Source organism: Chaetodon trifascialis, chromosome 2, assembly GCF_039877785.1.
Source record: "Chaetodon trifascialis isolate fChaTrf1 chromosome 2, fChaTrf1.hap1, whole genome shotgun sequence".
NCBI lineage: Eukaryota > Metazoa > Chordata > Actinopteri > Chaetodontiformes > Chaetodontidae > Chaetodon > Chaetodon trifascialis.
Genome location: NC_092057.1, coordinates 9,923,651 through 10,060,026, shown reverse-complemented (window position 1 = coordinate 10,060,026; position 136,376 = coordinate 9,923,651). Strand labels below are relative to the sequence as shown.

Below are 136,376 nucleotides of genomic sequence, written 5' to 3'. Positions count from 1 at the left end.
AGCAGTGAAGCAGCAGATTACAACCAGCCGAGCGCTTGTGATCACTCTCTTTCCAAGTAGGAGAATCTACAGTGGCTGTGAAGAACATGAAATTCACTCTCTGGAGCCGGTGTTTGATTTGTCCATTCTGGGCTACTGTAGAAACATGGCGGTGCAACATGGCAGACTCTGTGGAAGAGGACTGCCCCCTCTGTAGATATAAGAGAGCTCATCTAAGGTAGCTATAAGGTGATTATACACCAATTAAAACAAACACAAACACATTTCTCCAATATTCTGCAGTGACAGCAGTGTGGATCAGGGTTACATCAGCTCTGAAGGGCAGACGTCCTGATTGGTCTCATGCACTGTGCAGGACAAGAAACATCAGCTTTTATATTTTTGGTTGTTCTTATCCTGCAGACTGATGACTGGCAAACTATCGCAGCAGCTCTGCAGAGTGTAAGAACGAAATGTGACTCCGGGCGCTACATACCCTCACATCACAGCGTCAGAACATGGCCGACGCTTCCCGACATTCCTGTCGCCACTCACATGCAGCGAGAGAGAACTTTGTCATGTCTCCAGCTCTCTGATCTCTTAGCCAGCGCGCGCGCACACACACACACACACACACGCACAGGTATATGCACAGGACAGGCCTGTACACGATGTGAGCACTACTGCATTGCTGAGGTGAGTGTATATGTGTGTGTGTGTGTGTGTGTGTGTGTGTGTGTGTGTGTGTGTGTGTGTGTGTGTGTGCGTGTGTGTGCATTAAGCCCCGCCCACTGCACACTGACAAACATGTCAGTCAAACCAAGACTACTGGTTCCTGTCAAGGCTCAAGGCTTCAAACTACACAGCTCGTTTGAATGTGTGTGTGTGTGTGTGTGTGTGTGTGTGTGTGTGTGTGTGTGTGTGTGTGTGTGTGTGTGTGTGTGTGTGAGACAGACACCCTGCCTCTGCTATGATTAGACCTGCAGAATCATTCCACAGATACATTAGCTGCTTAATCCAGCGCAGGTCGATGAGGTCACACACAACCTGCTGCTTGATGAAGACACACACACACGCAACACAGCACAGCACATATGACACACACAACGGACGCCCAACGTATGTAGAGCCTGACTGATACTGACGCATTCCTTCCCTCACAAGAAAGAACATGAATTTATACATGGAAAGCACATATTCATCATGTGAACAGCATCATTTCTCATGAGTCGCACTGACGTTCACAGGACGGGATTTTCAAGAGTTCTACATATAAACTAACTTCACGTGGAAAACCTGTATGTGAAGTAATTCATTTCACACGACACAAAGTTACATCGAAACTCAAAAATGTTGACTAAGGCAAGATGAATCAACTTCACCACTGAAGGTGTCACTAACTGTAAATCCAAATGTAAATTATAAATATATTCAAACATTAGATCTATTTAAATAAGACAAATACACAGATACATTTGAATTACAGAAATAAGCTTTCAAATTAAAAAAAACAAAAACAAATGAGCTCATTAATATTGTGGAATTTGGAAATACTCATATGATCAATACATGAGTTGATATATGCTGTGTGTGTGTGTGTGTGTGTGTGTGTGTGTGTGTGTGTGTGTGTGTGTGTGTGTGTGTGTGTGTGTGTGTGTGTGTGTGTATTTAAATGCAGGTTATGTAGAAAACTTTCTTGAATATGAAGAATAAAATGAATCATGTGCACTTTTTTCTCCTTTATCAAACTGTATTCAAGTTAAAAGTTGTTTAAAATCATAAGAATTCCCTTGTTGTTAGATTTAGATTTTATTTTTTAATCACTTGAATTTTAACGTTTTTATTTTACAAAGTTCCATTAAATCATAAAAATCTTTCCAAACAAATATTTTTCAAAGTGCAAACATTACTTGTAAAACATAAAAAGATGTATTTCAGATACTTTTACTTGTGATCATTTGTGCACAACAGAAGCTGAAATGAACATTTTGACCTCTGCAGCAGCTTCTCTTTTATCTGAAAGGCCTGTTTTCACTCACTTAATTTCAGATGCATGAATATCAGACAGCTTGTTCACAGGAGAACTAAGAAGACGTGAGTTGCTGCATAAATCTTCTTCACGAAAATGGATTTTTAAGAGGAAATGTGGGAGCTGAACTCCATTATGAAAAACTGGGTGAGGAAGCAAAACATAGGACGAACAGGAGTGTGAAAGGTGTCTTACATGTGTGTCCCTGTAGTGTTAAACACTCACAATGGCCCTTACACACACACACACGCAGAGACACACATATCAATGAAGTGTCAGATGGAGGGCTGCCAGCATCATTACACGTCTCTCAGGCTAATTACATGTCCGACAGGCTCATTAGCTGATTCACTGGACTGAGTTCCAGCATCAAGTTCAGTTCAGAGGAAACTCGACCCCCCAACACCTGACACACACACACACACACACACACACACACACACACACACACACACACACACACACACACACACACACACACACACACACACACACACACACACACGCACACTGGTTCATATTGTACTGTACACCACAAAGCCCAAGGTGTCATGCATACAGGTAAGCATCCACACACACAGCACAGACACACATTTTGCAGGTATGTACAAACACACACCTCTCAAACAGCTTCAGGAACTAAAAGACAGCGAGGTGATGCAGAGTGGAGACGTTCAGATCCACCTGCTGATCCACTTCCTGTCCACACCTGAGATGATTTCTAATCAGCTGGAAACTTCCCCCTTCCTGTCTAAATAATTTGAATGCATTGGGCCATTTTGACAAATGTAAACAAATATAGAAAACCTTTTCTCACTTATGGAGTGGCCTTCTGTTTGGGGCTGCTGATTTAAAACTGTCCCAGTAAACCGTTTCCACTGGATGGATTTTCTACTCAGGAAACAGTCTCATATTGTTAAAGGCTCTACTACATTTTAGGTTATTTCAGTTCTTATTCAGACCCTTATATGAGCAGATGGATGGATAGCTGGAGCAGGACAGAACAGGAGGCCAAAGCCAAAACTTCTGGTGTTATTAGTATAAATTATTCAAAGACCTCGGTCAACAGAAGAGACGTCACAGGCCTGTTTGTTTTCTGCACCTGATCGCTAATGAGCACCTGCCTGTATCTGATATTTACTTTTATAACTGTGTTTATTTTGTTCCTAAACACGCCTTAAAACGAGTCCGTGATTTAACTACGTTTGACAGCACAATGGTTCCGCGTGAAGACAATACACAGAACGTGAATCACACGTTGGTTTTATATCCTGTAAAGTAGCATTTTGTATGATATCCGTGAATGAGTGTGTATAGCCTGTTAATGCCGCCATTTGTCTGTGTTTTGAGATAAATCATGTTACAGTAAAACATCAACGTGCGTAGGAATCAGTGCTCTGTCAGTGAGCTTCCACCTCTTTTTGACGCCCTTCACGCCTCAGTTTTATCCACAGAGGGACTTTAACTCAGGTTTTGGAGTAATTAAGACTTTGCTAAATGTCTTTGCTCTGGAAGTGAAAGTGAAAGTTAATGGCAGGAAGCTTCCCTGAGAAGCAGCAATAAACATCCTTACGCCCCCCGCCACCCCGCTGTCATCCCGGGGGCGTAAGGATGACAAACTCCCGAGCAGCGGCGGTGCAGGGGGCCCTTGACCCCCCTTCTAATCCGGAGCCTTCCCAGCTGCGAGCCTCTGTCCGCCCGGCCCCGGGGACTCCGATGGACGGAGTGATGTATTGCCGTTGTCCGTCCGGCCAGAAGCGGGCCGGTCCCGCCTGAGCGCGGCGCTCCGGAGGCCCATGTTTAGCCTGATCCAGGAAACAGGCCCTTCCTCCGCCTAAACACGGAGAGCCGCTCGGGGACCTGCAGCGGCACGCCGCATGCAACGCGGCTCCCCGTCCTCCAGCATAGGCGGGGTAACTGGCAGGTCAACGAGGACGCGCATGATATGACGTGTACGTGCATCAGTCGACTTCCAAACCTGTGCGTAAAAGCAAACAAAGCGCGCAGACCGTTAGTAATTGAACTCATCACGGAGAGACACACTGATACTTTTACTGTCAGTATTCACAAAACATTTTGGAGTTGTGTCCGACGTTGATGATAAAAAATTCAGACCTTAAAGAAACTTTATAACTTCACAAGAACAGTTGAGAAAATGAATTAACTGCGCTTTTAGCGCTTTTGTGCGCAGTGGTTTCAGTGGTAACCTGCTTCTGCGCAGCCTGTGATGGTTAAAAGGTTTCAGGGAAACTTTCTGCTCTCATTCGGAGTTCATTCATCAGGGCTGACAGAGGTCGTGTGAGTGGGAACTTTCTCTGCATTTTCTGAACAAGTGAGCTCCTGCAGGACAGCAGAGCAGGGGGCTGGAGCGCCTGCGGGCTTCTTCCTCTCGGAGGATGGTTTTGGACGGAAAATATATAAAACACAAAAATATGAATAGCCTGTGCAGGGAGGAGGAATTCTGTTCCTCTTTAAAGGTCTTGAAAGTTGCTCTTTGGGGATGGACCACCGGAGTCCAGAGAAGAAACACAAAAGCTGAAGCCACTGAGAAAAGTTTTAAAGCATTTATTCTGATGGACAATGCATCAAAGATAAAGAAAGCACAAATGCGCCTCAAGAGCCTGTTTAGCTTTTAAGAGACGCAGCGAGAGAGAGTGGCTTTCAATGTCTTCATTTATTTCTTTTGGCCTTAAAAAATGCACTCCGTCTTCTTGGGATGAGCTCATATTTCATCTCTTGAATAATACGATGGCGGATGCAAACGTGCATCTGTAGCCAAAGCATATGTGAAAACCATTGACATTCAATTCAAGAGTTTCAGTTGAAATTAAATCATTTTTTTGTGGATCAAAAATGTTATGAGTCCCTTAATGAGGTCAGTTTGGGGATTCAGCAAAGCTAAGCGTTTCCCATTTCCACTTTCGTTTTCTAAAGACAGGAAACACCTTTTCGCCGTATTTTCCTTATTTATAGTTTCGAAAATTGGCTGAAATTTGAGACTTTTCTGCATGTGCTACTTCTATTTCATACCACGGAAATGTATGCAAATACAGATTTTTTTTTTTTTTTATATGAACAAAATCCGCAGTTGGCTGCAGTCTGTCGGGTCTTGGTGTCCGTTGTGAGACGCTCCAGAGAAGCATCCCGACACCCGGACAGAGAGAGGCAGACTCGGTCCGGCACTGGCAGAGCTTAGCCCGCAGTGATTGATGGTTGAATCCCGCGGCAGGTTGTAAAGCAGCCAGGCTGGACGCTGTTTAGGAGATAGAGAGCTGATAAAGGAGACTCTCGGTGAGAGGAAAAAGGGGCGAAGGGGCTCTAATGGTGCAGGAGGGGAGTCCGGACTGTCTGCGCCGTGATGGAGTGGTCTGTCTCCACCCTGGAGGCACTAATGCCCCGCAGTTTATACACAGACACACAGACTTCTTCTCCGAGGAGCCGGGAGTCACATCATCACATGGCCCGAGTTTATCTGGGGAAATTATTCATCATAAAAACGCTCTATTCCTCGAAAGCTTTGAGAAAATTAATCCCAGCGGTGTGATAAGACTAAAGAGCCTTAAAAGCTCATTTATTCTTTCATTTCTGGAGACGCGTCTCCGCCTCTGCATGGTTTTCTCATCAAATTAGACCAACAAGCCTCTCTGGAAATTTCTACTTAAGTTGAGAAACAACACGGTCATAAATCAGAGCGCCGTGGCTGTAACGACTTGTTTCCTCTGCACTAATAACAATGGAAGTGGAGGCTTTAGGAGTCGATATACTGGGCGGCGGGTCTCCCTCCCTGCATCCAGCTCAAGTTTATTCCTCCTTCATCGCGCTACAATATGAGAAACAAAATAACAAAACACACATCCATCACTCTGGAAGACATCGCCTCCTCTGCTCTGCTGCGTTTATATACAGATCTCCCGGTCTTAATGGTTGCGGGGTGGAGATCATTTACTTTATTTGCATGGTGAAGAAGGAAAAAAACGTTTCGCTCTCGTTTCATTTCCCACATAAATCAGGAATTCCTCTGCCGGTAAAAGTCGGTCGTTTGTCAGCGGAGTCTGGCGTGCCGGGTGACAGAAAACGAGAAACAGAAGTCCCATTAGGTAAACCATTCAACGCCACAATTTATACAGCAGGCCGGGCGGGTTCATAAACAGAGCCGGTTGCGTCATGTGGTGTATTTGGGCTTGTGTGTGAGAGATATAGAGGCCTGTCCCTCAACCTTTAACGACTCCGAGCTCTGAATGAGGCCAAATACAGCAGCCGAGAGGAGGCCTGACATTCAGAGTCACAATCTGATGCGGAACTTGTCTTTATTGCGCGTCTGCTGAAAATCGTGCGCTTTTTCCTAAAAAAAAAAAAAAAAAAAAAAAAAAAAAGTGATTTTTACACATTAATGTGGACAGAAAGGTGAAAGATAATTTACTAATTAGTTCTGTTTCCATAGTAACCGGATAAATCCACGCGGCGTTCTGAAACTGAGCCGTGTTTTCTGGAGAGGTGTGTGGCCGCCGGTTGTGTCCTGCTGGGCGGACATAGATGTTACGGATCACTGAGATAGCGTCTTCCCACTCTGCTTAATGGAGCTATTACTGGCTGCAGGCCTCTGCTGTCTAAACACACGCACGCACGCGTGATGGCGCCTGTGCACGATTAGCCTTTAAGGCGCAGGCACCGAGACGCGCGAACCTTTGCGCGCGGCTATCGGAGCGAAGACGAACAGCGGAGAATCGACTCAAATCTGACAGATTTAATGTCTTCTTCTTTCGTTTTGCGTGTTAACGTTTATTTCACTTCGTACAAAAATATTAATAATTCTAATGAGTTTGTTTTGGCGCGTCTCTAAACAAATAAAGACCCTCTAAAAGAGTGCGTTTTGTTTCTCACGGTGTTTCCGTCAGAGCGCAGCTTGAATAAATGAAATATTACACGTTGAGGGGGACGTTCATAATAACAGTCCGTGTTATGTGAAATATTGTGGAGTTTTCATGTCGAGACAAAACCATGAACATATGTTTGAAGACACAATTCGATCATAACACTTTAACAACCGCGCGATGGAGAAAAAAATCGATTAAAGATGTATTTGTGTGATTTTTCAGGTAAAAACTCATCATGTCTGACTAAAAAGTATGAAAAATGTGAATATTTTCTAAGAACTAAACTCAGGTTTATTTACGTCAAAAAATCTCAAATTATAAAACAGAATTAGGTTTTTTGCACATTGCAGTTTAAGAAAATCGGTGTAATTCGCCTGGAAGATAAATTGTACGTATACAAATGTATTTATTATCAAAACGCGTTTCCTCGTCACAGAAAAAAGGAGAACAGACTCTGAATATTCGCTTTAAAATGTCTTGTTTTACTTAAATCTTTTCATTTGAATTGCTTCACGTTTACGAAAGTTTTCAGGCGACAAAGTAAATGTTTTTCAATGTTATTCATCTCATCTGTTCTATTCATATAACTGTATTCAGTAATACAGATTCTGCACCGGATCCTCTTTGGTTTAATTTATGTCTTTCACTCTAAATGTTGTGATGTCCGTTTGAGTTACATATATTTAAATCGACCCGCAGAAGATTTCTAATAAAATGTGTTGTTATGTTCTTCTTATTATTTGGAGCCGAGGCACAAACACACCAACACAGTTTCAACATGAAGGCCTGAGTATATGCTTAACATATATATATATTATAAGTGTGTGTGTTCTTTCTCTTTAACGTTTAACATCCCACTGAAGTTTGAGTGTGTCTGTTGCTCGCGGACACTCATTCAGACATCACATCTTCTGAAAACACGCGCGGGCACACACGCACACACACACACACACACACACACACACACACACACACACACACACACACACACACACACACACACACACACACACACACACGTTTTGAGGCGGTTGGCTAAGATTATCTCTCCTCTCTGTCCATCCAACCATCCAGAGCCGCCTGGCGCCTCCGCTGGGCCGCAAATGACAGCAGACAAGAGGTGTAGCATTTCCTATTGTTACCTCCGTTCATAACACACACACACACACACACACACACACACACACACACACACACACACACACACACACACAGAAAGAGAGAGGCAGAAATACCATCAGTCCACCCACTCTAACCCGCGCCCTGTTCGCCAAAATCCAATAATAATCGAAAGTACAGGAAAGTTATAGCCTCCAGACAAAATTGCATCAGAATACACACACGCGCGCGCGCGGGCTCTCATTCACTCATTGTGTTGAAGAAGTATTGAATTATTATTAGTCCAGCATATGAAAAACAAAAGCAAACTGATGTTTGTGATCAGTTTCAAACTGAATACAGTTTATTTTATTTGTTTATTTATTTTATTTTACAAATTTCTGCTGGGGCTGCACGGTGGCGCAGCAGGTAGTGCGGGTGCCTCACAGCAAGAAGGTTGCCGGTTCGATCCCCGGGTCAGGCGGGGCCTTTCTGTGTGAAGTTTGCATGTTCTTCCCGTGCATGCGTGGGTTCTCTCCGGGTACTCCGGCTTCCTCCCACAGACCAAAAACATGCTCATTAGGTTAATTGATGACTCTAAATTGTCCGTAGGTGTGAGTGTGAGTGTGAATGTTTGTTTGTCCTTACATGTGGCCCTGCAATCGGCTGGCGACCGGTTCAGGGTGTACCCCGCCTCTCGCCCATTGAAGCTGGGATAGGCTCCAGCCCCCCGCAACCCCGAAAGGGATAGGCGGTATAGATAATGGATGGATGGAAATTTCTGCTGATCATATGAGTGATTTTTATTAAACTCGTCCCCCCATGAGCATCCTATGAATAATATAAATACTTTTATTGGCATTAACAAATGAAAGCCTCTCATGCAACATGAGGATTTTCTGAATTAAAAAAAAGACCAAAAAGTCAATTTAGTTATTTTCAGTTTTTCTTTTAAGGAAATGGTTTTAAAAGGCTGAGCTATAATAAAGTATTAAAGTTATTTAACCACTCAAATTTTCACTCACATTATCTAAAAGGTAAAGGTCCAAACAGAAGCTCTTCCTTGCAGCTCTGTCAGCAGCGATCAGGTTGTACAAACTGAGCAGCCACAATCACAGCCGCCTGCCTGCTTTCTTGCATGGCTTCATACATGATGCCACACATGATGTAGGATCACCACCGCTCCAGCTGGCTAAATCTTTGCTAAGGTGCCAGAAGTACACTTGGATTGATGCAGCATTTTACTTTATCTTGAGGTTTTGGTCAATTCAACTTTCATCAAGGCATCAAAGACATATCATAAATACAGATGTATGCTCTGATGAAGGTCTGGTGGACCAAAAACTGAAAATACAGAGGTCCTAGTCATGATCCCTGAGGTTCACACACACAATATACACTCTCCTTTTAGCTCTGGTATTCCATGCTAAAGACAGATGCCTCCTGCTAATGGAAACTATGCTGATGGGAGGTGAGATAGTATCCAATGTGCTGTAAAACCAAAACAATGATCTAAAAGAGGCCAAAGAGGTCTGTAAAGCTGCAGGGTTCGAGCATACGATTACAAAATCAGTGAGCGAAAAAATCAAAACACAAAAATCTTAATATCCTGTGCAAGGAGGAGGAATTCTGCTGGTGTGTCTGGAAAGTTCCTCTTTGAAGGTTGGAAGTTGGAGATCAGGAAAAAAGAAAAAAGCTGAAGCCACTCAGAAAAGTTTAAAAGCCGTTATGTTAATGTTTGATGCATCAAAATAAAGAGATGCAGGGAGAGGAAGCGGCTTTTAATGGTTTCAATTTTCCTTTTTTCCTTCTTTGGCCTTATAAAATACAGCTTGTCTTCTTTGTATAAGCTCATATTTTATCTCTTGAATAACATGATGGTGGATGCAAATGTATCATTACACTGTTTCTGCTGGAAAAGCATAAATGGGTGATAAAAGTATCTTCCTTTAATTAAAAAAATGCAAATATATGATGGATTACTGGAAACATTTTATGAAACAAAATGTGTCAAGTTCCATTTCTTTCTTTATGTCTTTGTAGCTAAAAATGTTTATATGTCAGTGATGAAGATTTCGGTGTGACCACAGTAATACTGACTCTAGTCCATTCGGAGCAAAGCAGGAAACAGTGTGACGTTTTATTCCTGTTTCAAACAAACAGCCAGTGTTGACGTCAGTCGCTCCGTAGCTGTACCTAAATGGTTACGTCTGTGATTTGTTCATTTTTAAAATGCAGGGATGACCAAAACCCTGACTCAACCTAATATCCGTCCCTGTATCTGTCTGTCTCGTGTGCCACCTTAAATATTTTGTTACAGATGTTGTTTGGTCTGGAGGCATATTTTTAGCAGCACAGACGCTGCTGAGCAATCATAGAAATATTAGAGGAATATTACAGGCAGCAGTGCGTCTCTCCTCCCGCCCTTCTGTGACCGCTCTCTGCTACTTGTCACTTTGATCACGATGGTGACGCTACTCTATGGAGTATAAAGGCCATGATATAGTATAGAATGGAGTGTTTATAGGATAAAGTTTAGAGAATATTATAGATCCAAGACCGACAGAAGGAGACGAACGAGAGACATAAGATCTGTTACAAATCCGTCTCCTTCAGCACCACGGACAACTCCATGGGTTTATCAATACACAGCACAGATAGACGAGAGGCCATAGATTCAAACCTGCACAAACCTCAGTCAGATAAAGGATCAATGAGTCCTAACATCTTCAACTAAACAGCCCCACTGCCCCTGTACTGTCTGCCACTAGGGGATCATTTTGCTAACAAGGGAGATCCCCCAGGGACCTAACCTTAAAGAAACCATCAGTTCAGTCGGTTTTAACTCTGAACCTAACCAAACCTTAACCATATTGTCACGCCAGTAATCATAAAACAGATCTTATTTTTCAAAAGGGATTTGTAAAAGTTTCAGAAATCACCCACAAATGACATCGTCCTGCTGACAGAACCTTTTTAACTGCCGGGACAAATGATGTGTTTTGTTGTGTAATTTGGAGCACTTGTTAAAACTGGCTCCAGGTGACACATTAACGGGTTTCAGTTTATTTGGGGGCTCTTAAAAGTTGTCATATCAAAGCAAATATGAAGGGCACCTTTGTGAAGTGTTTATCATGAGCTCCTTTACAGAGTGGACTGTGTGATATGGCGACATGTGACATTATCACAAAACTGCATTTTCATCCAGCTCAGTCAAGGTTACATGTGTCAGTTTTTGAGTCCACACAGTTTCCTCTTGAGGTATGAATTTCAAACAAGATCAGGTGTTCATCCTCCTGGAAACCTTTGGAAATAGATCCTGGAAGCCTTTCAAGGACTCCTGGAGATCCCTGAACCCCAGTTTGGAAGCTTCATCCTACAATAACTATCCAACCAAAAGCAAACGTCCCGTCACTTAACTTTAACAAAAACAGTTTTAATTTCTTTCCAATAGCTGCTGTAGAGCGTTGGCCCATCTGACACACAGAAAACACAACGCTCAACCTGGCGTCATTGGATTTAAAGCTTATTTAAAGTAAATGGAGGCGGCCATGTGCCAGTCTAAACACTATCCTGCCTTGTTTAGCACTTTTTTACGAGGACGCGCTGATGATGATATAGCGTGAATTGGAGAGAGTCGCCGGGGAGTCTACAGGGACACCCACACATATATCTGTCTGTTTCCAGCTTCCAGAGCTGCACATCAGGATATTTACTACCTGCTGGGTTAAGCACAGGAAGACGGCAGAGGGGAGACCCAACCCAGGTCTCTGAGAGGCCCCGAGCAGGATCCAGGTTTAGTTTTTAGTCTGGAGATACATTTAACTTTACAGTAAGAAGACAAACACACCAGCAGTGGATTCAACCAGAGCTCTGATATTATGATACCACAGAGAAAACCGTTAATGCCTAAACAAGGCCTGTTCATCATAGCGGCACTTTTCAGAAAGCTCCCACATAAAAGTATCATTAAAAAATGGACATGGTGGTGATTCTTTGTGTGTCATCCAAAAGTCTTCTTTTTTCTCACCATGTCAAAATTTGTTACAATACCATCGAATCCTTGATTTGCTATTTGTTCAAATATGTTCTGACAGCAAGATCAAAACTTTTTTCAACATAATTCCCTAAAATCCCACCCCAACTCGCAAAGTTGGAGGATTCAGTGGCTAGAATGAGCACTATTACAGTATTGTAAACATTAAAGTCATTAAAATAGACAAAGGACAACAGAGGAACTCAAATAGAGTTTATATTTTCCCTTTATTTTGCCTAAAGCATCGCTGAGCCAAGTCTAGGCTGGTTGTGGTTGACAAGCCTGCAGAAAGCTTTCACATCAGTAGCGTCACTGTATCCGGCAGCTGTAATGTTGTAAAAAGCGTGAAGCTAATGGGAGCAGGGTTGAATGATTGAATCTTATGATGCACTTTTATGATGCGGAAGAATTACATCAGTGCTGTTTTAATTGAAAGTTTTAATTTTCATTCATGCTGAATTCTGTTTTAGAAGCTTTGTGAAGCTGAAAAAAGCAAAACTCTCTGGCAGAAATTCTTTGAAGAAAAATGTCAAATATAAAGATACTGAAGATGACAGCACTTGATAAAATCATTAGTGTCCATAATGGCCTTTAAACCCAATGCAGTCCCATGCACTGCACCTGGTACGTTCTTATACTTTAGTCATATGTGTCTCCCTGAAAATGTTGCTAAACTTCCCTGGAGTTTAGTTTAAAGTCCACATAATGACCATCAACTGATGATTGCCAATTCCTTCTGCCAAACAAAAACACTTTACGCTTTCAGAAAAGCTTCAGTTCAGGCCCATGATACTGTTCCCTCAAACACACTGGCTGCACACACACCAGATGAAAGAATCTTTTAGTGCTAAACTCTGCAGCTTTTTAAGCAGGATCAGCTGTTCATACATCATAGCCTCAGAATTCAATAAGACTGCCATTTTGATGTGAAGAGGGGAGTTTCTGAGGAACCTCAATCAGCATCAAACAACACTGTGGCTGCAACCAAAGCTAAATGCTGGAAATCCTTAAACACAGTGAGAGGCTTCATGGCTGTAGCTGAGGACACAAAGGTCACGTCCCCTCATATTTCTTGGAATTTGCAGGGTTTAATGACATGAAGAGGATTTTATAGTCTGTTGTTACAGTAAATAAACCAAAACATAAAAGTTGTTTTAATAATCTCCACCAGAGTTGCACATCTGTACGGAAGCATGAGGAAGACTTTAAGACAAGAGAGGCAAGAAGTGTGATTCAGCATTTCATTTTAGAAATTTCTAAAGATGTTGTGAAAATTATAAATATTACAATTTTTTTTTTTTTACTGAGTTTGGTTTATGTGAAATGGAATAATAATAATAATAATAATAATAATAATAATACGTTATTGTTAAAAATATTTGTACTATTAGTACTAGTACTAGAGTACTAGAATTAGAATTAGGATTAGAATTAGAATTAGAATTAGAATTAGAATTAGAATTAGAATTACTATTATTATTAGATTTATCATAGCTGTAATGCTGAATACATTAAAAGGACGTACCTCTAAAATTAAAGTGGCCCATTAAAACGGAGCTTTTAACCAGAAGTAGTTTTTCAGGACATAAAATAAACACGTTGGATTCAAATTATTTTCATTATGTTTTAAACATATTTTCTGAGATTTTACTTGTTTGACAATATGACAGGCTGTTGGTTTCCAGAGAAACACGCAGGAGGAGCGGAAGGAGCGGGGTGTCAGAGGCGAGGGGTCCCACTGGAAAACGGAAAGGGGAGCTGATAGGAGCAGATTAGGCAGGACTAAAAACGTCAGTTAGTTTTCCTGGAGGAATCTTAATTGCCCCGGGGGGCCCTGCTTATCGGCCCAGGGCGGTTATTAATACAACACCCGCGATAAAGAGGACGGAGACACGGAGAGCAGCAGACTGACCTGCAGGGACGGTACTGGAGGGTAAATGTGCAGCATTAACAGTTTAAATAAAGTTACAGATCTGCAGCGGGTTCCTTATTTGACTGTTTGCTGGTGCTTCTCTGGAGCTTTATCACATGCCGAGTGAAGAATGAAACATTCAAGCTCAAGCAGAAATGTTAATGGCTCCGCTGTTATGGAAATACGCGATTTCATACGTTTCCCCGTTTTACAGTGTGAAAGTTTTGGTGTGTTTGGAAACTTTGGCATCTCCTCTAAAATGAAGAGTTTCAACAAACCACAGTTTTGTATCATGTCCGATGGGAGCGGCCTCCAACAAGAGTTAACTCAACAAACTGATGTTTTGCTGAAAGTGGATCTTTTAGATGTGTTTGGTTATGGGGCCCCGTATGGGAACAAAACCTGGAAAAATATTCTTTTTAGATCATTTCGAGCAAATAAGGCCAAAAATGTTACTTAAACCTTTCAAGTGGAAGCCAAGGCAGAGTGAGTCAGCTTTCACTGCAGGTTTTGGTGGCAAAGTCACCTCACCTCTTCTGTGTAAACTGCAAACCCAAGCCAAAATCAAACGCAGCTTTCTGCATATACTGATACTCAGCATGAGGTGGAGGAAACCTCCGCTTTTGGTATATCACTCAATCACTGGGTGAAGTTAAAATACAAGGCAAAGAGCTTCCCCCTGACTCTTTCACCCCATGATCTGACAGTTGACCTTGACGTGCCACCGTTCTTTCAGTGGCATTGCGCTTCTCCAAAGAGCGCACAGATTTACGCACGAACCAACGGAATCGCTCAAATGTACTTACCGAGTGTGGAATGATGAAAAATGCAAATAACATGCCTATGATTTTAACAAAGCAAAGCAGAGGTAGGGGCCACATATTTTCTGTCACAGAACAGTGCTTTTAACCTGCTTCCTGTTACAAAACATGCGCGTAAAACGAATGTTGGGGACGAATTTGGCGGGTACAGAAGGATAAAGACAGAAGTCAGTGGAGGAGCAGGGTGCCAGTGAAATTCTCAGTCCACCATATTCACACAAGTCCAAAAACAAAACCAGTACGTGACCATACGTCACTTAAGCCCCACCTTCCCTCTCCTGACTCTCTCTCTCCCTCTCTCTCTGTCTCCCAAATGCTTCCCTTCAAGCCCACACGGACTTTCCATTTCACACACCCCTCCCCCTGACATCAGAGGAGGCAGTGGCGCTCCTTCGCCCCGGTCCAAACTCCACTTACAAAGCCCGACATTATATCTGTCAGAGAGGAGACCTGCATGGACAAAACCGGGACTAATACCCGTGTTTTCGTGCGATTTATGGCGATGAGGGAGTCCAGAGGCTTAACGCACCTCCAATTACCAAAGAAGGGGCTATTAGGCTCAATTATTTGTTAGAAAAGGGTGGAAAGGAAGAAGGGGTGTGCATGTTACTCGGCGGGCTTCATTTCCTCGGTGCTGCAGAGCAGGAGCTGGATGACATGATGCTGCAGAGCCCACTCACCTCCACGCCGTTTTCTGTCAAGGATATCCTCAAGCTGGAGCAGCAGCAGCAGCAGCAGCAGTCCGGGTCCCTGGAGCTCCAGCACCGGTCCCACACTCAGCAGCAGTTGACGGGGTCTCCTCCCCAGCAGCAGCAGCATTTCCAGACCCCGCCGTCCTGCATGCTGGCCGGGGCCCGGGACAGCCCTTCCTTCTCAGACGGAGAAGACAACCTGGCCTACCTCAGCGCGCTGGCGGTGCGGGAGGAAGACCGTGGGGAGACCAGCCTATCCCCGGACATGTATGTCCATCCCGGCCTGCAGGGAGCCAAGCTGGAAGCCGCCGAGCTGGACGAGCAGGAGAGCAGTGAGTTGAAGCACAGGCCAGACAAAAGGCAACAATGGACACGTCAAACAATAGTTTTAACAGTAATATCAATTATAACGTTTTACAGAGAAACTGCCGAAGTGCTACATCGTAAATGATAAAAAGAAGCAGCTGTTTTAAATGTTCAATTTTCCATTTTACAATTTGCATGTTTAGCCAGAACGACAACTTGACCTGTAACCTTAACCAAACTGCTGTCACATTCCAGAAATGCTGCCTCCGTTACGCATGATGTAGTTTATTTTTGTAAATTAGACACACAAATCTAACCATTTGTAATAACGTAATAGCGATATAATCGGCCATTTCTCTATTTAAGGGTCAAACGCAACGCGAGACAATTGGACAGTGTGTTTTATGTCATTTGCTAAATAATCCTGAATCTTTTTGTGGCTAATTATTCCAGGATTTTTCACGACTTGATCACTCGGGTGATCTTAAAGATGAAACTCCTTTATAGCTCAAAAGTTGTGCAAAAGTGAAAAAACAAATCCTTTTGAATAAAGTGTAAATAGGTTGGATAGGACAGTATCTGTCCTCAGAGGCCTATTCTGGGCTGTTCCACCTCAGACACCAGACATTATCCCAATAAAGAGCTATCAAATGGTGGGAGTCAGCGTCACCGCGGCCAGGGGCCTGAGACGAATCCAGTAAAGTCTGGAAATGTCAAACACTTTCTAGTGGTTCAGCTGCGCGCCTGTTATGCGGAGTCTGTTATGATGTGTGGACCATAAACCGACAATTAGTTTAAAGAGGCTTGTAAAAGAAATGACACCGCGAAGTAGCGCTAATAAACAGTCACAGTCAGACCAGTCCTCCTCACATGGGCCACATAATTATTCATTAAAACGTTAAAAGAATGAGGTTTTCAGCTGCTTATGACTTCGTAATTTCAGAAAGTTACAAATATTTTAGCCATTCGCCTATTTGGCCAAGTTTGTATTGTAGACAATAGAGAACATGTGCTATTTTTCACGGTTTATGCTTTGTACGTTAGGCTCCTCTGTGGTTTGTATTTTATTTTCACATGTTCTAATAATTTCATCGCCTTTCTGTTGTTCATTCAACCTTTGCAAATTCATGGGAAATTTAAAGGGAAGCAAAGGAAATGTCCCATGGTTGAGTGTTGTGCCTGCAGAGACTGGTTTTTGGAGTTGCCAGATATTTACTGGTTTTTCAAAGTGCTCTGACTTCTGCTCAAAACCTACCAAAAACCTGCCTGTATTGGTTGTAAAGAGTACGCATTGTATTTTTACGCATGGAAATATCTCTTTATGATTCGAGTGCAGACATATTAACGCTTCATATGTCGCTTTCTAACCTTCCCAGAGAGCTGTGGTTTGGTGTCCCGGGAGGAGGCGGCGGAAGGCGGACAGGGCGACTCGGAGCGGCCGGTGCAGAAGCAGAGGAGCAGGCGGAGACCCAGGGTGCTCTTCTCCCAGGCGCAGGTCTTCGAGCTGGAGCGGCGCTTCAAGCAGCAGCGCTACCTGTCCGCCCCGGAGCGGGAGCACCTGGCGACCACCCTCAAGCTCACCTCTAACCAGGTGAAGATCTGGTTCCAAAACCGCCGCTACAAATGCAAACGGCAGCGGCAGGACAAGTCTCTGGAGGCGGCGGGACAGCACCACCCTCCTCCGCCCCGGCGCGTCGCCGTGCCGGTCCTGGTCAGAGATGGGAAGCCGTGCCTGGGCGGTGCGCAGAGCTACGCCGCTGCTGCTCCGTACGGATCCAACCCGTACAGTTATAACGGATACCAAGCATATACATACAACAGCCCCGCTTACAACACCAACTACAGCTGCACGTACACCAGCATCCCTGCCCTGCCTCCCTCCAGCTCCTCCAACGCCTTCATGAACATGAACTTGGGAAACGTGAGCGGCCTCGGCGGCTCCCCACAGGTCCAAACGCATCAAGGGACAGGGGTCACATCTTGCCAAGGCTCCCTACAGGGGATCCGGGCCTGGTAGCCTCACCAGAACAGAACTGTCTCTTTTTTACGGAGCTCTTTCATTTTGGTCAAGCCGCAACCTTTTAGAAGTGTGTGTTAATTTGGTCAAAACGCCCCAGAAAACAGTATTGCTTATGTAAAGGATGTGAATTTGGATTCACCTGCGGATGAGATGACATTTCACTCATATTCTGGCTGATTTAAATGTATTATAGCCGAGACTAGTGTGCGCAAAGGATGGACGTCGCACAGTGGCATCTGAACAGTCACAGCTTGGGTGAAATTTCAGTTTGTGGTCCAATAATTGTTGGTGCTCTAGTCTGGCACCGGCAGGACTGAAGCAGAGGGGAAATTACGCACAAGTCTGCGCCTTTCTCCTCAAATGAACTAAAAAAGATGATTCGGTTTTTTATGTTTGTTTTTAACGTTGTATATTTTTAGGCTATGGAGGGATTCAATTGCTTTAAATCGTTTTTTTTTTTTTGTTCAACAGAGAATTGTTTTAGTTTATTTCACATCTATTCAAATAAATCAGAGAAATGATGAAAGGTGCGTTTGATTCTGTGTCCGGGCACAAAGGATTTGATTACCTTTTGTGTGCGGAAAAGTGAGATTTAAATACTGCTATTTCCAGGGTGAAATTCATTACCGTCACAGAACTGCAACTGTAAATCCCCCCTGAATAATGAAAAGAAAGGATAATGACAATCCATATTCTATTGCTCTCATGCAGGGTCACTGTGCCCATAAATGAATTAAACGCACGGAGGCAAATTTTGCTCATAAACATATTAAGGGGAGAGCTGCTGGAGGAGAGGCCAGGCCACAGGAACTCTTTGTCCCGGTGCCAGGCGACGTGAAAGGAGGAAGTTGTTCTCCATTTGAGGTCCTTTAAAGGACGCGATTAAGCACCTAAAATACCTCCGAAGAGCGAGCTGCAGCCGTGCGAAGGAGCGGGAATAATGGCTCTTATTGGATTGTCGGACAAAAGGTGTGTGGTAGGCAGAGCCGGGCACTCAGTAAAGACAAAAGCGCACAGGGGCCGTGAGATTGACGTCCTAATATTCCAATTTGAGGGACAGGCAGCGGGTTATTCTGCGCAGAGAAGGGGACATGGAGGAAAAATGTGGTCACTTTTGTTCCCCTTCAGGAGGCTTTTTTTGTTCGCGGAGAAAGGCTCTCCGAGATCCCCAGCCGTGAGGCTTCGGGGGCAGCCGGGCTGGAGGTGATGGCAGCGGGGAAGCGTTTGTGTGAAAGAAGGGGGTATTATTGCTACAAGTTTCACCATTTATCCCAATGAGGAAAATGGACGGGAGAATTTTAAGGGGGAGCCCGACGAGGAGGAGGGTTGTGTCCTGTAGGCTATTATTTCTGTGTAAGGGCGTTATTTCAGCTCAGACCGACGTTATTCTCACAGGTAACAAAAATCCGGGACGGGAAAAGAACTGCAGTGACCCGATAATAAATATCCAGCAGGACAACCAGCAAATATCACAAAAAATCGAGTATATTATTACGCACCGCAGAAGACAGAAAACCTGTGACAGAGATATTATAGCAGAATTCTGCTCGGGTTATGGATTCAGTGAGGTAAATGATCTCACTGGAATGACCAGTTGATTCAATACGAGAAATAATCTCAAACAACTGAAAATTAGTTTTAAGACTAATTTTTAGTTCTGAAATAATTAGTCGATTAATTGGTGAGTCTTTCAGGAAATTAACGGCCAAAAAAAAAACGTCATGTATCAAGGGAAAACATCAAACTTTATTCGATTCCAGCTCCTCAAAGGAGAGATTTGGTTGCTTTTCTTCGTTTTAGATCATTTTAAATTCAATATTGTGTGGATTTTGGACTGTTGGCATGGCAAAATAAGTCATTTGAAGACATCGCTTTGGCTTCATGGAAGTTATGATGAGTATTTTTCTTTATTTTCATTAACTTTAGAACCTAAACTATTAATAGATTATTCAGCAAATAATAGACAGATACAAAATGGGTCAAACTAGAGCTGAAGACCTAATTTGGCTAAAAATGGGAGTTTTTTAGGTTCTAATTCTTCTTTATTTAAGCCTAATTAGCGCTGTTAATTAGCCATTGCGCACAGTGAGGGCTAAAAGAATACATCAAGGGGTCGATTTCAAAACACACTCGTGAGTTTAACTTCTCTGGTTTATTGAACAAAATTCTACAGTATTTGCTGGAATAATTCTTACGAACATAAATGGTCATAGATGATGTGTGAAAGTCAGGGAGAGAAAGCATCAATTGCTGTTTTTCTCTGCGCGTAATTGTTCCTCCAGCCTGAGAACAGTTGTTTCCCAAGCCCAGTTTTGTATAATTACACCCACACTCATGTCCTAATGTGAGGCAGCAGCCAAGACAAAGAACAAACAGCAGGAGCCACATTTACTAAAACATCTCCCACTGAAACCCCCAGACCTCGTTTATCCTGATTCAGAGGGGTTTCTGGGAAAAAAAAAAAAAAAAGTGGAGCAGCTCTGATGACTGACAGAAGTCCAGTAGTTCGTCAAAACGATAAATGGCTCATGACGGTGCAATGCTTTAAAGATTTATTTCCTGACCCTCAACTCTATAAACCATTGAGCCACTTCGCCCTGACTTTACGCACATTTTGTTCCTTAAAAATGAATTAAATTAAAGCTGATTGATGGAGTGCTGATAGAACAAATAAGCATTCATAAATATAATTGTTATCTGCAGTGATCAGTGCGTCGCTCCGGCTCCTCTCCGTGTCAGACAGTCGGACTCTGGACTCAGATTGAGATCTGTCAGTCTGAGCTGTTAACCAGCTGATCTGCTGTTTGGGACAAAACAACGTTAAAGTCCAGCGGAGCAGCCTAATGCCTTCTCCCTACTAATGGGGATTAATTGAGAGGTAAACAGAAAGCTGATAAGCTCTGCGCCCTGAGGTGCCGCCCGGCCGCAGGACAGAGACTGATGGACGCAAATAAAGACGAGACAGAGAGGCGTCTGGCAGGTAAACACCAACCTGCTGGGACACCTACTGCTACTACTACTACTACTACTACTACTACTACTACTACTACTACTACTACTACTAATAATAATAATAACAACAACAACAACAATAATAATCGCGTGTTGGCACAACAATAATTATCGTATTTTTATTTTGCCGTGTTATGGTGATGTGATTGGGAGCTTATAAGACTGTTATTTGGATTTTTCCACCTTTTATATTCAAATAAATAATTGATAAATAACCCCACAACAAATCAGCGTTATCTTAAAAAAGTCATGATGGAAAAAGTTGACAATAGAAAAACATTATAGCCTCGAATCAAAGCAACAATATATTTCAAACTAAAACCTCAAACATTCTCTTGAAAGTGGAAAATACAATTTTCTGACAGCTTTAACAAGCGAGTATTTAATTTGCAGGGCTGTTGTATTGGCTGTACAGGCGTTCCTGTTATTTTGTCCATCCCCTGAATGTCAATTCCATCAGTAATCTCTAAATCTAACCTTTGAACTTCCTGACCTGCTGGTAATGTTTATCTGCTGCTTTAACTTGAAGCCTATGTCACCTGTATTACTGCTACTGTTTATGCTTGATTTCTATCCTACTCTACCCCTGCCACCATCTAATCTGAAGAAGTATTCAGATTCTACTACCAAGTACTGCATTATAAAAATACTCCATTATAAGAAAAGTCCTTCATTTAAAATCTTACTATCAGAAATCAGTTATATCATTATATATCATTAGATCAACACGTAAACAACATTTTACTGTTGAAGCTGGTGCTAATTAATACCTGCTTTATGGGTTGGGCAGTTTGATCTATAAAAATGCATCATATTTTATAAGTGGTCATATATTTTGCATGTAAAATCTAACTTTGTAAAGTAATTTAGGAACAATATTTTCCTCTAAAGTAGCAGAAAATGGAAACATGCAAGTAAATACACTCTCCAAAGTGGTTCTTAAGTAGCAAAGTATTTGAGGAAATGTGCTTGGTGACACTCCACCACTGCTAATGCTGTTTCCTACGGGAGGAGTTGTGCTTCTACACTAAATTATTATTTCTGCTGCCAAAGGCTCTTCTGTATTAACACGTATCGCACCTAAATGAATGGGGGTAATAGAAAAGGCATTAGATGACTAAAGACCGTTCATTCTTACTCACACATGCAAACATGCGTCACAGTTTTCATTATTCCCTCCATCTGGAAGCTTGTTGATCCGACCACAGCTGCTCTCTGCCCCATCACACAGACTCCAGTCATCACCCTGTATACAGTAGCTGTGTGTGTGTATGTGTGTGTGCGCGCATTAACAACTCTGATTTGCCGAATCGTTCTTAGAATCTGCAAGTTTCACATCAGCTTAGGGAAGTGTGTGAGGGGTTGCACGGTGTTAACTACTGTCATGTGTTTTAAGGTAAAAAGTGACAGTAAAATCATCTTGTAGCAGTAAGTTTTATGTTTTGAGGAGCAAACAATTTCTAAATTGAGCTGGATGCTGTAGGAGCAGAAGAAAAATTACAACCAAAAACCAGAGCAGGATTCCCATTAGTCTGTTAAGGAGCCAGAAATCATTGCTAGATTTGGTCTAATTCGACTTTTTCTCTTATGTGGGAGTGGACGACCATAGTAAATGTGCACCGCTGTAGAAGAGTCTGTGGAAAATTCCCAAAAGTTATCAGTCACCTGTCTGATTAAGTTTAAACCAAACATGTTTGCAGTGGATGAAATTACCACATCACGTGTTTCAGTACCACACTTAACCCTCTCAGGGCCGTGACTATTTTTATCACTAAAATGGAGAGCAAACAGACATTTGTTTCCATTTTTCAGCCCTGATTTCAGAGAAGGGAATGCTGTGTGAAACATATATAAATCAGAATGTGATAATTAGCTCATCCTTTTTGACATGTACTGACCCCAAAACAACACAAATACAATATGTTCAATGCTTGACCTCAACAGCTTCACTGATTTTTGTAAATATATGCTCAATTTCATGCAGCAACCCGTTTCAAGCAAGTTGGGAAAGGAGCAACAAAAGACTGGGAAAGATGTGGCACGCTCCAAAAACACCTGTTTGGATCATTCCACAGGTAAACAGGTTCAGGTAACAGGTGATAGTATCATGATTGGGTATGAAAGGGGCATCCTGGAAAGGCTCAGTCGCTCACAAGCGAGGATGGAGCGAGTTTCACCACCTTGTGAACACATGATTGTATAAAGGATATCACTTCATGGGCTCAGGAACACTTTGTAAAAGTGTTGTCAGTAAACACAGTTTGTTTGCAGATGACTGCATTCTGTTTTTATTTTTGTTTTACACAGAGTCCAGACTTTTTGGAATCTAGGTTGTGGAGTGCTGCTCGCATTAACTCTCCCAGTTCCTGCTAAATTTTTGAAAAAACATTTTCTATAAGATCCTAAATTGTTCATATGTTCAGTTCCTGCATCATCAGCTTTAATCTGCATCAATCTACAATTCTTTTAACATTACGTGTCTTGCAGGCTGCTTTCCTCTGACGTGGTACTAATGCTTTGGTTTGATTGCACTCAGTATCGTACAGAACAGATTCCAGAGCTGTGCTGAGACGAATAAAAATCATGTGTTAATGTTAATGTCTTCTCTTTCATTACCAGATTGGAGAGTGTTTCTTGGCTCGCTCTCTGTTTCTGTCATAACACCCACATGTTGTTGCAGAAGTCGCTGTACTGTATATGCTGCTGCCTTCACTCACTTGGCTCCTATGATTGGTCATTAAGGAGGAACCCTCCGCCTATCAGGGGACGATCAATGAGCCGCTTGGGCTGCAGTGTTGAGTACTGACAAGCCCAGACAGGCTGCATTCACACAGGGAGACACTTCAGCTCACAGCGGAGGCTCCACAACATGTATATTACTGTATTATTACTGCTACTACAACTGCTGTCAATGTTTCTGCTACTGCAGCAACTACTACTACTACTACACTTACCCCTATTAATAATCCTACTGCTACTATTACAACAGTGGCTTCAGCTGCAGCTGCCACTATCATTACTGCTATTCACGGGCGAATAAACTGTGAGAGGGCCCTGGGGCAAGAATGAGCTGCTGGTACCCTCTTAACCCCCCTCCCCTCACACTCTTGCCATATATTTATTTTGTCTATGCTGGAATAATGCCAGGAACCATATTGGCTGTATGGTAATTTTAATAAAGAAAATTAATTTAGGAATATGCAGCAGCACAAACCTGACTCAGGGATCCTGCATCAGACAGCACAACGGGCTGCTGTGTTGGTGCTGCCTCGTGAAATAAAAATGATCCAGTCGGTGAATTTGAAGGCTTAATTTAAGCCAACACGCTGCACAGCCGTCTATAATACTGTTATCATGTGGGAACTACTTTATCTTTCATGGTGCCAATCACAAAGTCAACAGTAGAAATACAGCGTTCAGGTTACAAAGTAAACTACTGGGAACGTGCGCATATGATCGGCCACCACAGTGTCGTGTCGGATGACATTGCATTGCAGCAAAAGATGCGCCTGGTTGAACTCTGCTGCAGGACGACCCTGCACTGGGACCCCCGCTGTGTCGCCTCCATTCACATGAAAGAGAGAGCTGCTTTTTTTCATGCAGGCCTGTGAAATTTTGCAGCAAAATCAATTCAGCTCAATGGAACCGCTGCCATCAATGGACTCTTGTGAGGGTGAAGTAACTGCAGTAATTGACACGAGCGTTTGTACTGTTGACCAGAAGCAAGCCGTGCTGACCTTTGACGGCGCCGTAGAGTTCAAAATGGAGGACACTATCGTAGCTTATTAGCTGTGTTGCACCACCCACTGTTATTTAACCTCCTCTGTCAGAGTGTAAACTGCTCCACAAGAGAGGAATGGTTTGCAGACATTTATGAGACAGGAGTCTCATGACACAGCTAATAAGCTATGATAGTTTCCTTCATTTTGGACTTTACTGCGCTCCAGTCTGTCAAAGGTCAGCACTCTCAAACATGTCAAAGTTTACCACAGTTGAACTCAAAAACATTTTGCATACTCAATTCGCCAATTTTCATCCATCCAGTGACTTGACTTTAGTAGCCTATTGCTGGTTCCTCCACCTTGTGAAAGAACATTGGGCCACACTAATAAACAGTCAAATGTAAAATCCACATTTGTCAGATGTCTGCTCAATATCACTGTGGATCTCTGTGGATTGCGGCTTGTGGGAGTTTGGCTCTTAAATGAGAAATCCACCAATTGAAAATCTGACACCTACAAGCTTCAGTGTAAAGTGCTCTTCAGAGGCTGCACAGTGTCTTCTTAGTCAGCTCGCATGTAATGCTTACTGACGTCACCGTAATAGATTTTGCAATGGACGTGGATGTTTGGAAATGTCTTTTTAACTGGTTTCCTGTGTCCAGGGATGGGAGAAGGGAGGAAGGCCAGCCAAGAGAACGGCTTCGGCTCGTCCATCAGCCCCAGATATCTAAATATTTATCCTGTAATCCACATTTATCCATTCACTGGTGCAGCTTTCTGGGTCAAAAACGTTATGTTTCTGGGAAGATACACGAGTATACTGTGTTTATGCAATGCTACCCACAGAGATTTATCCTAAACTGTCAGGGTTTACAATAACACACATAAATTGTAGTGTGTCTCACTAAAAATCATTAGAATCATTAATTTGAGTCCTGCACCAGCTGGGAAAATCTGGACAGGAGACGCAAGTGAGTAATGCTTTTGTTTCTATCAGCCGCTCAAATCCACGTGCTCTTGAGCAAGGCACTTAAAACAAAGCCGACGAAGCTGATTAACCAACAGGGCGAGATCACAGGAAGACTTATGAAAAAGCATGATGAATACAGGCCCGCCTCTGGTGTCCCCTACACCCACGGGTGCTTCTAGAGGGGAAAAAAATCATTGTGCGTTCATCCATGGGCAGGGTGTGGCATGAAAATCCAAGTCAAGGCACTCAAGTGGGTGGTTAAGAATAAAAAGCCTTTAATAAATATGGGCTGACAAGACATTCTCAGGAGACAATGCATGCTCATTTTTGCGTTGGTGTATTTTTATGTATTTGCTCTTATTGATTAATGGGTTGATTCCACCCAGTTGACTGCCTGGATGTTTAATGCCACACCCCAGCTGTGGATACATGCTCAGCCTCTTTATAGTTAGAAATGCAAGATGTCTCTTCACAAGCTGCATAGTGTTCAAGAATATTCAGGATCTTGCACGCGGAGCTGCATCTCATCAAACAAACTAAAATAAATCTAAATGAATGGAAAACGTCAGCCGACGGACGACTTATTTACATTGGACTTCCCTTCAACATTAAATTCCTTTGAATAGAAAGTCATACAGTATCTTTTACATCAAACAGACTACTTTTTGGTTCAGTTAGTGGAAGACTGTCTACTGAGGTAATCACAGCATTCTTACTTATCTATTAATAATTTTAATTACAATCATTTGTACCAACAAACCAGAAGAAGCAGCAAACGACCCCGTCAGGCTGCACTGATCATGGGCTGCAAGTCCAGACTGAAAATCAACTAATATTTGAAGGGTTGCAATGAAATGTTGCACAGAAATTCACGGTCCCCAGATGATGAATCCTAAAGACTTCATGATGGTGATGCTCTGACTTTTCCTCTAGCCCTACCATGAGGTGGACTTTTGTGATTTTAAGTGAAACATCTCAACAACTGTTGGATGGATTGTAATGAACTTGAGTGCCATTCATGTCTTTGGCCACCCTCAGCTCAGATTTTAAACTACTTTAAATACTGTGGATTATCACCTCAGCCATAGCATTACTTTGTGTTTGGTGCTAATTAGCATTGTTAGCATACTAAACTAACAGTAAACATTGCTTAACATCAGCATGTTAGTGTTGTCATTGTGAGCATATTAGCTTAATAACATTAGCATTTAGCTCAAAGCGCAGCTGTGCGTTCTGTAAGTGTAGCCTCACAGAGCTGCTAGCATGGGTGTCGACTCTGAGCCTCGTTAGCCTCCGAGCAGCATGGCTATTGCCGGCAGACTGAAATAGCTCAATAATTACTAAATGAACTGCCATGGATTTCTTTAAAAGATATTCAAGGTCCCCTCGGGAGGAATCCTGATGACTTGAGCTTTTAATCTACACCTTGAGGACATTTTTTGGGTACTTTCTGTTAGTGCTGGTGGTGCTAACACACTAAACTACTGTGGGCTGATGAACATGCTAAACATCAACGTGCTAACAATGTCATTGCCTTATCAGGAGTGGGGCAACATTTAACGTTTCTGCTGAGGGTTTTGCAAGAGGAAAGAAAATCGGAAGTGTTGATCCTGTGGAGAATCAGAGAATCATTAGATTTTTAAAAATTATTGGGGTTTATCATCTAAAAACGTTTTATACAGATGTGGCCAGTAAATGGTGAGATAATTTGCTCTTGACCAAAGTGTTGACCGAGCTAAACAATGACTCAGGGATGGACTCACACTGGCATCCTGCTGGTGGGGCTAAAAGTTGTTTTGTTTTAATATACAGGTTTTAAATCTCACCAGCTACCAGTCTAAGACGAGCAGCCTAACAAATGTTTATTCGGTGTGATAAAAGTTGCATTAAATTGTGTAAATTGTGCTCATTTTCACTGTGGAGTGTAATACATCACTGCACGGGAACACATTTATCATCCTCGGTGGGTTTCAGGGTGTGTTCCTCTGGAGTGGTCTAACTGTAAAACATGCTGGCACGTGGGGGCACGAAGGCAACAACATGCCACATTGCTGAGCTGAATTATGATTAATGCTGTTTACACTAATCCTTACAGTTATATGACACGCGGCATTGTCTATATTTGTGTGACCTGCAGACGGAGCGTCACCGATGGAGAGATTTGAAACTCATCCCACATTTAAACACCACAGAAACACCATTTATCAAACCGAGAGGCTGCCAGGGAAGCGTGTTGGTTTCAGATCTCTTCTTCTGGCTTCTCCAGCTAAAGATGCACTCATATATTCTGTTGGTGGCTGTTAGAGGGATGAGCAGAATGTGAGCTGGGTTTCCGTCACCTCATTTGTCTTTGAGTTTCAGCACGCACACGCCTGATGTTGACCTTGGCTCTGACCAGACCTGCTGCCATGTGCCCTCCAGACGAAGGCCTGACCTCACTTGCCAAGACCTTCCTGTCCGACTAAATGGATCGGCTTACATTTCAGAGCACGGACGCTGAGAAAGAACAACAGAGGGAGGAAAGGGACGGCAGGGGGTAAAGTTAGACGAGAGACATGAAAGACAGCATTTTAGCTTGTAGGCTGCAGGGAATGACAACAAACACGGGGCCTCGAATGAAACAGGATCCGCTGCAGAGGGAGGCTGGAGGTGCTGCTTTCTGTCAGTCTACTTGTGTCTCTGTGGAGGCCTGCCTGTCAGCTTTCAACCAGCCAGTTCTACGGAAGGCCTGAGAGGACACTAAATGATTATTTTATAATCTCAAACCAAAGCTTTTCCTGTTCTGTCACCACTGAGTCATTATTCTGCAGTTGTAAATCACATTAACATTGCTTTTGTTTATGAAATCAACAAACCGTTGATTGAGATCATGAAAATTGTTTGGATCTGGAAATAATTACAAATACTTTGAGATTGCAAAATACAACCCCGGTTCCCAAGAGTTGGGACACAAACAGAATGTGATGATCTGCAAAACACTAAAACCTCATATCTAATTGAAAATAGCACAAAACAACCTCTCAGATGTTTTGGAAAATTAAATTGTTGCAGTATTAGCCAGCTCAGCCAGTCACAGTTCGATGAACCCCTCCCCATCTTTACTTCAGACACTCAGCCTCTCTGCGATATTCTTTTTATACCCAATCATGTTCTCACCTGTTGCCAGTTAACCTAATTAACTGTGAGATGTTCCACCAGCTGTTTTCTTTCAACATTTCACTTTTGTTGGCCCGTCCCAACTTCTTTGAAACATGTTGCTGGCATCAAATTCTAAAATGAGGATATATTTTTCAATAAAACTTGTCATATTCAACGTTTCATATTTAAATACGGTGTTTCAGTGTTTTGGAAATCATCACATTATGTTTCTATTTATATTTCACAGCGTCCCAACTTTCCTGGAAACGGGGTTGTAACTCCTTTCTGATGGTTCTTATGTGTAAAATATAAACTTTATTTAAACATCCCATTGAGTCTGACTGCTCGTTTTCAAGGGACACCTGAGCACATAAACATTTCTTACAGGGACAAAACCAATTATTTCTATGATTAAATCAATTATACAGATTAATTTATTATTTATTTGGTCTATAAAACTTCCCAAAAAAAGTCCAGAGGTTGTTAAATTCTCTTTGATATAGAACAGTAGTTTCCATCAACATTTCCTGCCTCGACCAAAACTGGGCTACAAGTTTCTGTTATCAGTGACATCAGCTGCTGTGAATCTGGAGGGAAAAGTGTTTTTTTTCTTTTAACACGGTGGGTCTGACCTTTATGTTGTTGGCCATCATTCAAAATTGCTTATCTCAACATTACTGAGATTCATGCATACCAGCCAACAGATTTGGCAGTGAGTGTGTGGACAGGGAGGGTTGTCTGTGTAGTGGCGCCTCCTGCTGGTTGGTTGGGACACCTGCGCCACACTCACAGGGTTCATCCAAAACAGTGGACTGAAAGATGGCATGAAACGTCTGATCAGATGTGTTTTTACCTTGTGTTTGATCACATGGTTGATTTTGTTAATTAAATGTTACATTTTAGACACTTTTGTTTAAGCAAAGCTCTTGCACAGCTGATTGTATTAACTTACCATTTAAACATTTAAAACTTTTTGTTTTGATAGGAAAAAAAGGGCTCATATTGAATGGTTATATTATGTACGGTATCAAAAAGTGCATTTAAATGCCTCATAGTTCAAGACAAGATTGAAAAAAGTCAGAATTTCTAAACTTAGCTTCGTCTTAAAATTTGCTTTGTTTGAAACTAGGTCATTCTCGACATTTTTGCTTGATAAATGAAATAAATTGATCGTTAAAGTTGCTGTTAATTTTCACCTAATCCTTTCAGCTTTTATCATTGTTATATTAAGCTTTTAATAGTACACTTTTCAGCTTGCAACTATTGTCATTTTTAACTAAAACAAAATCAATCTCCTGCTTTTCAAAGTGTTTGTGGGATGAAGTAAAGTTGGTGCCCTGTGTTGTAGCCAGTGGAGTGAAATAATTCACTGCAAGCTAACGAGATACCTCATCAGTCTCAACTAAAGGACTCTCATAGATCACCTCAGTTATTCCAGATTAGAAATCAGATCATCCCTCACGATTTGACTTAAATCTGTTGAAATAAAGACAGTTTGACAGAAGTTCAGTCATGAACCTCTCGTGCACTGGAGAAAATAAGTTCAACAAGTCCATCAAACACCTCGTGGGCTTCCTTGTTGCGTCACGCTGACAGACAGACAGGAAGGAGAAGAAGAAGACACGCAGACAAAGTGAAGTTCTCTCAGCGCTTGGAGAGCCAGCACCAAGAGAAGACCCTGCTTCTGCGAGGAGCTGCCTTAGCGAGTTTATTTACAATTCACAAAATACAGGTGTCGCTCTCTAACAGTGTTCAAGCTTTTCACATCAGCGTCGACAAACCACCAAACCTCTGTTCTCTTTACTGCTGTCTTTGGTTTCCCAATCTTCAAACTTGGCTTCATGAGGAACACTCCTACAATCGTTTTAGAATACTCTTTACCCATTGCATTTTTTTCCCTCACTCATATAGTCTGTCTGAATTTAAAATATCCAGGTTTTTCTTTGTTGCTACCTCCCCGATAAGGATTTTGTGTGCGGTCTACAAAAACCTGATATTTCACAGCGCAGTCTTGATAAAACGTATTATTCAACATACAGGTTGGCTTTGAAACTTAGCTGGTTAAACAGTTTGGGTTTATCTATATTTTTCCATAATTATATATATTTTATGTACAATTTTCTCCTGTTCTATGGCTTCATAAAACAATATCACATCTATCTGAGGACCTCTCTGTAGTAGTTGTGCGTTGGATATATGGCGGCGAATTCAAGGCATGTGTAGAAGTAATCCGACTTTATTCTCTGCACTTGTTCATGTCCGAGTTTCCAGTTTTGTCCTAACAACGATGAAGAGGTTGCTATTAAGTGCTAGGACGCTGTTCGGCTTCAAAAACAAACTAAACTAAAAAGTGATTGTCGCCGGCGAATACAGCTGAATGTCGGTTTTCTTCCGCCTGAAATGAAAACTCTTCACGTGCACTAAAGAGGAAAATAAAATCCTTTAACACTGTGTCGCCGCGCTAAATGTCTCAGATGGCATCTTCTGTACGGTGAATATGTTGTTTAACAACAAAGACATAATTGAACATTTCCCAGCATCAGTTTACACGTAAGCCACTTTAACGGCTCCATGCAGAGACGAGCTGAGGCCTTCAGGTGTGCGCGGATTTCCAAGCATTCGGTGCAAAGATATATGAAATATGAAAGTATTAAAGCAATAACCTGTTTCGTACTGTCCTTCAAAGATTGAGACTGACAGAATAAAACAACTCGTTACTTCATGTTAGTGTTTTTCCTTTGAAGGACAGCACAGGGTGGAGAGCTCGGTTCGGCTCTGTGGAGATCAAATGTCGGTCACTGCTGAGTTTTACTGAATTTACTCATTCACTGACACACAGAGGCACGTACACACACGCTCATACACGAGCTCCACTCGAGTCTTCGATACTTGACTTTCTAAAACAATTAATAAATTACAGGCTATGTTGCCCACATGACCGAGGAATTTGAATAATTTCTCGTTTATAATTCATTTAATAATTCCTCCTTTCATCTCAAACAATCTGTCTTCTGTGGTTCTTGCTCGTTCCTCTGAGTGTTACTGCACACCAGCACAATTATTGAAGCTTTTTTTTGATATTGCAGACTCTGTAAACTGCAGCTGCTTTCCTGGTTTTTAGAGTAGAGGTTGAGCTGTGCGCCCCCCTGTGGTGAAAGGAGATATAGCAGTAATACTTTCAAGCGCAACGCTGGCGGTCAAGAGATGAGCGTTAACAGAGCAGTTCTTAAGTACTTGTATGATACATTTTTGTCTTGGCTCTGTGCTCAGACACACGGCTTTCTAACTGTGAGGCTGAAGCTTCATCTTTTAGGGTATTTGTTCCTCATCATTGTAGAACGTCTAGCCCGTTTATCCTTTTGTTTGTATGTATAAAAAAAATGCTACAATTTCTCCACAGTTCACTGGAAGTGAACGTAAACACTCTCAGTTTAAAAGCTCAAAGGCAACACTTTAACCTCAGAGTCATGGATTTGTTTTTATTGCAGTGTATTTGAGTTCTGGGCCAAGACAAACCTTTCGAACAACGCTAACTAACTGCACTGTGGGTGGTTGAGGGACGTGAGCATTTTTTTTTAAATTCAACTTTACTTTTACTGTGCGTTACTCATAAATAATTAGCTTTTTGAAAGCCAACACAGGTAGTTTGTCAAGTTGAACACTGACATGAAAAATAGTTATAGCATCAAAACCAGGACTTCCTGTCTACAACTTTTCTTACCGACTGGTACTGCAGGACATCTTGTCAGCCCTACATGGAATAATGATCGAGACAAGTTGACTCCTAACGGTTGTACGCTTTCTCACCTGCTATGAACTAGTTAAGACCACGCGCACTTAATAGATCTCAGTAAGCAAAATAAAAGTTGGCTTTTTGCTCAAAGAATCTAAGGATTGTGGAGCCTTTCAAGCCTTCAGATCAATTCGGACACCAGTGACTGATTACGGTGCAATAAACCTTCGTGTTGCTGATACCCAATTCAACTGCCAGGTGTTTATTTGTCTCCGTCACGATCTCCACGCAGCCGTCTCTCATGCTGGCGCTTGGTGATGATGTATTTGAAGAACTCGTAGACGGACCAGCTGATGGCCGTGGAGGGCATCTGGTAGATGATCCGGGCTTGAACGCCTTTGAAGAAGGCCGGCACGCCTCCCATCCTGTACACCGTCTGAAAAGCCTTGCCCAGTCCAGAGATGTGGCGGCTGTCGGAGGCTGAGGCAGTGGCTGCTCCAACCGCTCCAGCTGCTGTCGCGGCGTCAGCCTGGATCACATGTATGGCCTGAGCCTCCTGTGTGTTGAGGAGGGTCTTGCAGACGTCGAGGGGAGTGGTGGCAGCAGCAGCCAAAGCTCCAGCCAGCGCACCAGACACAACGTGGGAGGAAGGGTTGTACTGTCTATGGGGGTTGAGGAGCTCCTGGAGGTACTCGTAGGTCATGAAGTGGAGTGCCTGGAAGGGCACGTTCATCGTCAGCTGGGTGGTGTAGCTGCGGTAGAAAGCCGCAGGGCCCTCCTGCCTCAACAAAGACCCCATACAGTGGAGCACGCCACGGTAAGGAGAGTTGAACATCTGCATTCTCTGTTTCACAACTGAAAGGGAAAGAGAGGGGAAGGAAAGGAAATCAGCAAGGAAAAATACAAGCAATATATTGTACATGTGCAGCACTGCAGGGGCTGCTTCTATCAGATTTTTGAAAAACAGCTTAGAAAGAAGATTAATGCTTATTGTTATCTTGTTCAAACAACACAAGAGTCTGAATCTCGACAATGATCATAAATAAAGTTGTGATGATAAATACTAAACATACATATTTTGTAAATACATATTTCAAAGCAATGATGTCACTCAGACTCATTTTTCTCAGTGACATTTGGGCTTCCAGGTCACAGCTGAGTCTGCAGCTCCACCTACTGTCCTGATGGTGGAATAGCACCATCACAGGCATTTTCTATAAGGTCTTTGAAGGAGGTTGAGAGCTTCTATAAATAGACAGTAAATACAGCACAGGTGTGTGTGTGTGTGTGTGTGTGTGTGTGTGTGTGTGTGTGTGTGTGTGTGTGTGTGTGTGTGTGTGTGTGTGTGTGTGTGTGTGTGTGAGTGAGTCAGGTGAGCTGACAGCAGACGAGGAGGTTTACCTTCGGCTGGGTTCATGATGGCATCGTGCAGCACTGTGGCCATGCAGCCTGCCACTCCTGCAGGACAGAGAAAACCATGAGGAGGAAGTAAAATCCTCAGCCTCGAGCAGATCAAGTTTCCTCCCTCCTCCATATCACCGAACTGACATCGATATTTTCAGAATATGCCTTATGAGCTGTTAATCTGCTGTGAGCCAAGGATTGCTCTAGGATTTAGCAACAATGAACCACACATGCAGCAGTATATGTTAGTAGTATTAACATTCTACCATCAGCGATATTACACTTTAGCTTTCTCCTTCTACCCACTTTTCCCTCGCTTTCTATCATTTTGTTTAAGGTCTGAATTGCGTTAGAAAAGTAGATAAGCTGTGATAAATCTGTCCATCATGACTGAACAGTAAAATTTTCATTGAGGCCTGTGTGCATGTGTGGGTACGCATCTTACCATTGGCAAAGTGGCTGTTGGCGCCAGGATGAATGGCGTCACTGAGCGAGAACTTGATCTTCTCATAGCAGGCAAAATAGAGAGCGTGGGCAGGCCCCGCCCCCACCGCCAGCACATTCACGCCTCTGATTGGCCTCCACACACCCTCGGTCCGCACAATCTGCCGCAGGGCGTCCATCACGTTCCTGTAGCGCGCTCCTGGCTCGGGGTGGAGGCTCTGCATTCGGGTCTGGGATGAGAGGAGCACAGAAATAAATTAGATGTGGGTGGCGGGGTTTGTACTGGCTGTACAGAACTCATGAATTCATTTATTTAGGTGTCTGATGAAAGAAAAACAATGAGAACAATTTCCAGCATCACTGAAACATGCAGGCAAAACTTCAAAAAGGTCAGAGGTTCAAAGGTCAGGATGTCAAGTGTCTCAATAATACTCAAAGAACCGTATGATTGATCATGGAAGAGCAAAGTGGAATACAAAAGATTTTTTCTTTATCTAGTGTTGGATATTGTGATATTAAGATAAATTTGACAGGCCTATTTCTGCAAACCTTTAGGAAAAAACCTTTTCATCTTAAAAAAAAACCAAAAACGTTACAAGTACTGACAGCGCAGGTCTCCTGTCCTCAGACAAATGAGACTTCTATTACAACAAACCACTGAGGCAAAGCAAGCTTTGCCAAGACAGTTTAATCACTGTGTACAAATTTCAAGCAGTGTGTGTATTTGTGTCCCTGTAGTGTCTAGACCAGGGGTTCCCAAACTTTTCCATGCCATGGCCCCCCAAACAGCATTAGCTTCTGGCCTGAGACCCCTTTTGCAAACCCACCGACAATGCTACAAAATATGTAAAGAAACATAAACTTTTAGAATGATTTTCTTACTTTTATTCACTATTCAATAATTATTACATTTGATAAGCATAAGAATATTAACGAACATGTTTTCAACCCTGTATTATATTCCCACTGAATAATGAACTTTTCAACAAACTGTTGACAGACAACAACAGAACAAAAGAAATCAAACCTCTCTCAATTGTGTGTGTGTGTGTTCACTATTCAATAACTATTACATATGTTTAGCATAAGAATATTATTAACTAACATGTTCTGCTTTTTTTCTTAACTTCCCTCCAATTTTTTGAGGCCCCCCTAGCGCCCCCTGGTGGCCCCCCAGTCCCCACTTTGAAAACCACAGGTCTAAACCACACTCTGACAGCCCGTTGACTAGAAATCACACCCGATTCCGCCCATGCTCATTTTAGGTGTTAATGCCTGTGTCTCAACTTTTTCTCAACTTCAAGTCGCCAACCGCAAACCGCGAAGCAGAATTGCCTGCACAGGAAGTGGTGCAGAGCTAAACACTCAGCCTACCACTTGCACTGCTTCAGATAAGCGCATGGCTGAAAAAAAAAATTCAAAGCTCCAGATCCAGATGGAGCAATCCTCAAACTTTTCATAACATGCAATAAGTGAGTTTCCCCAGCCCACACCCTCCCCTCAGGGGTGAATGTTTACAGCAGAGGAGGGAGCACGGCAGCCTCCTGGAGGCTGACATGGACGTTCCCGCTCCCTGTTTCTGGGAAATGGTTACTCACATGGAATGTGCTCAGTCATCCACAGTGTGTTCAAGTCTGGTGTTTTTTTCCTCCTTTTTTTTTTGAGTTTCTGGAGCACGGAGCTCTGACTGTTCAACCCAACGCTGAGACAATGCCCGGCAGTTTGACCAAACACAGAATCAGGTGTCAGTGAGCACAAAAAAACAATAGAGGACTTTGTGTTATGTTGCTCTTTTACATGGCAAAAGCCCCTTTGTCCCAGCAGAGTGAACCCACTAAGGCTGCTCTGAATGCAGGGAACTACAACACTGGAGGAAAATACATAGATCCAACAGAAACAATCCATGTGATGTACTAGAAAGCAATGTTTCAACATCCACAGTCCAGTGACTGAGCATCTTGAAACGTCCTGTTATTGCACCTTATTTGGACTACAGGGAAGTACAGTACATGAGGTTTGAATACAAACAAGACGACCGGTGCTATTTTAAAGCTGCATTTGTCAAGAAATAAAAATCATGACACCTAAACCATACAAACAGCTAAACAGTAATCGACATGGAGTCACTGACTCACTCATGTGACATATGATGTTGTGCATTACTAACTGTAAAGGGGAAGTAAACAAGGGCAAATTAGACATGACATTTTAACTACAATGCTTGTTTTCACGCTGTGGCCCAGTATTACTGTGCATACAGAATGCACTATGCATTTTCAACTTGTTATCTCATGTGCTAACATTTCAGTTATGGTCCTACTGTACAGTTTGCCTTTTTGCTGTAGAACGAGGGACACTAACCTCAGTGACTACAACAACGACCTCTGAGGGATTAACCTTCAACCTGGTAGCTACATCTGACTCCAACCTTGCTTACAAACAAACAGTCCTTGATTGGATTGAATGACAAATGAGTAATACTGTTAGCATCTATTATACACACTGCCTGGAGAGCTCTGTATGCCTCTGCAGTCACATTGGTAAAGCCAATATAGTGAGCAAATTTTCTCAGGTCATTGGCATTACAAGGACTGCATGAATGTTTAATTTTCTTTGTCCTGTATGTCTTACTCTTCCTTCTCTTTAACATTATTGCTGATGGAATCTGAAGTTAGGGCTCTCTAGGGCTACATTAGCAGATAGTAGCAGCTACATTAGCTGTGAGCTGTTTGGTTTTTTGAGTTACTCTTTAAAGACCTTCAGGCCACAAGGGCGAAAAAGAGTCTGAACTCCAGACGATGACCTAAGGCATCATACACACTAATAGGTTGAACAGAAATGTTGGCCAACCTGCTGTGTGAGCAAAAAAACCTAAGATTGTGGAAATAGAGAAATCTTGGGTTAGAGGAAGTTACACACCAAGCACAACTGTAATGAAAAACTTAACTTCCTTTAGTTAAAAAATATTTAATGCACTTCTGCCTTTTACTTTACTGGGGTGGGGAGAATTTAATGTTGCTTCACTTTTTTTTTTTTTTTTTTGCTCAAAGGTTTTTAAGAATGAGGAACTGATGTCATCATTTGTGCTTGCTGTTTTAACATGAAACTATGTTTCTTTACTTTTCACAATAATAATTTACTTATGCACTGATGCATAGTCATAATCACAGTGTTACCAATTCTAATGACAATATTTTTCTTTCATAATGTGTAAAGTACCAATAATCTATATATTTATGTTTGATAAAGGATTGTATTCATACTTGTGTGAGTCAAAACATTAAGTATGTGGCAAACACAGAATTTGAAAATGCTATTTTGACTCACCAGAACAGAATTCTAGTTATTTCTGACACCTGATAACATGAAAAAGACAATCTGCTGTGCATGGTGCTACTCTGATGCAATGGATCTGCAATGGAAACTGTTGTAAACAAGGGGATGGTGTGGTTCAAGGCCATTTTGCCAAAAAAATGCAATGAAGTGGAGGAGCTATCATCAAGGAATTTGTTATGAAAAAGAGCTTTGTCTGATTGGCCACTGCTCAGGGAAACCACCGAGAACTGTTTGTTCTTTGTCCTCTGATACAGCAAGAAGAACATAACAGTCAGGAGAGGAGGCACCAATGACACAAACAACGACCAGTCGAAGACATCAAACCTAATTCACATTTAGTCTTGATGTCAACATCTGATTAGTAGGGTCGATATTTCCAACAAGTCATTTCTAATTGTAATTTATGTGTCCTGGATGAAAAGGAGACTAGTGGCTTTTGGCAAAATGTCTTTGGTGTTGAGGTGCGTTTTGAGATTAAGGTGCTGAATTAGCCCGTAAATCAGAGGAGAGTTAACTTTCGAGGTCTGTAATGAGCGAGTGGCTAGTGTGGTCTGCTCGTGAGAAGGCCCAGTGAACGGTTCCTCATTCAACACAGAGGATCAGAATTAAAAAAATAATACTGTACAGTCTGTGCTTCCAGGCTTATTTTCATAGTGTACTGTTTTCACATCAGGAAATTAATGTTTTTTTCTGCTTTGTTTTGTACAGCAGGAAATCATAACCATAAACCAACAGATGTAAGCAAAACCTTTTCCCGAGGATGTTCTTGCTCTCACCACTGTTCACAACTGGTTATAATTTCTTCCACTAGTGCATAGCTCCTCAATGTGCTGTGTTCTGCATTGTGGGGCAGTGGGGTCTATCAATACCATGCTCTTAAGAATGTCAAAACAGAGAGGTCTCTAACCTCTGAGATCTGTTTGAGGGGCGGCCACAGACACAGCTGCCAGATTATATAATAATTATCTTTATGAAAATTACAGCTGTGTAGTAAAGAGTTCTGAATCAATAATTAATTGATCCACTCCACTGCTGGTACAACGTTTCAGGTTTTTTTTTTTTTTGACCTTATCATAGATTGGTATGGTTGGGTAATCATAATTCCACCCAGTTGTGTAATATATATTGGTTAACTGTAACACACATAGATGCAAAAGTGACTGATTGATAAGATTGATGACCGATGACCCACATGTGTTAATCATTTACGAGCCTAGTTTTAAAACTTCACAATGAACTTTCCACATGACCTCCTCACACAGATATCGCCACACTAAATCCGCGAACAACTGAAATGAGTTTCAAACATAGAATCCATCTTTGAATAAATAACCTGTTAATTTGCCTGGTACGCTGGACCTTTACCGACCCTTTTCTATCACTGCCGCACAATGACAGAGCTTAGAATTGACAGTTGATGGTTAGAGCTATGAAAAAATATGGCATGTCCTGTCCGATAATGGATACATGTTAGCCAGGAAGGCAACCACTACTTTAGCTAGTAGGCTACTGTACGTTGCATGCCAGCTGAGTGAAAGGGGACGCAACTGTCAAAACTAACAGTTTGTTATTACAAAAAAAATCTGTTAAATAAAAGCTGAGCTAGGATAAACATGCCCACTCATGTTTTAGATTTTCATTTTGACCACCTTGCGTTGCGTTATTTTCTGTTTAGATACCGTTAGTCAATTAACTGACCTCTGTTAGCAAAACCTGTTAGCTTGTAGCCTAACGTTACTCGAGCTCAGGCTTCTGTTGAGGCCTACGTTAGCTCCAGGTTTATGCAACCAGTGGCGGCGTTGACAGTGACATAAACTGGGCCTGAAAACGTTTCAAAATAAGCAATATGTTGTATTTGGTTGCTCTGGTACCTTGACACAGTCGATGGGATACATAAGGCAGTGCTCCATGATTCCAGCCACGGATCCTGCCAGCATGTGTGTGCTGGTGGATACTCCCTGAGGCAGTCCCTCATAGTCTATTTCTGGCTCGACAAAGGTCGAGGTCTCCGGAGTTGCTCGATGCAACATCGGGGCAAAGTCCTGTTCCCCTGCCATTCTTGGTGAAAGAGATCCGACAAATCCCCCCGTGGCGTCCAGGATCCTGCCGCCCAGCCATCGAAACTCAGCCCCGGCTGCAGCGCCTGTGACACGGCTGTCGACGCCCGGTGTTTCCACGGACGCTCGCCGGGACACGAAACCGTCCGCTTCCATCCAAGGGACGGGGTGTTTAGTCCGTCAAGTCTATTAAATCGACGACTCTAGCGACCCGCCTGTTGGTGCCGTCTTCCCGGCAGCTTGCTTACTGCCCCTGCCCACCCGTAGAAACTCTTGGCGGGTCGCTGGTACAGCGCGGCAGACAGCTGTGGAGGGTCCGGGAGCCGGGAGACCAGGCGGGTGTGATCTTGGCGGATTTGTCTGTGAGTCATATTAGAAGCTCCAGATGATTCGACAGGCTGACTGTCAATCACTGACAGAGCATCTCATTCGCTAATTTGGCTTTAGAATGAGGCGGGCAGATGAAGTGATTGGAGGTTTAATGTCAGTGGACGTAAACGATTTTGTAACATCGGGAGGTCACATGGACGTACGGGAAGTGCTACACAGGACGTCCCAAACTGGAATTGTAACCATAAAAATATATAATTGGCAATAATTCATAATTAATACATTTTGGCATAAGTTTTATGTTATTTTATTCTATTGTTTTTATTGTGATATTGTAGACAGAGTATTCGTAATATGCTTGGAGAAAAATACTTTTTGTAAGTGATCTGATATTTTATCATTAGCCTATATGACATAGACATAGACATAGACATTTCAATCGATGCTTTTGTGTCATGAAACTCTAACACGTTTGAGAGTAGTTCTACAGTTCAACAGAACAAAACTGAGGTGAAATATTTATTTTTGAGCAACAAGCTGATACTAAGTCACACTGGCCTTACTGATTTGATCTATTTGCTTATAAGACTGTGCGCTACTGTGGTCGGGCTGAATGAAGGCAGGCCCTACTAGTAACAATCATAAACTCTAGAAATTGGCAAATGATCCACAGCATACTCTCATATCTCCACATGGTGGCATATGCTGCCTTCAGGTTTCGCTCGAATCCCTTCATTGTAATAAAAATCTGATTCAAATTTCGAAACTGTGTTATGTTATATATTATATAGATTGTAGCCTATGTATGCCAGTTTATCATCTGTGTGGTTTATGATAGCAAGTCAATAAACAATAATAACCCGCAGTCTCTCTCTCTCTCTCTCTCTCTCTCTCTCTCTCTCTCTCTCTCTCTCTCTCTCTCTCACACACACACACACACACACACACACACACACACACACACACACACACACACACACACACACACACACACACACTTATGATTCCGTGTGTTGTGTTTTTTTTAATAATGCTCAGGCTATATAGCCTGTGATGTAATTTCATATTTGTCCCCAGTTCGTTGTAGCCACTTTGTCGTGAAGTTAACATTCGTAGTTTTCATTTTTCCTATAGCACCTGAATGCGACAGAGCGCTGGAAACGCTACGTATACGATGACGCACCGACGGGTCGACCGGAAGTGTGTTGGATTTTTTCGGTCATTTCCTCTCCTTCGCCGTCTTTTAAAATAATCTCCGTGAAATACAGCGAGAGAAGAGAAGACTCTCTTATCGGGTCTGTCGGAGGAACAGCAGACTTAACGGAAGAACTGTAGGTCATGGCGGATGATCGGCATATTTAGGTAACTTTATATCAGACAGTGATAGCATGTGGACAAACTGTAACGTTAACAGTAAACTAAGGAGTTCACGAATGTACCGTTAGCCGGTTTGTAACTGAGCTGATGCTAACTTACGTTAATAGATACAGTAGTAACGTTAGCCTGTTGTAGCTAAGGCGGAACACATATAAAATATATTCTCTGTGTTTGTCCCTCCAGCAGAGCAGCTGTTCTGTTTCGTATGCAACAGTTTTATATTATGTAACTGGGAAATAAGCCACTCACGCCTCTTCTAATGGCCTGTATTGGCAAGAGTTGGGGTAATGTTAAAGTAAACAGCATTTTAGAGGGCTGTGAGGCCGTATTAAATCTTTCCTCCCTCTTACCTACAGGAAGAAGAAAGTCTCTGAACAGGATCCTTATAAGACTGCAGGCAACATGAGGTGACGACTGTGTGTTTAGTATTTTTGCCGACGTGGACTTATGGCAAGGTAATAGACTGATAACTGCCTCTGTGAGAGACGCCCTGATGAGTGGTGCATCATAATGTGCACTGTAACCTTTACATATACTAGAATACATCCTGATGTCTGTCTCCATAGCGTTGATTGTAGTTGTTCCTCCTCCACAGGATCACCTTTTCCTGCCTGCCGGCCTCCTGGTACTGCAGCGTGTCCCTGCTGTCTCTGGGCTGTGCTCCCAGGCAGAGACTGCTGCTGCTGCTGCTGCTCTTCATCGCTTCCACCGTCCTCCTCCTGGGAACCTATCAGAGGCAGCTGTGGGGTCCACAGCGACGGCCCGGGGCCCGAGTCAACATGTGAGTAGGAGCTGGAGAGTTCTGCGCAAACAGACAGACTCAGAGGATGTGCTGGAGTCACACACAGTATATAAATAAATACATATGTGTGTGTGTGTGTATATATATATATACACACACACACACACACCATATGCTGTTTCAATCCACAAATAAGTCTTTTTCTTCTGTGCATGTGATTGGTTGATTGAACCCCCCCCACCCCCCCATGTGAACCCGACAGTTTGTTGCAAGGCTGGAAAATTCTTGGTAAACAGAGGCGGCTGATAATCGGCTTTGCTAGCACAGTTATCACGTTTGTTTTTGAAGCCAGACAGCTGAAAGTGACGTGAACTCACTCTGTGAGACTGACTGCAGGTGTGCTCTCTTCAGAGACACACAGATGACTTTTGTGAGTTAAAAACACTTTGTAGTTTTGCTTGCAACTCCTTTATAACTGGTTCTGTGCATGTCTCAGTGTGTCTGTTGTTAGACATGTGGTTGAATTAGACATGCACATGCCATTATATTGTCCTGTTACATACTGCTGGGTTTACATACTGACATATTCAGTTTGCTGTTGATGAATGTGTGTGAGTATGTCCACGTGACATGGAAATAAAACCTTTCATTGTCACGCTTCTTCTAAAAACAGCATGTTTCTCATAGCGTTCCTGCGTTCTCTCGTCCAGGTACCTCTCCATCGCAGAGTCCATGGAGGCCACTGACGTCCTCAACCCTGCCCTGAATTATGGGATCGTGGTGGACTGTGGCAGCAGTGGTTCTCGGGTCTTTGTGTACTACTGGCCCCCCCACAACGGGAACCCTCACACGCTGCTGGACATCAGACAGATGAGGGACCGCGACCGCAAACCAGTCGTCAAGAAGATCAAACCTGGTGAGTCCGCTTTCCTTTTCTTTTTGTCATAAAATACTAAAGTCGTGCAGACAAAGTTTTGTTCTTAACATGCTGAGGAGTTAAATGTGCATATTCACACATGAATGTTTGGACTGTCCTCAATGGACGGCTGTAGTTCCTTTGTGCGTTGCACTCTCAGTCTTTCCAGTGCATTCTGGGAAAGAGAACTGAACAGTTTTTGATTAAGAATCAGCCAAGACAAAGCAACAACTCTGTTTCTCTCTTTATTTCCTTTCAATATTGTGAATCATTTGAACCCATAGTTATGTGTAGTGCAAATGCTTGTGGTGAAAAGGCCAAAGATTTGACAGAGATTTGGTCGAACGTTGTCTTTTCTGGGATCATGCAGTGGTGGCATTGAGCATGAAGGTCATTACTTATCATCGTGTGTCCATTTGGCTCGCGGCCAAAAAAGTGAAAGACGAGAGTGTGTGAGAGCGACTGGAGAGTGCATTCATGGAAAGTCGAAAGTAGGAAAACTCCAAGTTCAAACATTACTCCTGCTGTTTTTCCTTGTATGGAAAACTCTCTGGTCTCGTCCTGAGCTGAGCGGTCTGTCAGGAAGTGTATTAATGATGACGTTAGTTTGTTAAGCATTTGAGTCACGCCAGCAGAAAGGACCATTCAGTCCTCGAGTTTTATCTAAGTCGCAGCAGATGATTAGATACACCGAGTTTGTTCCAGGAGCAGCAGTTAGAGGCTACGAGGAACTTTGAACCCTGGAACATGATGTAACAGCCATCATGGAAGAACCAGTTTTTCTTCTTCTGTTTTCAGGAACGACACCTTTGGCTGCTCATTCATAGTCATGATTATGAATTATTCATTTACATTTGTCATTTTATGTCAACTGGAAAGCAACTGCATTGACTCAAGAGGTGATGATGTGTTAATGTTGTGCTCATAACGTGTTTCCACTGCCCTCAAGTGGCTTAAAATTCAGTTCAGGCAGGTTTAAATATCAATCTCAGTATCAGCCTGAAAAAATCCAGTACAGGTTATAATGTCAGCATGCACATCTGGAATCAGTCGCACATTTTCTGAAACAGTGATTTGAAGTTCAACGCAGTGAATTCTGCAGTAAAAGCGTCACTTTCAGAGCTACTGACCAAACACACGTCTGGATACTCAGCGTGAGATCAGACAGATAACCGCGTTCCACGCTGACATCGTTTTCACTCTCGTCTTATCGTGACAGCTTTGCAGAGGTGAGTCATATCATGGTGGATGTTGTAGTTACTCTTGTTTTGTAACAGATTGCGCTCACGTGTGTGTTCTCTCAGGTATCTCCACCCTGGCGAAGACCCCGACGCAGGCCAGTGACTACCTCCACCCTCTCCTCAGCTTCGCCGCTGCTCACGTCCCGCAGAACAAACACAAAGAGACGCCGCTCTACATCCTCTGTACTGCCGGCATGAGGCTGCTGCCAGACAGGTAGACAGAGCAGCATGCATTTTTTTTGTTGAAACTGATGCAGAGAGCGGCCGATTTCACTGTACGATCAATTTTTGGAGGATGATGTTTGTGGTGTGTTTCTGTTATTTCGCCCATTTTCCACTGAAGAAATGTGAACACAGTACAATTAAGCAACTCCACAAACACAACGAGCGTATCTCTCCAACAAAAACTGAAGATCATGAAGGGAGGATTTACTGCAGGCCTGAGTTATGTGTGTTCATAAACTGTTTACTGTACAGTGTTTATATAAACTTATGTTATGCTTGCTCTTGCCGTCATGCTCCGTGCGCTCTCAGAGTATTTCAAGTCTGTCTGTTTGTTTTCTCAGCTTTATTTGTGCATTTAAGGAAGCTGATTTTCTAGTTTCCATCCAAGTTCACCGCTGAGCCGTGACCTCTCTTGTTATTTTGTAATTTGAAAAAGCAGCAGAAAGAGTTCAGGACACAAGCTTTAAAAATACAATCCATGAGTTTGGTTTTGATTGTCGAGCTGTTGTGTTACGCTTTGACTGGACGCAGAGCCGCCTGGTGTTGGTGTTATTTTTGTCCAAGCCTCTGTGTTTGTCTTATTTTTCTTCTGTCTCTGCATGTAGCCAGCAGGCGGCCATCTTGGAGGACCTGGTCACTGATGTCCCCCTCGAGTTTGACTTCCTGTTTTCCCATTCCCATGCCGAGGTCATCTCTGGGAAACAGGAAGGTGAGGTGACATGCTTGCTGGTACTGGTCTGAGTATATATTGGTAGGAATTATCCTAAAAAAGTCTTTTCTAACTGCTTCCTGCCTGTTTTTTGTCTCCCCATCGTGGCTGTTGTGATAACGTGATACCGCTTGACCCTGAAGGAGTGTATGCATGGATTGGCATTAATTTTGTACTGGGCCGCTTTGATCATGCTGATGAGGGTGAGTGTGAAGGCGTAAGCTAACCAGACATAAACTGACACTGTTTGGTTTTGTGTGACACACTCTTTTAGTTCAACGTAAGAGAATAATACCACGATTTCTTCACATTTCTCAGAGGACGCCACAGTGGAGGTGACAACAGGCTCTCAGAACCAGCAGCCAATCAGCAGGCGGCGCACAGTGGGCATCATGGATATGGGTGGAGCTTCACTGCAGATCGCGTACGAGGTTCCCAGCGCCATCACGTTCAGTTCACCACAGGAGGTAAAGAAGTGCAGTGAGCGGCGGAGTGATGGTGTGAACTGAAATGTCCAAAATCCCCAAATATTCAGTTTACAGTAATGTAAGACCAACAGAAGCTGTACCTTCTCACACATGAGCGCTTGGAACCATCGTGAAAAAGGACATAAATGATAAATCAGCTGTTTAAATGATAGCAGATCACGCTGGTCTGGAGAGCCTTTCTGACCTGCAGCGCTGTGACGTCTGTGCGTTTTAGGAGGAGGCAGGGAAGAGTGTTCTGGCAGAGTTTAATCTGGGCTGTGATGTGGAGCACACACAACATGTTTACAGAGTCTACGTCACCACGTTCCTCGGCTTCGGGGGAAACCTGGCCAGGCAGCGCTACGAGCACCAGCTGGCCAACAACACGCTGGCCAAGAACAGGTTGAGACTCACACACACACATAAGCACACACAATGTATTATTTTTGGGCCACTGTGCATGTCTTTCTATCTTACAGCTGCTGTGATTTTCCTTTAAATTCTAGCAGCGACTGGGTTCAGTGAAGCAAAGCGCACATCTGTCTGGTCTCACACTCAGTATCCATACATGTGTTTATGTTTCGGAGTCGAGCTGATTGCCAACCTCCTTATCTCTCTTTTAGTAGTGTTGTTCAAAACCAAGATTACCTTTCTCACCACAACTTTGAGCATGTGCGAATGTTTTACTGCCTCCAACAGCTGTCGAAACTGAAACCTTGGACTGTGAGAACAGACCTCTTCCTGCTTTGCACCATAAAGCTCAATGCATATTCTGTGAGATCCAAACAGGTGGTGCATGATGGAAAGTATAGTTTACAAGCCAGCCAGTCATGCCAGTCTGTTGTCTATGCTAATTATGCTAATGTGTCCAGATGAATATGTTAACTAAACACAATAAAGACGCTGTAACTGTTGAAGATGTACATGCTGAACTGCTGGACCGCTCCCTTCCCAGTGCTCCTCAATGTTTAACATGTCATGTTCCCATTCGTCCAGGTTCCTGACCGCACAGACAGGCCTGAGTGAGGACAAACCGTACCTGGACCCCTGCCTGCCCACCGGTCTGTCAGACACAATTGTGAGGGACAACCACACCTTGTACCTGAGGGGTCAGGGCGACTGGACTCGCTGTCAAGAAGCCGTACGCCCCTTCCTGGGCCTCCACAATGGCACCATGTCACCAGGCGGCGTCTATCAGGTACGAACCTTCATGTCAGTTTTGAATTCAATAAATTCAGCAAACAAAAAACTACAGTAGTGCCGTCAAAAATATCACGTTATTAACGCGTTAACGCAAATCAATTTTAACGGCGTCAATTTTTTTTATCGTGAGATTAACGCTCTTTGTGACCTAGTGAACCTAGTCTTTTATAAGCTGTGACCACGGCTAATAACGTAAGAATAACTACAGGATCCGATTGTAAACCGGAAACAAAACAATGGGCACGCCCCACGCACGTTTTGGTCTTGCCTGCTCGCTAGCTGTAAAAGAGTAGGCTACCGGTTTGTGTGGATGTCAAGCGCAAAACGGCAAAATGGATGCGAACAAGATTCTGAATGAAAAGTTTCAAAAAGTTGCCAGATGGGTCGACTGACAAGACCAAAGTTATCTGTGTGTAATGTCGGTGTGAGCACATCCAGTCTGAAATACCACCTGATGGCCAAACACACGGCGAATGCGAATTCTCCGCCGCCTCCTTGTCAACACCAGGCGACAATGGATGGCTTTCTACAGAGGCATATGGATGCTGTTATGTTCAAAGGAAACTTAAGAAAGGAAAGTTTAAGCCATGGTTTAACATGGTTTTAGCTTTTTTGTAACCAAGTATTTCTTTTTTGTCATCTGTTTATTGACAGTGTTAAATTGTGTGAAATTCGATTCATTCAAATGTGAATGACTGCTCAAAGTGAGAATGTTAGTGTGAAATAAAACACTACACGTTGTTGTTTTCAATAAAAAACATTTGCACAAAGCAAGCCGATCCACTTTTCCATGTTGATAAGACTATTAAAATAATAATTCAAGGGACATTTAGAATAGCTAAAAATGTGCGATTAATTTGCGATTAATCGCGAGTTAACTATGAGATTCATGAGATTAATCGCAATTAAATATTTTAATTGATTGACAGCACTAAAAAAAACATGTTCATGATGATGTATTTCCTTATTTAAGGGCAGTTCTTGCGCTCATATTGAAATCCCTGCTTTCCAGTCTGTCTGGTTCGATTGTTCATGAAGCAGAAATACACAAAAAATAACAGAAAATGTTTTTTTCAGGCTCCCATCAACTTCAGCAACAGCGAGTTCTACGGCTTCTCTGAGTTTTTCTACTGTACAGAGGACGTGCTGAGGCTGGGGGGACAGTATGACAGCGAGAAGTACTCCAGAGCCGCCATGGTATCCACACACACACCGCCGAGTCGTTCAGGAGTAACCTGGATCAAACATATGTTCGTAGAAAGTTTAGCGGCTGTGTTTGTTTCGGTGTTTCCGCAGGACTACTGCTCCACCAAGTGGTCGACACTCAAGCAGCGTCTGGAGAACAAACTTTTCTCTCAGCAGGCCGACATGAGCAGACTCAAGTAAGTTCATCTCTCTTCTCCGGCTGCCTTCATCCTGATCCACGCTCTTGTTCAGCTTGTGTTTATTCCCAGCAGGACACACGTGCACCTCTGAGGACGCATCACTTGTGTGTGCGAGATTTCTCTCCAGGAAAGAGCAACCAGACACAGCATAGAGCAACACATGTAAAGACTTTCATGGCCTTGATGTAAAGTAGGTTTAAGTGATCAGTGCGAAACAGCTGCAAAACTCTCATTTATTTACAGGAAAATGATGTCATTTAGATGTCACAGTCTCACCAGTTCACCTTTCGCAGGCTGTAGATTCTCCACTAGGAGGTGCTGTTCAGTTACTGTTAGTTCTGCCCCTGCTAACCAGCGCCACCAGCAGGAAAGGGAAGCAGCAGCAGCAGCTTAGACCTGCACACGCTGAGGTGTCCGTATCACCACCTACAGGCAAAGAAGGCTTTTTATAGCTGCTGCTTTTGAGTCTACGTGTGATTTTAGGTTTGTGTTCTTCTCCTGGATTCACTCAAACCTCCACCGGGTGTGAAATGCTTGAATAGGAAATCACCTCAGCTGGATTTCAGGGATTTTAGAAGTGAATGCATCATTTCTCTCCTGTTCTAAACAGAAGCCAGGCCCAGCGGTGAGGCAGAGACTTTATTTTTGGACAGTTAACACTGAGGCTGACAGCCGAGCCAAAGTGTTAATTTTTTGGAGAAACAGTCAGAGCCGACAGTTCCACCAATCGACAACAGACATGTAAATGATTGCACTAACACCCGAGGTCATAGCTCAGGTATTTAGCACTGAACACAGAACTTAGTCAGCCTGCATCAATAATTTGCTTTTACTTCCCTGTGAAAGTAACCAGGTCATCAGAGACCATGGGATGTTTTGCAGGTTTAAAATGCAAATTCTCTGTCCAAAAACAGAAAAGCTGTAACACTCAGTGCCTGTATGTGGCTAGATGATGCTATTATACTTTTGTGCCTGTAGGTGGTGCTCATGGGCATGTCTACACCTGCAGGTGTGAACAGCTGGTATCTTCCTTTGCCTGCAGGTGGAGCAGGCCGGGCTGAACCTGCCGCTGACATTCATTCGCTGTCCCTTTGCAGGCCTCTGCAGAGTAAACGCCTGCTGACCCACCTGCTCTTGTTCACTCAGGTATCAGTGCTTCAAGTCAGCCTGGATGTACGAGGTGTTGCACTCCGGTTTCCGTTTCCCCGCCGACTACCCGAGTCTGAAAACAGCCCAGCTGGTTTATGACAAGGAGGTCCAGTGGACTCTGGGAGCCATCCTGTATAAAACCCGCTTCCTGCCTCTCAGGTGACTCCATCATTACACCACACACACACACTCCTCCCGTCCCTGTAACCATTTAACCTTTAGGTTCAGGAAACAAATCACAATATGCAAACTCTTTCAGAGAAACATGCAAAGTGTGACACCATGAAGGAAATGCAGGGCGGCCGTCCTCTATCAGGGTGTGTCTCCCTTCAGCTAGACTCGAGTAGAAGACATTTATATGTCTTTATGAGGCAGCGATGGAAGCTCTAAAGATGAATTAAATGTAAGCTATTGAAGATGAGCCCTCCCAGTGCAGTGGCTGAATACATGAAAACATGCAGGTTGGTTTTACTATTATGCATCACAGATAGCGCACGCACTGCAGGGACAAATGGATGACTTTGTCCCACGCAGACTGTTTTGTATGAAACATGCAGCAAGGTGTTGTTTTCATGTCGTCTTCTGCCCTTCCTGTCGTCTCCAGGGACCTGCAGCAGGAAACGCTGCGGCAGAGCCACCCCAGCTGGCTGCGCTCCTCCTTCGTCTACAACCACCACCTGTTCTCGCTCTGCATCCTGGTGGTGGTGCTGGCCATCCTGCTCTACGTCCTGCGCCTGCGGAGGATCCACCAGCGGGAGCAGCGGCAGGCCGAGGCCCTGAACCTCCTCTGGGTCGAAGAGGGAGAGGCCCTCCTCCCCTGAGAAGCAGTGGACTGGACGGGAAACGTTCTCTGTGTTTACTCTCTTTTCTTTAAGACCGGTTTGGAAGAGAAGAAGCAACTTTGCATGACGGATTCAAGAGCTGTCATTAATTCGCTCCCATGTTTCAGCCTCATTGAATGAGTCTGGACAGCAAACCTGGAGTCAGTGGAGCGATGAGCGATGATAATACTCCCCAGCAGAAAATGCTTAACATGGAAATATGGATTTGTGGAAGACCGTGGCTCCATTGAGGGCCAAATGAGCTGATCCATCCACAGTGAAACCAGTCCATCGGCCATTCATCTTCCCTAGAGAACGAACCCTAGTGCATTTGGTCACCTTACACCTGTGCAGCACTTTAATGCATGGCAGGATACCTCCAGAGCGAGTCCAGATGGTCTCAGCTGTGCTTATTAGGGCCGACATAGCGGGCTGTGTTTACGCCATATGGGATGGATGAATGAACGAGATGAGGAGGATTCCTGTTTTTTCAGCTCCAAGCGTGCACATCATTGAATACCAGACGTTTGTATGATTGCAGAGTCGGCAGTGTGAGGTTTAAAAATACAGCTCATTGATAATATAACACTAATTTATTTACAGCACGATAGAGAAAGAGTTGGGACGCTGTGGAAAACATAAAAAAACAGAATGCAAAGAAACTGTGTTTACCGTCAACAGTTTTACAAAGTGTCCCTGAGCTCATGTGGTAATATCCTTCATACAATCATGTGTTCACAAAGTGGTGAACCTCGCTCCATCCTCGCTTGTGAATGACTGAGCCTTTCCAGGATGCCCCCTCCTGAGGCACAGCACGACAGGCTCCTTTTGCTAATGCTAGCAGATGTGTTAACGCTGTTCCAGTTAGCTGAACTGTAACAGTGCTGTGGCACTTTCAGCATGTTAGCATGCTAATATTCAATTTAATATCAACGTGTTAATTTAGCTTAAAGTACAGCAGAGTTCAGCAAGGTCGAACAATGTAGAGCTGAGCCTGACAAGCAGTCTGAAATGTCCCAAAATGGCCACTGTACAGGTGTGCAGGCAACAACCTGACCTCTCATCTGGAGCCCAACTCGACATTTTTGCCACTAGTGGAGGATCTAAAAACACAAGTTACCCCCCAGACTTGGTATACTCCAGATGTGTCTACATCTGTTTCTTCCCTTCATCGTGTACATGTGACCTCTGAGTATTCGGTAACATTTGAAGAGACGAGGAGGCTGTCACTCAGCCGACAACTGATTTTTGTTTCACCTTAAACCTCAAACTCCTTCTTTTACCGCCATCGAACAGGTGAACCTCAAAGGTGATCTCATGACATCATGAGTGCGACGGCGCTTTTCTGCCATCAAAGATATTGTTTCATCTGCGCCTCCCTCCGTCCCGATGGGAGCGTTTCCTCAACGGCAGCCCCGCAGGCCGGTGACGTCAGCCGCACAGCTCAGGCCTCAGACTGCGCTTTGATACTCCGTGCCACTGTTGTTCTGCCAAGACCCCGTCCAGCACTGATTTCTATCAGAGGAAAGCCAGAGCCAGCTGAAATAAGCGGATTGATCTGCTCAGCGTTTGGATGAAGGCGCTGAAAGCAGACGAGGACCCCAGAGGCCCGACTCAAACAGATGTCGTCTGACTTCTGAACGCACTAACTCCATGAAAGGGAAGAAAGTCTCACGCCGCTCGCCAAAATGGATGCTGGGACGCGGCAAACAGTGCTGAGAAGACCTCAGCGTGAGGTATGGTTTCCAACATAAACTGCTTTGAAGCCATTTTTAGGAAAGAAGCCTTACCCTCAGGTCCGCTTCATTCAGCTTCAGGTCGTCTGCATTCCACAGCTGTAAATGAAGCCACTGTTTGGCTTCTTTTTTTTTTTTTTTTACTGTGTTTTTATGAGTCCTGATACAGATGTGCAACAAACCATGATGATGCAGATGTGTCTGAGTAGCACCTGGTGAAACTTTCCCATTTTTTTTTTCTGTGTCCAGACGTCATATTTGTAATTTAGCTGATTTCAGGCAGAGTTCTGGGACGTGACCCTTCAAACCAAGCGATGACGACTCCATTGTTTTTAGAGGAAGCTGTTTTGTAACCTGTACTGTGGTGCTTAAAGGGAGCAGAGACGCGAGCTTTAACTTAAAACTGTGAGTCCACTCGTGCTGACTGTGTCGTGTACACACTTGTACACACTCCATTCCTTTCCGATGCGTCCTCGTCAAACTGTCGGTGTGTGTTTTTAACCTCATCTGTACCTCAGAAATATGTTTCCCACTTGTGAGTCCTGAACCAGCAGCCGGAGAGTCTGAAGGCTCGCAGTGATGTTTCACTCGTGACGCCCTCGAACACCTTCTGCCAACTGCGGACCTGATCCCTCCTGATGTGGTTTGAAGGATTTCTGCTGCTCCTCTGATGTTGTTCTCCTGACATGGGACCAGTGGTTGAGCGCGTCCCTCGAGCGCTGGGCGTTGTGCAATGATTAACAGTAATTCACTGAAGGGGACACTTGACTTTGATGTTTTTAATTAAGGTACTTTTAACATCAATGTGAATAGAAACCATTCCAATCCAATAAAGAATCCTTTTGTAATGAAATCAGTTTGGAGTCTTGTCTGATGTTTGTGCAGGATTTTTGGCAATTAAGCCCTCCGCACCGTCTTGCAGACAGACTTTATGCCCCCCATCATTCACCTGGCTCCACCATTCAGATTAGACAGGCTGTAAAGTCAGAAACTCTTGGGTCTTGTGTTACCTTTGAGAACACGATATCTCCATGAGATCCATTTAGTGTCTTCTCTGAAGCTTTTGATCGTATATCTAGTTTTTAAGCCAACGCCGACCGAGTGCTCAGAACAATTGACAGATAACTGGGCGATGAGTAGTTTGTGATATGACTGAAAGCTCCAGAGCAGCTACTAAATGGAACATGTGAGATTATTATTTTTACTGCAAAGTACTGAGAGGGAAAAATAAATGTACCCAGAAACGGCCTTAGCTTAGGCTTTAGGTTCGAGGTGAGGTGAAAGAGTTCAGCCTCTTTACAAAGTCACTTATTTTCTTACATCCAGTCGATTGCTGATCAGCAGTCAGACAATGACTCACACAATCATTGGCTGGATGTTCTGTGCAAAGCTGCTTCTGTCACTTTCTGCGTATAACAGCATAACACAATGAGCGCCTCGTGGAAAGTGTGAGCCATTATCTCCATTTGTACAATCTATTGCATCTCTGACAGACGACTTCTGAGTGTGGCTCGACTGAACGCCCAAACACTCCTTTGCCTTCAGGTGTCTGACACCTTTTTTTCCAGTTAGGAAACAGTTCTCAGGAAAATGCGAAACAGTGAGATTTGTGGATTATTTTTTTTTATATTGTGAGAACCGCTAACACATTTCCAGCCACTGCTGACTACACCGGAGTGCATCAAAAACACCAGACTGAGAAATAAAGCAAAATTATCCACATAGTTTGATGCCATTAAAGGTGAAATGTGGAAAAAAAAATGGGTGAACTGGCCCTTTACTTTTCTAAATTTAGCTCAGGGTAAATATCTGGGTTTGGAAGTTTGTTGAGATTTTGGTCGGTGGAGCTTGTCTCCAACAGCCCAAAACCTGAGAGTGTAACTGGCTCCTATGTAAGACCACAATGAGGGCTAAAAAAAAGGCCCGCCAGCTGACTTTAGACTGTGTGAGGTGGATCCTGAGGTGAAATCATTGTCAGTACACTTTAAAACATGCAAAGGGCTGATCCTCGCCTTCATTCCTTCAGAATGAAGTTATGTAAAAAAAAAAAAAAAAAAGCTAACCGGTGCAGTGACTCTGAGTGACCTGCTGGTGGTGCTGTGCAGCATTACGTACCAGCGGTCCCACAATGGAAATTCACATCCTGACTTGATGCTCCAAGAGGGAAACAAAGAGCAACACCTTAAATCGATGCCACTGTCGCCTCACTGCTCTGAACCATTAATTACCTTCATTACACATATATACACATTGTACATTAAAGCAACACAGCCCCATTTTTATTTTAAAAATATACTTTAATACAACAGCTGCATATAAATATTAAAATATACATTATACAGGTGTACAGTACACTCACACGAAACCAAAACAAAAAATATTAGGCTTCTATTTGTACGGCACTTCTTGTATTTTTTTTTTAATTTGTTTTTTGTACTTTTTTTTTTAAAGGTTACTTACTGACAAAGGAGTTGTACATAAAGATGTGTTAATGTGTTAACAGGTCCGAAGAATCACTGTAGTACTGTGATCACTGGGGGAAGGAGGGAGGAAAAGGGAGGGAGAGAAGTAAGGGTTGCTGTACAGTATATGACATGGCATCGTGGAATGTTTGCTCGTCCGTCGATCTTCCTCTCCTCCCATCGTTCAACGTGTTTCCAGATAGATTAGAGCACCAGCAGGGATGGGATCTCTCAGTCTTCATTCTCTCTCTCTTTCGCTGGATACCAGAGGATCATTTCGTCGTTTCCAACGAGACGTCGTGTTTTTCCCGCTCTCGTCCACCACCGGCTCTCCATCTCGACAGAAACGACTGACTCGGTTTTGCTTACAAGGTGCCGCTCGTACATCACGGTGGCGTTCGAGGTGCAGAGCCAAGCGTCTGTGTTTCAGATCTCTGGAGATATTTCAAAAACCAAAGAGGTGCGCGGACCTTTCACCAACCAGGGTTCAGCGGTGCTAGCGCGATGAACAGTTATGCGAACGTGTATCGTGGTTTCACGATGCACACACGACCTCCACAAACCCACAAACTGGGAACTTTTCCTGTGTGATTTTAAAACTTCATGTGCAAAAGGGTCCACTGAACAAAAGCTGAGTCATTACAACGAAGGTCAACCCCTCCCCAAAATGGAGGATGGGTGAAGCAACATTTCTTGCGGTTTTGACTATCTGAATCATCAAGTACTCTGCCCATTGCAGAATAATCAACCTTTTTCATGCTATTTCATACTTCCTTTTTGGATAACGAATGCAACACAAATACGTTGAGCTCCGCCCACCTCAAACCGGCGAGAAAAGCACCGTGAAAAACACAACTTCGTCTAACTTTGGCCTCAGGGTTTCAGGGTCTTTAAACGACCTTCTGGGTGTTTGAAAGGTTTCCGTGTCGTGAAAACAGACGCTTCGCTCTGTGACTCGGGGGCAGTGATTGGACCTGAGAGGCACAAACTGGAGCGAGCTTCAGCCAGCTTCCAACACCTCTGCTCAGTGATAAGAGAACTGCACGTGGACCCGCAGGTTTGACACCTTCCCCCATCAGGCCTCTTCCCAGATGGAGGTTTCCAGGTCAGTGACAAATGAGACGGGGCATCAAGACGCAGATGGCTCCTCCTCCTCCTCCTCTGCAGCTGTCAGAGTGTGAAAGGGGTCGGAGGTGGTGGATTAAAAAGTTTGGGATAAGCTACTCCTCCGCTCTGGCTAAGTGCCGTTCCCCCCGGCCTCCTCCGCCCAGAGGCCCGTCGCCTTTGAAACGGGAGAAGCCTGAGTGTCTGTGACAATGTGAGCGCTGGGCAGAGCGGGGACGGGCACCCAGGGGTCAGCGGCGTCCCACCAGTGTAGGCTTACTGATGGGTCTATTCAGCCCGCTGGTCCAAAGCCCCACCGCGCTCACATGGAAGGTGGTGACGGAGGGAGGCCAACAGCTTCTCCCTGTCCTCGTCACTACCTCTCCATCTGTGTTCCTCGACTCGACTTAGTGTTTTCCAAGCAGGGACTATTTCTGACTTCCTAACCCAAGCACACCTGCACGGACATGAACGGAGGGAAATTCTTTTTTGCGAGGAAGGCTTGAACACAGGCAGCTGCTCAACTCCGAGCCTTTCCAGCCGCTGAGGGTGCAACTAACCGTCAATTCATCTGTGGTTTGGTCAATAAAGTGTCAGGCGACAGTGAAATCAGAAGTTCCCACAGCCCAAGCTGAGGGCTTCACACTGTTTGCGTGGTTCAACAAAAAAGAACTGCAAATGATTATTCAGTTATCAAAATTGGTGTTTTTACCTACATTTTGTCGACTGACTAACCCCAGATGCCCTCCGTCACGTCTCCGTCACGCTTCAAATGTCCACCAGATGCATTTCAGAAGCAGCACACAGTTGCAGCTGCATCAATAACTTGTCGTGGCACTTTGCTTGTTTTAATAGCTTAAACTAATTAATTATTTGCTGTATTTTGTGACATAAATAAACAGCAATCAATCAATCAATGTGGGGTTCAGCTCAACATTTTGGGAGATTTGCTGATTCACATTCTTGCCTAGAGTTAAACACAACATATGCTATCTTAGCTTAGCATAAAGACTGGAAACAGAGGGAAACAGCTAGCCTGTCTGTCCAAAAGGTAAAAAAAAAATCTGCCTCCCAGCATCTCATGACAGCCAGGGGCAGTGACTTCCTGTCTTGTCATCACTTTGAGGTTGCCAAGCAACCAGTGGAGACTCAAGGAGGTCAATGTGCCAGGCCAAGAAAAATCCTGCACATAACCACCCAAAACCATTAAAAGCGTGTTAACCAGTGAGCGTAACAGGCGCTGGCAAGTTGATTTTGTTACCTTTGGACGGAGCTAAGCTAGCTGTTTCCTCTGTTTTCAGTCTTTATGCTAAGCTAAGCTAACCAACTGCCTGCTCCAGCTGCATATTTACCTGACAGCCAACTCTTGGTAAGAAAACAAGCACGCACATATCTGAAAATGTCAAACTATTCCTTTAAATAGTGAATTCCTGCCAGTTGAGAATGAATATCTGCGTTTATATGTCTGTAAGTGAATTGCACTGGTGGACACTGGCTGTGGAGCGCCTCCGGCAGTCACAACACGACACAGCTGTGTTCAGTGGATGCTGGAGATATTCAATTATTCAAGTACTTCAGCTGAATATAGAAGACAGTACATCCTCCTGATACTGGACAGTTATCCAGAGAAGTGACCGACAGAAGATCACAGCCAAATGCTACCAGACTTAAAAACAGACTCCGTCATGAGCAGCCCAACATAAAGACTAGAAATGTGAGGACATGGGTGAGCTAAATCCCGTCCGTCTGTCCACATCTGACACTGAACATGCCCTTATGGGTTTCTGTCACCGTCTCCCCAGCAGCTCAGGTGGATCCAGAGAAACTTTCTCCCTCTCAGACAGAGCCAGCCAGCACATCAGCGACAGACAGTTTCAGGACTGTTTACTTCTCAGTGTCTCTGTCAGACGGCAACACCCAGAGAGGAAGTAACTCAGATAAGAATCGGCCAAATTTATGCAAAGTCATTGTCCATATTAGGTCGCAGTTCGCTAAATTTGCGAGCTGAGAGCATCAGTTCTGGTTTTTTTTTGTGTCCCGGCTGTTCAGGGCTGAGCTCAGCCCGCGATGACCGTCGTGAAAAGAGGCGCAAGAATGGGACCAAACTGCAGACGTCTTTGGGTCATTCAGTTTCCCCCTCACATATCTGCCTCCTGCTTCCAGGTACACATAAACAGAAGCGTTCTGGGAAACTGAGTCAGGAATGTGAGCAGAGACAAGTGGCCTTGCCAAAAGTGGCCACTCCCCATTAAAGCTTCACAGTTAAAGGGACGTTTCACGGTACAAAAATGTAAAAATCGTGTTTCTTTAAAGAGGAATAATGCTACAGAATCAATTCAGCCCTCATGCGAGCTCACTCGTTGCGTAAAATCCGCCGTCATGTCTTGTTTGTTGTTTGGATCTGTGTTACAACAGTTTTCTCTTCAGTTCAGTTTTTGGCATATAGAAGAATGTACACAACAGATGGTGTTTTGTGTTACACAACACCGCTTTGGAGGAAGGAAAACATCAGGGCGAACTTGTTCATTCAGAGCGGAATCCCTCTTAAACCCAAAGACCTCGTCCTCCTCCGATGTGACAGATGGTTTATACAACATTTTAAAGTTCACGGATATATACAGTTGTTTTCAGTGGTTTCCTCTCTTTTGTTTGTTGTTGTGTGAGGGCATGTGAAGGAAGCTGCTGCCAGCATGAGATCCTGTGACTCCGCTGGCAGCGTCACCAGCTTCCCAAGCCTCGGCAGAAAGAGGGAGGAGGGAGGAACCACTTCTCAGCAGCAGAAAGAGTGCAGAGTGCACCTACAACCAAACATTTAATTCCACTGGCCTCAATGACCTCGTCCTGGATCATCGGCCTTCTTTCTACAGCAAAACGATCACATGAAAACCTGACAAGGTTTCTGTGCTGATGTTTAATGTGACATCAGAGCCTCGTGCTGCTGCATCAGGCATCTTTTCTCGCAAAGCCACAGACCATCTGTCTTTGGCATCAGAGCTTAAAAGCTCTGCTCACCAGCTGCAGAACTCCACGATGAAACCTTTCCAGCCGAGGGACAGGAATCCTCTGTTTACAGTACACTTCTATACTCATCTGTGAGCAACATTTCCCAGAGTGAAAAGGAAACAGAAACTTAAACAGGAGCAAGAGAAACTGCCCTGGATTCTTGCATCCATAGCTTTCGAAATGACCACGGCCTCGAGGAGGTGAAGAGTTTAAGGTTAACTGCTCCTCTCCTGGTTGAGACAGGAAATGGAGTTTCCATAGGAGGGAACAGTATGTTATACAGCAGCAGCTTTGGAACGCAGCCCAGATGGGAGCTCGTCAAGGTTGAAAAACAAAAGGGGATTGCTTAGCTAACAGCCACTCCTTCGCTGATATTTCCCAGAGATGATGTTCACAGAAACCGGTGCCAGCTACTGTGTCCATGTATGCGTTTTAATCTGAAAGCAAAATATTTTGGTTGACTTTTTTTGGCGAATTGTGTGACAGGACCTAAAACAGGCTTACAGGTTTTTTTCTACTAAGTAAAGTCAAGCGAGGCCAAGCTCGGAGCAGTAGTCATGGGTTAGGTTTTACCTTGTAATAGGGTTTAAGATCAGGCATAATAACACAGGTCCCTGTGGCTTTAAGCTCCAGGCACTTCAGAAAGGCGTCATTATGCAAACAAACTGCCTATTACAACAGTACGTGCTCGCAGGCCAAAACCCAGTCAGCAGTTACTGCCTGATGCCTCCGCTCAGGTTTGCATTGCTTTTTATTTTTTCATCAAACAGTAGCACCATACCGAAACAAACAGAGACCACCAGTCGGTCACGAAGCGCTGAGCGCCCACAACAAGTCTCTCAATCAATATCTGTCTTTAGACAAAGGTGCCAAGAGTCTTTTTTCTCTTTTGGAGGATCTGAAGCCCTCTTCAAAGGTGCTTAGTTGCTTTTACCACAGTGCAATTCAAAGGGTCCTTGACTTTTTTTTTATGTCCAACAACATTTAGAGACCTTGGACAGGTTGGTCTTCAGCTTCAGCAAAGACCACAGAAGAAAGGCAGATTTCAAAACTCTCAAGACTGACACCCACCACGTGGGCTGTGGCATAGCCACAAAACAACAAAATCATAATGAAAAAACAAATCAAAGTTATTTGCTTTCTAGATCTACAAGTGTTTTTCTCTATTTGTCATTGCAATTCAGGAAGGTGCGCTACATAATCAGGTCAGGGGTTGAGGAGAGGGCTTGGGGAAGGCATTGAGGACACTTCCCTTTTGTGGGTGAAAATAAAGCCACTGCAGATTAGCTAAAGGAGCACCAGGCTGCAGAGCTAAAAGGCTGACCAAACAATAAACTCTCAGTCATTTCCTGTCTGTCACACCACGGTCTCTCGGGTCCATGATTATAGTGCATTTAGGTGAGGGGGATTAAAGTCCGTCATCGTCATCCTTGAAGGATGCACGTGGGTAAACATGACAACAATCAAAATGTTTCACTTATGCCTCACTTCCCAAAACAAAATGATGTGTTAATGGTTGGCAGCATCTGAAGCAGTGAGAGGTTTTGGTGTCCGAGTGGTTCAGCAGTATCGGTTATCTTTGGTCAGTTTGAATTAAGGTGCAGTTTTCTCTTTCATTTTGAACTTTGCTGACATTTTGATGGGGTGGAAGGGTGTTTTGGGGGGTGGGTGGGTATTAAAGCTCCATGGACTTTTCCACAACAAACAGGCTGTTGTTTCCATCAACAGCTGGTCTGGCATCAGGACTCCATCACTTGTTGTGTGTCACAACATTTACTGACATTTCAGATGCCGATGCAATCCAAATGGTATGCAGTGCTTCTATAGGAGCCCAGCCAAATAAAAAACACACACCCATTTCTTTGTCTTCCAGGCCTGGGCTCCTCTCACTTCCTTATTTTAGCATTTCCTCTATCCTCAAATGCCCCCTCGCCCTCGGCTCACTACCGGTCCCCTGCCGGCAACTACGACCATCTACAAAACAGTGCAATTTCTATTCATAGGCACACTGGGATACAAATACAGCACACAGAGGGAGAGAGGTACACTATACACGCCCATACACTATGTTACATGTCCAACACATGCACGCACACACACACACACACACACACAGACAGACAGAAAGACAGACAGAACACAGAATACAGAGACGTCAGCAGCAGCAGCAGCAGCAGCGGCTCTGGCCTGGCGGCGGTTGCGGTGCAGCCTGCAGGGACAGAGCGGTGATGACGGCTGCTGTTTGGAGGGCCAACAGGAGAGGACCTGGAGCAGGGTGGCAATTTACTTCCATTTTGTTTAGGCTACTCCTTCCTCCTCCACCTCCTCTTTCCCAGTATCTCCACCTCTTCATCTCTTACTCAAATGTGTACAAAGTGAGAGTGGAGGCGGTGTGGAGAAGCTTGGTCAGGTCAGGTTGGTTGGTGGTGCTGGGAGGGGAAGGGAGGGAGGAGGAGGAGGAGGACGGGGGACGCTGGGTGAGTTTAGCCCGCTGCCTCATCATCTCCCTGCGTGGATTCTCTGTGCTGGTTCTGATCGCCCGCGCTGGCCGCCAAAATCCTCTGCACAAAGTCTTTGGTCCGCCCGGCGACTAAAGGACCTGCAGTTGTCATGGAGATAAATTAGGGAGTGTGATGGAGAACAAGAAGGAACAAGACAGATATAGGTCCTTATAAGAAAAAAACTAAATATAGGGCTAAAAATAAAATGGCTAAGGCAGACATCAAAACCTAAAAAAGCTGCTTTCTTTGTTGTTAAATGTAATATCTGAGCCTTTTTGGTTGTATCCCTCCACCAACCAGTCAAGCTGCATTTACATCCATGTCTGTCCAGACTCATAAAAATACAGTATGAACACTTTGGAGGAATTAAAAATTTTTTTTTGGTAAAATGGAAATGATCACTATAATGACATGTATGATTGCAGTGAATAATTTCCAGTCAGAAACACGCTGTCTTCACTTAGAGATTATTTTTCCAGAGGAGCACAGAGGACTGACGGAGAGCTTCATCACACGGAGCAACAACGACCACCTGAAGCTCAACATCAGCTGAACCAATGAGCTTGCTTGCAAAGAAGCTACAGACTGTAAAACGTGGACGCTTCACACACATCTTGAACCCAGCAGCACAGAAGATCCAAAGATCTACAGTTTCAATGTGAAAATGTGAAATATAATGACAATCTCCCGTTCTGTTCCTGAGTTATGGTGCTGAATAATGGCCAGAAAAGTGTTTCTGCACATCATTACGGTATCACAGCAAAGCTGACCTTTGACCCTTTGGACATAAAACGACATCACTTCATTTTATCCGATGAGACATTGTGTGAGACTTTGTCAGTCAAGTGTATGAAGTCTTGACTTACAGCCAAGAATGTGTTCTGCGAGGTCACAGTGACCTTGATGTTCATCACCAAAATCTAATCGGTTCATCCTTGAGTTCAAGTGAACGTTTCTGCCACATTAGAAGAAATTCCTGAGATACTGCAGTCATAAGAATGGATAAAGCACACTGCTTACTGTCGGACAACATGTATGCTAACATGTTAGCATGAAGCTCCACACTCATCGTTCTGCTCATTGCATTTACGACATAACAGGACAAAATGTACGTGTTTCTTGAAGATTTGGGCTGTTGGTGCGTTTGTGTCTCTCACCGCTGGACTCTCGGAGAATGTCTTCCAGGCGTTGGGTCATCCCTCGCTCGTCCGTGTCCTCCTCCTCGCTGCTCTCCACCCGCCGTCGGATCACCTCTTTGATCCGTAGCAGAGCTCCCAACAAGTTCTCTGCGCGACGAAAGACAAAGATGCTGAAGCTGATATTCGCTGACGGAGTCCAGTGGAACAGCAATACACTCAACCAGCATGGAGGGCTGGGTATTTACCGAACATATTTGATACTGGGGCCACACAAAGCAGCCATACAGGAATTTTGTCAAAATACAAAATGTCTAAAATGATCAAAACTCTGATATAGTAGATTATTCTGACAAAGCATTCCATGTTCGATACTCAGTGTTAGTGACACATTTTGTTTGGGAAAATATTGATCCAGCACCAGCTGAGCAGAACATTTTGCTTCTCAAAAAATGACTACCACATTTCCCCAAATCCCTGGTGCCTCACGGGATGGAGAGGATGTTTGTTTTAAATAGCAAAAAAGAGAGAGTACAAGGAAATGAAAGCAAACGTCAGTTCGTACTTCAGGGGGACGTGGAGGTTAGAAAAGTGGGCTGGTGGCCAGAAGGATGTGTTAACGTGGAGAGAGTGAAAGAGGAAGCAGTGTCCCCCTCCCTCATGACTGACACTGAGGAGCCCTTCAGCATTAATGTGGCCAGCAGATCAGACTGGGGCTGCGCTGGGCAGCTTCCAGGTGTGATGGCTGACACAGTGTCGCTTCCTTGGTTAAACACTGTGTATTCTTTGGTTCCTGTTCTTGTATTAGAAAAGCAGATTTCCTTACAACCAATTCCAGCAGCACGCTGCCACACCAGAGCTGGATTGATTAATCATTTCAGTCTTTTTCAATGAAAAGCCCCGAACAGTCGCTGGTTCCAGCTTCTCTACTGTGAAGATTTGCAGCTTTTTTTTTTTTTTTTTTTTTTTTCCGTATCATTGTAAACTTAATAAATGTGGGTTTTGGAGAGCTGATCAGCAACACAAACAATTGCAGATGTCTTCTTGGAAACTGCGCCGGGCATTTTGTTTCATTTTAAAATATTTTCTATCAATAATGAAAATAATCACTCTGATTTTTTTTTTTCACATTTTATACATCAAGCGTCTTGAAGGCAGAAAAGTGGAACACACGCATTTGATTAACACTCGGAGCGTTTTGCAGGATGCTTTCTAATGTGGCGGCTGCTGGAAGTTAGCACCAGATCAGCCGTCTTTTCTCACTCCAAAAACAGGATTTGCTTGAGGCTTATCTCTGCTGCTGATGGTGTGAATCATCAGCACCTTCTGTGATTCTGGCTCCTCCCTCTGTGGGGTCAGGTGACCTGATGGCGCCATGACACCCCTCCTGTCAGTGTGCATTATTCTCGGATGGATCTGATTCCTCTTTAGGCCAGCACTCGTCTCAGCGGGGAGTGTGTGTGTGGGCGGAGGACCACAGTGGGTCTGACTATTTGTATTTTATTTTCTGTCTCTCTCTCACACACACATACACACACACACACACACACGTTAGGTTTTCATCACTTTTGGGGACATTACATAGACTTACATTCATTTCCTGGAGACTTACTCAAACCCTAACCCTAACCCAAATCTCCACCTTTAAATTTAATGATTTAAGTCGAGTCCCCACGATGTGACTGTGTACAGATTTATGTCCCCATAATGTGAGTAACACATGGCCACATACACACGCACACTCACACACACACACATACACATACACTCACACACTGGCACGGCACCAAAGTCTTACTTGTTTGAAGTTTTCTGTTGAATTTGCTGCTGAGCATGTGAAGTGTGTTTTGTGTAGATGCTATTTACAGTGATGGAGAGAGAGAGAGAAGACGGGGAGAGGAAGCGAATGAGAGAATTAAAAAAAATGAGAAGAAATTCACAGGAGGGGGGAGGAGGGGGAGAGGAAGCGAGGCGATGTTTGAGGTTAAGCCCTGTGTGTTTTGGCTTCCTGCCAGTAGGGCAAAAATTTTCGGGAGCCACAACTAAAGCCTGCGCAATGAAATGCCGCTTCGGGATCGGGAATGACTGGAATGTTAAAAAATGGGAGGGAAAAAAAAGGACAAAGGAAGTTGGACGAACGCTGGTTGGGGTTGAAATCAAAGAAGTCGGAGCGAAGCAGACGAGGAGGAGGAGGAGGAGGAGGAGGAGGAGGAGGAGGAGGCGGGACTAAGCTGACAGATTTGGCAGAGCAGAGGTGTTGATTATCAGGGATGAGGTGAAGTCAGCCTGCTCAGGTTTCTCCTCAATCAGTGTGTTAACATGCTATTATTATTAGCATTCTGTACTGACTTGATTTCTTAAACAGGGCATCTTCAAAGCGACCTTGGAAAGATGGTTTCTCAAACATTTATAGCTTGATCTGCATTTTAGTCTTCTAAAGAGAGGCTGGAACACGTCAGCTTTATCACTCTGCAGCTGTGAGACGTGTTATTTCAGAGGACCACGGTGGAAATGACGGGATTTCTTCTTCATTGATAATAACTGCTGCTAAATCAATCAGTTAAACATTATGCAAACTGTAAGCCAATAAGGCAGCTAGATGTCTGCTGACTGACACCTGATTTCCAAATAAGTCCACCCAGTAAGACAAACAAACTGGACGCTCTCTTCCTACAGAGCCTGTTCTTTCAGTATGATCAGTATGTTTTTACACTGGAGGCACGCCTGAAAAATGAGCCGCTGCTACTGCTCAGAGAGTCATCCAGTCACTTAATCAATACCGAGACAAAGCATCAGGATCTGTCTGATTCAGCGCAGGATGTGAAGGTGGGGATGCATGTGTGTCTGAGATCAGATTAGCAGAGTGTAAGAAAAAAAAACGACAAAACAAGGAGGACTCCCAGCTCAGTAATACTTTCGGTTAGGTGATAACACACTTCCACAGGTAAGCTGCACCAGCAGGGGAGAGCAAGCAGGTGTGCAGGTCAAACACCAGGAAAACTTAGCTGCTGGAGTCTGCATCCAGCTGAAGTTAGTTAACATTTACAGTTTACACATGCTGGATGTGTCATCAGTGCAAATGCTGGAGGGAAAAAATGTATATATGTATAATGAAAAAAGGGTGAGGTGGCTTCGGGGTGTCTGGCTGGGCAGAGGACTGATGGGTTGGTCGTCACACTGGGAGACTGGTAATCAGCAGGAAGCATGGCTGGCACTGATAAGATGTGTAATATTGCATAATATCACAATATTTATTGACAATAAGGTCATGTGTATTAAAGTTCATAGGCTCTGACCTACATCTGTTACTTCCCTTTAGAGTGACGACACTGAATCATGAAGTCAAGCATATTTTGTGAATAAAAACCTTTCCTGAATAAACAAACACAGTCTTGTTTTCTGGATTCATGCGATTTTGATGAAAGGAGCCTAAGAAAGCCAACGAATGCAGAAAGAGGAACGCAATCCTTCAACGTGACAGAACAGGAGTTCGATGTGCGGTTTGTGTGTCGTCTGCAGTACTGACCATACTCCTGGTTGAGCCCCCACAGCTTGATCTTGTTGGCCTCGTGCTGGGCCTTCTTCTTCAGCCGGCAGGCCCTGGAAACAGAGGAAAAGTGAGCACAGTCATTCTCTGGAACAAGAAACTCTGTTGTAGCGTTGCCGTTCTCCACATGACCCTGTTACTGCGTCTGCTGGTTCACACTGAGAACAATTGGAGAGCAATGAGAGGAGGATGTGTTTCCAAACTGTGAGGGAGATTGACTGGAAGCCTCCCTCATTCCTCCGCTCTTCCAGTAACCGTTTGACACCGTGGCTCTGAAGCGAAATGGTCGCTTTGGTTTCAGATTATTTGGGGATGAAAAACGGCAGCAGGGAATGAATCAATCAATGCATGTTAAATATTAATACGTCTCACGGGGGCTATACTCTGCAGCTTGCAGACAATTTCTCTTTCCTTGCAGCTGTGAGTCAGCTAAATGAAACTTCAGGAAACAAAACACTTGCAGGCTGCCGGTGTTGGACAGAATACTCCTTCTGTGCTTCCCTGCATGTTGAAATGTTGGACTGTGCCTCCCAGCCACGTTTTCCTCTTATAAGTTCCCGATCTAAACCACACTCACTGCTGGTTTGGGGAGGATGTAGACGACCACACAATTACTTAGCTATTCCTAATCACTGCAGGGATGGGGCTAATAAAGTACAAAGGAAGTTACAACATGTACCACGGGTTTCTAAATGACCTACCTTCCCACAAGCCCCTAAACACACCATCAATACAGCGTTTTCGAAACAATCCCTGCTCCTGATTCAAAACCGAAAATAGCCTCAAAGAAGACATGCTGTTCGTTGTGAAGGTTTACGTACAGCTGCAAACTGAATTAAGTGGCATGCTGAATGAGAAGAGACCAGTGGCTGCCTGGAAGGGAGGAAAAACTAAAAACAAATATTCACCAAATTAAAAGCTTCTGGTGGTTGCATGGTTCTCGGGAAATGGCCACCGTGGTTTGTCTTTGAGATACTTGGAGGTGTATCCAATCCTGAGGCTTTACCTGTTTTTGAGGCCAAATCTATCGACCAATCACAGATAAATGTGACTCAGGAGGGACGCTGCAGAGTCACTGTGATGTGGACCGTGTCGCAGGGACGAATTATTCAAACATTTTTCAACCAGATTTATATAATTACAATGTTGGTGGTATACCCAAATGAACAACTTCCTGCTCATTTGCTGGTAAAAGTCCAAAAGATGACACATCTTTTGCCTGCTGTAGGGCTGTTATTTGATCTACAAAGTTGTGTATATAACAGCTTTTGGGACCTTTGAGGCACCTTTGAGGGAGCTAGGCAATCAGTTCCAACCTGCTTTCAGTCTTTGAGCTAAGCTACGCTAAGCTAAACATGCCTTGAAACAGTCTCTGTACTGAACACACAGCTGTTAAATTGATACCAATCTTCTCATGTAACTCCCTGTAAGAATGCACACAATCATATTTTCCAAAAAGGTGGAGTATTCCTGTACGTCTAGACGCTAAGTCGGTGGCCTTTCAGCTGCTACCTGTGCTTTTATTGGAGTGTCTGGCCAAGCTGGAGGCGCCGCATCGAGGAACCGTGCGAGCGCTGTCGCTCTACGCCGCCTGAACGCCCCGTGCAGGTTGTTTTCGACAAGCTAGAGAAATGAATGGAGAGGTTGGAGGTGGTTCTGATAATCCCGCTGCTGACTCTGATCCGCTCTCAGGCAGCCACAAGTATGACAGTACAAAAAGGCATAAATCTTCACAGAGGAAATTCCTGCATATTGAATTAAAACATGAACTCAGTCACATTACAGTAAGAGTGAAGCACACAGTGACTTTAACCGTGAACTTCCTACCTCCCCTCGCTGCCTGTCTTTTTACCATTTTTCTCATGCTTTTCGCCCAAACTTTCTATCTGACGGTGTGTTTGTGTCGTGTTTAATATATGTTTGGAATAATAAGATATTCCCAGAGTCCCTCTCCTCTTTAAACCGTCTGTAATAACGTCCTTTCCTCCGAATTCTTCCCCTCCCTCCTTCTCTCCACAGATGAACTTTCTATGACCCTCCTCTCCCTCCTCATCAAACTCCTTGTCTGCCTCCTCAGTTCTGCCCTGCTTTCCTCCTATTCAGCCTTTCATCCTGCCTTCCTCCATCTCATCTCTTCTGTTGTTTCCCTCCGTCCTTCCGTAATTCATTCCATATCATGCTCATGTCCAAGCTAAACCCATTAAAAAGGGACAATCAACTCAAAAACGCACCCGTGACCTCCATTTTTAAATCATTCCAGTTGTGTATCGTTTCCTCAGAGGCTGCATTTTGAAAAGGCCATCTTCAAAATAAAAAATGCAAAGATGGTGAAATTAAGACCATTTTCCATCATGAATTCTACAATACGTTTTTTTTGGGGTTTTTTTTTCTCAAATTCTTCCCTCTTCGCATCCGCCAGAAACAGTATTAGAAGGTCAACTTATTTAAATCCACCGCATATTTGAAAATCTTGACGAGGATGAAGACTGTCTGCAGATACCAAACCACGGAGCCCTGCAGGATTCTCTTCTATTTTTTTTCTGCAAACGATTTACAAACACTGAAAACCTCTCAAAATGCCCACTCGTGCCTCGGAAATCGATACAGAAAGTCCCCTGAGCTCTGACTTGGTGCAGAGCATGTAGGAGGGCAGTAAGTGGAGTCGGGTACCTGGAGGCCAGCTTGTTCTTCTCTTTACGGGACCGGGCCCGGGCCACGGCCGGCAGGTCATTGACGGGACCCATGCCGTCGATGGCGGCGTTGAGCTTCTGCAGCTGCTCCCCGATATTGTGGAGCTTCTGTGGGTTTGGTGTCAGGTCGCTGGCATCTGTCTTACGAGCTTTGCGCCGCCCTTTTTTGCCTGGACGAAGGACGACAGAATTAAGTCAGTACCTGTACGTTAAAGGCTTTCAATGCTCTTTGGTTCAATCTTTTCAACACTCATACACCCACCAATGTTGCTCAAGTCCAAATTTATGCTGTGCTGCCAAACATTGTTCAGGCCCACCTAACTTTGTCTTTTCTTGGCAAGATAACAAATTTAAACCAGAGAAAAAAATTTTAAATGGACATCCAACACATCCACATTTTTTTCAACTTAATACAGCAGCTATAAAAAAAAGCATCCTAGCTTTTAATACCACACGGAAATGGTATAAGAAGCAGTTACAGAGCATATATGAGTGTGTGACAATGCTAAATGTTCATTTTTGAGGCATTAGTTTGTGACTTTATTGTACAGGATCGCATTAATGAACTGCATCTTGTTGGATTCTTCTGAAGAACAAACTGCTGCACAGCTCCAGTTGCACCTGACGTAAGATTCGCTTATCAGGGAAACGCTGAAAAATTCAGATTTTGACATAAAAGTTGTATGTAGGGCACACGCCTGAGGGTCCCGATCCGATTTGTGTCACATGAGAGAAAAGAAATGGGACACTTTCAGCTGCAGTGTGAATGTCGTCCTAATGACTCCTGCTGCTACACGGCTCTCATTCAGTGGCTCTTTACACTTTCGTTTCCAGCTTCCCCTCTGAGTGAGGAGGGCTGCAGCCAACATCAGTCATCTTTGTCTGACCAGCAGTCGAAACACAACTATATGAAAACAGTTAGATGAGTTACCATAAATGAGCTGTCTTGTTCATTCATTGATCTATTAATGGTGTCATCGTTCCAGCACAGTGACTGTGAACGAGTCAGTAATGTGGCGTTCTCACCCTCTCGGCGGTACAGTGTGCTGGGTAGAGTGCTGGAGCTCCAGGACAGAGACCAGTGGACGTCTCCGCCCAGTTTCTTCTTCGTGGCCGTCTCTCGAGCGCGTCTGTACTCCCAGAAGCAGCGACGTTTTGCCGGGCGCTCGCCTGGCTGCCTCGCTGGCTCGGCCTCCACCTCTGATTCAAAACACAACCAAACACATGCATGCAGAACTCTTAATTTGTGCAACGCACTGACACAAATGAAGTAAATTATATATTTATATTGTTATATTTTTTACTTTATATTGTTATATTTTCTACTATTGATATATTTTTTACCTACTGTTATATTTTTACTTTTTTAATAGCTTCTTTTTAATAGATGTATCGTGCACCAACCTCACCAAAGCAAATTGTAAAATCGTACTTTGCAATAAAGCTTTTCTGATTCTGATTCTAAAGGCTTTGCAGCCATGTCAAAAATCTTCATGGTAAAAAGTGACTGGATTTCCTTGATGTGAAACCAGCATGGTGAATAACTGCCCTTAAACAACACTATCTAAGACATGACTGAATAAGCGATTCATGAAAAAAAGATTTTAAGTCTACAGACGGGCTAGCAGCCCCACAAGTGGGTCAAAAATGCGAAGTTCGACTCAAGCGTGGCACCAGATGAACGACCATGCTGTTAACCAAAGCGAAAGGGACTGCGCTCTGCAGGAAAGTGTTCAGAAACTGGCGTGACAGTCCTCCCTTGTTTGGCCAGAGGGTGAGGAAAGGCGAGAAGAAAAATCAGGTCATCGAAACCATTAGGATTCATCCTCTCAGGACTGTGACACCCATGACAAACTTCATGGAAATCTGGCTTTTCACAGCATCATCAAAAACCACAGCACTGTACAAATTTGCTATTTAAGCTGCCAACCTACCCTACATTAATCCACATTAGTGAGACCTTTTTGAGAGCTGATCGTTATTATTGGGTGACAAGTGTGTATCTCCCACAACTAGTAGATGACCACTAAAACGCAGCAGCTGTGACCAGCAACACCACTATAGTCTGGGGTGTCCTGGTAGCTCACCTGGTACACCGTGTACTGCGCATGAAGGCTGAGTCCTCACTGCAGCAGCCTGGGTATGATGCCCTTTGCTGCATGCCCCCCCCCCCCCCCCCGCCCCCCCCGCCTTCCCTGTCTCTCTCCAGCTGTCACTATCATAATGGAACAGACATGCCAAAGAAAATCTTTAAAAAATGTTCAAGTAGACTTTGACAAATGTGGCTTTAATGGCCATGTTTTTGGCCTGAATCTGCCACAATCTCTGCAGTCTGCGTTAATGTTTCCACAATGCATTCTAAAATGAAATATTCAATGAAACTCGTTTTTTATGATCAAAGAAATAATGTAATCTAGTGTTGTAATCTGGTTCAGATGTTGCATTAGGATCACTGGAGGTTTGAGACCTACTATATACTCCAGGCTGTTTTATTAATATATAATGAAGAAAACAGACTCCCATCCATTATTACGGAGGTGGACAGCATTGACAGGCATACATTACATATTTAATGGAAGAGAAATACCCTTCAACTTAATATGACAGATGTACCCTAATCATAACTGACAGGTATTAATGTTTACGTACGCGTGGTATGAAATCACGCCACGAACCCTAATCCACAAACACATGCTGTGCGTCCTAATGACAAAGCCACCACGAGCTAAAACTGCATACATGTATGCTGTTTCAGAGGCAGACACCTACACGAGCACGCAGATGTCACAGAAGATTAGCCTCAGGCGCGCAGAGCCATGAATAATGGTATCATAAATAATACAACAAGCAAAGCTCCACCAGCAGGAGCAGAGAAGAGACGCTTCTTCAAACCCGCCAGAGCCGAGGAACAAAAACAAAAAGAGGAAAAACTCACTGCAAATAATGAAATAGTAGCAGGATTAAATCAGGCTGGAAGTTAATAACATGAAGTCCTATCCTAGCCATCAGCCAGGGCATTTCTCTCTCTCACACACACACACACACACACACAGAGAGATGGCTTATGTAACATCATGTCGTCTGGTCCAGTCTGCAGATAGCGCCATTGTCTGCACTCTCCCCTCAACTCGATCTTTCACTCCATGGCTCTTTTATATAGTTTTACACACACACACACACACACACACACACACACACACACACACACACACACACACACACACACAATGCTCATAAACCTCTCCGAACTCCTAAACTCACTCCACCGCCACCCCTCTCTGAAAACACACACGCTCACACACACTTTCCCATCTATCATGCAGCCCTCGCCAAGGGCTAATGGTGAGAATAGCTCAACCGGGCAAACATACACACACACAACACACTACCACAACAAAAGAAAGCGACAATGGTGTCCAGCGACAGCTGAAATACGACCTGGGCCGGTCTTTGAGAGCGAGCCAGCGACCTCTCCAATACCTTTTGCAACAAGAAGCCTGTGATTTGTTTTTCTACGGCGAGGACGATCAGAGACAGAGAGGGCCTGGGAAAAGATGGTAACTGAAGTGAAGTCAGTTTACACGTGTGTTATCTAATATACATGTTTAGATTTCATGTCCTGCGCTCTGGACATGAAATCACCCCTGACATTTAAGCCCTGTTGCAAAGTCACATGTGGACCAAGCTTCAGCTCATTAATGTGAATAATGCTGCTTTTATGTCCTAATGGATGCATTATTACCTCTGAAAAGAAGCCTTAAATTCAGCCCTGTTTGTTTTTTGTCTGTGTGTTGATTCGCACGATAACTTGAAAATAATTAAATTAAGGGGGAACCACGATTTACTATCATATTTTCATAAAGTTGGAGGTTAAAAACAGAATGGTGAAAACTGAAGCAGCAGAGGCTGAGATGTCCTGATGTAAGATCCAAAAACAATGGATCCTACAATTCCCACAATGCAACTGGATAGCATCTTTCACTAAACCCTACACGCCTGGCAAACACCCAACTCTTTCTATCTATATTCATACTCAGGTTTTCTCAAAATGTGTAGCGACAGCTGTCATTAAGCAACAGTTTCCACGGGTCAGTCTGCGCTGTATGACGAGTAATGTGACTTTAGTAGATTTAGAGTCTAACAAAAAGGGGTTTTTGGTGCAGATCCAGGAATTTCTCAAGGATTTCTTAACATTGGGGGATACAGACTGCAATCGCTGGTATGAAAAAATAAATCATGTGCAAAAATGGTGTATTAACCTGATGATTTTTATCACTATGACAATTTTATTCAAGCCTACATTGAGCGGAAGATTAAAGATTTCTAGACATTTTCAAGAGTGAGAAGCTTTGAGGGAGGTGTTCACTGCCTGGGTCACGGCCAGGATTTCAGAAACACTGAGGTCATGGTTATTATGATGGAGAAAATACTGAAGGGCTTATTTTCGTTCAGCAAAAAGTAATCAAATTTAGATATAACAGAGGAATACAGTAAGTCGTCAAAGGTCGCTAATGCCTTGTGCACTTGTCCTCCGTAAATTCACATTAACATGGTGGAAATGTGGGTGATATCGTCACTGTGAGAGTTCTGAACTTAGAGCAAGACTCAGTGAACAGTTTTAAGTGCCAATGTGGACGAGCTGATTAGGTAAGTTTGTGTAAATCATTTTTATTACATGTTTTTTAATCAGCCACTCAAACCATCAAAACCAAGAGTTTATTTAAGAGTTTGTTCATTTGAAATTAAATTCACCTGGAGGCTCTATAGCGCTCCTGTCCTGAGGCATGAAAGTATGTCTGCGCGTGTGCACTGTGCGTGATAATTCATCTTTATGTTTGTCATGTGAGACACACATGTGCAGGCTGTGAAAACAAATGTCTCTCTGTAAAGGAATGAATAAGGTCAGCATGCGAGTCAATAAATCACTGAGCGAGTCAAGCTGCGATTCCACCGCAGGAACTTTCCCCAGAGACGAGGAACCTTTGGAGGAACTCGGTGTGTTTTCACCGCAGGGACCAGGGTCTAAATTAAGTTCCAGAGACATTATTTTACCCCCCAAAAAGCCCCTGCTTGGGGGGGTAGTACTTTCCAAAATTACAGGGACCTTGGGGGTGGGGCTTGCAGTGCAGGACATGTCTGATTGGTGGAGTGCACTAAATCTGCAACTGCAAATCAGCTTGTTTCTTGTTCATTGTGGTTCAACAAATCAACATAGAGAAGAAAGCACACAACAGATGGTCCAAGGTACAGCTCTGCATAGTCACGTATAAAAAGCAGCCTTTTTCATGTGCCACTGGACTAATTTGCTTAATCTTTGCAGGTCTTTAGACAACAGTGTGACCGACAGAAAAGTGGTCCCTGGGACTAAAACGTCCGGATATGTTGGGTGGAAACAGGGCTTCATTAAGTCTGTTTGTTTAGTAGTCACTGATCATCGATAGATTTGATTATTATATTCCCCAATGACAATCGTTCGTCTATAAAATTTCTGAATTTCTCAGATACCAAGGCGACAACTTCAAAATGTCTCATTTTGTCCAACCAAGTGTTTAAAACCCAAACACAATCAGCTCAATGTGATACGAAACAGACAAAAGCAACAAATCCTCACATGTGAGAGGCCGAAACAGGCAAATGTTTGATATCTTCGCCTGATAAATAACTCAAACCATGAGTTTTCAGAACAGTTGCATGTTTAACTGATCAGGTAATTGCTTCAGTTCTACTGTGTACCCACAATATTACTGACTGAGAGATAAGTGAAGTATGAAGAAATAATAAGACAAGAAAAACTACAGTTTCAGTAATGAGATGCCAGCTGAATGCGGCAGTCTGTAGCTGGCATGCTTGTGATGCCTTTGAAGCTACTTAAAAATCCAGTTCTACTGTAACGGTTGTTTAACAATCTGCACCAACTTTCATACCCTATTTAACATGTTCGAGTACAAGCCCCCGCTCCCCTGATGGAGACAGAGCAGCGTGGCGGTTACAGATGGTATTTAAATACATGAAGAGACTCCAACCCTCAAAGCCATTTCATAACAGTAAAGCTGTAGCCACTGAAGTGGTATGTTGTCCGGGAATTACACCCGCAACTTTGGTATTTAATGTGTCTCGGCTCAGCCAACCAAGTCTGAGGTCTCGTCTGGACCTGAGACGCATTCAGATGGTTCCTGTGTGGGCAGACGGGCTGCTGGCAGCGCCGCGATCAGCCGAGATGTCCTCCCGCACAGATAAAGACGAACTTAAAGCAGAACTCACCACATTCAGTTTCTGAGGAGCTGGAGAGCTCGGCTTCCGCCGCCGTCTCCTCTGCTCCCTCGTCTCCTTCGTCCTCCTCTTCGTCCTCCTCCTCTTCCTCCTGCTCCTCGTCCTCCGGGTTTAGCTCGGTTTTGGCCTGGTTCTCCTCCCTGTCCCGCGCCTCCTGCTGCGTGTCCCCGGCCCGCACCCCGTCCGTCTGGGAGTTGTGGCCGGGCCCTGCCCCCAGCTCCTCGCCCTGGCTCAGGGAGTAGTTGTGCTCCTCGCTGCAGTGCTCCAGAGCCAAACCTGCCACCGCCGCTGCCGCCGCCACCTCCTCTTCCTCCTGTGCCACCTGATACACCTCCACCGTACGCTCCCTCGACATCCCCCCATCCTGTCCTCCTCCGGCTGCTCTTCCTGCAACACAAAACTCCCTCTCTGTTGTCGTGGCAACAGAGATACACTCCTCCTCCCTTCCTGCAGCAGTGGCCTGGACTTCCTGTGTGATGGGAGGCGCTGTGTGTTTGTTTCTCCTCCTCCTCTCCTCTTCCTCTTCCTTCTCCTGCTCCTCCCGGCTTCTCCCCCAGCGGCCCATCAGGACGGCCTCCTCAGAGCAGGCCAGCAGCTCCCCTCCCACCCCGAGGCCCAGCTTGGTGTAGCGAGCCATCTCGTCCAGCGCAGACACGTCCCACCGCTCCGGGTGTAGGTCCTCGCCAAAGCCACCATCGTCCACCAGGTCGCTTAGCAACTCAAAGGGCCGTTTCCTTGGCGATGCCGGCGAGCCCAGCATGAGGAGCACGCTCTAAAAGGGGATGAGAGATACTTAAATATGGCTGATTTGGAAAAAAAATAGACAGTTTTTCCACATTCTGTATTTTTAGCATTAATCCTGCATCACGTCAGTATGTACTGTATTATTACAGGGGAGGTCAGCATAGCCTCTTTCACACTAGACAAAAAAAACTCTAACACCCACTAACATCTGTTTTTTGTCTTCAGTGGGAAAGGGTACAATCAGCATTCATTCCCCAGTCAAATGACTCGCAGCAGTCGTGAGTATACATCAGGACCAGCAGCGATGAGTGAGCGAAACATGAAACCCGGGCGGACGCGCTCGCTTCTGCCCCTTTTACCCGCGCAATGATGACGCGTGTTGTTCCAAAGTTGCGAACGGTGGCACATAAATATTGGTCATCATCATCTCATGAAAGATTAAAAAAGTGACCACCATGATACGTCACTGGCCCCCGTGCTGCCTTCTATCGAACATGACACAAAAAAACACAAAGGCAAACTTGTCTACTGGTAAAGTAGATTTTGAGCAGGTTTACCCACATTTAAAAACACACATTAAACTGGCGCTTATGAAAAGCGGTATAATAAAATATTTACCCCGCTGCTAATTAAACTCATCCTTCCAAACTGTATATCAGAGCTTGTTCTATACAAACATAATGTGCAGGAATTAAGATTAGTATTAATAATCTGTAATTGAATTATCTACACAGACAGCTGCAAACTCAAGTGGCTCTTTCTGAGTGCCTATATGAAATAACAGAAAAGAGGCAGTCTGAAGTGTGTGTGCACATCTTCACCAGTGATGAGTTCAGCTATACAAACAGAGACTAGCCCAGATAGTGACATGACGTCGCAGTCAGTGAGTTAATAAGCTTGTAGGTTCTCATTCATGTTTATTTTCCTTCACCAGTCAGCGAGCTGGCACCTCTTCAAGTTATCAAAATCCTTTTCTACTCCTTTACACAGAACCCAAACGGTGCGCTGAGCCGCCGAGTTCCACCGGATCAACCGACCGAGGGAGTCTGTGGCGAACATCGACTGTGAGCTCCCCTCTGAATTATCAGTCACTTTCAAGCACTCGATAAGTGGATTCTAAAATTAGACATTACATGTGTAGCTGTGTATCCATTATTGTAAACTGGAGTGTGGCAGGATTTTGGCCTCATTTTGTAATGTACTCAGGGACGACCTTCCCAAGGCCGAGGTGCGGAAGTGAACTTTGACCCAAGCGGACATTCTGACACGTCACAGTAGGAAAAGCACACGTGGAAATAATCAAATGAGTCAATGCTGAATTGTATTTCGCTGCTTTGGCTTCAGGGTCCTGGTTTACAGGGAGTCCGAAACAGAAATGAGCGACTGCCTTTGCTTTTCATACTATAACAAGTGAAAATGATTTCAGGCCTTTATCAAAATTACCCAGCCTCCCCTGCAGGACTAATCCCAGCAGAAAAGACGTACACGTGCACGGCTATTTTTCAAAACGTAGCAGATAAAGCTGAGTTTACGCCATTATTTCCATTGTTTTAGTGGTGGGACCTCTAGTTGCAGGTAGCCTACGATAATAGCTTTTTCCAGGCTTCCTGTGTACGTGTGGACGAGGCATAATTCATACTTGAAAAATCAGGTGAATGGAATTAGGACCACTGCCAGATTAACTGGCTAGAAGGTGTCTGGGGCAAAGACTCTGCCTTGTTTCAACGTAAGGCGAAACCACGAGACTGTTACAAATTATCATGATGAAACCTCACATTTTCCACTGGATGTGTGTGAATTCTGGGGTTGAGGCTGAGGCACATATGTGGTATATTTAAATGAAAAAAAAAAAACAAAAAACTGAAGGCCGTACTTTGCTGTTCTCGAACGAACAAACATTTTCAGGATATTCAAAGCCCTTGCGACGTCTCACTTTGAGGCACGTGACTTGAGAAATTTGTTTCTCTCTCCGTCTCGTGTTGTCTCACCTGGTCGTACTCGGTCCTGCCCCCTTGTGGCGACATGGCCAGAGGGTAGGGGCTCAGCAGACCCCTGTGTCCCCCGTAGGCCTCGCCAAACGCAGGCTCCATCCCATTCATACCCGGCTGGAAAAACACATGCGCACAAAGTGAGAAAGGAAGATAGTTGGGGGTGGGGTGGGGGGGGGGTATCATTCAGAGGTGACGGATGACGATAACTGTAGGTTTCAGTGGCGCTACTACTTTACCTGAGGCATGCCCGAGGCAGGAGGGTGTCAGGTCGCGGTCACAACGTCAGTTCAAGCGAGTTCTGCTGCAAAAACAAACCCAAGCTCAGATCCGAACATCCACATGAGACAAGGAGAAGACGGGAGAGGAAGACGGCGTGATTTACCTAAGGTTGAGAGTTGACAGGGTCAAGGGGCGGAGCTCTTTTCACATGTCGCAGCCCTGCAGCTCTCAGCCTCCCAGCCTGGAGGGAGAAAAAAGAGGAGGAGGGACAGGGAAGGAGGAAATCAGACATGGGTTCAACAGAGGCCACAATGCAAATTATACAGCAATAAACCAGTGAAAGTATACACAATGTTAAACCATAGAGATGCAGGAGGATGTAAGTGTGTCTGTGCAGAGTGTGGAGCACGAGAGTGAGCACGATATGTGCACCATGAGAGATTAACAGCAATATCATCAATATTATATCATCATCAGTCAGTTGTCACTGAATTCAGTTTATTTGCTTTGCACAGTAAGAAGAGATGACAGCAAGAAAGAAGATAAAATAGTTTTAAATGTGCCTTTTTAATAACAAACTTGTGTGTCGTCCTGAGGATAATGCAGGTTAATGAGGTTGGAGCTCTTTTTTGTCCGTTCAGCCATGACGGCTATTGTTTCTTACATTTGCCGGCTACTTTCTCTATAAATACATCTATTTATTCAACATGAAAAAAAAATGCACTGCTGCCAGAAATGTAGGACAAATCATTTCCTAAGAAAGACCTGCCAACAATCAGCATTTAAAATAGCAAAGACTGAAGCTTTTATGGCCGAGATAAAGGTTGAATTTCGCTGTGAAGAGGAGCAAAGTATTCCAGCAGCATTTCTAGATGGATGTGTGGATATTTACCAGCTCGCATTTGTCAGTTCAGTACCATGTGTTCTTACTATTACAAGACGCATCAAAGTCTAACTTTGATGTTATTTTGTTAGAAATTACACCGCTTGAACCAGAGGGGGAAAAAAAAAAACCGACAACTGAGCCAAAAAAGGAGGAAAACTTGGAAAGATACGGACGAAGATGATAACAGACTAGAGCTAAAAAAAACCTCTAACTCGCTCAGCGAGGGACGGGGAGCTAATATTATAAGGGCTAAACAGTAGCACTCCTCTGGAAAATGAGAGTTGGCTTGCATCGGACTGCCATTTTTGATTAGCCTAAACGGTTGAAGGAGAAATTTGTCGTGGGCGTTCCGGAGAAAACAGCTGACGTAGCAGCACACATGCACAATCGCACCGCAGTCAACTTTCCTACCTACTGGTTCTTCCTGAAGACGTAAATCTTTAAAATCAGGCACCAGGCTGTTGTGAGTATTTCCAGCAGCGGGACGGTGGATGTGGGATCGAGAGAAAATAAACTGCAGAGTGTGTGTTCATATCGCCAGCGCAACAGCGTGGATCGGATTTTGAACAATGGAGCGCGATGGCACGGAGGAAGACGACGGATCAGCTGCTGAAGACTCACACAGCACTTCATGGCAGGGTCAACTTATTGCTGGGTTTCGGGCTTTTTGTTGCATTTCTTGACAAAGAAAAATAAAAAATAAAAACACAGAATTCTGCCAGCCTTACGCTTTAACCTAGCTAACTTGTCCTCTAAAGAACTGCTTCTTCGACTCCACCCAATACGGTTAAAGTCGACCAATGAGATCTGCAGTGCAGCTCTGGATCAGCTAATGTTTGTGTAACCTAAACTACAAATCTCCATTAGAGAGGAGGCCGCAGCGCAAACTACTGATCAGGCTGAGCTCCTTTCAGACGGGGACATGATGAAACACCGAGCAATACACACACACACGCACACACGCACACACACACACACACACACAGGGAACAATGCAGACCTACTGTTCGGTACCTGCGGAAAACCAGGAAAGAGCGGCTCACGCTGACCCAGGTTCAGTGATTCAAGAACAATGCCATAATACGTTCTCTGTGGATTGACCTCAGGCACACAAGAATGAGGAAATGAGGATTGGCTGGGCGGTTATGACACCGCCTTGGCACGCCACATGGAAAACTGGTATTTGGCACACAGAGCAAGCCAGCTACCAACATGCTGTGTACACAAACACTTATCAGACACATACAGCGTTTTGAAGGAGATAACAAACCGGTGGAAGGAGTTTAATGATCTAAGCAAGCTACGAACGTAAAGAGGATACATATCGAACTTTCAGCAGCTGCGCTGAGAGCAGCGCGATTTGAGATTTTGAGCACTGGGAGTTTACATAAGAATTAAAACGATCTACATTTTATGTCAGTAGTTTGTAGCAGCTTGCTTCAACAGAACATCGTGTGCAGGTTCTTTTCCTTATGAGCATTTCTTTCTTTACTGAGGATGAAAGTATTTAAAAAAAATCCCCGTACATGAAAATATTTCCCTTAATGCAAACAAGGACGCAACAAACATGCAAACTCACTGACCTCAATGGCGTACTCTTCTCCATCTGAATACAGTGCTGTATTTACTGTATTTGCTGTTTTTACAAGGCAAATTTACACAGTGAAACGATGCAGCACACAGATTCTTGTTTATATTTGTTCATACTGCGGCTGATATAGGGGCCAGGTGTGCCTCCGCGCAATAACAATCCTGCAATCATTTATTGTGTGTTGATTCAACATAGGCTCGGTCCAAAGGTCTCCATGCTCATAAACACACTCCTGACAGACAGAGTTCACGGTGAGGCGACGGGGGAAACAAAAGGAAATTGCTTCATCTCAAACCGCTGTGGGTCAATAACCACCAGTAACCATTGGCTTTACATTCAGCCAACGATCCATTTAGCCCTTTGTAAACAAGACTCCTCCAGCAAAGTGGATGCCAACACAACTGCAGCTTATGTAACAACGACGGCAAATACAAAACAAACACGTATACCAACACTCGCAGTGTGGTAAGGCTGGTTCATGCAGAGCACTTCGCTCATGACAGGGGTTACTTTTACTTGTTACATAGAGCGATCCTCAGGGGACATTTAAACGCCTTCTCAGCCTCACAACAACTTTGGTCATATGCTTACAACCGACAACTAATAATACACTAGTAATGCACCGGAGCAATTATCTTGAACACTAGTGAGCAGGGGAAACGCTAAATACAAATGACCCCATATCCTTGCAACAGCTTGTTATGTAACACAGGGCAGGGTACTGAAATGCATTTATATCAGGCCACAACATACCATAGCAAAACGCTACTATATTCCAGGGTTGCGACTAATTATTGTTTTATGATCGATGAATTGGCCGATTAAGGACTTTAATAATTAATCATCAAAATCAGTTCGTATAAATTAATAGATTTTCTGACTAATGGACTGATCCTCTTATATTTTGGCTCTATTTTATTTTAACAGTGTATTACAATGTGTTTGTGGCAGAAAATATGACAATTACTGTATATATTATATATACATGATATTTTTGTCATATGGTGTCATTGTAAGGGGTAAAAGGTTTATAAAAGTCAGTTATTATACTTTATCATTAGTGCTGATATGTGTGTGTAGTTTTTAAGTACCTTTGTAATACTTTTAGGTATTTCTATCCCATATCAGTGAAAACTTGTTTTTTTTTTATAGTAACTTTCAAAATAAAGGTGTTATAGAGTAACTACAGCTGATTATAACGCACAATTCCTTTCATCCAAACATGTGCCAAACATATCTGAGAGTGGAAGGAAGTCATTCTGACAGTGGACCGTGAGGCAAATCTAGAGCATGAGCAGTCTGACCAGACAATAAACCTTTAGCAGCTGGAGGCCTCCTAAGAAAAAAAGAAAATACTCTGGTGTAATAAAGGACAGCGCGGTTACTAATGGATGAAGGTTACGCACGGATAGGCGGGATTGAGGAAAAAGTAAATTAGACGGGAGTCCACGAAGAGGCCGTGATGGCGGAGAGTGTGCCCGAACACAGCGCGGAGAGGGGAGAGTGGGGGGTGGGGGGCGGTCTGGCTGTCGGTCTGTCTGGGAGGCCAATTTGCCAAATTAAAGCTCCAAAAATCTGGGCGGCGGACAAAGCTCCGTCTCGCCTGGGAAATCTCCATTTCTCCTCTAGTTAAACAAAAAAAGGACGTGATTCAAAGCAAAGGGAGAACAAAATGAACAAACACCCTGAACGACCTGGATGCGCCCCCTGTCTCTCCTCTCCGTGTCCTTGGAGCTCCGGTTCTCGTAACGATGGAGAGCCAAAGTGGCCCCGTCCGCCGCCCCTCGCCTCGCCTCGCTCCCCGTCCATCCGATGCGCGTCCCGCTCTCCCCGAAAATAACCTGTCAATCTGCCGATGAACCGATCAGTGCTGCGGAACTGACGGGGCATGACGGCGCTGTGTGTCCGCACAGCTGGATAGAACAACAGCAGCACACGCAGAGTCGGAGCGGGGAAGAGAAGGTGCCATGGTGGCAGCCAGCAGTGTGTCCCGCATGGCACGGCGAGCCGCGGAGCCGCACTTCCACAAGCAGACCTTCTTTTCTGTTTCGCACTGCACATTCACAATTCATGCATTTGTATTTGTGATAAAAGAAAGCAGAAAATTCCTACCAAAAGCAGCCACCACGCGTCGCGGAGTATCCAGCCGAGACAACAGGGATCCTTTCAGCGCAAGACAACAATAAAAATGGGGCGCAGCTGGCAGTGCCACCGGATGTCCAATATTAATTGTTAATACGGCCGATTTCTGAGCATGTGGATCGGCTTCAGCGTTTAATGGGTCCAGCCGCATAAAGTCTGTTTTCAGTCCACGCCGTCACGGACTTTTGTTAAATATTAAAGTTGACGCGAAGAATAAATCACAGAGCAAGTTTGGCTGCTGTTTGTCCACCTGCAGGTGCTGCTGCCGATTGGTGGTGGTAATGTTACTGTACAGGCCCAGGCAAGTTGCACTCGGTATAAAATGTAGGTTTACTACAATAAAACTGGAAAGTCTGCAGGGGGAAAAAAAACACACCGGGAGCGATTTTATCTTCCCACATGCGCGCAAGAATATGGGAAATGTGTGCAAAAAATGTAACAGAACTGTAAATATATAATGTATCGTGAAAGGGGGCTGGAGAAATGTATTCCAGCACAAGTTTTAAAATATAAATGAGTTATAAAATAAATATGTGACCTATATTGCAAAATAATGTTTCGTGGGATCGAGCTTACATTTCCAATCAATCCTTGGATACGGTGCATTTAAAATGCTCCAAATGAGGTGCAGTTCCTCAGTGCCATGCACGCTACTGTGTGTAAATCCGTGTGAAAGTAGCCATTTTTATCACAGAAGACCGTTAAAAGCCTACATATTTATTTTTCTCCAAATAGTGCAAAGATTTGTCCATAACTTCCCAGTCGTTAAACTTGGCGTAAACACGCATTTATTCGCCAGCGGACAGAAAGCCGCGAGCTGTGCTTTACCTTATCGCGTGTCCTCGGATGTCCCCTCGGAGTGAAGGCTCCTCCGGACCGGGGTAAAATGTCGGCCTCGGCCTCTCCAGATGATATTACGCACCATCCACAGAGAGGAGAAGAGCACGCATGGACATCAGCAGCCGCCGCTCAGCCCAGAAATCCCGTTTCACCTACGGCCACATGCAGGAAGTTAGTTTACAGTAGTGGCGAACTGGCTTACATGGCGGATAAACGGGACAGAAAATATGGTTGTAGGACTGTTAAACACCCCCTCGCCTCCTCCCACACCTCCTCCTCCTCCTTGTATCTCTCCTTTCCCTCCATTGGTGTAGAAGCCTATCGTTTAGTAGAAGAGCGGGTGGGAGAATGAAACCAGTCATCTCCCCCCTGAAGCTAGTTCCTTTATTGATGAAGTTTTACGGGTTTGCACGGGAGCAGCCTCTGTGGGTCTTTTATGGAGTCGTCCGCGGGGTTAGCAGACACCCAGGAGGACACTTTCTGAACCAGCTCCGCGGTTTCAAATCACTTTTTTTGGACAGAGGGAGACACAGACATGAAGAGAGAGATGGAGGGCGTGGATCCGCGCGGCTGGAGGTGTCGCACAGGCTACGGCTCCTCTTTGTTGTTGTTGTTCTTTTGAACCAGTGTGGTGGTGGTGGTGGTGGTGGTGGTGGTTGTTGTTGTTGTTGTTGTTTACGCGGGGGTTAGCTGTGTATTTCAGGGTTCATCGGAGCGCAGAGACAGAGAAATGAGTTGTGAGCGACTGACCTGATCGAAATGGGAAGTGTGTCAGCTGTTAAAACAGTTGTAGCTCTCTTCGGCGGTTTGGGGGGCACTTGAGTTCACGAATAATCCCGGAGACCGACTGTCAATATCTCGATATTATCGTGTCACGCTTCTGGCCGGGGATTTCAAAATAAAGGTCGCGTTCAGGAATGTGGTTCCAAATTTGAATTAGCAATTTTAAATCAGACTTGTAGATTTAAATTGGACTGTAATATCACTTCTTCTTTTTTTCTTTTTTTTCTGAGAATGACATTTCTTAAGTATAGCTGTTTGTTTGAAATGACTGCTTTTGGAAATGTTTAGGTAATTTTGTAAAAAAAAAAGAAAAAAAGAAAAAGAAATAAAATAAATACATTTAAATGTTCAAGTAAGCAATCAAACTTTTTTTAATTTAGAATTTGTGAGATTTACACCAATTATACAGTACATTGCAGTGAATGATTAACTGTTTTAGAAGTATATTTCAGTTCCATATTAATCTATTTCTTTCAGATTTGCTCTTACATGTTTTACTTGTTTTTATTTTTTATTTTATTATACATACATTCTAACTTCCATCACATATAGTTCAACTGCATGTAAGAATAATGACACACCTGAATCAACCTGTGTTCATTGGCACAAACATTACAGTGCTAAAATAGAGGAAACACAGAAGTACATTTGACATCCCCCAGAACCATCAGTCACATAAAAACATTAAAAACCTATCAAATAGTTTCTGGTAATGTATATTCTTTAATAGTCAAGGTTATCAATTCAAAATGGATAGCATTACAGTTTAGAAATTACGTGTTGCACACTCCCAGTGTTTGTACTGTACAGGGTATTGGACGGCTTCGTGTGTTTATGGGAATTTGATTTGTATGACTTGAATAGAGATTGAAATGGAATGAACATGATCTTTATTTTACATTAAACTATACAAAACCATTACCAAAAAAAGTTATCTTAACCATAAGGAATAAATAATTAACCCAAACTTAAAATTCTTTAAAAATTGAAACCTGACTTTACTCAACAAATGTCAAAACAAATGTGTTGTCATCATACGGATGCAAAAACATAGTGTTGCCAATTGGAATACCAAATGGGCTTTTGAAGGATGTCATATGATTATATTGCACGTTAAAACTTCCAGCGTGCATAAAATTTATTTTGTTTTGTTAGTTTTCGCTGTTGTGGGTAGCACTTATTATGAAAACCAAACTACTGTGTTTCCGGTTTCATGCTACTTTACTGATGACAGCTTGATCCGTATTGAAGGCAGTGAAAACGGATATGGTTTGTAACTACGACACAGCGTCGTCAGAGGGGCGGGGTCAGGCGACCCGTCTTTAAGGACACCGGGGGTACTCAGGCTTTGAACCTGCTGACCCCAGCAGGCCCCTGCGCTCGTCAGAGCAGAGCCCCGCTGGAACCAATTCACCTCCTTACCAACATGAACAGTGGAGCAGACCCCGGCAGGCCGCCTCCACAGCGGGTTTACTACAACTGAACAACCGCTGAACAACCGCTGAACAACTGCTCTCACCTCTGCAGAGACCGATGCTTAATGGTTGACTTTTTGATGAGTAAAAGTAATAGATGTGTACACTCATTGATTTAAAAAAAAAAAAAAAAAAAAAATGTAAATCATAATATATTTATTATATATTATATTATATCAGTGAACATCTGATATATCATCCAGACAGCCAGTCTCATCTGATTTTATCTTATCACAATACATTTGTTTCAGAGTGTACACTGGAAATAAAACTGCAGTACAGAATTGCAAAGATATGTTGCAGTTCAGTTGGAAATGTATTTAATGTTCATAAGGCTGACTTGTCCAGTGAGGACAGTTGAGATTCTTTTAAAAAGTGGTTGCATTTATATTTTCCCCATTTAACCTTCAGTACATTGTTGCGCTGTCGTGGTTGTTTAGTTGTCATTAGCTCTGGGCGATAATATGATGATAAATATCAGTCAACGATGTCAACCATCAAAGTATTTACGGTACCACTTAAATATCGCAGGTTGTATTTTTTATTTGGGAAAACGTTATAAATAAATGAGCAGGACTGCTCTATGGGAAGTTTGGATTTTTTAATCAGATTTTTTGCGTCAATGTGCTAAAATATTTTGAATTGTCAAGTGTTTGATTTGCAGTAACCAAAATCAGCCATTCCACTCTTGCATTATTCAATGCAAAAGGAATTGATTTTCCCGAAAATCTCATTATATATCAATATTATAATAAATATAAGTACCATGATAGATTATTTCATTAATGTCACCCACTCATTGTTGATATTCATTATGATGATTCATTATGTTAGATTTTCCGCTATGCTTTTGAAGTTCATCTCTTAACTGCAAAATGTCAGGCCAGCTACATAAACTAGTCAGAATCCTTTAATAACCAAATTTAAGGGATCCTGTCAATGTTTCATGAAAAGCATTAAGAAAAAATGTCCAACTTCTCTGACTTCAGCTTCTCGAACGTGAATATTTTCTGGTTTCTTTAGTCCTCCATGACAGTAAACTGAATATTTTTGGGTTGTGAATAAAACAAGACATCTGAGGATGCAATTATGGGCTTTGGAAAAAAGTGATGAACCTTTTTTTTAACATTTTCTGATATTTTAAAGACCAAACAACTAATCAATTAATCAAGAAAATGATAGACAGATTAACTGATAATGAAAATATTCTTTAGTGACAGTCCTTGTTTTATTACTGGGCTATTTCTAAATTTCTAAATATTAGCCTCAAAAATCCTGTGTCTGTTAGCCTTAACAGTATATATTCAAATTGTTTTTGTCAGTGTGTGGAGAGATTAAAATATGCATTAACAGGCTTTCAGCTGCTCCTTTGTAATGAAAAGTAACAACCGTCTATCATCTGTAGCACAGCAAGTGTTATTTAGGCCAGCTCATATAGCTGTTTGTATAAGGATTGTTAAATCTTAATGTCCTGTTGGAGAAAACTAGGTTGTCATGGTGCACGAACACATTAAGCCACATTTTATGAATATTACAGAGGATAAGCTGTGGGGTGTTTGTGTTTATCTGTGTCTGTCAGTTAAAGCCCATATGTGTAGGCCTGTAGGCTGTGTGTGTGTGTGAGTGTGTGTGCCCTTAAATAATGTGTATTAATTTGGCTGTCATCTGTTTATACAGAAATGTAGGCCAGCGCTTGGATATATCATATCCAAACAATATAATGTCACTTTTGGAAAGCGGGCTCTTCAGGAGAGGCAGAGTGAATACATTAGTGCCCTCACTCCCTTATCTTTCTTTCTCAGTTGTGACACTAATCACTCTGTTGGTCAATCAGTCACAAAAACACTGCTGCTTCTTTCAAAATGTCATGTAGATTTTATGGGCTGTTTACTCATTAATCTGCATCCATAATGAGACTGCAGCACTGTACCACTACTCATTTATTTACAGCTGTGAATTATAGATAAATGCTTGTCCTCTTAGGTGGTAATAAAATAAGATGCATTTTGTATAACAACCACAATCCAGCACAGTTTGTTTGCTGAGCCTGCAGGCATGTAACTTCTACATTTTCCGCAATAGTAAATATGAATAATTGCAAACATTTAACATGTGTCATACTGATGTTTCTGAACTTAATTCAGGGATTGCAGGCTGTGTTTGAACATTCATTTAAGCTACCACATTGATAACATGAAGAGTTTATATTTTTGTGTGTGCTGGACACGCACTAATTGAAGAAAAAAATAAAATAAAAAAATAATAATTTAATTTCATGAGAACCAATGCAGACAGCTAAGGCTTAGACCAAATTAAAATCATAATTACATCCTCCTGTGGATTTTAAGTCAGGCAAATGAGTATAGTTGGTCATGTGTTTAGCAAACATTAGCACAGATCCAGACACTTCATGCTAGTTCTGCAATTTCTTAAGAGAGATAAGCGAGTGTAAACTGATACCTTACTCTGATGGAGTGAGGGGGATTTTGGTTGAAGTCAAAACAACCGTGTAAAAATTCAAGATGGCGCATCATTTCTTCCTCTGCTCAGTAGCCTTGTGCTCAGTGCTGCCACTGATGGCGGGGTACAGTATTACAACACGATTGATGCAGCACAGTTTCAGCTCGTGGCCAAAACGCCCAATGGCAACTTGCAGTAACTGTATAAATCTTTATAATGAAGTGTGCAGGTGCAGTCCTGGTGGATAAAGGACACACAGTTATATTTACAGCATTGGTTTTACAGGTTTAATATGCAGTATAACATACAGAATGTCGAAAACAAATAGCAGGAATAAATATATTTTAAGAAGTACACGTCTAAGTGTTGAGTTATGCTCGGTCAGCTCACATTGTCCGACCATGTTGTAAATCAAAAGTGTTAATAGCTGTTCTGACATGACAGTCATTTAAACATGGAGATAACGGCACAGTGCTTGGTTGTTCACATGAAAAGTGTCAGAAACAGCTTTGCAATGAAGGAAAAAATGAGAGCTAGGAAGTGAAATTCCCTTCTCCTTTCTCATCACTGTATGAAGGGGATGTGAACATTGGATCACTGATTTTGGAAAAATTACAGAAAAGGTTGGACACAGGCCCACTAATCCAACATCACAAAGGTGTTGGGGAGGGAGGTTTCTGAGGCTATCAACCATCCAATGAGCAGCTCAAAAGACGCAGGTACTTACATTCACTGCCTACAGGTGGCACACATGTCAAACTGGCAGCAGCCACTGGCAAAATCTATGGGAGCATTGAATTTTATGCAAAGCAGGAACAAACACAGTGATTAAATTGCCATAGGCTGATGAATTCCATTGTCTGGTCACGTCCCGACAAGTTTTTAATCAGTGTCTTTCACCAACACAGCTACACACTGTGTGACAAGTCAGAGCTTAGCCCACACTGAGCTGTGTCCTTCATTGACATGGCTATCAAAACAAAAAAGGCACACCAGAGAACAGGACTGTCAATACTTATGCTGTAAAGAACCCTACCTACAGTTTTTGCCCCCCACTGTTTAACCCAAATCAGCTGGTGTTTTCTTTGCCTGTAGCTGGTGCACATCTGCATCTCTACCCCATAGGTCTTAATTTTGCCTGTTACTTTGTCTGCCTGTAGGTGGCGCCGGATGGACTGGAACTCGTCCGAAGCTGCAGTTTTGCAACTTGGCAAAATGATCTGTGCCGGTTTCAGGTGCTTTGCATCAACGCATCTGTACATCCTTGTTAAACATAAGATACAGCTAGGTTAGCGCTAGCCATCGATAGCACAGAGGAGCCTACTGTATAGACCCTGTGGTGGAACTGTAATTGCGAATTTGCAACCAGAAAATGTTCATCAACAGTGTGCAAATCCATTTTTCATTTAAAAAGTCTCAGTGAGGACGTTGTGTTATATGACAGTGAGCATTCTGTTTTCGAGCCTTTTCAGCCTTCGCAAAAAAAAAAAAAACCCAAAAAACAAATACTTGTTTTGTCTTACCACAAAAACACAGCTTCAGTCCACCTACACCAGAATCAGTTTAATGCAAATGTACCTTGGTCTCACTTTGCAGCTCCTCTGGTTTTCATATCAAACAGTCAGTCTATTGATGGAATACCTTCCTGGAGCTCATTCCTGAGGTCGTGTTTGAATAGTCAAAAATGTTCAATTGTCCCTTGTGCAGTGGGGCCTTTTGAGGTCCTTGTTGTAAAGTGTTTCCAGGCTCTTCCAGCAAACTGCCTCCACCTGATAGATGACTGAAACAATTCTGTGAGTCATGCATGCGTGCGACATTGTGAGAATCTAGTGTGAGAGCCAACCATGTCCTTGATTACCAAGGTAACTTGAACAAACTGCCTCAGTGCACAACAGGGGCCCCCTCCCACTCGCAGCGAATGAGACGAGATCACGAAGGTCGACATACATCATATCCATGTTTCTCTTCTGTGCGTTTGTGTGTTACTGCGTCCTTGTGAGATAAGATGAAGTTGTATAAGCAGTTAAGTGCAGGTATTTGTGAAGTTATGCTAAGACTCCAGCTCACTTAAGCGTGTCCTTGTGTTTCATTCACAGTCAAATCATGTGTTCCAGCCTGCTCTGGAGGAATGTTAATAATGTCAACAGAGCAACCGGGTTGTATTAGACATATATCTTTTTATTGGGCGATTCAGGTACGTCACTCACATAGAAGCATTTACTTACACACTAACACAAGGTCACATATAGGATCTCATCTCCACCAAAAATCAGATGCGCCATTTAGTAGATTTTTGTAACCATGGTGACTATCCACACACTACAAAAACCCATCTCCATCGAGGTTGCCAGGAATATTTCACAGATAGACAGCAGCCAGTTATCAAAAGAACTGAACAGATTCAAAAGAAAAGGAAAAGAAAAAAACAATTTGACATATTTAGGGCCAGTTCACAGCCGGTGTGTCTGGAAGAGTTTATCTGAAGTGCCAAACGTTCCCTTCTTTAGTTCAGTTTGTTCGCCGGGTGAGAACAATGCCATTTGTTGTCTGATGATTCACTGACTTTGAAAATGTGACTGTCCTTTCGCAAGATAACTGTAGCACGTCTCATTATGAGTGGGATTGGGGATGTAATCCAAACTGACTACAGAAACAAACCCAAAACACAAGGGTTTATGGGTACATGTGATAGCCAGCAGTTAATGGCTGGAAAGCCTGACAGAAGAAAATCAAGTGAAAGCAAACCGCAGTCTGGAATGATGCTCATATTCACTTTTTCTTCATGTGTTCCCAACTGGTTTGAACACCAGAGACCTCAACACACAGCTGAGTTTAGTGGACCTGTCTCCACCAGCGCCAACATCGCTAACTTGGCAGGTTGACAGGTGACCAAAAGTCTGTCCAATAACTGAGCTACTTGTGAGTCCACGTGACTTTTGTTTACAAGCTCCGGTTGACTTGGAAGTGCAGAGTGAAACTAAATACCAGCATTCTGGCACGGAAAGCCTTAGTCTGTTGGGTGTGATCACACACGGGCCCCCACTTGGGTAACGGACTGTACAGCACACTGCTGTGTATCCACTTTTAGATGCATGCCATCACCACAACTACCGAAGAGGGCTGGAGGAAAAGATACAACACAATTTGGTCTTTCTAAAAAGTAGCTGTATATTGATTTTGATTCTTTTTGGCTGAAGCAAAGTGGTTTTAGAGAGGAGGGCAGGGAGGGACGTAGTTAAGGAGGGAGGGGTTCTCAGGAAGTGGAAGGGAGACACGTAGTTGTGGTGGTGGCTGGCAGCTCTGACTCTTAAAGCATTGGGAGGAGGCAGATGTGTCGCAGCGGCATTTTCTTCAAAGCGAAAAGCCAAAAAAAGATGAAGATGATAAAACAGGCTGGAGCAGAATATCTGCTGTTCCACAGATGCACATACAGTATGCAGCCAAGAACAACCACAATGTTTGGCGATGTCGGCGGCGTCCTCTGACCTTGAAAACCGCATCGGGTGATGTTCAGCTATGAAGCACATCACCAGCCCACTGACTGATCTGAGCCGGCTGATACTGCTCAGAGACCAGCGAATCAACGCCAGGCAAGAAATGCTGATGTTTGATTGTCGACTGACTTTTCCAGTTAGTGGGAGAGTGAACGCACAATCGCTTGCTCCGCACTCAAACGCATGTGTACGGATGAACGTGTGCACTCTGTGGCACACAGGGCGCTGCTCTTAGTACAGTAGCACATGCTCTACATGTTGACTCCTCTTGTTTTCATGAGTGCTAAATTACAGCATTTTGGGGATTTTAAAACAACATTTTTATCATTTCCTGCATTTAAACTATAAGTTTTAGAAGCGACTTTAAGATTCTTTAATTCGTCTACAAATCACTGCATGGTCTGGCTCCTGACTGCTTGTCTCACATGGTTTTAAGATCAGGTCCTCTGGTAGATGTCTTTTTAGCTTTTAGCCCGTATGAGGAGGGCAGAGTGTGGATCTCTTTAAAAGCAAACTTAAAATGCAGCTTTTCAGCCTTGCTTTAATCTAGCGTATGTGTACTTCGATTGCACGTTCACAGATTTTTCTTATTTCTTATGAGTTTATATTACGTACATACTTTATTTATTTAAATGTTTTTCATTTAAACTCATGTTCTGTTTAACTATTCTCATGTTGAGCACTTGATGTATGACTTAACTGCACTTCTAACTGCAGATAACAACTCATTACGCAGCCCTATAAACAGCTAAGGTTTGCCACACTGTGATCTGATACAGTTAGCTTTTGATTTAACATGCTACATCAGCCAGTCAGAGGCATCCATCGCATCACCCATATGATTCCTTATGGGGTTTTTAACACGTTACAGCCACTGAAAGTCTGGGAAATGTGCAATGAAATAACAGGTTCTTTTGTTAAATGCACTTTTTCCATCTGCTCCTGAAAAGATGTGAGGGATCGCTCTGCCTTTCAGAGCCCCGAACCCTGAAACAATTAACTAGCTGAAGTTTAAATGCAGGAATTCGGTGTAACTGCTGTTTCAAAGGTTGATAATAAAGATAAAAAGTGTTTGAAAAAGTCTTTTTTGGTGGCTCAATTTTAAGTTATTATCATCAAATCTATGGGCAGCGACCGACAGCTTCAATGCGAAAACATGTCCGTACAGTACATCTGTACACAAGCAGGCGAGAACGGGCAAGATTTCATCAAAAGGGGTCGAGTGGAGAGGGACTGAATTGGGCGATGAGATCACCATGGCAACGAGGACCTCCACGGTGTAGAGCGTGAGGGGAATGTGGGAGGGGGTTTCATGCTGAAGTGGTCTGAAGTGGGAGGGAATCGCTCTTCACTTTTATGGTTTTGGGAGATTCTCATGGCTACAGTCCAAGCACTCACAGTAATGAACTCTGCTCTCTCACACACACACACACACACACACACACACACACGCACACACACACATTACATCACAGATAATAACAGTTATATAACAAGACTGTGTGGACGCTGAGGTAATTACAATGCGCTTACATCAGTGCCCGCAGGCCAAATAAATACAAACATTTAGAAATTCACATTCCCTGATGGCAAGCAAAACCAAAAAATGTAAACAAACAAAAAATTAAAAAGTATTTAAGGACCGCACATTTCAGCGATGGAGGATTAATGTCTAACAGATGATGTCACTGGAAATCATTCTTATCAGTAAAAAATAAAAATAAAAAACACTGATTTGTTCATGAATCCTGCCATCAATTGGTCACAACCTCAGACTGTGTACACTGTGTCTTAATAAACTGAATCTCAAATTCCAGGTACTGTACAGTATTGTAAATATTTCCAGAGAAAACTGACACTGACTTTTCAGTTGTTCCATCAATTCTGCAGATTGTGTCTAGTACGTGTGGGAATGTTTAACAGTTACATTGAAATAAAGTCCAGCCAGCCACGGGGAGGGAATGATGAGAGGACATGACGCCACACAGTCCTGAAACAGAGGGAAGAACAGATGTCAGCTAGTTGCAGTAAATTTCCTGAATCGTGAACCGTGCTAACAATCAGCGGGGTCAAAGCAAGATGTGCAATAGCTCGGTAATTTAAAGTACCGCGAGGCGCAAAAGCACGAGAGGCTCAAAGCAAACACGCCTTTGAAAAAAATCATCCGAGTGCCATTTTTCAACCCAGCTCATTTATTTCGTGCAGCTGATAAATAGTCACGCCTGAATGCCACTTCTGTCACTGTAGGCAGTTTAGTGGCAGGGATCTTTTTCCACTGCGTTCCGAGAGAGAGAGATGAAGCGGTTTTTAATTTGCAAACATCCAAGCACAGCGCGCAGCCTGAAGGATCAGAAACTGTTGGCACAAAGAAGCTAGCAGAAAAGAAAATATACAAAAGTCTAATGTTCTCATTTTCTTTCAAATCTCTCTGTGCTTCTTCTCACTCCATCGACCTGCAGCGAAACAGCAATAAGCATTCATTTAGTCAGACGCTCATCTTAAAGGCCAAATCAAATACTCATATATATATATATATATATATATATATATATATATATATATATATATATATACACATTCATCCAGACACATGGTGAAATGTTCCACAAGGTCTCCACAGACGCACAGCTGAAGAGTTGAATTCATAGATGGTACACTCCATTCATCCAAATTCAAAGTGCAGGCCTGCTTTTGATTGCATTACATTGAGGTTTCCGGCAGAGGTCATTTGTAAGCACATGAGGTTTATCTTTGTTGAGTGCGACTCCGTTTGTATAAACTTACTTTAGTGGAGGTTTCTGAATCGTGCAAGAGCCGAAGAAATAAGCAAAATGAAGATATGTATTGTGATACAGCACAATACTCCAATACATATAACAGTATGAAAATCTGACAACTTGTAATGTTGTAATGGTTTGAAAGTTTCAGATTTCCTTTACTTTTATTGACGATGTCCTCAGCGAAAGCTCTAAGGTGGTGGGCGGATGTTATAACTTTTACATTTTTACAATACATTTTTGAAATTACTGGCTCCTGGAGATTTACGCCAAGTCAAACCCAGCACTTTAACACAGACTACAACTCAGCAGTACCATTCGATGGTCGTGTTCGGATGCCAGTAAAGAAAGAAAGAAGAAAGAAAGACATCCCTTTATTTGTCAGACACAACACAGCCACACACACGCCATGCATTGGTGAAATTCTTCCTCTGCTTTTGACCCCTCCGCAGCAGACCAGGTGGTGCCCGGGGACCCAGTTTCTAGTCTCAGGTGATGCATGCATGCATGTTTTTTAGAGGGGGGTTTCATTTTATGGAGGATCCCCCAGGTGAACACGGGGAGATCATGCAAACTCCACACAGAAAGGCCCCTTTCCTTGAGATAAGGGGCAGCAGGTGGGAGTCGAACCAGGGACCTTCTAGCTGTGAGGCGACAGTGTTGCCACTGTACCACCGTGACACACATTATAGTGTCTGCTTGTATGTTAGAGACCTGATATTACAGAAAGTGTTCTATTCAATCTTTACGTGTTTGGAAAGTTCCCCAGATTGTTTTGTTTTTTTCAGCAGTTATCTCTGGTAGTTTTCAGCAGCGCTTGCCAAACAGTGATAACGGAGGGGATTCCAGCCACTGTTCTATAGATTTAGACCACAGGTTGTGCCTTTAAGTGTTCTCCTTGCAAACTCACCTTGTTTACTCCCAGAAGTAGCGCAGATACCATATAGTTTCATTCTTCAGCTGAGGGCCGAACAGAGGGTTGGTTTGGGCCAGAATGGCTATCAACCAACTGAGGAAAGAGAGAGAGAGAGAGAGAGAGAGAGAGAGAGAGAGAGAGAGAGAGAGAGAGAGAGAGAGAGAGCACAATCTATAATTTATACACTCGTGGAAAGTTCTGCTGTTTTACGGCCTGGGACTTGCTGCAGCACCATTACTGTAAAGATAGCAAGCAAGAGCTAACTGCAGGAAACAGCTTTGCAACAAGTCCAAAGAGGCCAAGGACACGGGAGACACTGCCAACTTCCAACTTTCAAACAAGCCCAGTTTGAACCAAACCTCAAAGCAGCTGCTAGGAGGTCTGAATGAATGCGAGCATTATTTTATCTCCCTGTTAATCCAACACGATCGTCTCCTGCCTTGCAAAGATACTAATGAGCTGAACCTGCAGGCTGACCTCGATGCAGCCATGTTTCTTTATGACCTGGCTGTCAACACGGTGAACTCTCACACAATGGGACATCATTCAAACGGTTTACATGAAGCTGTTTTGCAGCCTTAAGTAGCTGTTTTAAAGCCCACTGGCCCAACTGGTTTCACAGGAATGCAATGATATTCTAACGTTTCTGTATTTGAATGAGCAGAAGTGAAAAGATGACCGTGAGCTTCCTCTCTCTTAGGCCAGCTGGAGTGAATCTATGGCTGCAGGCAAAAAGTAAAAACAAGTTACATCCCATGTCTTTTCCTAAACACTTCTCCTGGACCTCCATGGAAAACATCATGAGGTCAAGGAAAGGCGTGAAGGAGAATTCATAAGGACTTCAGAAAAGGCAGCCGCCGTGCTGAGGTAATCTGACGGCACATACACTACGTAATTATGCGATGGCAGATGTTGAATGGTGAGCTGCTCTAAAAGGAACAAGGAACCCCATGCTGAAGGTCAGAAAGAAAGCACTGAAGGACCTTTCCAGCTGAGATGTGCTTTTCAGGTGAAGTTCAGTCCTGTTGAGTCCTTCAGAGGCAACACACGTGATAACACTATAAGCACTGAATCACTATGAGGCAGTTGTGCTGATAACGGCTCACTGTGTCACAGCATCTGATAAGAGTCCAAACTGGTGACGTCTGCTGGTGTTTGTATTCGTGTTTGTACGGCCGGACTGAATGCGACATAAACATTTCATGGCTTTTATTATTCTTTTTCCCTTTTAAACAGACTGCACAGCTCTGTTTTAAAATATTGAGGCCGAATAACAAGGACATCCAGTCCTGAAAACCAGCAGGACACCTCTTTGATGTGCGCAGTCACATGATTTTGCCCATCTTGCTGCGATGCTTTTGCCATAGATATATGGAGCCCTTGTACTTCGGCTTTGAGACTGCGTTGAGTATTCAGCTTTGAGCATGACGTCACATTTAATACAGCTAATTTTAGCAGTTGAATTCAAGCTAGTAGCTGGTAGCAACTGACGTGGCAGCTTCCACGTTATGGCTTGTTTGTGAATGGAGGATAATCTGATGGTACGGTGCCATATGCTAACGGGCTAAATGCTAACACGACAGTCATCCTTAAAATGACATGCATGCTGCACAATAAATCAATGTTTTCCTCAACATTATGGATGTCTTCTTCATCCCTCTGCTTCCTCCAACTCATCCAAGTACATCATTTTCCAACTTACGATAAAACTTTTAACATTTGAAAATCTACTTTCTCTGTGGTTTTTGTTTGATGGTCCGGGGACACCATAGTCACCCCCTGAAAGAGCTGCAGCTCCCTCTAGTGGTGGAAATGATAATGCTTCTCCTCTCCTTCTCATCACCTCTTCTGCACAGTCATGCATGCAAAAAATGTCACACATCTTTTTTCCAGGTTATTTTTGGACAATTTCTTTGAAATCACGCTCAAGAAAATTCATGTCTACAGACGCCTGTGGTGTGTTCTGATCAGGCGCTTGTGTATTTGAAGTAAAAGCTTAGTGTTTAATAGTTTTTTCACCACACAGTCATAAAAATGCCCTGTGCATCCTCCGACGCTTCACCTTGCCTCTGCCGTCGAGATCTGTCACCTCCTCTGGAAGGCTGTTTCAGCAGCAGCATTAGAGCCACAGACCGGTCTTGAATTCTGATACTCGACTCCTTTTGCTTGGCTGATAGACTGGCCTTGAGCTTGTAAGGCTGTTACAGTCTCAGTAAGCCTCTGAATAATATCTTGTTTCAGTGCATTTAGACTCTCCTTCATGCCTCTTGTTCAATCCACTTGGTATTTGGCAAGAGCCTTATGCATGCCCTGTTTGAATTCTTGCAGCTCCTTTGCGATGTTAATTACTGGAGTAACTCCCCCGTCTCATCCTCCTCCTCCTCCTCCTGCAGCATGTTCTCTTGCAAAAGCAACATCCTAATTGTTTTCTGAGGTTAAACGCTGACTTCACTCCATATGTGCAACAGCCTCGCCAGAAGCCTTTTCATACGAGAGCAGCGGAAAAACCAAACTGCTTTTCATGTAAGACTACTCTAAACGGTCACTGATACAGGTTAGAGGAAACATTTTCGATGTCTTCAAGTTTAATCATGTGGGTGTAATCAGAGCAGCAGGCAAAACAGCACAACAACATCAACATGTAAAGATGACAGCAGCTTCACACCAAAGAGGAGGCGGAGGAGGAGGAGGAGGAGGAGGAGGAGGGGGCGGAGGAGGGTTTGTACTTACAACAAGTAACAGCAGACCGCGGTGAGGATGAGGCTGGTGACAATCACACTGTCAGAGGAAACCAGAGAGGGAGTTAGATTTATGCAGCTCTGTCCACACTCTGGTATACATCACTCAATATGAATGTTGATCATATCTCCATGCAACAACAGCGACATTTTCACACTGAGAGCATAAGTAGTTCAACATGGCTTTAAATATTCACTTAACACAGCCTGTTTCGAAGATCAGAGGGTTGTACAGTTATTTTTACCTTTTGATCTGGAATATTTCCATAAATACTACTGTGATATTTGAAGATGTAGTAATGTAATCTCGGTGTGTCAAGATGGTATGAGATGGTATGAATGTGCCGGCTGTCAGGGATTTTGGCCGAAATTGTTGCATGCATGGGATGAAGTACTTTGATTTTTCAGATAATTTCTTGGCTGCATTAGCCCAAAATATGACACTTTTGTCAGTCTGTTTGATCTCTTGACAGATTCTTGAGTCATCACAATAACTGTGAGGATCTTCACAGTTATTGTGATGCTCCTATTGTGCTTGTTCAGCTGTCAGAGGAAAAGCTGACCGAAAAAGATCTTTAGCTGAGATACAGCACACAGTTAGACTTGCTCTACAGTTAGACTTGGTCAGTATTTCCTCTGATTTAGATCATATTTTCAGGAATCATTATCTATATTTTCATGGTTGCGGGGGGTCCCAGCTGTCAAAGGGCGAGTGGTGGGGTACGTCAGTCACCAGCCGATCGCAGGGCAACATATACGGACATATATGGACATTTAGAGTTACCACTTAACCTAATGAGAATGTTTTGGAGTGCCCGGAGAGAACCCACACATGCACAGGAAGAACATGCAAGCTTCACACAGAAAAGCCCTGCCCGACCTGGGGATCGAACCGGCGACCTTCTTGCTGTGAGGCATGCGAACTACCTGCTGCGCCACTGTGCCGCCCCCATTTGCATGCAGTCAGACAAAAACTACCAAAGGTAAGATCCATACGGAACGATGGATAAAGATGTGGAATAAGCCAATGCTCAGAAACTGTGTTCAAATCAAAGCAGATCACGACACATAATATTTAATTTACAGTGAGGGCAGAGGTCCCCGTGTGCTCGTTACGAACTGCGACCGTGCAGCCTGAAAGTGGGGTTTGCAGATATGAAGTAAGCATCCCTGGGCCTTTTTGTGACCTTGGCGTTATTGAGGATGGACTTCATTTTTTGCTCCACTGCTTCATGTACAGCGACTGCAGGAATCATCTGTTGAAGCCTGACTTGTTTTGGGAACACGCTGAGTGACTGCATCCAACACAATAAGATGTTTCTGCCGTGGAAACGAAATGTTTTGAAACGATCTCTCTCCAAATTTGTGGAACTTGTGATTTATCAGGAACTGTCATGTGGCCATCCTGGTTGTTGTTGTTGTTGTTGTCTAGTGTCTTGTACGCCCACACGGCCTGGACACCATACAGTGCAGGTCAACTTATTCAACAACCAAATACAATCTTGTACATAATGTACATATACATTTTTTTTTATCTTGATCTTTCTATGCCAATGCTTCTACCTATCTTTTAATACTTTGCTGGCTGTAACAATTTAATTTCCCCGGCATGAGATCAATAAAGCTTAATCTTATCTTAAATAAATGAGGCAACAGTCAGTAAGATAAATACAGTGAGGCAAAATATACAATATATCTTAGTATAATCCATCACATGGAGTGTCTGACAGTCTAAGAACTTCCCCATGATGTCAAAATTGGTCTACTTGAGTAACATAAAAACATTTCTGATAAAATAATGAATTAAATTCACTGTTTAGTTTGTAGCTTGATGACAGCTTCTGAAACACTGTAATGGCTTTTTTATGTTCTCATGTACAACGCACATAATTCAAGCTTTTTTCAAGATTGAAACTTAACACATCTTCAAATTTCACAGCCAAATTATGTTTTTATGCTTATTTTTTATTGAATTGACCCTTTAACCTTAGTGCAGATGGATGGATGGAGGGATGGATGGATGGGCCTCCATCATATGAGCAGCAGCACGCTCGTATATTTATACAGATACTACGCATCTGAGTGCGGAATAAACACTGAATTTTAATAATAACACATAGCCTAATATCTGGATTGATATGTTTGCGTATAAAATGAAAAGAAACGCTAAATAGTCGCCGTTAATTGCAGCCAATTAACGGCAGCTAGACCACCTACCCCCGGTTGGGTCCCTTGGGCACTAAAAATGGAGCCACGACCCCCACCAGCCCCCATAACGTGGTGAAGCAGATCATCGGCAGGGCCAGAGAGTGAGACACCATGGCTTCAGTCCGCAGAAAACCGCAAATATGAAAGAATTTATCTCGGTTTGTCCTCTTCGAGACGAAGCGCATCAATGGCTGCTGAGCCAGATCGTCGCTTCCGCTATGTCCCCGCCCAATGAAGCTCTTACGACACATGATTGGTTCAGATGCAGGAGACAGCGTTCTCTGATTGGTTTACCTTGCTGTCTATCAGTATTACAGTGAGATGGATTGGACGGATATTTGTGCCAACACACTGCAGACAAGTGTATTTTATTTATTTTTTTTTTTTATCTTCAAGGAAAACACATGAAAATCAAAAGAATTAAGGTATTAAAGCACAGTCGATCCAAATGTTTAGCATTAGCATCAAATGTTTCTCTCTTTATAACCATTTTTTCCTCTTTAATTTTCAGTTCTTTAAAAACTAAATCATTATTAAATAACTATTTGCAAAAGTAACTCACAGTTCATATACATACGATGCACATATCTATAGAAACTGCATGATTTTACTCTAAATCAAGAAATTGTAAATATTAGTTTGCTCCTCCTTTTCTTTTTTAATCTTAATCATATTAAGATATTTATTTCTCTCCTAACCACATGTTTATATATATATTATGTCCAGGATACAATGATTTATTGTTACAAATTACTTTCTTTGTTACAGTTACTTTCTTACCTCTTCCATTAAGCATTCCAAAAAATAAAAAGTGTAATTAAAATGGTGCTGCAAGCCTCATATATAATAGTCTCATCAATCATGCAAAGTGCATGGAGGCCTTTTAGAGAAATTATTGAGAGCCACCTCATAAGATATCATTTGTATGCATGACACTAATATGATGGGACACTGTACAGCTACAACCAGTTTAAGTCATCAAGCCCAGTTTCTGACTAGATTCTAAACAGTTTTGTAGATTTGCAGATTTACAGTTCTTTTTGCATTTTGATGAACTTTAAAATTCATGATGTACCTGATAAATCAGTAATTTCATTCTCTATGGTGCTTCACTATCACGTCTTTCATATCTTATATGATTTACAACACAGTGGTGGACTGACAAAGTTTTCACCTCTCAGCAGTATCAGCTTGTTTTGCTTGGTATTGCTGATACTTGCAGACACCATGGAGTGCCTGATATGTCAGACTCAACATTACACAGGTTTAGTTTTAAATTTTACATCTAGAACTATGTTAAACACAAATGCGTTCAACATGTAGAAGTTGATTTTTAATGCAGTTGTATGTGTTGGACCAAACTAGCTTTTGCCTTGAGAAAACAAGATGTTTAGGTACCAGGTTTGCAGAAATGCACACTTTGCATACTCCGTCATGCCCCCACCCATACACAAAACCATCTGATACTACCAGGCTGAAACAACGTGAGAGTATGCACGCTTATTTGTCCTGTCTTCTCTGTGATTGTTACATATTCATAGGAAAAAAGAAAAACAGGGCCACCAAAAAACACAACTGCAGTATTTCAGTATAATATAATACAGAACTAAATGTTCTAATGTGGATATAATTTTTAACAGGTCATAAAAAAGTAGCCTCTATGTTAAACCTCCTCACTATACTGTGACAGAAAGTGCAGTATTACCACCCAGTGGAGAACGATGCAGTCTACACTCCTTGTGCCATTTCCTGCAATTCATGATGGTCTTATCTATAACCACAAATATTCATTCCATCCAGACCAGAGACCACTGCTTTCCAGCTTTAAGTAGGTCACCTTGTCAGGAAATACCAGATGGCTTACAGGCTGTTGTTCTCAGAATGTTTCTCATTTCTTAGCCTGGTCGATTTGTCCCTTATGGGAAAAATAGAGGCAAAGTTCTGAAACAGTTGTGTTGAGCCTACAAACATTGTGGATTTCTAAAAGATATTGCTTGAAAAATAAATGAACAAATAATTGTTGGAAAGTTTCAGTTGTTTGCTGTATTGTATGATTGCCTGGAGACACAGTTAATCATATTTGACCTTCCTCAGCTCTGGCTAATTAATTTCAATTTAATTGAAATTCATTAATTGGCACTATAGATGCCAGTTCATACCATAGCTTATTACTCAGTTTTATCCAGAATCTTGCAAAGAAATTTTAGTTTCATAAAAGCTCCTTTCTATGAAATTTTTGCAAACTACAGGATCCATAAAACTGTTAGCCACGAAAAACATAAATAAAGAGAATATAAATAAAACAAAAATAAAATACAAATACTAGTAGACCAAATGAGGACTAGAATATAGTTTCAGTGCAGTAACAGTGCAGTGGCCTCATAAATTGAGCAAATTTAATAAATAAATAAATAAATAAATAAATAAATAAATAAATAAAACTGCAGTACAAAAAAATAGTCAATGGAAGGCACAACAGAAGAACAGAAGAACAGAACAAGATAGTGTTTAATTTAGAAAACAGAACTATTATTCGGAATCATGTTTAGAACCGCATTTATTCCTGAAATCCTAAATCAAGTATGGTTGAACCATTGCCCGTTAGGACCAGATGACTGACTTCAATCCTTTTATGATTTTATTTTGACGGTTCGGATCGGAAGTCGTCTTCAATTTCTGCCTGTCATTCTTTTATTGTTGAAAATAGCCGGATGTCGTGTTTATGTTGACAGCGGCAGAGCGACGGTAGTGACTGGACGGGCGGAGGACGTTCAACGGGCGAAATTTCACATCAACCGGTGTCTTTACCGGCGAGGTGTCAGCGCGAATTACGGACTGAAAGCCAGCCGTCTTGTCCGGTGGGACAGTTATACCTCTATTTAGAGAGTGGACCGATGCTAAAAACTGATGAAGTTCACCAGAGATATTTGCCGGCTGCTGGGCTTAGGAGGCGGTGAGTAAAACTGCCAGTCAGCCGTTGACAACTTTTGGTTTTCCAGTCAGATAAGTTGGTCCTACAGGTTGTTCCGAGGAGTTTAGCTGTGATGTAGGATTTTATCTCTCAGTCGCTGCCAGATTATGATGACACTGATAACCCCTGCATTTCACATCAAAGCCACCAAATAACGTTAGAAAACGTTAAAAACGTCAGGCTCACAGTACACAGAGTTTGTGTGGTGATAGTTTGTGTCGTGGACACTTGCTAGCGGCTAAATACAGCCTGTATTTCAGGTAAATAGCTCCGTTTTTTCGGAAATACCCCTTCAGCAGCAGAAAAAGGTCCACGCCCCTAACTAATAAAATGATTCAAGTTGAATTTTAGTGTAAAAAAAGGTTAAATCTTGTGTTTATTTTCCTTACATTGACCATATTCAATCAACGCAGTTTCATTCCATATTTTTCCCCAGGTCAACCGCCCCCCCAGGGGGCGCGCCCCTCACTTTGAGAACCACTGGGCTAATCTGAATGTATGCCAATGACGTTTTGTGGCGTTTTGAATCCTGATTACTCAGGCAAAATGTGAATTTTCTTTTTTTTTTTTTTTTTATATATTATTTTAAAATAAGGTAAGATAAGAATTTATTGATCCCACACTGGGGAAATTAAGTTGTTACAGCCAGCAAGTATTACAAAATGCAAAAACTGTGGCATAGAAGGGTCAAAATAAAAGTATACAGGATATAGGATAGAAAATCAACTATGTATATGTACGTTATGTACAGATTATAAAAATTTATACATGCCATAAAAATACTGCTGCCCATAAAAAAAACTGTTGCCAATATTCTTATGAGAAAACTACCAAGGTCACATGTTGTTTGGATTTTGTTTTGAAGAGTTGGGGTAGTGGAACAATTATTTAGGATAGAGGACGTAAGTTTATGGTTGAATATCAAACTTTGTCTTTTCATTAACACGTGTAGTTTTGTATTGACAGTTGTCAGACACTTAGAATAACAACCTGAGCCTGTCAGTGTCAAAAACAAACACTTCTTAGTGGACATACGGTGTGTAAGCGCCCAGAGGGATTACATTGCAGCCATTGCAGCCATTGCAACATTGCGACTGCTGGCTACATTGCTCACTCTCAACACTGGACCAATTTCAGAATTGCTGTCTTCATTAGTCACAATCATTTATAATATTTGACTGAAATTTCTCCTGTTTGTCTTGGACATTGAAATTTGGAAACTGCACACATAATGTAATTTTCATTGATCAAAAATGAAATGTAGGTCAAGCTGATGCGAGCAATTGATTAAACAGCACAGAATAGGACATTATTCTTTCTGTTTATTTAGTCATGTATAGGTATGTAGATCCTTGAAAAGATATGTTAATGTTGAATTAAATATACAAGTAGTATATTTCTCATCTCTTTTAACAGCCTTAGTGCCTCATATCAGCAAAAGTTGGTTAGTCAAGGTAGTTAAATTAATTAATGGTATGCTATATTGTCAATCATCAGTATTTTTAACCCTCACATGACCATTTTTGGAATCAGACAGCCATGTTGAGTTGTCTGGTGATTTGAACGCTTGAAAGTCGTAAACATGGGAGTCTTTCCCATCTCTACCTTCTATCCCATATGGCATGAACCAGGCATTTCACCCCAAGCTGCCATCTTTAGTGTAAGCTTAACCTTAACCCAGTATTACCCTGACCTTAACTAGTCATCTCTGCAATGCCAAGCTATAACCTCACATTAACATACAGGAAGCCCTCACTGCGACCATGAAGGTCAACGTTAGTGGACTGTGATAACAAACAGACTTTGATACAAGACCTTCTTCTACTGAAGACCAGGACAGAGGTACCTGCTTACTTCAGTGTGTTGTTTTGTTTTTGTTTTTTTTTTTCATAAACTGAGCCTTCCAGGCAGGACTTTTGTCCAGTACAATCAAAGGCTAAATTATGAAATAGCAAACCAACTTAGAAGCATAAACAAAAAGTCTCTGTGAATTTGGATGCAACACCTCTCAGCATATTTAGGTTTGTGTTTGAGTTATTGTGCTGTGTGTTTCTTTTTGCTGTAATACTTAAAAAAGCTGAATCTGATCAGAGCTGACTTGTGTTCAGTATGTTTAGATTGAGTTTCCTGCATGTCATAAACCTTACCAAAAGTATTTGACTGGCAAATGAGTTGTGCACTAACCTCACAAGAATGTACAAAAACTGGTTTGACCAGGGTCACGTCTGGCATATGGTCAACCTTGATTGAACTACTCAGTCAAACCAAAAGTTGATTACATTTGTCTCTACTGCAAAATACAGTGCAAGACAGCTGGAAAACCGAGTGCCACAAAAACACATGAAGCTGAATATGACAGTGATTATTAGGAGAGAGACATTTCAGATCTGAGTCTTGGTTGAAACTTGTGAAAAGCCACTCTCTCATAAAGAACGGCATTGTTCAGTGTTTTATAGGACATAAAACACCTTCACTGATAGAAAGATCACCTAAGATCACAAAAATGTAAAACTTAAGGCGAAACATTAATTGTAAGGGAAAATGAACCAAATTGCTAGCTCACACAGCTAATTTCTTTTACTGAATGAGTGTGGCTATTGTTTGGGCCACCATCGACTAAAAATGTCCTGGGCAAATCCTGGACTTCAGAAACACCCATCACCCAGCCATGAAACTTGAAGAAACAAGCATGATGTCCTAAAATAAAAGCATCAAACCTCTGAAATGTAATTAGGACAGGATTAGCTGAAGGAGACTACAAATATGACATTTGATTTTTACTTTCAGTTGCGTGAACATAACTGTCGCAACATGAAGGACACGTGACAACAGTGTGTCCTCAGGGCATGCCCTTGAGATTATTCATGTCCATGAAAATGTTTGCTCTAGACTCATTTTGCTAAATACCGTGAGACTTCACCCAGCATGGCTGATAAGCTCTGGCCAAATTTCAGTTTTTCAGTTTCTGGTTCGACATACCTGTTCTTCCAGTCATAAATTGGGTTCATTCTAAATCGGTTTCGTTCGGTGTTCGTCATACCTTTTGTCCTACCACTGTGCTTCTCACTTTGCTCTCTCTTCATCTCCTCACATGTTGTCATTTGCACTTTTGTTTTTCTCATCAGAAAAAAACTTGTAGGAAGAAGTCTATCTACACACAGCTCACAGTTCTTACAGCGAGTACGGACTAAGTCTCCTCTTGTTCATATATGGCCGGCCAACGTAGTCACTTCCTTTTACCGTGGCGGCGGACAGGCAAGCCAGACAGTTGCTTATAGCCCCCAGCCATTAGGGGGGCCCCGGCCACTTACTTACAACAATGATTATTGATAGGCCTGGGCTTTCAGGGACTTCTGTTGGTACCTGGACCTCACTTTGAGAAACACTAATTTATTTTTTCAGTATTCATCTCAAATGTCCCAGAAATTGTGCATTTATGTGTGCAAAAACCAAATTTTTGTGCCATGCACAGGTGGGGTGGGGGCCCCTAGGATTTCTTGCTTGGAGCCCCAAGAGACCCTAGCAACGCCACTGCCTTTTACACCTGTTTTTTTTCTTTGGATGGCCGCTTTAATTGCTTGGGGTCAAAGTCACTAGTTTACTCCTCAGGGTTTTGGTGGTGTTGATCCTGACTCTAAGATGCTGTTTTTTGTCAGCGTTGGTAGAACCACTGACAAGTACACATTTTCTTCTTGGGACAGGGGTGATGAAAGGCTTAAGGATAGCAGCAGTGTCTTTGCCATGGCCCACTGGTCTGCTGTCAGGTCCAGTGTTCGCTCAGACTTTTTGGTAACGTTTGGGTCAGACTGCACTGCTGAACTGGGCCACCTCTGCTCGCAAACACTCATCAGCGTAAAGTACATTGAGTTCCATCATGTTGGGACATCTTGAAAATGTTTGTGCTCTGGGAGCTGATGTATTTTCTGTTTTTCTTTTAATGCCGCAGTTGCTTTTGCACTTTTCCTAAAATGTCCTAAGAGTCGCCTTCCAGCAGCTGCGGTTTGGCACGCTGGGTCTTGTATAAATGCTGCTGTAATGTAAAGCTGGAGTGTGCGTCCCGAGACTCTCCTCCACTAGGCTTCTTCCTGTAGCATCTCCACACGCAGGACCGTGTTTGCTTCACATGGTCACACTGTTCCAGTTTCAGTGGCTGGTGATGTTAGATGAGAGCTGTAACCCCAAATGCCCTTGTCTGAGAATAAGTAATAATTAAGGTTGATGCATAATGAATAATGTGGCATTCAAGGGCTATTTGGGATTTGATTTGGACTTTGATTACCATGGCATTGGTCAAGGCCTCACAACTTTGAAGCATTCAGGTCAGCCCTAATTTGTTTACGTTTCTGTGTCATTGGTTGTAGCTGTGTGTGTGTGTGTGTGTGTGTGTGTGTGTGTGTGTGTGTGTGTGTGTGTGTGTGTGTGTGTGACCAAGGGAGGGCAGATCATTCAGTGTTCACCGCAGACACTCATTAGCCTTGAGTTTCCTTTTCCTTGAAATGATTTAGCTAACGAGAGAGAGACAGAGAGGCAACCACACCCCTTTGAATGTTAATGCTATTGTTGTTTGAAAAATGAAAATCTAATTATAAAATTCAATTATTCTGTGGACATCCTGTAACACTAACCTTGCTGATCAGGAAGATGGCAGAAAGAGCAGTTCTCTCCTGCCTGGCTTTACAAAACCGAAACTAACTGAGATTAACTGTGAAGTAACCAAAAACTGGCCTCGGTGTCGCCCCGCCTCCTCTCTTTGGGAACAAACTGGGATCACAGATTGAGGAAATGGATGTGATGTGAATGGATCCCTCTGAACTGCACTGCTGCATTTCCAGTCATCACCATTCAAAGCAACACCAGACAAATCAGCCTGGCATCAGCGCAAACAGGAGAGACGATGCCTCAGAAAGACAGGGTCTGTGCCCCACTTCTGCAGCCCCCAGTATGCCTCTTCTTTTTCCAATTGGGCATAGACCTACTGCCCTACGCTGTGGCCCCAAACAACACCCTGATGCAAGCCTTTCCTCTGGACTTCATCTTCCAGGACCAGAGTGAACAAGAAGCACTCAGCTAAGTCTGCAAATTTATCAAATTTGATATCGATTTCTTTTCACGTGTCTTCAGCTCAAACTGTCAAAGGATGCTTTTAACACACTAAATTTGGCTCTATTAAACTCCAGGTCCTGGCAGGCAATTTCTTTTAAATTAATTAGTCAATCATCCTCTTGATTTTCTGTTTACAGAGCTGTTTATTACATGCTTATTGACGCAACCCCTGCCTACTTCAGTTTATCAATGAAACCAGAGTGTGTGTAATTCTATCCACTGCGAGCAGATCTCCTCTGGGAAATCTGCTGCTTTTGAATATGTGGCCTTTCAGTTGAACTCCTCGTGTGGAGCTGCAGTCTTAAACATCTGAAGGCTAAATACAGTGCAAACCTTTTGATGACCTTGCTGTCTATCCTCTGTATTGACTTTGACTGTGTATTTGTCGCTGTTTGTTTCAGCATTCACTACAGGACAGCAGCACCGTAGAGCTGTGTTGTATTCTGGATAACTATGGACTGACTACAGGCACAATCATCTCCTAGGGTCAGAACATTTCTAAAGTTGTGTCGACGCTTGTTCCTCTTTCTTATCCTTCCCGTGTTTCCTTTGAGATGACTGGCTCTGAAAACGTATCACTGAAAACACCAGTGAATTATTCATTCAGGTGTTCTCTTCCATACCTGCCCTTGCTATGGTCTCTGTCAGTGATCTTGTAGGTAATTATGATTGATGCAATTACCCCCACGAAGGTAAAGGCAGTCTGTTAAAAAACAAAACAACATGGAGAAATGGTAAAAATTCTTAAAAGAAAGTGTAAGCAGAGTAAGTCGAGTCCTTTTCTGACATCATTGCCAAAAACAGTAATAATGCACATGCCTTATTGCTACTATTGACAGGCTGCAAACCCTCCTGTATAAAACCTTGAAAGAAATGAAATTCTCCATCTGCTGCCTTTATATCTGCCTCCAGGCTTTAGACCTTCTCTAAGTACCAAACACTTCTCTACTCTCAGCTTATTTCCCACAGGCACTGAAAACTGCAGTTATTAAGCCTCCCTTAAAAAGGAAAAATATGCCCCACATATCTGGAACAAACTCCCAGAAAAGTTGAGACCTGCTCGAATTCGGAGTTCTTTTAAATCGTTGCTTAAACCTTTTCTCTTTGGAGTATTTATTCGTATCTCACACTGGACTGTGGCTGTAATGTAACTTTTATTCTGCTGATTGATTTGTCTTATTTAACTTATTTTGATCTTCCATTTTATTTTGTCCTTTTATATTGTTTGATTATGTATTGCTATTATATTTTAATGCCATTCTGTCTCACGTGCACTTTGAATTGTCTTGTTGAAAGGTGCTAAACAAGTAAGCTCGTCTTGCCGAGCAAAAGAAGCTTGGGCTGGTGAGTGTTGTGTGAGTGTGGTGTTGTGCGATATTTGGGACCAGGCTATATTTGTTTGGACTCACCACCATTATTTAAATAATGTTTTTTGTTTGAGAGTAATATTATCATGGAAGATGATTCTTGCATGTTTGTCTGTTGTCACAACACTAATAATAATAATAATAATAATAATAATAATAGTGCTGTCAATCAATTAAAATTTTTAATTAATTAATTAATTAATCGCACATTTTTATCTGTTCTAAATGTCCCATTAATTATCATTTTAATAGTCTTATCAACATGGAAAAGTGGATCGGCTTGCTTTGTACAAATGTTTTTATTGAAAACAACAACGTGTAGTGTTTTATTTCACACTAACATTCTCACTTTGAGCAGTCATTCACATTTGAAGCAAAATCTCACACAATTTAACACTGTCAATAAACAGATGACAAAAAAACAAATACTTGGTTACAAAAAAGCCCCTTCAACAACCCTTTCTAAGGGATCATTGTAAACACAAACCAGTAGCCTTTTTTTTTACAGCTAGCGAGCAGGCAAGACCAAACACGTGCGTGGGGCGTGCCTATTGTTTTGTTTCCGGTTTACAATCAGATCCTCTAATTTTTGCAACGTTACTAGCAGTGGCCACAGCTTATAAAAAATTACAAGTTCACTAGGTCACAAGGAACGTTAATCGCGCGATAAAAAAAATGATGCCATTAAAATTGATTTGCGTTAACGCGTTAATAACGCGATGCTTTTGACAGTGCCTTTTAAAGTGCACATTAACTGTACACACTCATTATTGAGACAGGATTTGAGGGTGAGTCAATATTGCACATGTCTTATGGAAGAGAATAAGGAAGGCCGGGGGCAGAAGGGCCGAAGGCTCTAGACCCTATGATAGTGATGGTATAGTGAGTTGAATAGCAGAGGATGATATGAGAGTACGGCAGGGTGTGTAGATATGAGGAGCTCAGACAGATACAAAGGGCCTCGGTTATGAGGGGACCTAAAGGCGAGAAGCAGAAGCTTGAAATCGATACAGTCTCTAACAGGGAGCCGGTAAAGTTGCAGTAAACACGGGTGAGCTTTATGATGTGTGGAGGGAGGTCTGGTAATGATGCAGGCAGCAGCGTTCTGGACCAGTTGAAGTATATGAACACGCTCGAAGGACGACCGAAAAGAATAGAGCTGTGATGTAATCAGGGTGTGAATGAGAACGGCGGTGCTGTTAGGTGTAAGCAATGGGCAAAGACGGTTAATATTGCTTAGTTGAAAGTGTGCAGACCGAGTAACATTATTGGTGTGTGCTTTGAAAGAGGCACAACTGTGACTCTTAACCGGAGGGAAAAGTATGGAACTGTCAGAGCAGACCACCTGTCCCATTATTAGTGGACTGGTTTGGCTCACTTTGTACCATTGAAACATTTTCCTACACCTACCACTGTATGCAAAGTACTGTATTATTAAAAGTTATTTGTATTACCATAATTATTAGTATCCAATGCTCTAAAAGTCTTTGTATCCCATCAAAGTTTGAGGTCGTTAGCTCTACTCCTGAATTCTCTGTTTTCCCAAAACTTATTCTCCCCTTTTGCCTTGGACATAAACAGAAAGATAAAAAGTGAAAATGCTGACATTGAGAGATGTGTGTGTGTGTGTGTGTGTGTGTGTGTGTGTGTGTGTGTGTGTGTGTGTGTGTGTGTGTGTGTGTGTGTGTGTGTGTGTGTGTGTGTGTGTGTGTGTGTGTGTGTGTGTGTGTTGATCTGGGCTCGTGTTTAAAAGAGGGTAGGAAGCAGTCAAGGCCACCCTGTCCAGCAGTCTTGAGAGCCAGATTTCACAATCTGCGAAGGACGTCTTGAGAGCTGAATAACTTGTGACTGGAGAAGTTTGAGGAGACCTGGACGCATTTTATTGAAGCTCGAATGAGGAGACTTGACCTGAGCAGTACAAGTGAATCACTATGTAATACCACCTTATTCTGAAGGCTACTTTCAGTCTTGAACTGTTATTAGACTGGCAAGATTTACTACATGTCCAAATGGGTTATTCTTCCCTCATTATACATGTTGTATGTGAGGATTGTATTAGGTATTGGATCCTAAACAAGAAGCCGCGGGGTCAGGTCACACGTAATACATTCTAAGAGGAGACAGTCAGTCTGTGCTGAGGCCCAGGCAGCGTAGAACATATCTTTTATGACCTTGGTTCCACTGGGACTCGGAGACAGCACAGCCTTATCAGGACAGCTGCACTGAGCAGTCATTCTGAGGAGACAGAGAGTTGTACTATTACTCTGAAAGAGGCAGGCGATGACCTACTGCTTTTATGTTTGCAAATGACCCAAAGGTGACCTGGGTCATATTACGCACAATCCATTGCCTTTATTGAAACCTACATTAAACATCAGCACAAGTCTTTTAATATTTTTCCAATCGTACATGAGCTTGCATGCAAATAATTTTGCACCGCATGAAGTACTTTTTTGTTGTCTTTCACAGATGATGTGGAAGTTTCCATGGTGTTTAATTTGCTGAGTAAATATTATGAACCTAAGCTGAATGAAACCAGTAAGACCTCAATAAGTCATGTCAAAATGTGTATTCATCAGAGATGTGTCTTTCAGTCAGTCGTAAGAAAAGTCATCATCTGACAAGCAGCAGTTGCTGTTCAGCCTCAATCTGGCAACAGATTAAAACCGACAAGTTTCAGATTTTTCCTTCTTGTTGTGTTCTGTTGATGGCTGTGGGCTGGTCTGCATTCAAATTAAAACAATATGTGATGGTAATTGTGATCAGAAATAGCTTCAGGAATATTTCTGGCACTTGTACATATAAAGTTCTGAGAGTGCTTGGTGTGACTGCAGTATAAGTCAGCCAAACTAACCATTATGCTTCCTGAAGAGTTGAATGAGCATGCATGCAAAAAGTTAATTACAGACAAATGTGGCACTCCTGTAGACACGTGTAGTTCTTTCTGTAGGTGGCACAATCTGAGATGAAGGCTCAAAATGTTTTACCGGAAGAAAATTTCCAACCAGAGCTGAAGGTACACAGACAAAAGTCATCAGGGAGGGACTGAAGGAAAATAACAAACAACGTGCCAGGACAGAATGAACAATCCACCGACTCAGAATCAGCTTTATTGGCCAAGTATGTGTACACATACATGGAATGTGACTCCAGTTTTAATTTGCTCTCAGTGTTACGCACAGGTCCAAAGTAGAAACAGACAACGAGCTAAAAGCGAGGACAACAAAGCTGAACAAAGACAGATAAAAGCAAAGTGCAAAATCTGTAAGCGACCAAGTGTACAGTGGTGCAGCTGTGTCGTGACATATTTGAAGAAGTGTCAATAAAGCTGTTAATCCTCTGAAAATTATTTCCTGGATGCAATCATTTTAGAATCAGGGGAAAACCATCAGTCCTACATGATTCACTTACAGAGGTGTTCTCACTTAATAACCTGATAAGACCTCCTCTCAGGACTGCGTGGAGGTGTGCAGACTGGACTTGTTTGACACCCCCTCACTCCCGTCAGTGTTCTGACATGTTGCACCTGTTATGTTGCAACAAGTGAAACCTTTATCATTTGTTTCTGGTATTAAATCTGCACTTTTATCCTGCATACCGTCCACACCCATACGTTACCTTCATCTGTCAGATGGGAAGATTGAAAATGATCAATCTGCGCTATCGCTGTCAGTGAAACTGTGTTCTGTTTGAATCTGCCCTGCGTTGAAGGCAGCTGTGCTCAAGAGCACATTACATATTGTAGAACAGCTGCTGGAGAATTCTATAGGCTGTCCTCATGTACATGATTTCATGTTGTGGACATGGGGAATGTGTTTAAGTTACAAACCTATAATTTGGCCTGTGCTAAATCCAAAACAGTCATGTTATTCTCTCACAAACATCCTCCCATCTTTCCTCTCTGGTTATTGCTCCTTCCCATCTTCCTTTGGTCTTGCTGTGGGTCAGGTGGTGTTGTGGCTCTTAATGCCAAACAGATTCAGTTTCTACTCATTCCAAAAGTTTCTGAACGGACGGTCTATTCTTGGGCCCAGAGTTTCTCCCCTCATATCTCATCTGTCAGCATCGTGTGTTTGAGGGAAAAGAATTCTGGCTTGTGACTGTACAGCACAGTGCATACTTTGTCATAAGAGCAATGCAACAACCCTACATTACGACCTTTTATTCTTATTGGACTTAACACATGATACGGCTGCATGGTTCTAAAAAAAATATCCTCCTTACTCTCCCTCATATAGTGGCATACAAAACTTTTGGCACTTCTGGTCGATATTTATATTACTGTAAATAGTTAAGTGAGTAGAAGATGAACTGATCTTCAAAAGGCATAAAGTTAAAACCTGAAAGATCTTCTCGAGCGCTGTACCAATTTCATAATCTCAAAGGAGACTGAAAGGAAAACAGATGGGTCCTCTGGCTCTCGCTTGTCTCTTCCTGCTCCTGCTGAAAATACATTGTAACTGATCTGCCTCTGCAAAGTGAGCGCCCATCAGCGGAGTGAAAATTTACTACCATGCACGTTCTGATAACGTAGCTGTTTTGTACTCGAAGGCTGGTTAGTAAATGTGTCAACTCACATCTTGAATGTAGAATTAATCTCAGTGTGATCACATGGTTGAAATTGAAACATACCTGAGAGAGTGAAATATTTCTTAGTGGAATGTTTGTTGCTTCTGATTACCTGAGCACTATTTCTGTCAAGAAGCTCTTAGACATTTCTGGCATGGTGACCTCTTAGTGTGGTATGAGGAAGAAGAGGGAAGAGGATTCGCCCCTTTCCAGCACTTAGGCCTGCCTGGGGCTTTATTTACATGCACCAGCAACTTTTTCTCAATTTAGAAATCCACAGAATCTCACCTTGCTGGGTGTGTGTGTTGTTCAATGATCTCAAAGATCTCTAAAACTTCCTGAATAGTCAGTTTGCCTGGCTGACATTGCTTTGTTACTTATTAACATATCAAAGTTGCATTTGTAACGAGCAGCTTGAATTTTGTTTAACACATTAAAGAATCACTGAAAACATGTCAAATTTTGGGTTCAAATCTGTCATGGATTCAAAGAAACAAACAAAAAAAAAACAAACCCAAAACAGCCGGTTTGTGCTGCCAAAAAAATATGGCCCGCATTCAGTGTAAAAACTGTTACCTAACCAGCAAAATTCACTGTATTTACATCAATTGTGCTGCTTAAGGACACACAGGCTGCCCACTCATTATTAGGAAAGATCAGAGCTCAAGCCTTAAACTGCAAAATGTCCATTCATCATATCTTGCTGCTAAGTCATGTCAGGTAAGCTGGTGGCACGCTATGAGCTAAACATACAGTAGTTAGCATGCTGACCAAAATATGTTAATCTGTCAAGCAGTTTAATCCAAGGAGAATTTGGGATACCTCAAACTCATTTGTTTAAATATTTTCAGATTCGCAGTTTAATTCGCTCCAGGATGCAGTCATACCGATGTCCTCCTTTAGGTGTCTTAGAAGAGAGGGCAACATCAGATCCTGATAGTAAGGGAAAGATCTCAATAATATATAAGAATCTGGTAAACACAACTACAGAGTCCTCAAATTCTAAAAGATTAACATGGATAGAGGACCTTCAAACAGATATTACAGAACAGGAATGGGAGACAGCTTGTTACCAAGTGCAAACAATATCTATTAATTGCAGATTTAAATTGATTCAATATAACTGGCTTATGAGAACCTATGTAACTCCTGAAAAACTTAACAAATTTAATCCTAATATCCCAGACACTTGTATAAAATGTGGAACAGAGAAAGGTACTTTGTACCATTGCATTTGGAAATGTAACCATCCATCCATCCATTATCTATACCGCCTATCCCTTTCGGGGTTGGAGCCTATCCCAGCTACAATGGGCGAGAAGCGGGGTACACCCTGAGCCGGTCGCCAGCCGATTGCAGGACCACATGCAAGGGCAAACAAACATTCACACTCACACCTACGGACAATTTAGAGTCATCAATTAATCTAATGAGCATGTTTTTGGTCTGTGGGAGGAAGCCGGAGTACCCGGAGAGAACCCACGCATGCACGGGAAGAACATGCAAACTTCACACAGAAAGGCCCCGTCTGACACAGGGATCGAACCGGCAACCTTCTTGCTGTGAGGCACGCGCACTACCTGCTGCGCCACTGTGCAGCCGGAAATGTAACCGTATCCAAGAATTTTGGAGAAGGATAATTAACACAATCTCCAATATTATAGACAAAGAAATCCCGATGTGCCCTGAGATGGGACTTATTCCAGAAAGGGTGGCCCTGAGAACTCATGAAAGTAAGCTGTTGAACCTCATACATACGAAGCGTCTTATTGCTAGACATTGGAAAAGTGTTCATTGTCCGTGAAGTCATATCTTCTATAAGATATGGGATTCATTCCTCAGATTTTTGGAATCAAGACCTGATATCCCATCAAATTAAGCTGTAGCTTTTACAAAGTGAGACCATACCCCCCCCCCCTTTTTTTCCTTCCTTTCTTTCCAATGTATTTTTGTTTTTTGTTTTTTTTAATGATGATGATAATGATGTAGATATGTATCATACATCTACGCACATGAATGTAGACAAGTAATATACTGTCATTATTGGTATTACCATTTGTTAACTATTATTGTTTTGTTATTTACCATCAGTGATGTCGGGGGGGGGGGGTTGTTCAAGGGTGACCCACAATGTTACCAATTTATGCTGTAAAAGAGATGTAATGTGTTAAAAGTTAAAAATCAATAAAGATATGTGTTAAAAAAAAAGCAGTTTAATCCACCCACCATCTAAACAGATCAGTGAGACAGCTGCCAGAACAGAGCAGATAAACAGAAAATAATTTAAATAGATGAACATTCACACATTCACAGCCCCTTTTAAGTTCATACAGCAGGTTGTAGACTTTAGATGAAAAAGTGTTATCATCGCGCTTAAAGAAACACTATCAGCTGTTCACGCTGCGGCGTTAAAGCATCACAGACAGACTGGCTGTTTGCCTTGGTCAGTGTGCTGTGCACATTATGCTGCCATTGTGTGTTATGGCAGGACATGCACCTGCTTTTTTACTGCTCTTATTTAGGACAGACCTTCACTTGTTCAAACAGACCACATCCCTGGATAATATTTGTATAACTTGCATCATTTGACTAAGTTGCCTTTTATTTGAATAGTTGCAGTAAATATGGTTTTTGTTGAACGGTGGCCCTTCTGCTCTCTAAGCTAAGCTGCTGCTCACGAGGCTGAATGTTTTCACACTCTGTGTTTTATCATCCAATCACAAGCTGTCATGAGATCACCTTTCTCGCTTGGGAAATGTGTCAGTGAGGCATTGGAAGTTGACACACATGCACAAACACTCGCACGCACGAACGCTTACACTAGACAAACAGAAACATTGTGAACGCGTTTTGCATGTAAACCTACTGCCAGAGAAAGGGGTGGGCGTCTGTGTGTCCATGTGCTTACCTCGAGTTTCACCCCTTCCCATTTGCAAAATGCAAATGCAGTGAAAATATACATATACTGTACATATTGTGTGTGTTTGTGTGTCTCTAGATGGGCCAGGTGAGGGGGAGATGGAGGTTCGGGATGGAGCTCCTGACCTGACAGACAGATCAAAAGACCAACGCTCATCACAGGTACACTGAAAGATCACAGTGCTGCATACACTATGGATCAGTTGTTCACGAGCGAGGATGGAGCGAGGTTCACCGCTTTGTGAACACATGAGCTCAAGAACATTTTGTGAAACTGCTGTCAGTAAACTGTTTGGCTGCAGGCTGTTTTTATTTACATTTTACATAGCGTCCCAACTTTCTAGAACCATCATTCATGAAGCTGAAGCCAGTACTGAAACGTCTTGACATGTAGGATCGGTAATGGCCACTAAATGGTGCCAACTTTTCTCCAGGCATCTGTTTTCCCCACAAGACATTTTTCCCTCTCAGACTTATTGCTGCATGTGATAAACTGCAGCACCAACCTTTGGTCTGTTAAGAAGTGTCACTGTTCATTAATGTGCATCTGTCAGTTACCTGAATACAGAATGTGTGTGTTACTGTCTTGAGCAGGCAACACAGAACAGTGAGGAGGGTTTGGAAGATGAGGAGAGAACAAAAAGGAGAGCCGAGAGGAGGAGAGCTAAAAGGAAAGTGAGTAAAAACAGTTCAGCCGGACTGACATGACAAAACACATCAAGGCTTATAAGCTGCAACGAGCAAAAAAAAAGAAAAAAATCAAGTGCAGCACAAAAAAATTAAAATGAAAAACTTGATAAAGGGACGTTTTTAGCTGAACTCAGAAGCAGAATTTACAGTCAATCTGAAATGTGCAAGAGCTGGGCCAGATGGGCAGAAGATGACAGACTGGGGACACAAGGCAGGGAGAGCTGGGATCCATGGCAGGTAATCTAGTTAGTGAGAGGCTCCATGTTTCTATGGCAGAGAGACAAAACACAGGTCTGCTGGAGTGAAGAACCAGGTTTATGTGCTGTGTGGGTTGATTACTTGATGAGCCTCAGGTGTGCAGGTGGGCTGGCAGCAGGAGGGGCAGGTGAGCCACACCCAGCTCAACTCAGACACACAGAGAGAGAGAACACAAGGGAGGAGACACGAGGAGCTGTCAGGAAGATACTGCCAATCCTGACAGGACAGCTGCAATGAAAAAAAAAAAAAGAAATCAGACAGAACATTTTTGCTTTGTTTGCTTCCGTACTGTCACGTTACATAACACACACTTTTTACAAGGTCGGGTTCTGGCTGAAGTATTCAAGATGATGTCTGGGAGCAAGAATGTGTGTGTATGCAGCAGCTTAGTAAGCAGACATACAATGACGCTATCGCCACATCATCATCATCGCTATTGTCAGTTTCTACTTGCACCAGATCCACCTGATGTGACCGTACACTGCTCTGAGAAAAACAAAAAGCAATGAAAGAGTAAATCCACGTTCTTCTTTCATGCAAAGGATTCCTCTGCTAACTGAACTGAATGTGTCTCCTACATTACACGCATCGCCACACCTGTTACCACACTCTTATTTACTCACGTCAGTCATCACTTGCCCCACCTGTCTTCACTCCTTTTTTTTCCAATAGCTGCTACTGTATTTACCTCCTCCCATTTTTGTTTGCCACACCCTCATCATAACTGTTCCCACGCTTGTGTCCTCACTTTTTACAACCCAGACGCTGTGTAAAAGATCAGACAGAATGTGATCATTTTCTAATCCTTTTTGACATGCACTCCATTGACAAATACAGTATATTTCAAGTCTGACCTCATCGGCTTCATTGATTTTTGTAAATATCTGCTTACTCTGAATTTGATGCAGCTACACGTTTCAAATACGTTGGGACAGGAGCAACAAAAGACTGGGAAAGATGTGGAATGCTCCGAAAACACCTGTTTGGAACATTCCACAGGTAAACAGGTTTATTGGTAACAGGTGAGAGCATCATGATTAGATATGAAAGGGGCATCCTGGAAACAAGCGAGGATGGAGCGAGGTTCACCACTTTGTGAACACACGATTGTATAAAGGATATTATCACGTGGGCTCAGGAACACTTTGTAAAACTGGTAAACACAGTTTGTTTGCAAATGATTGCACTCTGTTTTTATTTACATTTTACACAGCGACTCAACTCCTTTTAGAATCAGAGTTGTATGACACACCTGACTTCACACCTGCGTCTACACCTGCGTCCATACATGTCTCTGTGCCATCCCACAGCCATCATGTTCATGCTCTCCTTTCAGAGGCAGAAAGAGCGCAAGAAACTGGAGAGAGAGGAGAGGATGGAGGATGCGTCAGAGCAGGTGAGAACAGAAGAGCCTAAATGGAATCTGCTGCTCTTTCTTCATGTCTTCAATGTACAAGGATTTGCAGAGTTTGCCATGTATTCATAGTCATCTTCACGTCCATATGCAGTCATGCATTTATGTATATATGCCCACATATACCCTGATGTGTTTTAATGTCTGCTTGTATACTTAAATAAATTCAGTGGTAATGTTTCAATTAAATCGCTTTGTCACAAATTTTAAGCAGTTTTCTGAAATTTCAGCTAAATAAAATGTGATGTCAGTGTTTGTTTCCATTAACTGGCTTAACGAGGATCCAAACAATCTCACTCATCCAACAGGTGTGGACTGAAATACCACATTTATAAATAACAGTACACTATCACTCACTGATCTGTATGTTTCATTTTGACAACACAGTTATTTTTAGGTTGTATAATACCTCCATTAAACCCTCGTAAGAATGTGTGACTTCCTCTTTTGGGCTAATTTCGAAATACTGCTTTGAACTTTAAATAGGAAGAGGAGGTGGCTGGGGCGCTGTCAGAGAGTGACACTGAGGAGGAACTGAAAGAGGAGGAGGATGTCACTGCCTTTCGTTTCAGAAACAAGTGCGACCCTGAGTCAGTCCCAGCCATCGTGACAGACAACAAGAACAACCGCCAGCCGCCCCACAGGACCTCTGAGGAGGTGGGTTGAAGCCCGACCGGCACATTTATTATATCATTCATTCATTCACCTAGCACCTGGTGACTAGTATGTGGACCAGAGCGACCTGATGGTTCGACTGTCCTGAAAAATGTTCTCGAACAGTCACATATCTTATTTAAGCTTTCATACATGACGTCAGACATTGGATCCTCCTCGGCTCGCTCACTGTGAAGTTGAGTGTATTCTCCTAATACGATGTGCTTTGAAACTGGCTTAGGCAGAATGGTAAACTTGATTAAGAAACATTTTGCTACAGACTCCGCGGCCCTCATGGTCCAAGGCTGGAAGAAATCATGTCACTGTGCCCTGCAGGAGGGTCTCTGAACCACCTTTTTAGCCTTGTTCAGCGATGTGCTCGGCCCCCCAGTCGCCCCCAGGTTGCGGCACCCTTGGGTTCAAAGTTGGAGCTCAGTTTACTTGCACTGCAAGTCTAGTTTTCCTTGGTCTGGCCAAGAATAGAAAAGTTAATTGAATTCATGTACATGGTTTGTTTCTGTTCACGCTGCCACATTATAAATAGAGCAGGGCTTATAGATAAAAATCAAATGGTTTCATTAGTTTTGTAAAATGTAAAAATGTCGTCCTGCGCGTTGGAGTTTAGGGGGTTAAAAATAAAAACAGCTCTGGTATAACTTCAACTAAGCAATAAAATACTTGTCTGTACTCTTTGCTGTAGTTTATCATCTCTTGTGTTCATACCAGTCAAGAACACGAATGAAGCTGAATGACGCACACCACACTTTCCTTCGACAAATGAAAGAGGACCATGACCTCTATTGTAAGGTATCTCGGCGCAGTTATTTTGTAGTAGCTGCGTCTGATTGGCTCTCCTGCTCAAACTAACCCGACCAGAGAAGTTCACGCTGCACAGTTTCAATGAATTGCTCCAAACATGCTCCAACATGAACACAGCCTTACTCCCTTACTCCCCCACCATGAAAGGAGCAGTCATGCAGCCAATGTTCGTGCTCCAGAGGCACTCAACCTGCACTCTGACCTCTCAGAGATCATCATTGTTTTAATGCTGTACATTTAGATAAGATATACCTTTATTAGTCCCACAATGGAGAAATTTCAGAGTGTGACTTGACACGCACACGAAAGCATGATAGTGTGTGGAAACTAAGTAAGAGCAAGCCCTGATGATGTGTGGAGAAAACTGAGTCTAAACGACAGGATTGTTACTTATCAGTGCTTTCTTGACTTAAACTGAGGGATCTGAGCAGGTGAACAGTGAAACGTCTGCAATTAGAACTGCAGGCCAGTTTTTTCAGCCTTCACCAGAGATGATACCAGCTGAGATGAACCCATGCTGATTTCCTAAATATTTAAATCAGCTTTTGGTCAGAGCAGGTTTCTTTCTTCTTACAAACTACAGTTTTACTACTTCTACTCTTTTGTCAGCCTATTGTATGAGCGTTCTGTGTTACTTCCTGGTGTTTCAGGAACCGGAGTGGGATGTCAGCAGTGCATTTGTGGCTAAAGTTGCCAGCCACATCAAACTCAAAACCCTGAAGAGCAGAGCAACACAGATCTCCAGAGAGAACAAGGAGAACGAGGCCAGGAGCAGCCAGGTACACACACACACACACACACACACACACACACACACACGTGCAAAGCCATAAGTATACAGCTGTTCCACCCATTCATCCTCTGTCTTTTTGGGGGCATCCATAAACAATGGAAATGTAATTCTGCAGCATATTTTGCTGAATTGTTGAGTAGTCCCTGGGACTAAAGATGTGGAAACCAATGAAATCAGCATGACATAAACTAAGGTTTAATGAAACTGTGTGTTGTGATTGCAGGTGGAGAACACGGATGAAATGAAGAGGAGGGGGGAGTCGCTTACGGGTGAATCATCTATTTGTTCTTTCAATACAACTTTTAGCTCTTTTAATAACTCTACCTCTACTGTACACGATGCTAATGCAAAGTATTTCAGGTCAAATTACAGAAAAAAACAATAAGACAAATGATTCCCTCGAATGAAGTTCAGTTTATATGGCAGTGCTTAGAGTTAGATGTCTGCACTGCTCAGAGCTTTGAAACATTCCATCTGAAAGATTTAACAGTAATGTTTCAAATGATTTTATGGGGAATATTTCCTCTGAAGAAAGAAGTATGTGTGAATAATGCACTATGCCAATGAAAGTCAAGTGTGTGTGTGTGTGTGTGTGTGTGTGTGTGTGTGTGTGTGTGTGTGTGTGTGTGTGTGTGTTGACCTCCAGTGCAGGGCATTCAGATGTTCGGGCAAGGCCAGTACAGCCAGGCAGTGGACATGTTTACAGAAGCCATCAACTGTGACCCCAAGGACCACAGGTGAGCTGCGATGTGAACTCTGACCTCACCCCTTCACTCACCCTGTCTTCTCTTGATTATAGCGCCTCGTTTTCTTCTGTCTCCTTCACATTCACTAGGGTTGGAGTAAACGCCTACATCTGTGTGGCTCTCTCTTGTCTCTCAGGTTCTATGGAAATCGGTCTTACTGTTATTGGTGTCTGGAGCGGTACTACTCTGCTCTAACAGACGCTCAGAGGTCCATTCAGCTGGCTCCTGATTGGCCAAAGGGATACTTCCGTAAGGGGTGTGCTCTGATGGGGTTGAAGGTCAGCATCTGCTGTGCCCATGTGTTACTCACATTGTGGGGACAAAAATCTGTTTACACAGTCACATGTTCACACTCACCTTACTTGTGGGAAATTTAAATCATCACATTTTGGGGTGAAGACTGAGGATAGGGTTATGGGGTAGGTGAGGTTAGGTTAGTTTTAGGGTCAGGAATAGGCAAATAGTGGTTAGGGTTAGGGTAAGTATGAATGTAAGTCTATGTAATGTCCCCACAAGTGATGAAAACCCCCTTGTCTGTGTGTGTGTGTGTGTGTGTGTGTGTGTGTGTGTGTGTGTGTGTGTGTGTGTGTGTGTGTGTGTGTGTGTGTGGACGTTCCAGCGGTACAGTGAGGCAGAGGAGGCCATGGAGCAGGTGTTGAAGTTGGATCAGCACTGTAAGGAAGCACCCAGTAAACTCTTCACATGCCGGGTCCTGCAGCTCATGGTGAGGAGCAGTTAGTCAATGTGTTACACGAGGTGACTTTAATCAACTTTCCCTTTTAAATTGTTCCATTTCATTTTCTTCCTTTAGGACTTGGGTTTTGAGGAGGAGCAGAGTAAACTGCTGCTGGAGACGTTTACCACTGTTCAGGCAGTCATCAACTCACCAGAGGCCAAAAGTAAGAGCCAGCTGCAGTACCACTACTATCCACAGTGTGGCAGCACAGTAACACAAACGTGCTGATACTACTCAGAGTACATCTCATTGATAATTGTTTTGTCATTGCATGACTTCTACTTCCTATCTCCTTCTACTTCCAGCACTGAAGAACACACCTGTGCAGGACCAGAGTGGGTAGGTTGTATAAGCAAAACACATAATCACAACACTCACTTCAAAGTTTTCAGGAATGCACAATATGTTTTGAGTTGTGAATGTTACATATAACCTGTAATAATGTATGTTTTAAACATGAAGCAAACCAATTTCTATGGTTGTTTTAATAGAAAAACATACAGTATTTACTATCTTCAGAATAAATTATATACAGTGTTCACTGAGTGTAATAAATGATAATGCAAAGTTCTTTGTCCAATAACATCCATTGGATAAATAATCATTCTGTCTCACATTATCCTCTCCTGTGATCTTTGGCTTAGTTTGTCTGTTTCTGTTCTAATCTTTTCTTCCTCTGTCTTCCCTCCTTTGTCTTCCAGGAGCTGTCGCTCTCTTTGGGTTGGGAACATCACATTAGAAGTCACAGAGAAAGACCTCTGGGATCTCTTTAGAATGTAAAACCCCTCTGTGTGTGCGTGTGCGTGCATGCGTGTGTGAAGGAAACCGATACTATTATTTCCACTAGTACTACAACTGTAGCTATGACTACTATATTTGTAACAACAGTAACAGCAGTAGCAGTAGAGAGGGAGCAGAATATATTTGTCAGTTTATTTGGTATCTAGCATAGTTTGATCAAAAATATGTTGCCATGGTTTCAATATCAAAATGATGAATTAAATCCAAATGTCACCCTTGATAATGAACTCCACCAAACACCCTTAAAGCTGAAAGTCAGCACTTTAACCTCCCAGTTACGGCTCTGTTTTGAACTGAATGAACTGCAGTACAGATGTGACACAATAGAAAATTCAACTATCCACACACTTAAAGATCGAACTGTACTGCATATTATTAGAATACTTAAAGAATGATTTTGATAGTTGTTATAATTTTGATCTAATATGTTTTCATATTTAGAACAGCCAGTACGAAAAAGATGAACAGACAGATATTCTGAGCATCTGTAAGTGATGGGCAGCAGCGTTCTAGGATCCACCTGTTGGAGATAAACTGTCTGAACAGAGGAAGAGTTTCAAAATGTTGTGCCTTGTCTTGTCATCCGGTCTACTTATTGACTTCAGTAAAAACTGACAACATTGTAGATTTAAATATTTTTAGTATTTACAGGAAGGTAAACTGCACTATAAAGATACATATGTTGGAGACGAGGCAGGAGGAGACACAGGGTTGTATTACACTGTGAGAAGTACTGTGATATCACCTAAGACCACCATGAAATGCATATATTAGCAGAAGTATTAGTATTCAGCATTTCTAAATAGTAACAGTGGTGATAGGAGTAGCTGTATGTGGGTAGGAAGCAGCAGTTTGTCTCTTTGCAGTAGATCTGTACCAAACTGCTGTGCTGTAGGTTTGGTGAGATCGAGAGCATCCGAGTTCTTCATGAGCGCTTCTGTGCCTTCATCAACTTCAAGAACGCCAACGTGGCTGCCAGAGCCCTGGAGAAGCTGCAGGTGAGTGACTTTATCAGGTGAACAAACGTGACTCGACTTTAACCGTCTTGCACGTCAAAGCCACGCTCTGAGTAGGTTAACACGCAGGTTCGAGTATCAGCAGCAAGCCGTCATCCTGTTTTTGTGCCACTTCAGACGTTATCTATAGCTTGGTCAACAGTGCTGTTTCCTCCCGTGCAGGGGGCGGAGCTGGGGAGCAGCAGGCTGGTGATGAGGTACCCAGACCGCTGGATCCAGCGGACCCTGCCTCCCATACAAAGGACCAACACCAGCCTCAGCTCCAGCGCTGCAGGAACACAGCAGAGCGCAGCTGCCGCAGGGTACCGAGCAACTTCCTCATAACACCTGAGTGTGTGTGGTGGCGTGCAGAGTGAATGAATAATACAGTAAAACAGTTGATGCTACAAACAAAAACAATTTCTGTTTCCCCCCCTTTTCTGCATTTATACTTCGTAATGTTTTTAAAATGAAACTGTTCACTCTTAGCAAATCTCATTATGTTAGTGCCTCAAAAGACTTTCAGAGAGAGAGAGACAATGCCAGTTCCTCTGGACTTTTCCAGGCTCTGATCCAGTCTTCCACCAACTTCCAGCTGCAGCAATCAGTGTTTTGTAAATATTCTGTAATCACAGTTTAATCCTTGTAGCACAGAAGTGAACAGCCAAGTCTGTGAATGTGATGCAGGTTCTCCGTCCCTGGTTCTGTTCTTGCAGGTCCAGACGCTGTGCACCTATAGATGGAGACGTGTGCTTCTACTGGCGGACCACGGGCTGTTTCTATGGCGACAAGTGCCGCTTCAAACACATACCAGACCAGCAAGGCCGAGACAAGAGACCATGACAACCCCAACTGTGCCCCCTACCCTCCCAAATTCAGCATGAAGGCACGTTAAAGAAGGATTTGCCAAGAAAAAGGAGGAACGGGAAGATGGTTTGCCTGAGAAGACTGACAACTGAATGTGTGTGTGACAGAGTCTGATGTGGTGTGACTGACATGATGAGGAATGACGATGTCCAGAGCCAAGCCTCAGAAAGAGGCTTAAAGGATGAATTCATGTGATACTGCAAAGCCTCTAACACAAGGAAGTCCTCACAGGGTCCACAGTTCTTTGAAGTGTCAGTGAGGAGTCTCTCAGCTCCGCCTGCATCCTAGAAAAACCCTGAAACCTCCTGGTTCGTGCTTGGAGATCCCCGCTCGCTCCATAGAATCATCTGCGTCATCAGGATTTACTTGGACAAATATGTTTGGTTGTACCATATTGGAAACACTACCAAAGCTCAGTTCTGAGACAAACTGTCTGTTTGTCCACTTTTGAATTGCTTTAAAGTCAAAAGTTATTTTCATAGCTTTCAAAAGACACATTTAAATGTGTGCTGTACATATTTAACAATAAATCAATCAAACCTACATTGATGTTTTGAGGATTATTTATAAAAGGTTTATTCAACACCTTCAATCAGTTAGTAGTCTTTCAGATCCTGGCTCTTGTAAGGATCACACACTTTTGTTGTGAGTGCTGCAGCGACTGTGGTCATACTATGTTGCACATTAACTTGTCAAACCCTTATTTTCATCAAAGTAATGGTTTTCCAGTACTTTTCCAACAGGAAGGTACTGCTGACAAGACTACAGTGTTACTAGCTGCTCTGTGAGGCTGTGCTAAATGTCAACACTTCACTATATAGAGCTACATGCCAACCCATTTGCTAATTATACCTGGTACAAGAAGAATGAAGACTCACCAACTGATACCATGACATCTGAAATGCTGCAGATGTTCCAAAGCTTCCCTCTGTGTCACTGAGTCCCTCTGGTGAGTGGAGGGCATTTCCCTGACTGAGCTGTAGCATTGATGCCAACCCAGCAGCTAATTATACCTGGTACAAGGAGAGTAAAGCCTCACCTTCATCTTCACCATCACTGACTCCAGACCTGAACACGGGGAATTATTCCTGTGAAGCTCAGAACAGAAGAGGACGTCATAACGTCACCTTACTGTTTATCTGCTTGATGTTTGGTATGTTTGGACCAGCAACACACATTCACTACAGAGTCTACCACAGACCTCATCTCACTCAGGGGTCCCTCTTACTGTATTTCACTTAACCTAAGCCATCTGAACATCCATTTTTAACCCTTTGATTCATCTTAACCACCCTCTGGACAGGCCTATCATACCACTTCTGACCATGACTGCAGAAGGAAAAGAGGAGTCATAATTGCGCTACTGTGGCGGGTAAGTGGGCCACTTTCATCCACACACACCTACTGTACTGACCTGAGGGTCTCACATGGACTCTACCACGTTGGGAACTGTTATTCCCTGAATAACCGCAGTAAGCAAGAAGGGCCAAACTACATGTCTGGGGACCCCACAGATATATACACATGTATATATTTACAGTATGTCAGGACTGCTGGCCAATGGGAAGAGAGTACTGTTAGCCTGATTCTTTCATTGGTAGCCCAAGAACAAACCAGAGAAACCTTCAGTTCACAGACGGAGTATTTATTGAGGTCACAGGTGAAGTATAGCAGCGCTGGGTTTGGAAGGCAGGACCTCTGTCAGAATGAACCCAGATCCCTGATAAAAGTTCACATTTATCTTCTTGGGCTGGGCCTGCCTCGTGCAGAACTTACGCAAGCGAATGTAACTGGTCAGTTACCAGGACGTGGACAGGCCGACAACTGTCCACATTTTGTCCTTGGACAAAAGCCTTTTTCTCTAAAAACGTTGACGCTTTCTACTGTAATGTTTCCTTTAAGATAAAAGACTAGAATGAGTCAATGTATCTTTCATATCTAGTTCTATGTATAAATGGTCCTTTTTAGGCGTGACCGTATGATTCATAACACTGATACAGTATCAGACTATGTTGAATCTTAACTGTCACAACAAGTACAGAAGGACTGACAGATACATGTTTTTGCTGCTCTGTGTTCAGTTTGTCATCTCAGCAGTTGTATATGTGCAGTGCAGATGCTTCCAGGCCACATACTTAACTTTTGTTTTCCAGCGATGTAAAGCTGAAGAAAGAAATGTCAGCTTTGCACAATCTCTGTCTGCTGTGTACACCTCTGCCGACCACAATGATCTCACAAGGTTTTTTTTTTTTTTGAAGACCACATCCTTTTCAGCTGTTTATTGTAACTAGCGGATGCACATCATTTGCAGCACATTAGGCTCTACCTGACAACAGGCTCTAATGAGCAGAGAGATGAGAGGAGCAGCTATGGGCTCAGCAGTGGCAGCAGGTGGATTTGTTGTCTTCTTTCTCTCTGCGTCAGGTACTGTCTGTCTACATTTACATTTTAGTGCATTTATCACTCGTTCAGTTGACTTGGGGAACTTCAGTGGAAGCTTCATATGCAGACCTTTGAACACAGATTAATTTGTCTGTCTGTAAACTTCATTTAACAGATGTTTTTCATCAAACTGTATCCTTTTACCAAAATATTGATGGGCAAATGACACAAATCACCTGTGGCAGTCTACCCATAATGACTGAAATTCAGAAAACATTTAACTAAGATTAAATTCAGGTAAACAACAGCAGTTATCTTAAATGGTGAATCCTGATCCTTAGTTGAATCTGTCAAAGCTTTTTTTTTTCTTGAACATTCAGCATAAGGTTGTAATTATAAAAAGGAAATTGATGTACACAGTTATGAGTAAGAAGTGACGATGTGCTGCAGCTCACAGCAGAACTGAAGGAAGCCGTAAGCTGTTTGTGTGTCTTCACTCTCTGGTGTGTCTGTAACGCTCTGTGTTACAGTGGCTCTAAGCAGGAATGGGTTGACTTACATTTCTGCTCAGATCTGCGCAGTGAGAGGATCGACAGTGGACATACGCTGCATCTATAGACGACCAACCACAATGAAAAGACGCTCTGTCACGGTTGGGAAAATATTATGGTTTACTGACGTGCAGGATGAAGGACCGGTGGACCTGAGAACAGACTCAGAGTACGCAGGCCGTGTGAAGTATTTCTGTGATAAGACGACCTGCACTTTAAGAATCGCAGACCTGAGAGAGAGCGACTCAGCCGAGTACAAGTTCACGTTCACACGCAGGCAAGACAGGAGATTCACCAGTTCACCTGGAGTCACTTTATCTGTCACAGGTAACTTTTTTTTTTTTTTCGTTCCCTAACGCTCACCAACTGCATGTGCATGTTTGTGAATGCAAACAGAAAAGCTTTCTGGTTGTTCTTCGCAGATCCACATCTGCAGGTGCAGGTGAGAAGAGCGTATTCTACCTGGGCTGAGCTGCTCTGTCACAGCGTTTGTCATCTGCCCGAGCGTCCTTCCTTCATCTGGTACAAGAACGGCCAGAGAATCCAGCAGGAAACCTCTTCGTTTTCAGACTACTTTGCTCCCGCAGACAGTTACTCCTGTGCTGTCAGAAGATATGAGGATTTTCCTGCTCCTTCAGTGTGTGAGTTCTTTCGCTTGCAAAACAGCATCGGGTGGAGCTTTTATTTGTCGCTTACTGTTGGTCTGAGATGCAACGATACCACGGTGTTATCTATTCACACACCATAAAAATAGCCTTCTGTGGTCAAACTTTTCTCACATCTCCTCTTTGAAATATCTAGCAACTCATGCATCAAACACAAGCTGGCAGTGAGAGAGAAGTCGAATTGGCCAGTGGGCCACCGTTGCTGTCTAAGAGCTTCTGTATTAATCACAGAGAAGAGAGTTTAACCAGTTATAGTTGTTATGTATGTAAATCATTGATGATCTTTGTGTTCTGAAAAGTGATGCATCCAGTAAATCAGCATTATAAACGCATCAGTGTGTTGTATTGTAATTGTGTTGCTCTTAAAAATGTTGCCTGCCTTAGGGACATTTCTGCTATTGCTTCCTGTAAAGTAGAGAAATATGATGGTATTTACCATGTTATGTACGAAAAATCAAGGCCAGAACCCAGAAGGCACAATGCAGAGATTTATTTGGAAACAAAGTACAACTAAAAATCACCGGGAACGGGAAAAAATCAAAGTACAACACAGAACCTACTGTAAAGAGCTCCAAAAGGGAGAGACAAGACTTACTAATGCTTGAACAGAAAACTCGCCCAACACAAAAAAACTGGCGGAAAAAAACCTCACAAACGGGGAAAAACTAAAAGTAGACAATTCAACCGAAAAAAACTCGGGGGTGTAGTACTGAGAAACGTGGGGGTGGGCCTTGCAGCATAGAACATTTCTGATTGGTCGAGTGCTAGCTTTTTATTTTAGTCACCCTTTATAAAAAGCTGCAGCTGAAACCCAGTTTGTTGTTTGTTCATTGTGCTTCCACATATCAACATGGAGTTCCAGAAGAATGGCAGATGGGCCAACCACATTGTTCATTATTGTTCTATAAGTCATGCACAAAACGTTTTTTACTGTGTTGCTAAAGTTATCACTGTTGATAGAACAGCAACAGGTTTTTAGACCTAACCCTAACCTATATGAAGAGTCAGTCAGTGGTGCAAATTGCACCTTTCAGCACCATATTCTTTCCATGAGCTCTGCAGAACTACAAATGCTGCCAGTAACCAACAACAAATCGTTTCATGTTGCAGGTGTCCATGGTCAAACCTGCAACAGAGTGACGTGCACTCACAGAAGCATATTTGCTGTCAAAGGCTCATCAGTGGACATTTCGTGCGTGTACAACAGTCATAACAATCACACTGACTCAAAGTTCTGGTTCAGTCCTGATCGTAGTCGTCAGTGGCAGAATCCCTCACAGCCTGAGGACCTCAGTGAAGACTCCCAGTACGCAGGTCGTGTTCAGGTCTTTGAAACAGAGAGAGGACGCTCCACTCTGAGAATCACTGACCTGACAGAGAGTGATTCAGCTCAGTATCACTTCAAATTCAGAGCAGGAAGCTTTGAATGGGGGAGTAGTTTACCTGGAACAACTCTGACCGTCACAGGTACTGATCAACACAAACTGACACATACATACACCAACAGAGCACATTTAAATGCACTGAACATGTTGACAATAAGTAAACATGAGTGTGTTTGAACTGATTAATTAATTAATGCTAAACACTAACTTGCTGTGACTACTTTGTTAATGGGTATATGCACCTGTGCTTATTTAGTGACCACTGATATAACAGATATAATATTGTTTCTTGTTCTCATATCAAGCCCTACAGGTGCAGGTGACCAGAGTAAAAGTCCACCAGTCTCATACCGAGGCAGAGCTGAAGTGTCACAGCAGCTACGGTCCAGCTGGTCATTCTTCTTACGTCTGGTTCAAAAATGGAGATAAAATTCAGGAAGACACGTCTTCTTACACTGACAGCTTTTATCCTGGAGACAGCATCTGTTGTGCTTTGAAAGCACATGAGGATTCCTGCTCTCTGCCAGTGTGTGAGTTCACTACTGTGTCATTAATATGATGTCATCTGCTTACATCGAGGTTAAAGACATAGACATCCACTGCGTTTACTTTTTGCAACCGGTGCAGAAAACTCACACTTCTCACTTGTGATGGTGATTATGTAGACAGCCAAACAGAGAGACTACTGCCAGAGATCAGAGCAGGCAGATCCAACAAATAAACAAATTGTATAGAGAGGAAAAAGTGCAGAGAAGGACAAATTATTAAAGGCTGTTTTTTTCTGTGAGTCGCTGCCAGCAAGAGTCTAACACTCAGACAATGAGCCCCAGCGACTGTTCCAGGATCAGCACTCTGGACAGTAACTGTAGTCAAATGTTGAAAAGAGAAAGAAGTTGTGGATATTTGTATGATATTTATGTTCATGTCTTCACCTCCAGATGCGCCAAAGCTTCCCTCTGTGTCAGTGAGTCCCTCTGGTGAAATCATGGAGGGCAGTTCAGTGACTCTGAGCTGCAGCAGTGATGCTAACCCAGCAGCTAATTATACCTGGTACAAGGAGAGTGTAAAGGTCAAAGCTGTCAGTGAAGAAGCACAGCTTGTCTTCAGGTCCATCCAGTCCTCTGACTCTGGAGAGTATTACTGTGCAGCTGAGAACGAGCTGGGGAGGAGAACATCTCAACACATCTCTGTTGATGTGAAATGTGAGTGAAACACAGCCCTAAAAGCAATACCTAATAACTTTACACAGTATTAGCAAAAAAAAAAAAAAATGCTGATCATTAGTGAAAGAAATTGCTCGTCACACATTGGAAGTAGGCTAAGATTAATTTCTTTTGAATGTTTAGCTGTTGTTGATGCTACAAATGAATACTGGCTGTTTAAAGCATGTTGAAAAGGTAGTTTTATTTACTTGCAACCAAATTTGCCCCCAAACCATTGGACAGTTTCAAATGCTGCCACATACCATTAACGTTTAATTATTTAAATACAACATATGATAATCTATTAATACATGTCCCCCAGATCCTCCAAAACCTCCCTCTGTGTCAGTGAGTCCCTCTGGTGAGATCATGGAGGGCAGTTCAGTGAATCTGACCTGCAGCAGTGATGCTAACCCAGCAGCTAATTATACCTGGTACAAGGAGAATGAAGACTCACCAAAAGCATCAGGACAGATCTTCACCATCACTGACTTCAGAGCTGAACGCAGCGGGAATTATTCCTGTGAAGTCCAGAACGAAAGAGGACGTCACAACTCCACCATACATCTGCTTGTTGTTGCAGGTATGTTACACTCATGGACCTGCAAACACACACACTGACTACAGATTTTACACTGAGGGGGTCCCTCATACTTTATTTCATATAATCTAAACCGCCACTTTTAACCCTTTACGTCATCTTAACCACCAGCTGGACAGGCGTATCACAACTCTTCAGCCCATGACTGTGGAGTGAGACGAGGACATCATCGTTCCGCTGTGGCAAGTAAGTGATCCGCTTGCTGACGAAGACCAGAGGGTGGGCCCACATTACACCAGTCTTACAGTCACTGCATTGGCTCCCTGTCCGCTTCAGGATTGATTTTAAGGTTCTTTTACTAGTTTTTAAATGTCTTAAGGGCCTTGCGCCATCTTACTTATCTGACCTGCTTTTACCGTATCAACCCTCGCGGACCCTGAGGTCCTCCGGCACCGGCCTTTTATCCATACCAAAAGCCAGAACAGAAACCCACGGTGAGGCGGCATTTAGCCGCTATGCTCCTCACCTGTGGAACAGCCTGCCAGAGAGCCTCAGGTCTTCAGAGACTGTAGATATTTTTAAGAGAAGGTTAAAGACACACCTTTTTAATCAGGCTTTTAACTGACCTTTAAATTCTTCTTACGTTTTTATCATTTATCTTATGTTGATGCCTTTTATTTTGCTGTTTTATATTATTATTTGTTATTTTATTTTACCATACTATATTATACTGTGTTATTTTACCCTACTATATCTACTTTACTTATTATCTTATGAACGTCTCTTCTTTTAACTGACTCCAGTGTTTCTTCAGGGGGGTCGTCCACACTGAGAGCTGTGTCTGGTCTGCTGCCGGGGGTGCTGTCCTCAGGTCCCTTCGGCCTGGCTGGTGGGGGGGCTTCCCACCTTGGTGTGGGGGTCCGCCGGTCTGTCAGGGTCACTGGCGCCCCCTGTGCTCATAGTCCATGATGACTCCTCTCGGTGTGGACGGCCCCAAGGTGGCATCATCCTCAATCCTCAGTGCCTTGCCATGTCTCATTACTCCCACTACTGTCTGTGGTGAGAATGTGTGTGTGTGTGTGTGTGTGTGTGTGTGCGTGTGCAAGTAGTTGAGGGTGTGTGTTAGTACGTACGGAGGGTGGGAGGGATGGGTTTTTACTGTTGTTCTGTTTTCATTTATATTGTTTTTAACTCTTGTAAAGCACTTTGTGTTGCATTTTATTATGTATAAAAAGTGCTATATAAATAAAGTTTGATTGATTGATTTCACACACCTGCTTAATGCCAGAGTTTCCTGTGGACTCTACCATATGTCATTTGGTCATTAACCTCATCTGTGTGTGTGTGCGTGCATGCGTGCGTGCATGTGTGTGTTCATGTTCTCCTGATAGAATCAGAACTTCTTTTTTCAGACAGCAAAACAAATGTTGCATAAAGCATTATCGTCAGCGGTCTATCACAGGCCGAGCAGGTGGCCATGCTGAGCTACACTTCACTGCTCCATCTCATTTCCAAATCAAACGTGTTGTAACTGTGCTACACTTCACATCACCTAAATGCAAAAGCAGTCACAATCAGAAACGCACGACCAAGAAGGGACACTGCAGCACACACAAGTCTATTTACAGACCCAAACATCCTGTAACCCCCCCCCCAGAATTATCAGTGTTTCCATGCGATCATTGTCACAGGTGCACCACGATCAGGCGTTGGAAAAATGGTCACTTGTGCCCTGTTTGTTCTTGTCCTCGTCCTCCTCCTCTCCCTATGGATTAGGTGAGCAGTTCTGCTTCATGATATGATATGACAATGTTCACTAACACTCAGAATTCAGCCTTTTTTTCCTAACAATTACTGATTGTTTTTTTTCATTCATTCTATTAAGAAAGTACAGGTTGTCCAATCAATGGTATGAGCTTGTACAAAGACAAGACAGAGCACAGGTGAGGAAGAAGAGTTCAAGAATCACAACTTCATACCACATACTAATTGTATATAGAATGTGTCATATAATACTTTTCATAGTAAGCTACTTCTTAGCTATGTTCGTGGCGTGGCTCTATGGACACACGGTCACTCCACCACAGTCGTCCAGGTGGAAATATCTCACAAACTACCACATAGATTGCCATGAAATTTTGTACACACATTAATGGTGACTTTGGTGATCCCCTAGCTTTTTCTGTCGTGCTACAATTGCAGAGGGAAATATCTTAACAACTACTTGATGGATTGCTGTGAATTGTAATAACTTGATCCTGTCTAATCCTTAGATTTATGACCAAATAAAGAGACAATCCTTTCAGCCTCGGCTGAACAGTGTGCTTAATGCTAATTAGCAAACGTTAGCATACTAAATTAAGATGGGAAATATGGTAAACTTTACAATTACAACAACAGGAATTTCCATGGACTATATTTTAAGAACTTCACATCTCATTTGCATAACAATAAGAATCATTTCTTCTTTTTGACCTTGGGGACTTACAGGAATTCGTCTGTTCATGCATATTAATGATATAAAGAGGAAGGAAGCCATGCTTCAGTGTCAACACAACCCACAAAGAGACGAACTGTCTTCAAAGACCAGATCGTCCCTTTTTCATGTAGAAATGTTCATTGTGATTAACTGTCATCCATTCTTTCTCAATATGTGATCGATCTGCTGATTGAACAGAGACGTGAGGAGAAGCTATGAGTTTTACAGCAGCAGTGAGCGGATTTGTTGTCTTCCTTCTCTCTGTGCAAGGTACTGTACATCTACATTTATATTGTAGGTTAGTTCTCACACTCCAGACATTCAGAGGAAGGCAAGTTATTTTTAGTAAATGCAAAGATCTGATGTGTGATGTTATGAATTCCCTGCAGCACCAGACTCTCCTTAGACTGAAGTCTTCACAGGACACCACAGAGATGTGTTTGTTTTTAACACCAGCAGCATCTCCACACACTTAAACCTGAACATGAGAAACTTGAAACACTGAGGTACTGTGTACCATTAGAGACAGCAAAGCAGTGTTAATTTTGACAAGGATTTAGTCTTAGTCGCTTACTGAAAATAATTTTGACTAAATAAAGATTTAGTCAGTGGAATCCAGTTGTTGTTTTTTTTTAGTCAAATGTTTTTGTCACAATTTTCTCAGACAGTTTCATGATACTGCAATGGATTTTGAACTATACATTTAGTCAGTAGGCAGAGAACGTGTGACTGACTTACCGTACGTTTAGAAATCATATAAAAATGAATGCCTAAAGTGTGCTAGATAAAGTGCAATAAAACAGTTATGTTTCCTCACAGGTCATCCTATTTATTTTCTGCATACATGGCTCTGTGACTGGATGTACAGTGAAAGTGAAGCAGAGCCTGTAGACAATGATTTGGTCCAACTTATATTCCTACTCATTGACGGGTGTGTGTGTGTGTGTGTGTGTGTGTGTGTGTGTGTGTGTGTGTGTGTGTGTGTGTGTGTGTGTGTGTGTGTGTGTGTGATGTTTTAAACAAGACTCCTCTGAAAAATTATTTTTTATGATGACCCTATCTTGATTAACAGAGATGAGTCTTGTGTGTCTTTTATGTTGCAAGAAATTACTTTTGGAATTGCAAATACTCTAAAAAAATCATGGTACTCTACTGTTCCAGCACCAAACAACAGACAGACAAGGTTAGCAGCTAGCTGGTGAACATAGTGGCTTCTCGAGCTGATAAACATCCAGATATTTCCCCCAGTAGTCGTGACTATTTCTCTCTTTAGAATAATTCTGTTCATATCACAAATAGTGCTCAGTGCTCTGCATTTCTCTACAGTTTCCACTCACACTCTGCAGCAGCATGACCACAGGAAGAAGAAGATGTTAAAGTTTTTCACACCCTTTGAATGTTTAATCTTCAGCTTTTTCTTTTATTCTGCTCAGTAAGCACTGTGTTGAAGCACACAGTTTCAATACACTGCTGTTCCTTCACTGCAGCCTCTCCATGATGTCCTGCCTCAGCGCTCCTTGACATTAACTGCAGAGATCATGTGCACACCTTTGACTTCCTGTAAAACTGAATGATTTGCAGATGTCTCCATACTTCTGTTCACTTTGG

General features: G+C 42.9%; 7 protein-coding genes across 14 annotated transcripts in view; 4 read left to right on the top strand and 3 right to left on the bottom strand.

Moving 5' to 3' along the window:
• The first annotated feature begins 15,391 nt into the window (after nt 1-15,391).
• LOC139347364 (homeobox protein Nkx-2.3-like) lies at nt 15,392-17,764 on the top strand. The gene is made up of 2 exons (XM_070986915.1): nt 15,392-15,773; nt 17,124-17,764. Exons 1-2 carry the CDS (start codon nt 15,407-15,409, stop codon nt 17,762-17,764), a joined length of 1,008 nt encoding a protein of 335 aa, XP_070843016.1. The 5' UTR covers nt 15,392-15,406.
• A 12,479-nt stretch (nt 17,765-30,243) lies between these two features.
• Nucleotides 30,244-39,924, bottom strand: LOC139346418 (mitoferrin-2-like). Its single transcript, XM_070985475.1, has 4 exons — nt 39,398-39,924; nt 34,192-34,420; nt 33,744-33,800; nt 30,244-33,197 (listed from the first exon to the last, which is right to left on the bottom strand). Exons 1-4 carry the CDS (start codon nt 39,737-39,739, stop codon nt 32,605-32,607), a joined length of 1,221 nt encoding a protein of 406 aa, XP_070841576.1. The 5' UTR covers nt 39,740-39,924; the 3' UTR covers nt 30,244-32,604.
• Nucleotides 39,925-41,653: 1,729 nt separating this feature from the next.
• On the top strand, nt 41,654-52,732 carry LOC139343492 (ectonucleoside triphosphate diphosphohydrolase 7-like). Its single transcript, XM_070981189.1, has 13 exons — nt 41,654-41,745; nt 41,886-42,071; nt 42,743-42,948; nt 44,253-44,403; nt 45,020-45,123; nt 45,267-45,326; nt 45,442-45,590; nt 45,826-45,992; nt 46,587-46,788; nt 47,871-47,990; nt 48,090-48,175; nt 49,325-49,486; nt 49,932-52,732. The coding sequence occupies exons 1-13, from the start codon at nt 41,738-41,740 to the stop codon at nt 50,146-50,148; spliced, it is 1,818 nt and encodes a 605-aa protein (XP_070837290.1). The 5' UTR covers nt 41,654-41,737; the 3' UTR covers nt 50,149-52,732.
• A 4,762-nt stretch (nt 52,733-57,494) lies between these two features.
• On the bottom strand, nt 57,495-83,859 carry LOC139343501 (CREB3 regulatory factor-like). 6 transcript variants are annotated; one of them, XM_070981209.1, is made up of 11 exons: nt 83,761-83,859; nt 82,999-83,162; nt 77,715-77,792; nt 77,569-77,633; nt 77,330-77,446; nt 74,589-75,369; nt 69,354-69,527; nt 68,308-68,497; nt 65,617-65,690; nt 62,112-62,240; nt 57,495-61,052 (listed from the first exon to the last, which is right to left on the bottom strand). In XM_070981209.1, the coding sequence occupies exons 4-11, from the start codon at nt 77,575-77,577 to the stop codon at nt 60,937-60,939; spliced, it is 1,590 nt and encodes a 529-aa protein (XP_070837310.1). In that variant the 5' UTR covers nt 77,578-77,633; nt 77,715-77,792; nt 82,999-83,162; nt 83,761-83,859; the 3' UTR covers nt 57,495-60,936. The 6 variants fall into 6 exon arrangements, with proteins under 6 accessions (XP_070837310.1, XP_070837303.1, XP_070837344.1 ...); XM_070981202.1 differs by lacking the exon at nt 83,761-83,859 and having other exon boundaries at nt 82,999-83,484; XM_070981243.1 differs by lacking the exon at nt 83,761-83,859 and having other exon boundaries at nt 77,569-77,630; nt 82,999-83,484.
• Nucleotides 83,860-89,885: 6,026 nt separating this feature from the next.
• Nucleotides 89,886-100,084, bottom strand: atpv0e2 (ATPase H+ transporting V0 subunit e2). Its single transcript, XM_070981294.1, has 4 exons — nt 99,871-100,084; nt 97,646-97,693; nt 94,910-95,008; nt 89,886-93,212 (listed from the first exon to the last, which is right to left on the bottom strand). The coding sequence occupies exons 1-3, from the start codon at nt 100,044-100,046 to the stop codon at nt 94,915-94,917; spliced, it is 318 nt and encodes a 105-aa protein (XP_070837395.1). The 5' UTR covers nt 100,047-100,084; the 3' UTR covers nt 89,886-93,212; nt 94,910-94,914.
• A 2,470-nt stretch (nt 100,085-102,554) lies between these two features.
• Nucleotides 102,555-126,106, top strand: LOC139343536 (stress-induced-phosphoprotein 1-like). 3 transcript variants are annotated; one of them, XM_070981264.1, is made up of 17 exons: nt 102,589-102,814; nt 116,870-116,952; nt 117,385-117,465; nt 118,367-118,737; nt 119,075-119,134; nt 119,639-119,809; nt 121,276-121,404; nt 121,642-121,687; nt 122,065-122,155; nt 122,301-122,442; nt 122,784-122,888; nt 122,976-123,063; nt 123,206-123,239; nt 123,602-123,676; nt 124,597-124,699; nt 124,880-125,019; nt 125,413-126,106. In XM_070981264.1, the coding sequence occupies exons 4-17, from the start codon at nt 118,696-118,698 to the stop codon at nt 125,537-125,539; spliced, it is 1,353 nt and encodes a 450-aa protein (XP_070837365.1). In that variant the 5' UTR covers nt 102,589-102,814; nt 116,870-116,952; nt 117,385-117,465; nt 118,367-118,695; the 3' UTR covers nt 125,540-126,106. The 3 variants fall into 3 exon arrangements, with proteins under 3 accessions (XP_070837356.1, XP_070837365.1, XP_070837373.1); XM_070981272.1 differs by lacking the exon at nt 102,589-102,814 and adding an exon at nt 107,587-108,421; XM_070981255.1 differs by lacking the exon at nt 118,367-118,737 and having other exon boundaries at nt 102,555-102,814.
• A 2,261-nt stretch (nt 126,107-128,367) lies between these two features.
• LOC139350299 (Fc receptor-like protein 2) overlaps nt 128,368-136,376 on the top strand; it is a 15,020-nt gene continuing 7,011 nt past the window's right edge. The window contains exons 1-6 of the mRNA XM_070991534.1: nt 128,368-128,371; nt 128,476-128,823; nt 128,919-129,137; nt 130,272-130,628; nt 130,852-131,076; nt 131,485-131,748. Of these exons, the coding sequence (XP_070847635.1) occupies nt 128,368-128,371; nt 128,476-128,823; nt 128,919-129,137; nt 130,272-130,628; nt 130,852-131,076; nt 131,485-131,748 (1,417 nt within the window). The remainder of the gene's footprint in view (nt 128,372-128,475; nt 128,824-128,918; nt 129,138-130,271; nt 130,629-130,851; nt 131,077-131,484; nt 131,749-136,376) is intronic.

Bases quoted from the DNA above. Each gene is read 5' to 3' on its own strand.
- atpv0e2 (XM_070981294.1), bottom strand. From the start codon at position 100,046: ATGCGCTTCGTCTCGAAGAGGACAAACCGAGATAAATTCTTTCATATT. The intron at 97,694-99,870 runs GTAGGTGGTCTA...TTCCTCTGACAG, and splicing joins CCCAAGGGACCCAACCGGGG to TGTGATTGTCACCAGCCTCA. The intron at 95,009-97,645 runs GTAAGTACAAAC...CTCTTTCCTCAG, and splicing joins GCGGTCTGCTGTTACTTGTT to TTGGTTGATAGCCATTCTGG.
- LOC139343536 (XM_070981255.1), top strand. From the start codon at position 102,769: ATGAAGTTCACCAGAGATATTTGCCGGCTGCTGGGCTTAGGAGGCG. The intron at 123,064-123,205 runs GTAAGAGCCAGC...TTCTACTTCCAG, and splicing joins CAACTCACCAGAGGCCAAAA to CACTGAAGAACACACCTGTG. The intron at 125,020-125,412 runs GTACCGAGCAAC...CTGTTCTTGCAG, and splicing joins CAGAGCGCAGCTGCCGCAGG to GTCCAGACGCTGTGCACCTA.
- LOC139347364 (XM_070986915.1), top strand. From the start codon at position 15,407: ATGATGCTGCAGAGCCCACTCACCTCCACGCCGTTTTCTGTCAAGGAT. The intron at 15,774-17,123 runs GTGAGTTGAAGC...TAACCTTCCCAG, and splicing joins GCTGGACGAGCAGGAGAGCA to AGAGCTGTGGTTTGGTGTCC.
- LOC139343501 (XM_070981209.1), bottom strand. The intron at 75,370-77,329 runs GTGAGACAACAC...ATCCCCTTTTAG, and splicing joins GCAGGACCGAGTACGACCAG to AGCGTGCTCCTCATGCTGGG. The intron at 69,528-74,588 runs GTGAGTTCTGCT...GTTTTGAATCAG, and splicing joins CTCCTCAGAAACTGAATGTG to AGGTGGAGGCCGAGCCAGCG.
- LOC139346418 (XM_070985475.1), bottom strand. From the start codon at position 39,739: ATGGAAGCGGACGGTTTCGTGTCCCGGCGAGCGTCCGTGGAAACACCG. The intron at 34,421-39,397 runs GTACCAGAGCAA...CTCTCATCCCAG, and splicing joins ATCCCATCGACTGTGTCAAG to ACCCGAATGCAGAGCCTCCA. The intron at 33,198-33,743 runs GTAAACCTCCTC...TTTCCCTTTCAG, and splicing joins CATCATGAACCCAGCCGAAG to TTGTGAAACAGAGAATGCAG.
- LOC139343492 (XM_070981189.1), top strand. The intron at 46,789-47,870 runs GTACGAACCTTC...TGTTTTTTTCAG, and splicing joins CACCAGGCGGCGTCTATCAG to GCTCCCATCAACTTCAGCAA. The intron at 47,991-48,089 runs GTATCCACACAC...GTGTTTCCGCAG, and splicing joins AGTACTCCAGAGCCGCCATG to GACTACTGCTCCACCAAGTG.